The following is a 105,000-nucleotide window of genomic DNA, read 5'->3' as shown; positions in this document are numbered from 1 at the left end:
ACCCCGAACCCACGAGGTTCGAGGCTCCGTTCGCCCTCCGTCCCAGCAATTGTCGGTTTTTGGGCCCGAATCAAAGGGAGGTCTCTTTGAACGTTACGCCATGTTGGACGGGACCTGTATTACACGCGTAACAACAGAGGTGCTGAACTTGTTAACGCCGACTATGAACAAGGCCGTCCATTTTAGAGTCCCTTGTTTTGGTCAGTCAGTACGTATATGTCTACCATGGGTGATTGGAGTGAGGAAGAGGTCCTTCAATTTATTAGTTTATTACGAAGAACAGACTTTACTGTGGCCAGAAACTTCTTGGAATCTCATGTCAAGCGAGTAATCCCGTCCACTGTATTCTACCTTCTATATATAACCTTGATTGCCACCATCTTCTTTTATTTCGCTTCATCTTCGTTAAATAATGTATATAAATATACGCGACAGCTGCTAGCCTGCTACTTGCATGGTGGCCATCGTCGGTAAACAACCCGGACAGAGACACTGATGATCGCAGTGGATTGAAATGAAGTTACGTGGTTACGGTTCGTCCTCAACATTTTGACACCTTGTAACCGTATATGCGTAACTCAGTTACACATACAAGGTTCGGCTCTCACGTGTGTACCCACCTTAATTAGACGTTAACCGTCTCCTTCCTCCCTCCCTCCCTCTCTCTCTTCTTCCCGCTCCTAGGAAGCCCCTGGGTGTGACAGACACCGATTGTTAGCGACTTTATTTTTTTGTTTTTTCTTCTTTTTTTATCTTTCTCAGTTTCCTTGTTCCAAAGCAACATCGAGAGAGAGAGAGAGTCAGTATACTTTATCCCATTTATTTAAAAATAATTATTAAGTAAAATACTTCAGTACTGATTAACTAGTACCATAAATGTTTCCTTGAGGAAAATGGATGACCATCCATTCCGTTATGAAATGCAATGAAATCAGTGATACCACTTAATATGGAGGTTTGTATCCATAATGTAGTATACTTGAGAGGGACTTCATATTATATACTTCCTAAAGAGAGAGAGAGAGAGATTCGAAGAAAAGAAACTTTTTCTGGTTCACTTATATGCGATATAACGTCATTCGTCCATTTTTAATATTCTTATTAAAAACAGGTGGAGTGGAGTAATTGGTTGATTTCAGCCAGAACTCCCTTAAGGCCTACAAATGCAATTTGGAAGGGCCCCTTGTAGTGGTTGGAGGGGTTCCTTATCTTGGTACTATTACTTACCGCGGGCCTTCTACAGGTTCACTAGCCTCCGTGTGTACCTAAGTACTCATGTGCGTGGATGATTCATTCAGTGGCTCGGTTGGAGTCGTCGGCTGATGATTTGTTGTGTATGTCTCCGATGAATATGATGAAAAATGTAAAGAAAAGGGAATCGAATACCAAGACGGAAAACAGGACAAGACAAGAAATTCCAACACACACACACATATATATATATATATATATATATATATATATATAGTATATATAGTATATATATATATATATATATATATATATATATATATATATACATATATATATATGTATATATATATATATATATATATATATATATATATATATATATATATACAGACTTCTCTCTCTTTTTCTCCTTCCCCACATCCTCGCCATCTTGTCCGCCAGATTCCCTCCTCCTGGGAAGGTCTTCGTCGCGTCGCCGCCCTTCCCTTCCTCCTCCTGTGCAGTGGTTCTCCTCCTCCAGCGATGAACGGCCTGCCTTATTGAGAGTCAGTCTCCGCCCTCCTTCTGCTCTCCTGTCTTTGAGTCTCTCCTCCCTCCCGGTGGTGTGGAGCTCTCACTCAAGGTGGCGAAGGAGGTCCGGTCTCTCTCTCTCTCTCTCTCGGGTTAATTATTATTATTATTATTATTATTGACATTTTTCTCTCGTCATCATTATAATCATTCTTAAAAGCAGAGAGAGAAAATGTGGGTCCAGGAACTGACATATATATATATATATATATATATATATATATATATATATATATATATATATATATATATATACTATATATATATATATATATATATATATATATATATATATATAGTATATTATATATAGTATATATATATATATATATATATTATATATATATATATAGTATATATATATAAGTATATATATATATATATATATATATATATATATATATATACTATGTATGTATGTGTGTTGTGTGTTGTGGAATGTCTTGTCTTGTCCCGTTTTCCGTCTTGGCACTATTCGATTCCCTTTTCTTTACATTTTTCATCATATTCATCGTGAGCCATACCACGACGTCATCAGCCGACGACTCCAACGCCGACCAGCGAGGACAGTGGCAATGGTTACAAAGGGGAGAGCTCAGAAGGAAACTGAAGGAATGTTAACAGCCGCACAAGATCAGGCCCTAAGAACCAGATAGTTCAAAGAACGATAGATGGAAATAACATCTCTCCATGTAGAAGTGCAATACGAACAATGAAGCCATAAAACACATAGGAAGCGAATGTCCGGCACTTGCACAGAACCAGTACAAAAAGAGGCATGATTCAGTGGCAGAAGCCCTCCACTGGAGCCTATGCAGAAAAACACCAACAGTACCTTGCAGTAATAAGTGGTACGAGCACCAACCTGAAGGAGTGATAGAAAACGACCAGGCAAAGATCCTCTGGGACTATGGTATCAGAACAGATAGGCATGATACGTGCAAATAGACCAGACGTGACGTTGATTGACAAAATCAAGAAGAAGTATCACTCATTGATGTCGCATACCATGGGACACCAGAGTTTTTAAGAGAAAGAAAGGGAAAAATAGATAAGTATCAAGACCTGGAAAATAGAAATAAGAATGGATATGGGATATGCCAGTGGAAATTGTACCCATATCATAGAACACCAGGCACGATGCCAAGATCCTTGAAAAGAATCTGAAAAAACTAGAGGCTGAAGTAGCTCCAGGACTCATGCAGAAGAGCGTGATCCTAGAAACGGCGCACATAGTAAGAAGAATGATGGACTCCTAAGGAGGCAGGATGCAACCCGGAACCCCACACTATAAATACCACCCAGTCGAATTGGAGGACTGTGAAAGAAAAAAAAAAAAATAATAATAATAATAGGGAATGGGATATGCAGGCAGTAGGTATCCCAAGATAAAACGTAACGATTAGCCCTATCTCTAAATGACAATGCCTCAATATTTAAAGCAGAGCTGTGTGTAACTGCATCAGCCATAAAAAAAAATAATAAAAGAAAAATTTTTCAAAAATTTTGTGAAGCAGGTGAAACCTGGTGTTGGAAAATGGAGTTCATCATACCAAAAAGTAATTCTGATGCTCCTCCGAAAAGGTAATTCTCGTCTAATTCCCTTGAATGCTCAGAATGTAAAGTAATGATAACAATCAGGCTACACATTTATTGTGTGAATGTTAAAAGCAGCGAACTTCAAGTTTTGGAAATAAATCCATAAGTGAAATTTTGTCAGAAACTTCAACATTTGAAATCAAACCATTAAAACGTTTTATATATATATATAAATTGTTATTTAATTTACAAAATATAATTAAAAATACAAATTAAAAACGAATCCTTCGGGCCAGCCTTGCGAGAGCTAATGATCAGCTCAGTGGTCTGTTAAAACTATTTTAATAATTATATTTCATCTAGGCACACTAGAATGAAATGATAGGAATAAGCTAAATGAGGAAGATACAAAATGTTTGTGCTGTAAATGAAAATGAAAACTTATACAGCATTTCTTACTCTTCTGTCCTGCATACTATTTATAATGACATCAGAAACAGATATAGTTTTGTGCAGCAACCATATCAATCAAGAAAATAAAGAGAATTGATAGCTAATATACTTCTATTTACAGGTCTGCTGAAGGGGGAAAATGAAATAGGAACGCAATCCTTGACCAAAATGAAAATAGTTATTGGACCTATTGGAAAAAAATATGACCTAACGCTATTAAATGGAGATCTCAACTACAAAGAGGGGGTAAACCTGGAGTAGAGGAGATCTAAGTAGTACTATAGACTTTACCCAGGTCAATCAAAATATGTATAAAAACTACAAATCTATGGAGATAGATGAAGGAGAAGTATGAATATGACCTATCAGACCACCAAATAATAAAGTCCAATTCAATATGAATACAAAAGCAAGAAAAAAACCTTTAAAAGTCAAGCAAAGAATAGAAATAAAATGTTTGAAAACAACAAATGAATCCAGCATACTATAGTGACATTAGATATAGATATAGTTTCGCGCAACAGCCATATCAAGAAAGTAAAGAGGAATTGATAGCTAATATACATTTTTCACAGATCTGCTGAAAAGGGGAAGCTGAAAATAGGAGAGAATCTATAAAAGAATTATGCCATTATAGAGAGAGAGAGAAAATTAACCATAAAAGAAGAATAAAAATAGCATGGGAGACGTTTCAGAGCAACTACTACTACTACTATATAAACACTGAAAAAAATGTTTGATCAGTAGTAAGTCATGAAACTTGACAAGAAAACCGTAAATGAATTACAAAAGGTAGACAAACAGTATATAGAACAATTTTCAAAGCACTGCCAAGTTACACAGCAGCCACTCAAGAGATATAAAGAATTAACTATTCTATCTTAAATATACACTTGAGAATGGTGGAAATAGGCTCCTATACAATATAACTATGGGTTAATAAAAAAAACAAAAAAACATTGGACTCTGCAAAAAGAGTATACGAAAACATTAAATATAACTTGAGTAAATTGTTAAGGGGTGGGAAGCAGCTAAAAGAAATGACAAATAACTTTGACAAAAAAAGCATGACAAAGAGAAATTAGTTATAAGACAACCTTAGGAATCTACGGAAAAAGTAAGAGAAGAATCTGGTATGATAAAACATGAAAAAAAAACAATGCTGTCAGTAGGCTACACTAGGAATACTTGAATTAATTATATGGAATAGGCTAAAAGGAGAAAAGACACAAAAATGTTTGCTGAGGAAACAAGAATGAAAACTTAAATCTCTTACTCTAATGCCCAGCATACTATAGAGACATTAGAAATAGATATAGTTTCGTTCAGCAATCATATCAAGAAATTGACGCCGAAAATAGGAAAGAATCTATAAAATAATTATGTTATTACAGAGAGAAAAACTTAGAACAAACACAAAAGTAGAACAAAACGAGCATGGGAGCCGTTTCAAATTAAACTCACCTATTACTACTACTACTACTATGACAACACTGGAATAAAACAATGCTGATCAGTAGAGACAGAGTAGGTAAATTAGGATTAAATTATAGAAATAGAATAAAAGAAGATACAAAATGTTTGTGTTGTGAGGAAAAAAATAAAATTTAGAACACTTCTTACTTTACCGCCCAGTATATAATGAGATTAGAAATATAGTTTTGTGCAGCAGCCATATCGGGAAAATAAAGAGGAATTGATAGCTAATACCTAGTTGTAGATCTACTGAGGGGGGAAATTGAAAATAGGAAAGAATTTCTAAAAGACCGAGAAAAGAATCTCAAACAAACACAAACAAAGGGGGAATAAAACAAGAAAGTGAGCCGTTTCAAATGAACATCCCACCTACTACTACTACTAGTACTAAACCGCGAGACTTGAGTGTTTCCTTCCTGTCAAATTAGGTATTGTGGACCAATTTGTGGTTTACCAGGAGACTGCCTAAAAAAATCGGGCTCATTGCCGAACGTTATGATGCCCAGCCCTGGGAATCGCGGGACAGTTCAAGTAAAGAGGAATTTCCTGGTTTATAAACAAACGAAAAACAAATTAGAAAGATTAAAAATTGAGCATTTAAAGTCTGCAACATGGTTGAAGTGTGCAGCTAAAAATTTAAGTGAGTCCCTACCTAGCTACTACCCAGTAGAAGGCGTTCCTACTTGGCACAAGATGACTACCCGAGTGGGCCAGTACGACGAGAAGGAAGCAGCGTGGAAGGAAATAAATCGAAAGGTGTAAGAACTGATCGAGATTCCTGGTGATTTTCAGAGAGAACTAGGCTACCTACTACCTATACTAGGTACTAGGTAGTAGTAGTAGGCTATACTACTAGCTAGGTAGTAGTACTAGGTAAGCGATGCCAACGGTTTTCTGCAAGAAGGTTTAGGAAAAAAAATCCGCGTCTGCTGCGGAAACCCTAGAAAGGCTAGGTAAGGACAGACTTGTGCATTCAAATAAATCTACTCTCTACCTAGAGTAGCCTAGTGAAGGCACTACTGTTTCTGCCAGTGAGGCCAGTACTGAGGCCCATATCCTGGTGGAGTGCAATTGCCTATTACTAGTATAGCTACCTAGGCTAGTACATACTACCTAAAGCCTCAACTGGTAAATTTAGCTAGTGGAAAAATACTAACAATGGATGCCGTTTTGGGATCGGTTCAAGGGCTTAGCTAGTAGTAGTAGTAGACTAGGTAGATGACAAGCGTATGCCTCTTGTCTCCAAATTTATGCTCCTGCGCTCTGTATTGGAGGGAGAGGCGATGTGTTTGGTATAGGGTCTAACCCTGATGGCAGCTAATTACAAAGTAGCATGTCGGTTATTAGCAGAGAGGTGTGGGGACCCAGATGACATATAATTTCTGCTCACATTCAGAGCCTTATGCAACTTTCCTTGTCTAGGAAACCAAAGTCAGATACCTACTACCTAGGTAGGTATAGTAACCAGTTCACGGCATTGCAGAAATTAGGTACAAGATGATTTAGGTAGTAGCCCATGTCCGCAGTTTAGAGGCTCTTCGAGTAGAAGGGGACCAGTATGGCTGGGTATTGGTGCCCGTGATCTTGTCCCTGCTTCCCCATGAGATGCAGCTGGATTGGTCTCACAGTGCACGAAAGGGAGGAGACCTTGAAGGGGTGCTGAAATTCCTGCAATGAGAATTAGAAGGGTGAGAAAAGGCCAAGGTTCTTAAAGGGCTTAAACACAGGAAGACCCAGGATCCTGGCATGGAAAAAAGGCAGAGAAAGCTCAGATGGGATTCAGCCTCCACCCTTCAAATATCATCATTAAAAAGGGCATCAAAGCCACAGTGTGCATTCTGTGGAAAACTACTATAGATCCCAGTGAAAAGTGTTATGATGTGATGATGTGGGTAAGCTTTCTATTCAAAGAAGGAGAAGTAGTTTATGTAAAGCGGCTGTGTTTTAAGTGTTTTTCAACAGGCCACTATGCAAAGGTTGCTGGGGCCAGGTGTTCTAAGTGCAAAAGTGGAATCACCACGCTCTTATATGTAGGAAGTCCAATGCGAACCCCCTTTACTAACACTCACTGAAAAAACCCTTGAAGTGGAGAAAGTGCAAGGGGAAAGTGACTGTTACACATGGAGGGGGTTAGCAACTTGTGAGTCAAGGGCTAAGGGGTTATTAAGAAGTTCTGTGTACTACAAACCACAAAAATGAAGTTTTTATTGTAAAACTAATATTGTAATACCTACCTGAACACCTGAACTAGCCCTGGTCACTTACCAGCCCGAACCATCATTTATTAAAAATTTACCCAAATCTTTGGTTAAAATAAACGATCAGTGTTGCCAATCTCCTGGCAAACACCCTCGTTACCTAGTTACCAGCCCACCGCTAGTAGCCCTGCCTCACGGGCCGGTCACACCTGCCCTCTCGTCAATCATAACTCAATAATTCTGTATGAGAGGGGAGGAGGGTGGGAATTATTCAGGTGTTCAGGTAGGTATTACAATTATTATTTTATCATAAAAACTTCATATTGCATACACCCCCTGAACACCTGAACTAGCCCGATTAACAACATTAATTTTGGAGGTGGGGAAATCAAATCTGCCCGGCCCTCCACTGTACTAGTTGTCAGCAAATATAATTGAGTACGCGAGTCAGTCTCAAGTTCATTTGTCACTCGTCCAAGCTAATCTCCATGTATGGCCTTCTAGGCCTCCCTATGTGGAGGGAAAAACTCCCTGCATCTCTACCCTAAAGTCAAAACTCATTGAGTGCGGGAGGGATACAACCTGTTCCTCTCAGCTGGCTATGTCCTCACCTGTGTAGAGGAAAAACTGAAGCCCACCTCCATGTGGCTCTCGGCCTCTCATGTATGGAAGGAATCGAAGACCCCCTCCCATGTGGCTCTCGGCCTCTCAGGTATGGAGGGAAAACTGAAGACTTCCCATGTGGCCTTAGGCCTCTCATGTACGGAGGAGACAACCATGTCCATCGGTGCGTTGCGATGGTGTCGTCGATCGTATGATGTCCTCTCTTGTAGTGTTGTACCTGCCTGTCTGTACTCTGCCTGGTTGGCACTTGAAAGAATACCCTCAGATAGACCTAGACATGTTCTTTCCTATCTGTCCTTATACTTAAAATCCTCTTGTGATATATCATATCATGAATACCTTCCTTACATATTCCTAATAGTCGCTCCCTACTCTAATACTAACTCAGAACAGCAAGATTGTTGGGTTTAAAAATTAGAATTTAGGCCAAAGGCCGAGTATTGGGACCTATGAGGTCAGTCAGCGCTGAAGGGTAAATTGACAAAGTTTGAAAAGGTGTGAAAGGAAGAAAAACCTCTGTTGCACAATGAGTCCAGTGTTAGGAGAGCGTGGGAAAATAGATGAGAGAATATCAGAAAAGTAGGAGAGAGAGAGAGAGAGAGAGAGAGAGAGAGAGAGAGGAAACAAAATCGGCTAGGATAATGAGAGTAATATAAATCAGGGAAAAGAGAGAGAGAGAGAGAGAGAAATTACGATCGTCTAATATCTCCACCTCCGCAAATTGCACCAAGTTAAAAGGGTATTATCTTAACGACAAATACCGTATAACTCCGTACAGCTATGAACAACCGAACGAGAACTTGTTGCATAATGCGATCGACTCCTATAACAACATCACTTTATTGTATTGATCAGCGTGTGACAGTAATCGAATCCGATAGCAACATCCGTTATTGTATCATCCGCGTGCGACGGTAATTACTGTATTCATAAGTTAAGTATCCAGTATTCATTAATATGCTAACTAAGGACAAAAACATTAGCCGAGACCAAGTGATATGGTTGAATCTGGAGCCAAGGAGAGAGAGAGAAAAAAAAAAGACTAGCCGGCATCCTTGTCTGTCTCCACCACCTCCTTACAATAGTGCTGTTTGACGACAAGCTAGTGTAATTGTAATTTAATTGAAAAGTAATAAAAATAATATTTAAAGGTAATTAAATTAACTTTATTAGGCCTAATATTATTTCAGTTGTCATTGTAATTTGATAATACGACTTGTAATAATTTGTAACTGTAATTGACATAAGCGCAATGTAAATACTGACGGCAATAGTCTATTAAACGTATGAAGACGTCATACATCAAATTCCTTATATCTGACATCTGATTATATGCCCCAAGATAGATACCTCTTGACTATGTTAAATGTCAACATAGTTGAACACCACGTCTCCTTTAAGACGTTGTACAAACTTGCATAAGTGAGTGTGTTGTTACGTTAGTCATTTTAGGCATCAGGAGAGAATGAGATGGATACGGCGACGCAAACCCTATTCGTCATCCGCTGATTTCCAGCGTGATGACTGCCGAGTTTAGTGTTTATACTACGCTAATATGATGATACACATAATACAATTTATAAGCTTTAGTCGGACAGAATCCGATCTTCATTCTGTTCGATTACATTCATATTAATTATCCTCAGATCGGATTCTCGTTCGTTTTCAATTACACCCTGTACTGAATTATCCGAAAGTCGAGAATGCCTTGAGCCTACAGCGTTTAGCCAATATAAAAATAACTATCAATATGTTGTACAGCGAATACTTTAGGTTAGCTAGGCTACTGAATAGCATAAGATATCATCGTGAACACTAGGCTAACCGTAGTTAATTTATTCGATTTCTCTTCATACTGATATCGTAAGTCATATGCATTGAACGGAGAATTAGTTGATATTAACAATTATCGTATCGTATACGTAGAGAAAGTAACCTTAAAGACGAAGGAGCATATCTGAAAGACCAACCCTGGCTAAAAGCTTCTGATGCAAGGAACTCGAAGCAGGAAAAAGCCTAAAGATGCTCTAAGGACACTGTGCCTCTAAAACTACTACTTTTAATAGAAAACCGACCCGAAGAAGCTGCACTTCTCTTCCTAAACTAACACTATGTAGCCTATTATCCCTACTCGTCTATACTGACCTAAGTTTTATCATCCTGAGACTTTACACATCGAGGGAATGGGAATCTGCTGCCAACACTGCCTGCTCCGCGCCAGGGGGTGACGGCGGATCTGCCCTGTGGCTTGCGGATCCCCATAACCCCCAGCAACCGGTTAGGGCTGATTCTGGAACAGCAGGGGAGCTGGAAAAGACGATTAGTAATTTCAGTATCCCTATTGCTCGATCTATCATCACATAATCCTTGACATAAAATCGGAATCAGAGATGTCATACTCGATGTCAGCCTACTCTCAAGTCTCTTAAAGAGCACTGTCTCTAAGTCTTTATCTGATCTACGTTAGTCTCTTCCTGCCTACACTTACTTCTTACGAGACCTTTCCTATGTTTGAGATACCCTAACATCTGGTCCAAAGACCACTCCTGACATTCCAACATCTGGTCTTTACATTATATTGAACAGGCCTACAATTTACGCATAAGGAATGACTATCGTGTCATAGGGTACTCATCCTTTTCTTGCATTGTTGGCAAAGACGATACGTTGTTGAACTTCCGCTCGTCGTTTTCTGTGATGTCGTGGCCGAGGATGCAGTAGTCGTTGTCGTAGCCTGTGTTGTTTCGTCCTTTGCAGAATCAATGTCTAATGACAAGGTATTAAGAGCAATCCAACCGTAATCCAAAGGATGCGTAATTCGTCACCAAAATCAATCAAATCAAGTGCATATGAAGCCGGGCAAGACCAAAAAGGAGTTCGCTGTGGATACATCTGTACTCCACCGCGAACGATAGTGATTGACGTGAGAGGGCAGTGTGACCGGCCCGTGAGGCAGGTGGCTACTAGCGGTGGGCTGGTAACTATACTCTGTTTTTTTTTCATCTGTCCACTGCCTGTGGTGTTTATTTTTGTATAACACTGCGTCCCGGGCTTTAGATAGTTACGCTTATTGTGTAAGTTTTAGGCAAATAAAAGATATCTGGGCGTACATTTGCACTGAAAAGTGTTTTAATAATTTATTGTATGCGAATTACACCGTTAATATTCGAAATAGGATATTATTATAATCGTTGAATGTAACTATCTAAAGCCCGGGACGCAGTGTTGCCATACAAAAAACACCACAGGCAGATGGACCAGATGAAAAAAAACAGAGTATAGGTAACGAGGGTGTTTGCCAGGAGATTGGCAACACTGATCGTTTATTTTAACCAAAGATTTGGTAAATTTTTAATAAATGATGGTTCGGGCTGGTAAGTGACCAGGGCTAGTTCAGGTGTTCAGGGGGTGTATTGCAATATAAAAATTGCAGGCCATCTATAGGTATCACCTCTCACAGTGATGTTCGATACAGGATCAGATCGGTCCTTCATTTCAAAGAATTAGTAAAAAGGGTCAAGCCCAAGTGGCTGACCTCCTATTTGTCATTTTTATGACTTGGGGGGAGGAATAAGGCATCAAAGCATTGTGTAGTATTTATGAAGTGACCAGTCTAGGGGAAAATAACCAAAGATATAGTTTATAAAGTAGCAGATAAATGTAATTTACCCCCCTTTACTGTGCGGACCAAGGTGGACTCAAAGTGCTTAGAGCCCTTTGCACATCTTAACCTAGCTGATGAGTATGGATCCAACCAAAAATTGAAGTTGATATGTTGACATTCTGTATTGGAGGCTGATGCTTCCTAACCAATCTGTGTGTCATGAAGGGGGTGTGGTCCAGGAAACTATTTTTGGTTGGGGGTTGTCTGGATCCTGTAGTAAGTCCAAGGTAGAGTAAGTGCACAACTGTTAGCATTTGATCATTTTAAAGAGAGTAGCTAGAGTAATTTTTTATTTAGAATCTGTAGGCATTAAAGCCCAGGAGATGTGGTTTGGGGCCATTAAGCCTGAACTTATTCTGGTTCAGTTTGAGAATTTGGTAAGTTTTATGGATGGCCGTTAGGAAGTGGCCCTTCCATGAAAATTGGAGTTTGTCAAGTTAAGAGTTACATACATACTTGGCAGTGAACGCCATCTATTGACAAGGTTGCAGAATCAGAGTTGTAAGCTAGGTAGGAACCCTTGTCTGCAGGAACAATATTGTAAGTGTTTTGGGATTATGAAACAGAGGACATAATAGAAATCCCACCCCATCAGTTGGAGGGGGTTACCCTGTATTCTATTTGTCACATTGACCTGTGGTGCAGGAGGCAAGCCTCACCACCGAGATGGATTAGCATGTGGCAGCAATGGGGTGTCCCTAAATGACTGTTTAGAAAGTGGTCCCTCCCTCAAAACAGATTTGGTGGCAGTGTTACTGAGATTTAGGTGGCCTTAACTGCTGGTTTTACAGATATTACAAAGGCTTTCCTTCAAATAAAGGGGAGGAGGGAGGAACATGATGTCCACAGGTTTTTTCTGAGAGAGAGAAAGACTGTCAAACATTACTGATTTGTAAGGATAGTCCCTTTTTGTTGAATGCCGCTTTGAAATTTTATAATAAGAACCTATAGTATGTACATACTATGTTGATGACTGGCTTTCAGGAGCTGATAGCCCAACAGAGGCCTGGTTTAAGATTTAAGGAAGCCTATGGTATTTTGGAAGAGGCAGGTATGCCCATATTCAAATTAGGTACCTGTATACCCATATCATACAGTACTTTCAATTGTAAAACCTTGTCCATAATAGGTGGGTCAATTGTAGAAGGTGTAAAGGTTTAGGCCTACACTGGGTTTCATCCCCTGACTGTTTTACCTAGAAGGTTGAGAATGTGAATCCCTTTGGGGATATCATTTGTATGAACAGGACAGTGTTAAGCCTAATTGCTAGATGTTTTGATCCATTATGTTTTTTTATGTCCCTTTGTTATGCATGCAAAAATAGTGTTCCAAGAAATCTGGAGACGGTCTTGATTGGGATGAACTATTACCTGAGGCTATGCAAGGCAGAGTTCAGTGTGGTTCTAGGATTTTCTGTTCTTGATCTGAGAAAATTAATCGTTACTTATTTTCTGATACAGGCAGGCCCTGGTTATTGGCAATCCAGTTCTATGCCACTTGTCTAGCAACAATGATAACTGGATTGTTCCTACACAATATACACACCCTTGGTCCTTTACAATAATAATTACAAGCGGCATAGCTTGGATTACAGTTGTTAAATTCTTTAACAAGGTGGTTAGGAAGTAACTACTGCCCAGTAGGTGGGGTGACCCACCTGCCCGGATGTAAACACTCCAATTTTACTTGCGGCCGTCTTTGAGAGAAGACGTTTGTAAGCTCTTGCTGACTGGTCATTAATCACGATTTCCTTATGGGATTTTTCTTTATTGTTTCTAAAATGTTTTGAATGTGTACTGTGTTTGATATTCATAATTAATTAGTATTAAATTAATATACAAACCCACAAAGGCAGTCCCCGGTTTACAACGGTTTCAGCTTACGATGATCTGAGGTTATGATGGTTTTCAATTATATTCATCAGAAATTATTTCCAGGGTTACGACACTGATCCAACAGAAGAAATACAACTCAAAAGAAGGCAAAATAATGAATATTTTGTGTTTTATGAAAAATACAATAAAAATTCAGTTTACATAGTTTTCAATACAACCAAAGCACTAAACGTAAGGTTTTCTTAGGATTTTTTATGATTTTTAATGATTTTCAGCTTATGACACGTCTCAAGAACAGAACCCCCGTCGTAAACCGGAGACTGCCTGTATTTGTAATAAGCCCTGCTAGCCGCCTTTTCCCTTTGCATATTGAGGGTCGGTGGCAAGGGTGTATTTACACCTAATCACTTATTCTCGTCTTTTAATGTAAGATCGTGACAGTATATCTATTTGACATTTATACTTGTGCTTTGAATAATTTACCGGGAAGAAACTTTGAAGGTTTGACTAATTTTTTTTTCTCTCCCAGTATTCCCTTTTCTCCTTCATTCTTTTTGCTAGCTTATCGGACGAAGAAAGTGGGTGAGGTGTTGATGTTTGAGGGATCTCCTCCTATTTCGGATGGCAGTACCCTTTGATGCAAGAGGAGTATCCTTTTTTAATCACTTTCTTTTTTACTGCAGGCTAACAGTGAGCAATAGTAGATTACAGCAGTGGATGGCTGGATATCTGTTTATGTTGGCTATCCTAACCCTCAGAATTGTACCTGTGATTCGTTAGCATGCTGTGATATTGACCCTTGAGTGTGTGTGTGTACAGTTCCCCTGCTGAAAAAATTATTGTTCCTGTTATCCTGGAGTTTTGTCACTGGACAGTGTCTATGCAGCTGCTCTGTGGTTGTTAACTCTACTTCTGGGATGACCATGCTTCATCCTTTAGAAGAAGTCCTGCGGAAGCTGGCGAAGAAGTCAAGGAAGAAGAAGTCTCGAAAAGTGTCGTCTTCATCTTTGTCTTTGTTGTTGTCGTCTTATGCCTCCTTACCTCCTTTGTCCAGCCTAAGAAGACAAAGGTAGCTTCTCGCCCCTAAGAAGTCTCGCCACGAGACTTCTAAGGGTCTGCATCCTTCCCCTGGGAAGGAAGCAGTTGTCTCTCATTGGAGATAGAAGGGACTGAGCCGTGGCTCAGATTCATGACTGGCTTTTACCAGGTGACAGGGTTAATGTCAAGCGCCTTAGTGGCTTGGTCGGTATGTGGTGTTGGCGCACCACCTTGGTGGCCGCGAGTTCGATTCCCGGGCATTCCACTGAGGAGTGAGAGATGCGTATTTCTGGTGATAGAAGTTCACTCTCGATGTGGTTCGGAAGTCACGTAAAGCCGTTGGTCCCGTTGCTGAATAACCGCCTGGTTCCATGCAACGTAAAAACACCATACAAACAAACAGAGTTAATGTCACTGTCCCTCAAGACAAGGCATCTGGAGAAGCTAGGAGGAGGTCCCCTTTACAGCCCTCTTAGCACAAGGTTTTAGGCCTCAAAGATAGCTGGGATGTGTCGTGAGGAGATGCATGTTTTCACCAGTCCGGTAGCTGCGCCACTACTACAGATTGACGAGAACTGCATTCTCCTTGGGAAAGCATCTCGCCAAGGCAACCCCACTCTCCTAGACCCACGTCGCTATCACCACTGACAGGTTGGTGACAGGGTGGGGTTTCATTCATTTTGACAGTGAGTAGAATGAGAGCATCCAATCCTCCTCTCCAGTTCCCTCTAATTCCTCGGGCGACACCAGAAGGGGTGAGGTAAATAGGAGGAATCCTGCAGAGCATCCTCTGCATGATTCAGTGTCAGTGACCTATGTTCATAGAGGGGTCTTAGGGTCCCACTGGATTTGATCACCTGGCTCTTTCTCTCCTTTGGGTGGATTCTAATCTGCATTCCCTGTGAGGCCTTGCATTTTGGGAGCCCCAAGTGCAAATTCTGTTGAATTGTACTCTTAATCCAGTCTTAAATGGTCACATATAGGACTGGTTTTTATGCCTATTCCTCCTCGATTTCTATGGAAGTCAAAGAGGGACCCCTCCCCGAGGATTGTTGAACAAAATTTGGGTGTCTTGTTGAGCTCTTGAATTCCATGGAATTTCTGGCACTCTCCGATTGTTATGGTCTTCTATGATTTCCAAACACTCAAGTGAGACAGAAGTTCCTGATAATTGTTATTACAAGAATGGGGAATCTCGCTGGGTGTATTACAAGAATGGGGAATCTCGCTGGGTGCTTGAATTCTTTGGAATTTATGGTGTTCTCAGAGTGTTTTGGTTTTCTGTGGTTTCCAAACACTCAGGTGAGATGAGCATTCCCGATAATTATTTCAAGAATCGGGAGTCTTGTTGAGTGCCTGCATCCCTTGATTTCACTGGGGCTTGCCGAGTGCTTGGCTTCATTATGTTGCCGAGCACCAGGGCGAAACAAGGCTCACCTGATTATTGTTTTACAAGAATCTGGAATCTTGCCGAGAGCGGGAATTCATACGAATTCTAGCACTTGCTGAGCGCTCGCTATCATGAGTACTTGGATAGCGAGACGAGCCTTTACCAGTACAGAAGAGTTTGCTCTCCCACCTGGTTTGGTTTCTATGCAAAGCTTAGTATCATATGGCAACATCTTGGTGCATGGTCAAGTCCTGTCCTTTGTCTTGGACCATAGGGTCTGAACACGTAGGACAGCAGACACGAAATCCCTCTTTATTCTTCTTCTTAGAGCTTCAGTCACAAAGGATAAGAGTTAATTGGGAAGAAGTGATAGTTCTTTGCTGATGATTACCACTCATAACTATGCGGTGATGGTCTGCTCAGCTCACTCCATTCGGCTTGGCCAACCCGCTTTGGCCCAGCCCAGCTCTGCTGACCAGACTCTATTCTTTCAGGCCCCCTAGAGTTTCCAGTTTTGATTTTGAGATGCCTAGTGCTGTTGTTTGATAACAACACCAGAGGATTGGCATTATTGAAAAAGAAACCCACAAAATCACTTTGTAACTTGTTTATTTCAAAGTATTTACATTTAATTTTACTCAACACTCAAGTACTTTCAGGCCCTATCTGTGGCCCATTTTCAAGAGATGTTTGGGATGTCAGACTGGGTCAAGGCCCAGCAGTCTTCTGGATTTTCTTGTTTAGCTGTCATTTATGTGATGGCTGTTCTGGTTTCCTTGAGAGTTGCCAATCCCCTCTTGTCGCTCTGATATCCTGAGCTGACGGTCAATGGGATTAATACTTGTGGTAAGGGAGTGGTCACCAAAAGTCTGTTGGGCAGAAAACCTAATCTCCAGGTCAGCAGGGTCAATCTTAGCTTTTTTTGATATCAAAGCTCGGCTTATGGAATCTTCTGAGGGAAAACCTTTGTTTCCTTCTATTACTTTAATCTCTGATGAGTGCACCTTCTACTAACCTCCTGTGACTAATTTTGTTGCTTTTGTATATAAGCCTACTGGTTTTGAAATCCATCCTATGGTCATTTTCCCAACAATGCCTAGCTATAGCACTCCCCTGAGACTTGAGCTGTACTGGCCTTCTATGTTCTTGGATTCTAGTCCTTATTCCCCTACCTGATTCCCCCACATATCTGTCTCCACAATTGTTGCAATTGATTATGTATACCCCCGCTACATCATCTGTATTACTGTCTTCTCCTTCCAATTTATTTTTACATACTTTGGAAGTGAGAAGATAGACTTTGAAGGTCAATAAGTATAGTTTTGAGATACGGGCGTTCAAAGTTTTCCTTCGTATTTCTATAAAGACAATGTTAATAAATAATGATTTTTATGAATGTATATTTCTTTTTTGTGTATTAATAAACCAAAACATTTATCATAATTTAATCATAAAAATGATGATCCCTTTGCTCATATATCGTAGCCTGGGGCACTGCTTGAGGCAAGATGGGGCACTCCTTCCTTACGCAACTCTCTCTCTCCCCTTCATTAACTCGGCTTATTACAGTAAATTTTCTTCTTCTGTATATTAGCGAGATGTTTTCCTTGTATTTTCCTCTTTGGCATGATGAAATTCTTGCCGAAACAAAGATAAATAAACATATATCAAGAGAATGTCAGGTGAAACTCGGTGTACTCTCTTTTTGCAAAGACAATTTAATAAATCATAATTATTATGATTTCAAATATTCCATGGGTTATTATTCACTATGTTATTTATCATAAATGAAGATCTCTGCTCAAAGATCGTAGCCTTGGGCACAGTGTGACGTGTGCTGTCAGGCAAGACGGGGGCGTTACTACACAACCCTCCCCTCTCTCTTCACTAAATACGCGTATATTATATTCTGTAATAATACTTGAGCGATTTTTCTTTGTCTGTATGTTAGCGAGAGGTTTTCCTTGTCTTTTCCTCATTGGCATGATGAAATTCTTGCCTAAACATACGTAAACGCAAGAGAATGTCAGAGGTGAAATCGAACGTATAGACTACTTGAAGTTTGTGCTCGTACTGGATCATAGTTGGACTTGGTAGCTGAATGAAGTCTCCCTTCTCGACTCGGGGAATGTCTACAGATGCCATTTCTCCCAATTTCTTTGACAATAATTATAAAAATTACGATAATAGAAGAAATATTGCATTTTCTTGTACGAATCAATGTTTTAGGCTTATTGAGTTACGTTAACTAATTACCCTGTAACTACAAAAGTAAGAGGAATTTTGATGAAATATTTCATGTACGTATTCTCAATTGCCATATGAAGCTCCATGAATTTTTTCATGACTGCATTTTTCGCCCTATACCGGCCGGCCCCCTTAAGGTGGCTTGACAACAAAAACGCAGAGTTCGTAGCATAGTACTTCCTATGTCTTGTGAGAGGCGGGGGTAGTAGTTTGGTAGAGCCTTCTAGAGCGAAGTGAACCGCCTGGCTAGAAACAGAGGCGTTGAACCTTCCTTTGCTAAGACCGACTAAACGTGCCCCGACAACGGGGGCGGCAAAAAAAAACAAGGCCCCTTGAAGAGATGATTTGGGGTCCTGAGTAGCTCCCACCAAGGCTTCCAAGCAATGAGTGTAAGACGACCGAGCCCGAGTCCTACTTTCCAAATTGTTGAACCCATGAATGAGATTAACAACTTCCAAAAAGGAAGACAAACTCCTGCGTGTCTCCCTCCTCCTGCTCTGGCACCGGTGACCAATGACGAGGATGTGTAGGCTCTTCTAACATGCCTTCCTCACCAAAATTCACAGGATGGTTAGCAGCCAAACAGTCCGAAACCCCTACTAACCTATCTGGGCTTGGTCCAAGCGTCAGTCTCTGTACCACTTACCTCAACAGTTGACTCCAGACATGACTCCAGACATCCATGAATGGCCACGGGCGTGGCAGCTGTACGTACGTGAGATGGGGGGAAAACTCGAGCACTCAAGGTTGACGGAGAATCCCTTATAGTCAAATTGTTTGAAGCACCAGTTAGGGAGGCAGGCAAACACTCCGGCTGCACCAACTCCGTGCTCACCACCTTCGACCTCTTGACAGGTGCCTTCAGATCTTTACGGCGACGAAAAGGCCTTGGAGAAGAAGGAGCACTAACATCACGTTCACGGACAGGGGAAGTTGCAACACGCTTGCTATGTGCAAGACAGAAAGGGTGGGGGGGTGGGGTGGTTGCACATTCGAGATTCTGCGGCAAAGCAACCCCTGCAGAACACACACCACTAACACTGCCCAAAACCACAGCAATCTCGGGAATACGTCCGTGTTGTTCCTCCCTCGAAGGCGAAGGAAGGGCAAAGTCCTTAGCCTTCCAATGCTTGATACACCACGACGGCGTAGAGGGGGAAGAGGGAGAGGAAGACAGCACTAACTTTTGCGCACTCTTCTCGGAAGGCAGGGATGAAGCAACGCATTTCCTACCAGTCCTCCCAACCGATAAGGCAGCCAACTTCACATCCAATACAGAGTCCAGCCTCTGAAGCACTGCCTGGCATATGACCTCAGACTGATGTGCCAGAGAAGGCTCCGGAAGACAAGGAAGGGAGATGTGAACTGGGCGCAGTGATGACGTCGCGGCTAAGCGAGCAGATCGAGGAGGCGACTGGGGAGATACGTCATCGATGAGAGTGCGTCACGGCTTCCCATGTACAAGGGGGAAAGAGATGCCACTGGCGGGGAGTGGGGGGAATAGCACAAACGGAATGGACCCACCCCGGTGGGGGGGACGTCATCACAAAAACCAGGGGGGGCTCTTGACGCCGCAGCGTCACTCCGATACAAAGTGGCGGCAGACACTGGTGAGCAATACAACATGGCCAACTGCTTCTACCCCATAAAGACAAGGCCGGAGGGAGGGGGGATGGCCTGGCTGGACTGGGGAAAGGGGGGGTGCGAGCCTCCACAAAATGCGCTAGTAACCCCTCCAAGGTACGGGGGTACCCCCTAGCCCAAGCATCTTCCAAATCGCCGCCATTTTGACGCCTCCGACTCTGGAAGAGAAGAGAATGATGAAAAACCTCACCCTTCTCTTGGGAACCGAAAAACGCCCTCCGAGGAAGAGGGGGCTACATTACAAAAAATTACCCTGGCGACCTCCCGATTACTTCCATCGACAAATCAATGGAAGAAAAGAAGAAGAAGCAGGGACAACGCTACTATGGGGGTTGACTACTGCGGAAGACCAAATATCGGTAATAGGAGCAAAGCCCTCCCAAGTAGGAAGTGTGGAGACTCTCCGATGTTCCCTCTTACCATAAAACTTCTTCCACTGTTCCTTAGGCCATGCCCGGCATTCTGTATACAAGGATTCGTAATCGTACAAAAATTCAAACGACACCTACTGCATGTGATGTGAGGGGTCTGTTTCTGTCGAAGCCAAAAAAAAACGGAGAACCCCCGGAAACCCCCAGGAAACTCCGCGGCATATCGCTGATGCCTGAGTAGTAGCAGAAGAAGCCATAATACAGGGAAAACAAAAACACACACCAAGAGAAACGAAACGGAAAACAATGAACCGGTAAAGTCAAGAGAGGAAACACAACTCTCGCCCAGAGTATCACAAGATTCCTTGCTTTCATCTGCTTTTTAACCGCATCCAGCTAGGCGCTAGAAATTATCCCATTGTTAAGACCGAGGGTTTGTTTGCGTATGAACAATGTCAGAATAAAACTGTTTAAAATAATAATATCATCGTATTCTTTTTTTCTAGGTCTTGATCTATGACATATATACATTGGTAGCTAGGTAGCTGTAATTGTAGAAATAATTAAGCAAATTTTTTAGTAATAAGGATTACTATTTAAAAAAAAAAACGATTTTCTATTATTTATATTCATGGGAGTACATGACCAGGTGCCCACCCCCCAATTAAATCCACCACTGAATAGTTGGTTTCTTGTTATGGGGTTTTCTCTACAAAGAATTTTTTTTTTTTAATCACAAGTATCGTCGTCCGCAAGAGGTTTTCTCAAAGGCTGCGGGCCAGATGTCTGGCTATTTCTCAAGGAAATCTATTTGTCAACAAGTTTACCAGGGGGAAATGGGCAGTCTACTGTGACTGATGTTGTCGCAGGGGTTTCCCTCCCCTCAAGAGCTTCTGTTCAGCAGATAGTGGATTTTCAGATCTTCCTCGGGGTTGAGAAAGGCTTTGCTGTTTCAGCTATCAGAGGCTACAGTGGCCTTGGGCCTGATGGCGCCTGAAAGGCATGGACGTCTCATACAGGGGAATCCTTCTTGTCAGGAGTTTTTGAACAAGCCCTGTTCTCCCCCCCCCCAAAAGAACTCAAGCCTCCTGCATGGAAGGTCATCAGACAGGGATCTGACACTAAAGACAGTTTCCTAGTGGCCTTGGCTTCTTCGAAAAAAGTTGGGGAAGGGGCTTCATGGCCTAAGTTATGATGTTAAACTCACCGGGGGTTGGGGGTCTGTGGCCTTCAAATTTGTCTCGGAATTTGTGGCTAAGACCCAGAATCCATCAGTGCATGATGACTGATGTGCCTCGTTTTTCATTCCCTCACTGAATGACTGTGGACAAACCATAAGAGTTCTTGCTTAGCCCCATCGGAGCACTGCAATGCTATCTAATGAGGACTCGTCACCTAAGACTTAGGTGCCATAGACTTTTTGTTAGGCACAGGCTCCAGTCCCATAAGGGAAAGTATCCAAGAACATGACTTCATTCTGGTTACATGAAGATTGAACAGCCTTACTCCTCTGTCCATAGAATTTTGAACAGTGATTCGTGGCTACGTCAATCCACATTCACTTCCTTTTACTCTAAAAGATGTTGCCCACAGGGTATTTGGACACCTTTTCCTTGGGTCCAGTGGTGGCTGCCCTACAAATTGTGTAATTCATCCAGTGCCCCTGGGGGGACAGTTTGTCTCTTACCCAAGATGATGTGTGGAAGAGAGAAAGATTGATAGAGTTTGCTGGCCTCTTTCTTTCTTTTCCTTCTTCCTATGTGCGAGTTGAAGAATAGACCACGTCATAAATGCTAGAACTAGTCTGATAACAGGTGAGTAGGGTGGTCATACTGGTGATGGTTTGGTTTGTTACTATACAGTAGACAAATCTGCTATTCAATAGCAAGTGCTCCCCTCTCTCTAGCAAAGGGAATGAGGAGTGGTAACAAACATCTGGCATTTATGGTTTGTTACTTGAACACAGTTTTCTTTGGTTCCTGGATGCAATGAATCTGGTCATATATCAATGTTTCAACCCAGACGGCTGAGTTTTTAGATATTTAATTGTCTATTCTCTCAGAGGAAACAAGACAAATTTTTAATAAATTTGTATTTTTCATAGCTACCAAACCTGAGATCTTAATGTTTACTGACCACCATCTAGCCACCCCTCTCTCTTTTCCTGGGTTGGGGGAAAGACTGGGGCGTCACAGCATTCTATACCTGGTCGGTGACCAGCTTTCACCTTGTATATGCATGAGTTGCCAGTTTCCTCGCATTAAATCTTTGATTGTTTTAACTGGTGTCCAGCTGGTGAAAGATTATCCTATTGTTTAGACCTCAGGTTTATTAGCTAAGAATAATACAGATTGATTAAAAATTTGTCATGTTTACAAAGTGTTACAGGTGTAATGGAATGTTAGTCTGTACTTCTAATGTGGTGCTTACTTTTTCCTTTATCCAAGATCAAAGAAGAATTGCTGCATAAGCCTACATTCAATATTAATAAAATCTTTAAATACTGCCCCATCTATAGCTCCATCCATTTGAACGCACTGAGACAGACAGTTGGCCAAAAACAGTTTGGACAAAACACAAGGTAGTTTGTACGTTATATGTTACATGGTAATCTGTTCAAGCTTTTCAGTATTGCAGGTACGTACATAAATTTCAGAAAAAAGTTACATTAAAAAAATAATAACATTAATATCACAACAATAATATGCTGTAGCCACCAAAACCATAGTTAAATGTGTGGCAGTGCAACCAAGCCATCGATTCACGATAAGTGGAAACAAGAAACCTCTTACAGAAATTTTGCTGGGTAAGAAAAAATTTGGATGCATCTTCAAGGTTGTACGTCTTTGATACCAGGATGTTTTTTTTTTTTTTTTTTTTGTTTTTTTTTGAGGTTTTTTTTTTTTTTTTTGGGCCTTCTCCCATAATGTAATAGCAAGACAAAAATACATTTGTCAACAACAAGGTGAAAAAAAATGTGATACCATTTAATGCAGTGGCATTCATCTCTTAAGCTACTCAAAGTGGAATTATATCTAAATCACCTAGCTTCATGGTTCACATCTCATCACACTAAATGGACCATGCATGCAGTTTCCAAAGTTTAACCTCCTTGATAACATTTATACTTCTATTTACACCATGAAATACTTAAAAAAATAGTCTCTACAGTGACACTCTTGGGGTAAAGTAAATGATACACAAGCTTTCATTAAAACATTTTTATCAAAGACAAATATTTCTGATTTAATTTTTCACATAAAAAACAAACGAAGTGAAGCAACACCTAAATTCTTTACTTTTTTGCCTTCTTCTTAACCTGCAAAAAGACAAAACATTAATTTTAAGGGTCAGTTGATAATGACTAATCCTTACATATGATCCAAAACCTTTATACATTACTAAGTTTTTTTATCCAAACCTTTACACATACTTAACAAGTTTTGATCTTTAAATTTATTTAAATTTTTTCTTAATAACAATTCCTTACTGCCCATCATGTTTTTCATTCTAATAATATTTGTTCCTACATGATATGCAACCCTCGTGGCAATTGCTTGGTTTGCAGGGTTGATGTGATGGTCAAAAGCAGGAGGTCCTCATGACTCGCCTTGGTTGAGATTCAACTACTGAAGAGAAACTTCTGTCTTGCCATCGTCAGTGCACATGCCTCACGAGAATCATCATCTTGTCTCTCAACATCATTGGCAAACAAGATAGACTATTTGTATGTCTGTTCTCAGCATAACCCTTCAAAAGGTGGGTGTCTACATTGTGACTATGTCTTGGATGCGCGGCAGCGCAATCAGTCCACATATGTCGATGATTCCGAGGCCTTGTTCGTGACCTCCTGCGCTGTGGACTTTGTATTGGGTTGACCAGATCAGTCCCATTACTTTGTCCTACTGGTGTGTTTACTGTATCTATGAAGATCGACACCTTTACAGAGTGTCGCTGCCTTTATCCACTGCAGACTGCCAATGCTCAAGTGTCCAATGACACGTTTTTCTAAGAGTCTTACAAGATCACAAAAGACTTCTCTGCAGGTTTTGATAACAATCCAGTGGCTGGATACATTTCATCACTTTCAAAGAAAATAGTTGGACTGGAAGATAGATTAGGGGGTCTCATTGCGACCATATTATATTCTTTCTTCCTTCTGGTCTGCCAACAGGTCCTTGAAACCTCATTTCCTTGGACTTGGACCAGTGGTGGATGCCCACAGGTTGTGTTTGCTTACCTGGCTCCTTCAAGAGGAGAAGTTGGCATCTCGCCTATGGTGTGTGGTTCTTGAGGTAAGAAGGATGCGAGAATGACTGGTCTCTCCACCTTCCCCTCCTTGTCCTTCTACTCCTCTTCCTTCCAGGTTGAGGATAGACTCGAATTTACACTGGTTAGTCGGGCAATTTTGATGAGGTAAAAGTTACCACATTGAGGCCTTCCTTTCATTTTTTCCTCGAAAACACACCCCCCTGGCTGGTCGGGGGGCAAATTGATGCAGTAAGCTTACACATTGAGCTTCCTTTCTATTTTTCCTATCGAATGAATTTAGAAACAGTCCCTCTCCTGTTCCTCTAGCAAGGTGGAAGGGGAAGGAAGGGACTGGCAGTAAGTGCAAACCCCTTCCCTAAAGAACATTTTGCATTAATGACCTCCAACTCGTTCCAAATATTCTTCCCAGCCCTTTTTCAGATGAGGTTTGATTCCTCACTCATTTCGAAAAGGCCCAGAAGTCTGACTCTTCATGGAGGAATAGCCCCATGTGTGCAGAACTCATTTCTAGAGGACTACTCCACATTCCTCCCACCAACCAGTGAGTCTTCCTTATATAAAGACCAGGGTTTATAGTATATTGTGTAGGAACAAATCACTAATTTTGAAAGTAAATTGTATTTTTCCTAATTATACAAACCTGAGGTCCTTTACACTAATGCCCACCTCTGCCACCCCTCAATCTGAAACCTCGGCTGAAAGGCAAAAGGGAGTGTTTACACCAGGCAGGCAGGTCTACCTGCCTACTAGACGGTAGTACTGCTAACCACCTTGTTCAAGAATTGAACGGCCGTATTCCAGCCTACGCTGAAAGTAATTCCTTATGTCAAGGACCTTAGGTTTGTAGAGTTAGGAAAAATACAATTTACTTTCAAAAAGCTTGCACCTAATAGCTTCCTAATATGAACATTATAAGTACAGTACGGTCCCCAGTGTTATGCGAGAATTTGGTCGATCCACAAGCCTTGCAGAATTGGAAATTTGCAGATTTCGAAACACCACACCTTTATGGGAATAGTTCCATTAGGGCCACGCAAACAGCAACTTAACCTGTCCAACTTTTTTTTATACTAATAATTTTTCCAATTACTTTATATGTGCTATACTTGTAATTTTTTCTAATATGAAATTGTTTTTTATTATGGGATAACAAACATTAAAAAGGTTTTTTTTTATTTTAATAACTTGAAAAAAAGTTTAAAAATTACACACAGGGATGGTGAAAAAAACTCCTACACATAAACAATGCCACCATTGGGTGCAAGTGTACTGTACGATCCATTCATTTTCTTTAAAAAATCCTTTTGGATGGGATTTCCTCTACCTATCCTCTGCCAAAAAAACCTTCAAACTCCTCTATCTCATCCTCCATGAAGAGTTCTGCTGAAGGAAGGCTTTGTGAACCATTTCGGGTACTGGTGGATCATGCGTATCTTCACTTCCGTTGAGGACCAACAAACTTGGTTTACGAGCACCTGTCTCACTTTCTTTGTCCGACATGTTCACTATGTAATAGTTTTCATATAAATTATTCTACAATAAAAAAGAACTGATGAAAATTCAAAATTTGATATGAAATTACAATTTCTTAGAGAAATGATAAAAATTCAATTTACTTTCAAACTCCTCTATCTCATCCTCCATGAAGAGTTCTGCTGAAGGAAGGCTTTGTGAACCATTTCGGGTACTGGTGGATCATGCGTATCTTCACTTCCGTTAGGACCAACAAACTTGGTTACGAGCGCCTGTCTCACTTTCTTTGTCCGACATGTTCACTATGTAATAGTTTTCATATAAATTTATTCTACAATAAAAAAGAACTGATGAAAATTCAAAATTTGATATGAAATTACAATTTCTTAGAGAAATGATAAAAATTCAAAATTCAACATCAAATGAGTTTCTTGAAAAGCAAACAATTTCTCTCTCTCTCTCAAACACAATTGCTTCTGTTAATCACTTTTACTAATCATTTTCATCAAAACCTATTTCAATAATAGAAAAAATAAATAATCAAATGCCAAAAGTTAGTCAAAACAAGTTACCTAGAAAAAAATTCTTACATCATGTTCAGCATTGGCAGATTTCATGTTGTTGACTGCTGCCAAAATGGATATTGCTCCTTCCTTCGTCTTTAACTTAAGGGCAAACTTTTTAGTTTCGAGAAAATAGGTCTTCCTCTTCGACTTCTAGGCAGATGCATACATGAGATACGGATGATCAGAATACACTTCACAGATCAGAATAATACATATAGCGATGATGATGATACCGATCATTCGTACACACAGCGCTATGACTTAACAAATGCGTGAAGTGAAGCCTTCCGTCTTAGCTATGGCTGAGCAGGAAATCTTTCTCTCGATTCCCCCTTGGAGGAATAATAGTAGTTTCCTACAAGCATCCCTCCACTTTCTCTCAGATACCGCAGCACACCCCCCCCCCCCCATTTAAAATACTTGAAAATACAATAGATTTGATACGTTTTGCAGTGCGTTACTCGCAGACTTTGACGGCTTCGCAGATACAGAAAAAATCTATTTTGAGAACTAGCAGTCGCATAAAAGGGGAATCGCATAATTTGAACACATAATTTGGGACCGGACTGTACTTTTCTGTGAGGATATCTTTGAATATATATTTTTTCACACCAAAATGTCCAATTGTAAAATAAAGGAAATTCTGATTATAAAATAAATGAAATTCCAAATTGGTCATGCAATCAAGTTTCTTACAGAGCAACAAACTCAAAGGTAGGTATTAATTACTACTATTCCATGTTGGTATATATATATATATATATATCTATATATATATATCTATTATCTCTCTCTCTCTATCATACATACATATATATATATATATATTATATATATATGCAGGACAAGTTTTTATAGAAAGTATTTTTCTTATAGAAACTTAATTTGTTCTTAGGAAACCCACCAATCATATTGAGCCTTAATCCTTGGAACAGGTCCAAGTGTTTAAGCTCTCCTATCGAGGGCACTGTGAGTGGGGTAAAATGCACAAGTCAAATTACATGGTTTGTCTGATAATGTAGGTGTCCACATCCTGGTAGAACTACTCTAACGTTACAATACCATGGTACTATGTGGCCAATGCATAAAGGAGAACGTGTGACTGTATTCAAGGTTACAATCTAGGTTCCTCCTCAAGTTTTAAGGAGTTGGGAGGTCCTATCTCATGCACTCTCTAATGTCTTGGGGCAACCTAAATCCTTTCAACATCTGCAAACACCTAATGACGAATCTACATCAGTTATTAGGGTATTATCTTTGCTGATGCATCAACAAGGGGATTCCTATTAGACTCTCAAGAACCCAACCCCCTGGAGCAGTGAAGGACAAACTTCCAAAGCAGAGGAAAAGGTCATGAACCCAAGTGTATGTCAGGATAGAGGTCCATAGGTGCAGCGTTATCTTGAATTTGGTTGACTAGATAGTGTCTAGGACAGGGGTGAAAGACACCTACCACAGCAACTCTGAAGAGACAACAAGAAGTCATACCTGGAGGTTAGGATGTCTCCATGCCCTAAGGACCGACTACAATTATAAGGGCCCATTATAATTAATGTTACTCTTCTGACCTCATTGCCAAAGGGATCTGCTTCAAATTTTCATTCTCACAATTTATCTAATACTTAAAATTCTTGTATTAGGGAAAATAATTCAATTTTTTTGTATAATCTACATAAATAAAATACTTATATAAATCTACAGCCCAAAAAGAACAAAAACAAATTATTTATATAAAATCTGATATGGATAAATAAAATTTCATAAACAACAAAAACAGCAACATATTCATAGAGGATGAAGATCAACTTATTAGATGGAAAAAATACTTCAAAATGTACAGAATGAACAGGGGTTGGGCGAGGCTCTGCCCATCTTAGGACCATTAGAGGAGTTCAGCAGGATAGAAGTAAAGGATGTCATCCAAAATATGAAGACCAACAAAGCAAGTCAACCAAGAGTAGTAGTAAAGAAATGGTGAGAGGTTTGGATGATAAAGTTAAAGATAGTTGTAGGACTGTTGGAGATGTGCTTGGAAAAATCCCTTCTGACTGGGAGGAGAGTCAAATTGGTGTGCATCTATTAACAAAAATATATTATAAAGGAATAAATCTTATGGAGCACACTTAACTCTTTCCTATCCACATAGTTTTGAGCACTGTCCCTCCCAGAGACCCTAGGTGTCTGGGAGAGCTCGACAAGTGCAAAAAAATAATTTCGAAAAATCAGCAAAAATATAACTTTTATGCCAACAACGTTCATTTTGCTGTCCTTTTTTTATAAATGTTAATATTTTTATGGTGGAATAGTCAGAATACAGTCCCGCCCTCTAATATGAAAAAATGTGAGTAATAATAAATAATAAAAAAAAAAAAATTCTTTAAATTTTTTTATATTTTCGTTTTTTTGTTTTAAGCCCAAAAAACTGTGGGTCTGGCAAATGAATTACTTTTTAGGAGAAAATTTTATTAAATTCTCTAAATACCGACATAAATCAATTGGAAAACGAATAAGTCCAGCCGATGAAAAAATTGATAGAAAAAGAGTACGGTAAAGAAACAGCAGCGCTCTGCCCAGGCGCATGGTGAGAATTATCGCTAGAGAAAAAAAAAAAATTTTTTTTTTGAAGATCCTATCTCGGTTATTTTTCATAGAAATTCCTTTGTAAATATACGACTGTAGAGGAAATGTTGAAGAACAAAGGGAAAGTCAAGAAAAATGGCTTTGGTAATGGCAACAGCTTCATTTTGATGTTATAAGTTGATCGAACGAAAAAAAATGTTTACCGTTGTTAATCGTTCGTAGCTCAAAACAAAAGCTCTAACAGTTAGGCAAAATAATTATTTTTTATGAGAAAGCCAATAAATTCTCTAAATATCGCCATATAAAAAAAACAATGGAAAACAAATAAAGTCCAAGCCAGGTGAAAAACAAAAAAAAAATTGACAGAAAAGAGGGTAAGAAAACAGAGCTCTCTGCCCGGCGCATGGTGAGAATTATCGCTAAAAACAAATTTTTAAATTTATTTTAAGAGCCCTATCTCTGTTATTTTTCATAGAAATTCCTTTGAAAATATACGAAAAATGTAGAAGGAAAAGTTGAAGAATAAAGGAGACACAAGAAAAATGGCTTTGGTAACGGTAACAGTTTCATTTTGACGTTATAAGTTGATCGAAACAAAAAAAATGTTACTGTTGTCAACATTTATCGCTTGAATAACAATTTTTTGAAGAGCCTATCTCGGTTATTTTTCATAGAAATTACCTTTGTTAAATATATGAGGAAAAGTTGAAGAATAAGAAAGGGAGAGTTAAGAAAAATGGCTTTGGTAACAGCAACAGTTTCATTTTCACATTATAAGTTGATAGAAATGAAAAAAAAATGTTACCGTTGCCAACATTATCGTTCGTAGCTCAAAAGCTATACATAACAGGCGAATTTCTTCCTCCTACTCCAGACAAAGTAATTCCATGGCTAGCTTGGTTGGGGTTAGGTTAATCCTACGAGCCTTCCAAGAAAAGTCATAGTCCATTAGAAGCCTCCTTATCTATACATCTGGAGATTCAGAGCCCTGCCAAAACTCTAATCGTCTCTTGTGGAATGCACTAGTAATGCGTTTTCCATACTTTTACCATAAAAACTTTGCAAATGCATGTTGCAAAACTATTGTTCTTGCGTGACGTAACCATGTACCACAAACACTTGCGTTAACAACAGCTCGTACGTGGGTCAAAAGTGTGGGTGCGATCAGCGGATTTCATTGTGAAATTTTACTATCCAGGTATTTGAGCATGCACAGTACAGGAACTACTTTGCTGGTGTATTGATATCTGAGATACACGGTTCAAGGTATGATCTAGCCTATGGAAATCGCTACTTGGGGGGGGGTGGGGGGGGGGGGGGGGGGGGGGGCAGCGATTACCACACGCACAAAATTTTGGTAAATTTTATGTCCACTACATCAGTCGGATAGGAAGGGGGTAGGGTAATTTTACGTTACTACTACATCAATTGGACATGAAGAGGTTAAACTACTGTTAAGAGCAATTGAAGTCAAACCCAAAAAGTAACTTTTTACAGCCACAAAACGCAGTTTGTATTTAAGGGGGACCGTCCGCTTTTGTTGTGTTTTTTATTTTTTTTTTATTATACAAAAATACATAATTTCCATATAAGTTTTACATATATATAATACCTTCATCATACAAACATTTGAGCAAAAACTTTTAGTTTTATTAGCAAAAATTATAATTAAAAAAAAAAATTAGGTAGCAATTTCTCCGCTAATATGACATCAGTTGTATTGAAAATTATACCATAAGAACTACTTTATATACGGAATAATCCTGTGTGAACAGATTTTTATGTTTAAAAAAAAATTTTTTTTGTTGACACTCAAAAAAATTGTCAAAAAAAAAAAGGAAAAAAATTGGCTCACAAGGAATTATGAGATTTTTATTCCACTTTCCAATCATATATTTCTCTCTAAAATTGGATAATAAATAACCGAGTAATGGCTACCGACATGCGAATAAGTATGTTTTTGAGTTATGAGCTCCCAAAGATTTGCTATGTAAATTTTTGCTTTTTTCTTATAAAAGTCAAAACAACATTATTATAATTACTTTATTTGTACTTTTATTGTTGATTTCTACATCAAGGATCCTGGTCCTTCCCCTAAAAGTGGTATTAATACCCTAAGCATGACACGAAACAATGATGTTGACCGCGTGACATGAGAATGAGGGAGCTGATAACAATGAATTTTCGTGTTTTTCTTTCAGCACACTCCTGGTCTTCGCTAATTTTGCTAGCCTTAGTCGCTGAGTAGCCTTCTTGATCTTAGGTAACTTCGGCATTGCTATAAGTTCACTAAGAAGTTATAAACACAACGTAAATAGCTAGTAATCAAACACAAGTGAGTAAGGGCATGTAACTCCTTTGACGTCTGTGGAGTAACCGAGTCATTCTCTGAGTCTCGCCTATAAATAACCGCTCTGAGCAGCTCGCCTCTCACACAGTGTCACACTACCTTTCATTGCTACCAGATGTATGACAATTTCGAAAAAAATCTGAAAAAATCGCTGTATATATGCAAAAATAAACACGCAAAAACGATCCTGTCAAACTCAGTCATACAGACGACGCAGTTACGATGCCGTCATCATTTAAAAACCACTATATCTTCATTATTTGTAAAAAATAATTGGCTGAAACTTCTGGAAAGCATGCATGGCATGTTCCTGCATAGATACAAATAATAACTCTATTTTTTATTTTTTCAAGTTGACATGTCATCCGCCATAACGGAAGGTCCCCTTAAGCAAGTGAAAACCAATAACGTTTTTTTTACTGAAAGATAAGTTCTGGAAAAACTTCAGGAAGTTAACAAGAAGCTATACTGATTTTTGTGGACCTAGAGAAGACTTCTGAGTGTTTTGTAGACATAGAATAGGCTTTTGACAGAAAAGTGGTTTACTGGAGTCAAAAAAACGAAAGGGGAACATGAGAGGCTAATAAGCATGATAACAAGCAATATGGTACAAGGCTGCCAAACAGGAAAAGAATTCAAGAACACTTAGTAAGGATAAAATATAGATGACAGGCTTTTGGAGTTAAGCCTGGATTACACTATGAGTCAACTTCAAGCTCATTCCTCTCTGTAGTCACAACGGATGTGCTGAGTGAACATAGAGGAAATATGCAATGGATCTGCTGTTTGATGATCTGGTTGTAACAGATACAGCAAAAGGCAGATTGCAAGAGATACAGGACTTGGCAGGAGTGCCTGATAGAACACCCACAGAACCTGCTTGTTCTCTGATGAAAGGCCATGATCAATTTTACTAGGCCAAGTGTTAACCCTCTTAAGAGTTTTTTGTTTGTATGGTGCTTTTATGTTGCATGGAACCAGTGGTTATTCAGCAACGGGACCAACAGCTTTACGTGACTTCCAAACCACGTCGAGAGTGAACTTCTATCACCAGAAATACACATCTCTCACTCCTCAATGGAATGGCCGAGAATCTAACCCGCGACCATCGAGGTGGGACACCAACACCATACCAACCATGCCACTGAGGCGCTTCCCTCTTAAGAGGGATAGAAATTAAAGGAGAAAAAGGAACAAAAGATGGGAGACAGAATGAACTCAAAAGGGTTCAGGGCACCACCAAAACGGGTATTCTACCCAAGGAACCTGGCAAGTGCCTTTTATCTCTCTTCATCCTCTTCCTAGCATGTTTCCTGCAAAGAGAAGCCCTAGAAGAAGACTTCCCTCCACAAGCAGCACAAATAAGCACGGGAATCATTTTGGGCGACATGAATCTCCAAGGACAGTCATGTTTTTACTATTTTGATTAAAAAACAAACAGCATGAGTTAACACAGTTAAATGTCATGTTCTTGCCAATCAAGTACAGACAACAAGGAACATCGGTTCTCTACCATAGCCGAAAGACAATTGAATGTGAAAATTGGTGTGCAAGGGATACACCCTCACTCACTCCATCGCCTTCCCACCTATTAACTACCTTCTTACCAAGTTTTAAATGACTGATTCAAGCTTGTGATGAAGGGTACTCTTAAACAGAAAGTGATGCTTTGTATTTCTGAATGAATAAAATGTAAATGACAAAATTTTCAATTTCCATTTTTCATAACTTAATAACTTGAAGTCTTCACATATGGGGAAAATCTCAAACCACAGCGCTGGATCCAGTTTAAAACTAGAAAAAGTATGGTGGCATGAGTGCATTAGCCAATGGGGACCAAGAGTTAGAAGAGCCTGACCTCTTCTCTTCAAATACATATGAAGCACTAAATATCTTCTAGCCCACGTAACTGTGAGGTGTGGCTTAAAGGAGGGCCTTAGGTATGTCAAGACCTTAAGGTTTTGTCAGTTATGCAAAATACAGAGATTAAAAATTTATCATTTGTTCATACATTGAACAAACCATCAGTCTATACACATGGGGAGACTTACTTTTGGTGGAGGGGTGGCTTAAGGCAGGCCTTATATGGTCCAAGACCTAAGGTTTGTACCAGTTATGCAAAATACAGAGATTAAAAATTTATCATTTGTTCATACATTGAACAAACCATCAGTCTATACACATGGGGAGACTTACTTTTGGTGGGAGAATAAAGTAAACTTTATTCTAACCTTGGCTCACTTCCTGGTCAATTGTCAGAGCATGGGAAGGAGTTGTATGCCTTTAATCTATAAGTGAAAATTTACTCAACAGCTAGACACCCAGGCTTTGACGCAACGGGAACTCCTGTAATTATCGGAGACATCAAAACCATCAGTAGCTATAGACCTTGTTCTATTGTCAATCCCTCTCTCTTATTGTAAGAGAGAAGGTAGGACTTGCTTCTATTTCTAGAATTTGTATTGTGTAGGAACAATCAACATATAGAAAATAAAACCCTTCAATCATAACATAGAAAATAAAACCCTACAATCACAATACAGAAAATAAAACATTCAAAACACCACTGGTGGAGAAAACATGTACTAGGCAGTCATCAGGGTTATCCTCTCAATCTTCTTTGTTTTGAACACAGACTTGCCTATTGATGCAGACAGAGATATAAGCTATCTTGAACAGTATATAAGATTAATCCCAAATAAAATTCATCATTCCTATGATATTTCAGTGAATGCCATACAAAAACTTAGAATAGATTATGGCTATTCAGAAAGAATGTGGTAGCAAATCCCATACTGAGGCTCACATCATGTACAATATCTATAGATACCAAAAAAAACCAAATACATCCCAGAAGGAGGAAATTGATGCAATGCTTGCCAGTCTAAACACTGATCCAAAACTTTTTCTCCTAAGTTTTTTGGAGAAGACAACCAAATACAAATAGTTATGCAAAGTCCTTCTGAAACCATGTTTGCATGATCAGGGAAGAATCCACAAAGAATGCTGAAGACCCCGTATATAAGGTTCCTCCTAATAAAAGAATATAGTTTGAGCAACACAGCCAGTCTAGGGTACAAATTAGTTCCCCTTCCGCTATCATACCTTACAAATTTCTAATTAAACCAGACCACATACCGCAATTCTTCCACTTCATCGTCATCGTCATCATCATCATCTTCCCTCCACCTCTGTTTTCATAACCTTCTACACATCATCATCCAAATTACTGTGGTCTCTTCTGGTGTGGTGCCACTGAGGTATATAGGACCGGATCCTTGAACAAGATGAAAAGTTGCTTGTTGATCTTCTAATAGTACCTAGAATAAAACAAAACATCTACATAAATAAACTGTTCAATAAAGAACAGGTACTGAAAATTATCATCATCAAAGTTTTACATGTTAGCTGTTTGCTTGACTGGGTTGGCTGTATGAAATGCGTTCACTACACTTCAACTATCCCTTCCCCATTGTTTCCTGAAGATTTCTTCCCATCTCCATCCTGGTATTTCTAAATACAGTAGTAACTCGAGATACAAAATTAATCCGTTCCGAGGCGCCCTTCATATCATGAGGTTTTCGTATCTTGGACCACATTTTACATGTGAAATGGCTAATCCGTTCCAAGCCTCAAAAAACACCCACCCCGTAAATTTCATAATAAAGCTAAATTGACCTATAAACAATGAAATACTACAACAATTTGGACCATTCAATACCTAAAATTACTTAATAACAAAATGCAAAATAACCTGTAAATAAAGTGTATTATGCACAAGTAATACAAGAATACTGTACATAAAATGTGAAGCTTACCTTTTCGAGTGAGGCTATCTCTGAAAGTGGCAGCAAGAGGAGGAGAGGACAAACGGCAGATACGTACGTATGCACGTACACTTAACTTTACAAAAACAAAAAATGTAAGGAAAACATACATAAACTAAAATTTACGAAAACACATTAACCCTTAAACGCCGACTGGACGTATTTTACGTCGACATACAAAAGTTTTTAAAAAAATTCGCTGAAAAATACTTTTAGGCCTACCAGCCAAAAACTCTTGAATCACGCGCCTTGGGGGAGCTGGGAGTTCAACGGATCAAGGTGTTGTTTTGTTTACATCGTTACACAGGCACGCAAGCGCGAATATCTGTCTTGCCACACTAAAAAGTATCTGTGACACATCTCGGAATTATTTCGTCACTGACATAATTTTTGTACCATTTTAAATTAGCCGTTACATGGAGTATTATATTGAAAATGTGCGCATTTTTATGTAGAATACAACAAAAAAATACTCATGATTGTAGCTTTTATCAGTTTTGAGATATTTTCATATAAATAACGATAAGTGCCAAAATTTCAACCTTCTCGGTCAACTTTGACTACCGAAATGGTCGAAAAACGCAATTGTAAGCTAAAACTCTTATATTTTAGTAATATTCAATCATTTACCTTAATTTTGCAACTAATTGGAAGTCTCTACCACAATATTTTTGATTTATGGTGAATTTATGAAAAAACTTTTTCCTTACGTCCGCGCGGTAACTCTTCCGAAAAAAATCATACATGCGATTGTGGTAATGTTTGCACATTTTGAAATTAGCCGTTACAAAGTTTTATATATATGAAAAAAATGTCGCAATTTCATGCACAATACAACTAAAAACAACCCATGGTTGTAGCTTTTATCAAGTTTTGAAATATTTTCATTATAAAAAATGATAAGTGACAAATTTTCAACCTTCGTCAACTTTGACTCTACCGAATGGTCGAAATCGGGGCAATTGTAAGCTAAAACGCTTATATTCTAGTAATATTCAATCATTTACCTTCATTTTGCAACAAATTGGAAGTCTCTAGCACAATATTTTGATTTATGGTGAATTTATGAAAAAAATAACATTTTCTTTACGTCCGCGAGGTAACTCTTCCGAAAAATCATACGTGCGATTGTGGTACTGTTTGCACCATTTTAAATTAGCCGTTACATAAAGTTTTATATATGGAAATGTGTGCAATTTCATGTAAAATACAACAAAACATAATTGAAGGGTTGTAGCTTTTCTCATTTTTGAAATATTTGCATATAAATCACGAAATATAGAAAAAAACCACGTTCGGTCAACTTTGACTCTACCAAAATGGTCGAAAAATGCAATTGTAAGCTAAAACTCTTACAGTCTAGTAATATTCAGTCATTTATCTTTCATCTTGAAACAAATTTGAAGTTCTAGCACAATATTTAGATTTATGGTGAATTAAAAAAAAAAAACAAAAAAAAAAAACTTCCTTCCCTCCTCGTGCGGATTTCCGCCACAAATCTCCGAAATGCGTACGTCCCATTCTCGGAATATTTACTCCGTTTCATATTAGGCATTTCATAGTTTTATACAGTAAGTCCTCGTTTTACGCTGGTCTCGACTACTTACGAGTTTCGTGGTTACGAACGCGCCCCCATAAAAAATATAAAAATAATATTTTGCGTCGTTCCGTCTTCGCGGTTTAGCGTCGTAAGCAACGTAAACAAACGCGAACTAGTTCCAGGCGCACGGCGGAAGAATACGCTTTGTGGGGGAGAGGACGGCGTCGCTTCGCTACGCTTCCCATTCCCTCGCCCATACGCCGATTTTTTGGTTGTTTACACTGACCGCCTCTCTCCCTCGTGTTGTATCGTTTTTGTAACTTTTTGCTCTTTGTTATGGCTCCCAAGCGCAAGGCGGACTCTTCTGATGGTAGTGCATCGAAGAAAAGAAAGGCCATCACCATGGAAATTAAAGTGGACATTATAAAGCGATCTGAGAAGGGAGAAACGCCAACAAACATTGGCCGCTCGCTTGGCCTTAGCCGTTCGACCGTTGCTACCATTATCAAAGATAAAGAGCGCATCGTTGAACATGTGAAAGGATCTGCTCCTATGAAAGCGACAGTGATAACTAAGCAGCGTAGTGGTCTAATAATTGAAATGGAAAGGTTATTGGTGCTTTGGTTGGAAGACCAAAATCAACGGCGTATCCCAGTCAGCCTTATGGTGATTCAGTGTGCAAGCCAGTCAAACTAATAAAGGTAAGGAATTGTTCTCTCGTTGTTATGATAGGTATTTACATTAAATCATGTGGGTATTTTTTTCAATGTTCCGACTTACGCTGAAAATCGTGTTACGATCATCGTAAGAACGGATCAACGTCGTAACTCGAGGACCCCCTGTATATGAAAATGTGCGCAATTTCATGTAGAATAAAACGAACAAAAATATTTGAAGGTTGTAGCTTTTCTAATTTCCGAAATAATTGCATAAAAAAAAAAAATAATAAAAAAAATTTGACATTCGGTAAACTTTAACTCGTCAGATATGGTCAAAAACTGCAATTGTAAGCTAATACTCTTACAGTATAGTAATATTGAATCATTTGTCTTCTTTTGAAAGAAAAATTGGAAGTCTCTAGGACAATATTTTAGATTTATGGTGAATTTTTGAAAAAAAATATGTGTTTACGCCCGCACGTTACGAATTCATGCCTTATTTTGTGATAATATTTTCTGTGTTGCTTTTATCGTTTTACAATGTGTTATATACCAAAAAGATTGTAATTTAGTGTACATTACAACGAAAAAAAAGTAACTTGTTACCTTTAACTGTTTTGTCCCCAGAGCAATTTGAATACAATTATATATGAAATTTTGTTTTTGTGCTATCATATATTGCATTATTTATATATGATGATAATTTTTTTCATTTCTGATGGTTGCATACTGAACTTCAGCCAATAACAAAAAGAGGAGCCAAAAATGAACTATTAATCTTGAAAACTAAGCGCGCTGTGATTTTTTGAAAAAAATATTTTTTCCGCTTCCGCGCTCACTCCGAAACACCTCCCACAACGGGAGACAATTTTTATTATACCGCTTCGGCGTTTACGGGTTAACAAAACTGTAAGACTTAACTTCACAAAAAACAAAAATAAATTTTTTTTCTTTTTTTGATTTTTAACTTTTTCTTTTTTTACTTAGGCTTTTTTTCTTTTCTTCTTCTTTTCTTTTTTTTTTTTCCAGAATTTCAACTTCTTCACCACTTTCAACATTCTGTCTATCACTTGGTTCTTCCTTTTTGCTTTCAACTTCCTGTTATTCATCACTTGGTTCTTCCTTTTTGCTTTCAACTTTCTGTTTTTTATCACTTGGTTCTTCCTTTTTTGCTTATCCTTCTAATGCTAAAGGCCTCTTTAAAAAATAACGATCCAAGGAAGATTGCTTCTGCCTACTTTTCACAATGTTTCTAAAACGACTCAGGCAAACGCCATCGAACTACGTAAGCATACGACCTGTGTGAGCTTTTTCGGGGTGTCTTTTTTCGATAAACGATTGCAATTTATGAAAAGCGGCTAGGACATCCCTAATTTCTGCCGTTGTCATAGGGTCCTCCTCCTCTTCCTTGCCGCTGCTAGAGAACTCCTCTTGAACGACGTTATGTTGCATGGCCTCCAACTCCTTCAGGTCATCCGTCGTAAGCTCCTCTTGGTTCCTCGAGAAGGTCGTTGATGTCGTCCTCGTCGACGACCAGTCCCATGGACTTGCCGAGTGCAACGATCTCGTCAAGATCTGGTTCCAAAACAGTTTCGGGATCGCCAACTGTTTCGGACTCTGCAGCACCAGCTTCGCCCACGTCGAATCCCTCAAAGCCTCAGGCGGATACGGCATCAGGCCAGAGTTTCCTCCACGAGGAATTCAAGGTTCGCCTCGAAACCTCCTGCCAAGCTTGGTCGATGAGTCAGATACAAATGACGATGTCGAAATGTTCCTTCCAAAATTGACGCAAGGTAAGGTTTGTGGTATCGGTGATATCGAAACATCTCTTGAAAAGATGTTTCGTGTACAGCTTCTTAAGTTCGCTATCACTTGCTGTCCTGGGCTGGAGGAGAGGGGTGGTGTTGGGCGGAAGAAAAAGAATCTTGACGAAGGAATACTACGCTAGGATATCTTCCTCGAGGCCAGGAGGGTGGGGAGGGGCATTGTCCAACACCAGCAGACATTTCAGGGGGAGGCGCTTCTCTTCCAAAAATTTCTTCACTGTCGGGCCGAAACACAGATTTACCCACTCGGTGAACAAAAGCCTCGTTACCCAGGCTTTTGCATTAGCCCTCCACATCACTGGAAGCTTCTCCTTAAGCACTTTGTGGGCCTTGAAGGCTCGAGGAGTCTCGGAATGATACACCAGTAGGGGCTTCACCTTGCAATCCACACTAGCGTTCGAACAAAGTGCTAGCGTAAGCCTGTCTTTCATAGGCTTATGCCCGGGTAGCTTCTTCTCTTCCTCCATGATGTACGTCCGACGAGGCATTTTTTTTCCAAAAAAGGCCAGTCTCATCACAGTTAAAAACCTGCTGAGGACTGTAGCCTTCCTTGGTCATCATCTCGCCGAAGTCTTCTTTAATGCTTCGGCCACTTTCGTGTCCGAGCTGGCAGCCTCCCCATGACGCACCACCGAATGGATGCCAGTCCGTTTACAAAATTTCTCGAACCAGCCATGCGTAGCCTTGAACTCTGGGGTTTGCGTTGAAGTCCCATTCCCCTCCGTCATCTTCCGCCTGCGCAATCAAATCGCCGAAAATAGTGCTGGCCTAGTGGGTGATTGCAGTCTCCATTACCGTATCGCCAGTGATTTCTTTGTCTTTTATCCCGACATGAAGCAGCCGTTCCATCTCGTCGTGCACTTGGGTCCTCTTGCTGGACAAAATAGTGATGCCCTTTGACGGTGTAGCTGCTTTGATGGAATCCTTCTGTTTAAGGATGGTGCCTATTGTCGACGGATTACGGCCGTATTCCTTGGTGATCATACTCAATCGCATACCAGCTTCATACTTCTTGATGATCTCCATCTTTGTCTCCAAAGAGAGCATGCGCTTCTTTCCGTGAATTTCAACTTTCTTGGGACCCATGACTACGTTATCTTGTACGTAATTTACGTATAAGTACACAATAAAGTTTTCGCACAACACGATAATACGTATACTGCAACGAAATCACTAATGAATTTACGTTACTAAACAAAATCGTTGGACCGAACGAATACCGTGTGCGTATGATAACGATGCTGGTATGAAGTGGACGAGGTAGGCACGCCACCACGTATACGTACATAGATGCATGATGGGAGGGATGCTGTCCAATAGGAGAGAAGGATCTCATGGCGGTGACTAACATCAGGAACTAATGGGAGAGCAGGATGGTGGCGAGTCTACTCAGTTGGCGGCACGCGAGTTTCAAAATTGTTATCGGTGGTTCGGGGGACTTTCAGAAACCTTTCGTATCTTGAAAACTTTTCGTATGTAGAGCCGTTTTAAATTTTTCATATTGCTTTCGTATCTCGAGTACCACTGTATAGTTTTTTTTTTTCCAAATATAGCTTTTCTGACAACTATTTGACACCCCCCCCCCCCTTGTCAATATCCAAAAATTCTTAATCTTTGAGATAATGGTCTTTTTCCCAGCTTCTTGATACCACATCTCACCAATTCCTCATTTGTAATATGATCTTCCTGCCGTATGTCCACTATTAAATGTTGATTTCCTTCCTTCAGAAGGCTTTCAAAATACTGTCTCAATCCTTCTAGAATATATTTGCAACATTTACATACTTTGTCCACTTTCCTAAGCTGTACTTTTTTCTTCCTCCACTTCATTTTTTGACAACCTTGAGTCCATTCCCACAACTCTTTGCCCTTGCCACATGCCTTTCAGCACAAATTTTCCTGGTACACATTTCTATCATCAATCAAAATTGATATTTGTTTGTTATAACACAAACCAATTAACCAATGCCCATGGTTTTGAATACCCCAAACAACTCCATCATTTTTTAACAAAAAAGTAAAAGTGCCATTGAAGCCCTTTCTCATGATTTTTGTTCTCACCATATCATACAATTCAAATTTACAGGAGTGCTTCTTAAATAACACTGTGATGCATTTCATACACTGGGCTTCCTATTTTGTCACAGCATGACAAATATTTTTATCAATTTGTATTTTTCATTGCTTACAAACCTGAGGTCTTAACAATAGGAGGGTTTCAAAGCGTCAGCTGGTAACAGGTTAAAAACAATCAAAGATTGTAAGCAAGGAATGTGAGATCTGGCAACTCCTGTGCACTACCTCGTGATGTCTTTAGTCTTTCCTTAACTGCCTTGGAGAGTAAGGGGCTATTGCTTTGGACTCCTTCCAAGCTAGTTGATTTATGCCCATTTTTCTTCTCTTTTAGAAAGTGCTTGTGTGTGTATTTCTGGATATGGATTCTACCAAGTCTCCATGGCCTTGTCAATGCATGTGCCCGAGCATTTGTGGGTTTCCCTGCTCAAGATTTTTAGCTTCTGCTGCACAATTAATCCTTGTCAGGAATGTCGTGCCTGGCCTAAGTCGTAGTGGAGAGTGCTTTATAAGAGAACATATCATAGAGTTTCGACTTCCTTCTTGGGAGGGTTTTTCTTCTCCTCAGATGGATGATTTGGCTTCTCCCTCACCAGCGATCGCTCTCTCTGAGACTCGTGCAAATGTGCCCGTCTCCTCCCTTTTCTAACATTGATTCATCAATGCAACTATCGGGATTTCCACAGGATAATGTTATGTGTAATGTAGCCCCCTCTTACTTGGGTTCTCACTTTATAACTGAGGGAGGAGGCTACACCATCTAATGCCTAGTTTTCAGCTTTGGAGTCATCCAAGATGGTGGCTGTGTGGGCATCGGTGGGGCTACGGGGTTCACCTTCCTTGGATGGACTGCTGTCGCATTTCTTAGAGGCACATATCCCCCCGACTGCCCTTATAGCAGCCCCGCCTCCCCCTGGACTCCCGTACGTTGGATCTCGCATGCTGTCACCTTGCGAAGCCCCATCGTTATAACTGACGCTCCCTGGGTCGCATCTTATAGCTCCACTGCCGAGGCCGTCGACCAGCTGTGGTCTTAAGAGGTGCTGTGACGTGACGTCACTCCCAGTGTCCCCTCCGCCTATGACGTCAGATGCAGTGGCTGTTCATCCCCCAGCTGTGACGTCACCTCTCCTCATTATGACATCATCTCGCTGAGCCATCTGAGGCATTAGTTCAAGCGGTCTACAAGAGACTGGACTGTTTTGCAAGAGAGGATTTCTGTTGGGTCTACAAAGAAGTAGTCAGAAACAGAGGGTCTCGTCTCCTACTCCAACTAGTAAGAGATTGCATAGAGAGTGGAGTTTACCTCCTCCTTTACCTATGCCATCCCCCTCTGTCCATTGTGTCAGACATGGAGGATAAAGGACTTTGTGGTGTCATTGTCTTCAAGTGAAAGGAGTGCATCACCTTCTTCATTACACGCCTGTCTCTCTCCCATGCACGTTCATGTCCATGCTAAGGAGAGAAGTGTCTCTCCTCACCGGTTTCCAGCTTGGCGCTAGTATTACCCTAATGTTAAGATCACAGGTTTGTTTTGTTTATGAACAAATGCACCATTTCTCCCTTTTTTGTTACAGGCGGCCCACAAATAACGGCGCAATCGCTCAGCGGCAAATCGGTTTTACGGCTGTCGTCAAAAATGTTCATTAAAAAATATAAGGCATTTTGAGGCATTTTTACGGCACAATTTTCAGTCAACAGCGCCACTAGCGCCGTTATGTCTAATGAGTACATACATATGTAGAAATACAGAAATACCGTTCAGCCCATAAAGGTTATGCAAATGATATAAAAAAATTTATAGTTATTACATAGGTATTAGGGTAAAATATATGCCTCTGACACTGTTCTATGCCGAAAATATAGAGTTAAATGAGTGCAAATTTAGCTATGGATGTGTCGATTTATAAATGTTCATGCTTTTATGTTCAAAGAGCATGAAAATGTATTATGTATAGGGTATTTTTATTTCTGCACAGAAATATGATACAAAGGCAGCTTTTGAAACTGCCCTTCACATTATCAAATACAATGTTTTTCATGTTAATTCTTGTAAGCCACCGTCTGCCGCTCTTCCGAAAATATCGGGTTAAAAAAAATTGTAAATTTAGCGATCGATGTGTCGATTTTATAAATGTTCATCCTTTTATATTTAAAATGTGTATGAAAATGTATTACGTATAGGGTATTTTGATTTCTGCGCAGAAATATGATACTAAGGCAGCTTTTTGAAACTGCCCTTCACGTTATCAAATACGATGTTTTTTTATGTTCATTCTTGTAAGCCGCCACCTGCCACTCTTCTGAAAATATCGAGTTAAAAAGAGTGCAAATTTAGCGATCGATGTGTTGATTTTATAAATGTTCATGCTTTTGTTTAAAATGTGTATGAAAATATATTACGTATAGGGCATTTTTATTTTTGAACATAAACATGATACAAATTAAGGCAGCTTTTGTAACTACCCTCCAAGTTGTCAAAGGATGTTTTTTCATGTTTGTTCTTGTCCGCCACTGTTCCGAAAAATGCATGGTGTTATTTTATTAATTATGCATCTTTTCCACAAATCCTTTAAAGTTATAATTACTTCACTATATCCAATATTATATGTATTCACATATTATTGTATTATAAAATACTACGGGAAATCTAAGTCAGTATTCCGCGGAGCGGCCAATGTTTTGGTTCCAAATCAGCTGATGGTGAATATGAGTTTGTTTCGCCATATTTAACGTAATTCTGAGTGAATTTTCTTGCTTCTAGTTAGCATAAACGAATATCTAGATACTTGACTTATATGAGACAAGGTTATTTTTCCTTATACGAATTTTTAGGTGGAAATATGATTGAATATGTCTCGTTGTGATTGTGAGCTCTAACAGATTACATTGGTGGCATGTTTATTGCGTAAAAAAATTATGTGATTCCTTGCACAATTTTCCTTTATATTATGTTGATACAAACTTCATGTTATTTATCTTATATTGGCATGAAACCAACATTAAATGTGTTCTTTCAAGCACAGTAGTTTAGATTAAAATGATTTCATCTCAATTTTATCTACGGTTGTGTTTGATGGCATACGTTTACTGGAGTTTTATCCTTGTTGCCGATGCACGATAATAATCATTAGCAAGTTGAACAGTTTTCTCAGCTTCAGTTATAACTAGGTTTAAATTTAACAGTATATTTCCCCAATTGATCTTTGATCTATAGCGAATAAAGTTATTACATTAAGATATCTGTTCTATTCTACAAAACGTCATTTATAACAACTACGGCAATAGTGTACAATAGTACAATGATTGAAATACAAGCCAAACGGATGTTATTGAATTCGGTTATACTTAGAAGAAGAAGAAAGAAAGAAGAACAAAGAAGAAGAAGAAGAACAAAAAAAAAAAAAAAAAAAAAAAAAAAAAAAAAAAAAAAAAAAAAGTTGTTTTCTCCGTTCGGTTGTCCATGGGCTTGTACACGTTTATGCAATGAGTACAACGTTAAAACCATACTTTCATCATTCTCTTTTGCTGTTTTTGAACTTGCGTAACTAGAAGACGGGATAAAGTTGGGCTATTGTAATTTGGTCTCTCATAAAATCGGATTATTGTAACTTGAACACTACAGCTACCTGTACACTGTACTTATAAAACCTTATTATATCTTTACATACTCTAAACACCCAAAGGATTAAAGCTAGGCTTTTTTCACTTTACAGCATTTATAATACTATAATGTACTGTACAGTAAATTCCATAGTACTATACTACATAAATATAATTTTACTTATTGCGCCATCGCAGGATTATGGCGTCGTTTGACTGGTCAGGGCGCCGTTAACTGGTCTAGAATTTCGAAAGGTGTGCGGTGACCGTGGGCTTTAAAATCGCTTAGCGTCGGCGGCCAAGAACGGAACCCTTGCCGCTAACCGAGGGCCGCCTGTATTTTTCTTAGCTATACTTAAGGATGTTACTTTTTAAGATCATTTGAGTTGACACCATGTGTGGTAATTTCTATATATTATTCTTTTTATTTCATGGTAATGTTAGGTGGTTTGAAGTGATGTCCAGAGAGTATTAAGACAAATGAGTGATTAGGTTGGCAGTAGTTAAGAGGATATTAAGTGTGCCTCCTTAGGGCCAGCAAAATTGAGGTGGCTTAGTGGAGAGACACATTTTCAGGGACACGTAGAAAGGGAAAAAAAAAAAAAAAAAAGAAAAAAAAAAAGAAAAAAAAAAAAAAAAAAAAACAAAAAAAAAAAAAAAAAAAAAAAAAAAAAAAAAAAGAAAAAAAAAGTGTGGTGGTTGGTGGTGTGCATCGTGCCCGCACCGTGCACGGGCACGTAGAAGGTCGGCTCGTAGCGCCAGCCAAGGTGAAGGTCGGTCGTCGGTAGAGTGACGAGGGTGGACGGAGGACCCCACCCCTCCTAACATGCACCCCTGATTCCCCACGGCAACCCCTGGGATGACCGTACCAGTACCCTGACTGTTTTGGGGTTCATCCAGCTTTTCCTGACGCGGGAATTGCTGGAATACCTGGTCACGAGACGGTGGACTAACGCTCGGTACTGCCGGTATGAGCCTGAGGACGACCTTGTCGTTTACTTACGGTGGTTGCAACCTCATTGACATGGCGCATTTTTTGGGGCTCCACATTTATTTTGGTATGATACCTGCTGTCGACGTCAGGCAATATTGGAGGAGATTTTTATTTTTTATGTATGCCGAATGTGCCTGGCGTTATGTCCGTGATAATTTCCTGGCGTTGGACAGTACTTCAACGCCTTCAACCGAAGGGCCATACCCCGGAATAACAGTGATCGCCTCATTTTAGTGCGTACAGTGTTGGATATATCCGTGAGCGGTGTAGTAATCTCGTGATTCCTGGAAAGAACCTGTCTTTGGATGAGGGGATGATGCCTTACAAAGGATGTCTTAGTTTAAAAGTGTATAACCCCAAGAAGCAAAGAAATATGGTGTGAAATTCTCTCTCATTACGAGGCCAACACTGGATACGTTGTGGACTTTTCAGTGTATACCGGGGTCTTCTCCACGCTGCGTGACACTGTATTCAACACCTTTGTGGGACGTTTCCGTAACCAGGGATATCACCTGTTTATGGATAATAATTATAACTCGGTATCCCTGGCCCAGGAACTGTATGAAGCAGGTGTTCACGTCAGTGGTACCCTTCGGTTGGTGCGTGGGGCCCCGAATGTCCTCAAGAGGTTTCGCTAGTCATCCGCAACACCTGGCAAGAGGAGAGACAGAGTGGCAGCGGTCAAGGGCGCTGTCTTCGTCATCTGTTGGAAGGGTGTCCGACTGTCCCCATGATTACAACGAGTCATGAACCCATCCAAGAAGAGATCGTACAGCGGAAGAAGACACGTCGATAGGGCCAAGTTGTGTTTGAGGAGTTTCGTACCGAGCGGCTACCGTCATGGACACTACACAGGCACATGGGAGGAGTTGATCTCTTTGATCAGCTCATCCAGTATTATCCCTTCGCCAGGAGAACCAGAAGGTGGACACAGAAGCTCCTCAAATACATCCTTCAGTTGGCCCTCCAAAATGCCTACATACTGTACTGTGGGTACCGCGGTGACAATCTTCCGAGGTTGACCCACATACAGTTCCTAGAGGTAGCCGGGAATGCCTCATCATCTTCCGATCCCGATGAGTGCCTTTGATAACTGACCCCCTGCCCCGAGCTGCAGATCTGCCCCTAGATGAAAGGGCAGATAGGAGGGCCAACTTCGCTCGACCTGCCGCCGCCCCTGCTGACGACGCCCCTCTTGCTGCCGGCCCCGCCATCACCGCTTCTCGTCGGGTAGTGGACCCTGCGTGTCGGCTGCAGCCAGGGGAACACATACTGGAGGCCTTAGAAGGGCGAAGGCAGCAAAACGGTGGCCGGGTGTGCCATATGAATGGCAGAAAGGAGAGACACCCGTTCTTCTGTCGTTCTCTGCAAAGTTGCTCTTTGCAGGATAGGGGAGTGTGACCGAAAGTACCCACACTAAGGTCATGTATTGGAGCGCACCCCTAAAACCGACAGCGGAGGGCGCACGGGGCCGCTGGGTCCATCAGCAGTAAGAGCCGCGCGTCTCCCTCCTCCACCTGTACCTTGTCATGTCGAGTGGAAAAAAATGCAAGACTCTTCAATGGAGGAGGGAGAATACAAGAATAGAACGAAGAGTCCGGATTACGAGTGAGTATTCTGCATTTATTTTATATTTAGTTTTATTTATTACAATTTTTTATATATCTGAATGTGTGCATGATAAAATAATAATAAGACATTTCATTGTATACAAAAAGAGTAAGTGTACTGCATTCCTTTTATTTATGTATTGGTACCCAGAATCGAGAATGTAATAATATATATTTTACGTATAAAAAAAAAAGATATATATATATATATATATATATATACTATATATATATATATATATATATATATATATATATATATATATATATATTATAAATATTTTTTTTGGGGGGGTAAGCAAATTACTTACAGTCTAGTAACATTCAATCATTTACCTTCACTTTAAAACAAATTGCAAGTCTCTAGAACAATATCTCGATTTATGGTGAATATTTGGGGAAAAAAAAAAAAAAAAAAAATTTTATTCCCTCCACGCGCCGACTCTCGGCCGAAAATCTCCGAAATGCGTAGGTCACATTCTCCTAATATTTGTGCTTTTCATATTACGCTTATTTTATAGTTTTATATATGGAAATGTGCGCAAAGACATGCACAATATAACAAAAATATGGAAGGTTTGTAGCATTTCTCATTTTTGATATTTGCATATAAAGTACGATAAGTACGAAAAATAAAAAAATACGATCAGTCAATTTTGACTCAACCGAAAAGGTCAAAAAACGCATTTATAACATAAAAATCTTACATTCTAGTAATATTCAATCATTTATCTTCATTTTAAAACAAATTGCAAGTCTCTAGAACAATATCTCGATTTATGGTTGAATTTTTGAAAAATGAAATTTTCATTAGTAAAATGAAGTTTTATTGTATACTTACCGAACAATTATAAAGCCGTGATTTCCACGAGCGGCAGGATACTAAATTCAAATTTAGCGCGTCGGCGTCGCCAACACTGGTGGTGATGACGTCATCTCCCTCCACTCGCGGGAGAACCATGTACAACTGCCCCAGGTGAATCCAATTCTTTCTGCCCGTCCGTCCACCTAAGGGAGGAGGGTGGGTATAATCATAATTGTTCGGTAAGTATACAATAAAACTTCATTTTAATAATGAAAATTTCATTTTTATTGTAGTGTCTTAACGAACAATTATAGAGCTGATTACACATTTATGGGAAGGTGGGATTCAGTGGACCACTAGTATTTTTAATGGTTACATTTATTGCAATACCAGTAAACACTCAAGGTGTCTGTTGTACCTTACCTTGTAAGAGAGCTACAGCAGACTGTTACTGCCTCTGGTCGGTGCTCTTCTTACTATTGTAGAGGAATTGGAATTTGACCAAAGTTAGCCTCTACAGGAGTGAATCCTTCCGTAGTTCAAGCGAGTCAAGGCTGACGACGGAGGATAGTAACAACAAAGATTGCCCTTGCCCTGGGCTAAGACCAGAAAATTCAATCATACAAAACATTTGTCACCAACACCAGATTTAAAAAACATATATACCCAACCATTGTAAAAAAATCTGACCTAACAGACTGGTGAGTATCCCAGGTACTCAGTACCCCCAGCTTCCCTTGAACTCGACAACCTATTCAAGGTGAAAAGTTAGCATAGAGGTGACGACCCCTGTGCCGTTTCTCCCAACACCATGCCAGAAACCGCCACCGGACCTAACGTTTTACAATTCTCGAAAACCGTTTCTATCTCTTTGAGATAATGACTCGCAAAAACCGAATTCGATCTCCAGAACGTGCTCTGAAGAATCGAAGCTAAAGATAAATTCTTTCTGAATGCTAAAGAAGTTTGCCACTGCTCTAACCTCGTGAGCTTTAACTCTCAGAACGGAAAGATTATCGTTCTCGGACTGCGAGTGAGCTTCCCTGATAAGCTCTCTAATAAAGAACGTATAGTATTCTTAGAAAGAGGACGAGAGGGATTTTGACCGAGGTCCAGAGCTTAGAAGATTGTCCTCTAATACCCTTAGTGGCAAACAGATACTGCTTAATAGCCCTGACTGGACATAAGAGCCTTTCTTCCTCTCATGTCCAACCAAATCAGATAAAGTTCCTTACCACAAAACTCCTCGGCCAAGGATTAGAAGGATTCTCATTTTTGGCTAGAAAGGTCAAAGATACCGAAAATACAGCATTGTCTTGAGAGAAACCGACTCTTTTGTCTATAGCGTGCAATTCGCTGACACGCTTAGCAGAAGCTAGTGCAATAAGAAAGAGTGCCTTCTTAGTCAAGTTCCTGAGTGAAGCCGACTTCAAAGGCTCAAACGTGGCCCCCATGAGGAACTTAAGCACCACATCTAAGTTCCAAGACACTGTATCTTGCGGGAGCTTAGTGGTTTCGAAAGACCTATAATGAGGTCCGACAGATCTGAATTGGAGGAAATATCCAAACCTCGATGTCGAAAAACCGAAGAGAGCATGGCTCTATATCCTCTGATCGTCGAAGGAGCCAGTTTCTTAGAGTTCCTAAGAAATAGAAGAAAATCTGCTATTTCTGTTAAAGAGGTCACAGAGTAGAGACTTTAGCACTTCTACACCACTCTCTGAAGATTCTCCACTTCCCTTGATAGAGTTTGTTAGAAGACTCTCTCCTACAACGAGCGATAGCTTCTGCAGCTCTTCTTGAAAATCCTTTCGCTCTGACAAGATTCCGGACAGTCTGAACCCTGTCAGAGCTAGAGCGGACAAGTTTTGGTGGAACCTCTTGAAGTGAGGTTGTTTGAGAAGCCACTTCTCGGAGGAAAGAAGGGTCCTGGGGAAGTCTACTAACAACTGGAGAAGGTCCGGGAACCACTCTTTCCTGGGCCAAAAGGGAGCGATTAACGTTAGTGTTACATTGCTGTGGCGACCATGAACTTGTTCAGCACCTCTCTTATTAGACCGAACGGAGGGAATGCATAAGCTTCCAGACCCGACCATCCAACAGCATTGCGTCCACCGACCAAGCTAGAGGATCTGGGACTGGAGAACAAAAGAGAGGAAGACGGTTGTTCCTTGATGTCGCGAACAGGTCTATTGACGGTCGTCCCCAAAGGCGCCAAAGTTTCTGACAAATCTTGTTGTCCAAAGTCCACTCCAGAGGTAACACTTGCTGTTTGACGACTTAACTCGTCCGCCAGGACGTTCATCTTTCCCGGAACAAATCTCGGGACTAGCTGAACCTTTGCTTCGTTTGACCACAGGAGGAGGTCCTTGGCTACTTCGTACAGAGAGAAAGACGGAGTCCCCCCCTGTTTCCGCACGTACGAGAGAGCCGTGGAGTTGTCGGAATGCACTGCCACTACTCGACCTCTACTAAGCTCCGAAACTGTCTGAGCCCCAAGAAGAAAATTGCTAACAGTTCCTTTACATTTATGTGGAACTTCTTCTCCTTCTCCGACCAAGCTCCTGAAGTCCGTTGATTTCCCAGTAGGGCTCCCCAACCTGTGTCCGATGCGTCGGAAAAGAACTGTAGGTTCGGGAGGATGGGTCGTAAATCTAACCCTTCTTCCAACCTTGCTCGAGAGAGCCACCACCTTAGGTCCTCTTTTATTTGATCTGTGACAGGAAAGGTAATCGAGTCTGGTTGTGTCTTCCTGCACCAAGAGGCTCTCAGGAAAAACTGCAGAGGTCTCATGTGCAGTCTTCCCAACGTCACAAATTTCTCCACTGACGTCAATTTGCCCAGGAGCCTCATCCACTGATTGGCAGAACTTACCTTTTTGTCCAAGAACTCTTAGTAGACTGTGCCAGTAAATCCGAAGTAGATTTCTTATCAGCGCAGACGAAATTGACAACACTACATCGTCTGGAAAGAGGTTATCTTTCACAAAAGGAGCAAACAAGAGAGCAGACTTCTGTTGGGAAGTAACCCCTTTTTAGAAGCAAAGGAGCACCAAAGTTGCCTTTTCTTAAGGGTACCAAAGGCGATGAGCGAAGCTAACTCATCACATCCATCCCTAAATGGATTTGTCCGCACAGGACAGAACACCAATCCAATCCTCCGCTAACTCCTGAGAAAGAGAAGGACAGTCTTCGATCTTGGCCGCTAAAGCGCCAATAGTCCAATCAAGGAAGCTAAAGACTTCCAAAAGTTTAAATTGATTCTTTACAACGTGGTCCAACTCCGGCGCTGTAAAGAAAACTTTCGCTGCGGCAAAAGCAGATCTTCTAGAGGAGTCGATTAAACTGAGAAGTCTCCCTGGGAGGAGGCAGAAACTCCCAGAGAAGGAGCTTCCCCAGTTACATAAAACCTATACCTCTTACGAAGCAACTTAGAGGGAGGGTGAGCAAAAAGAGCCTTCCCTAAGTCTCTTTTCATAGACATCCATTTCTCAGTCTCTTTCAACGAATGTCTAACCGCTTTAGATAGAACAAGTTTTGGGAGGAGAGGGTCTGAAGTTTTCCTCCTCATCAAAAAAGTCGAAGTTGGGGAGCGCGGAGCCGCTTTCTCAAAATAATCTGGATAAGATACCAGAAGAAATCTAAGGAGACGTGAATAACACGAGAGGTGATGTGAATCCTCCTCCTCTACTTCTTCTTCATTCTCCGATACCGCCGAAGAAGTAGACGGAACTACAACCTGATCTGAAGGTTTCGAACCACCCTTGGACTCATTCATCAGTGGTTAACATCTCTAACTGCTTGCCGCAAAGGCGCCAGAGACGAATCAAAAAAACAGTTAACGTAGGCCTTGGAAGAGCCTAAATGTTCAGCAGGAGGCGAAAAACTACTTGCGCCTCGCTCGGAGCCGCCAAATTCGAGGCGAAACAGCGTAACAGACGAAAAATGCGCCTAAAGAAACACCCTTAGGACTGCTAGCTACAGCGCTAAAACCACAATCTCTACTAGTAGATGGAGCCGAAAAAGGCACAGATTGAGGCGACGAACGAGCCGCTAACGAACCGCCGCGGCTCAACCCTACTCTCAGGCTCCTTATACCGCTTGACTGGAGGAGGCGAAGAATCGCGCCTGAACGCCTCTTTAAGGGACGTGAAACGGGCGAATCTCGCCAAGAGCGCCGCGCGACCGGAGACGAATCGCTTGAATCATTCGAAAGGCGTCTGACCGCAACACCTTTCCAACGCTTAACCGAGCCCTGTTGAGGCGCAACAGGCTCAACAGAGAGGCGCCTCCTGTCTGTGGGCAAATCCCGATCGACTCCCTTGGACTTCCGGTATGTTCTTCTCCCCGGTGCGGGGGAGCTGGACAGTGACCTTTGTCTAGGAGACGTGTCAGGACAGACATGACGCACCCTCAACTACACTCTTACCTGAAGCCGCTTTCTCCAAAACGTCTTAACTGAATTACCGTATTCGCTAGTACCGAAAATTTCTGATCTAACCTCGATTCCAGACTGGCAATGGTGTCGAAGAAACTACACGGGAAGCCGGAGAAGTGGGATTAGTAGGAGGAATAGGGGGTGTAGTTAAAGGAGACATAACAATTTGAGGAGAAACAGAAGGAACAGATGCATCGCAAGACGAAGCAGAGCTAAGTCTACTTTCCCTAAGCGCTGCTTTTCTAATTCTGTCTTTAGCTAATTTCTCCGAGTATGAACTAAAAACTTCCATTGAGAATCAGTCCAATCACTACACTCGTTACATGTTCGATCTGCTGAACAAACCTGTCCCCTACACTTAACACATTTAGTGTGAGAATCATACTCTAACTTGGATAATCTAGTTTTACATCCCTGAGATGCAAAAACCTAACTCCCGACGGACTAGAATCCGACATGGCGGCAACGCCCTCTAAATAAAAAAGCAAAATAACAACAACGCCAAAAAAGAGTACTTCACCAATTCCGAAGATCAAATCCACAGAAAAAAAGCGAAGCAAAGTCATCCAACCGCACCGACCACCGATGTTCACCGGACGCCGGCAGGAAAAGAATTGGATTCACCTGGGCAGTTGTACCTGGTTCTCCCGCGAGTGGAGGGAGATGACGTCATCACCACCAGTGTTGGCGACGCCGACGCGCTAAATTTGAATTTAGTATCCTGCCGCTCGTGGAAATCACGGCTCTATAATTGTTCGGTAAGACACTACAATAAAAAAATATTTTTTTCCCCTCCGCGCTGCCCGATTCTGCGGACCGAAAATCTCAGAAAGCGTAGGTCACATTCTCCTAATATTTGAGCCTTTTCATATTACGCTTTTTTTAAAGGTTTATATATGGAAATGTGCGCAAAAAACATGCACAATATAACAAAAAATATTGGAAGTTGTGGCATTTCTCATTTTTGAAAGATTTGCATATAAAGTACGATAAGTACAAAAAAAACTACGATTGGTCAACTTTGACTCAACCGAAAAAAGTAAAAAACGCATTTATAACATAAAAAATCTTACATTCTAGTAATATTCAATCATTTATCTTCATTTTAAACATATTGCAAGTCTCTAGAACAATATCTCGATTATGGTGAATTTTTGAAAAAAATATTTTTTTTCCCCTCCGCGCGATGATTCTCGGCCGAAATCTCCGAAACGCGTAGGTCACATTCTCCTAATATTTGGGCCTTTTCATATTACGCTTTTTTTAAAGGTTTATATATGGAAATGTGCGCAAAAACATGCACAATATAACAAAAAATATTGGAAGTTGTAGCATTTCTCATTTTTGAAATATTTGCATATAAAGTACGATAAGTACGAAAAAAACTACCATCGGTCAACTTTGACTCAACCGAAAAGGTCAAAAAACGCATTTATAACACAAAAATCTTACAGTCTAGAATATTCAATCATTTATCTTTATTTTAACAAATTGCAAGTCTCTAGAACAATATCTCGATTTATGGTGAATTTTTGAAAAAAATATTATTTTCCCCTCCGCACGCCGATTCTCGGCCGAAAATCTCCGAAACGCGTAGGTCACATTCTCCTAATATTTGAGCCTTTTCATATTACGCTTTTTTAAAGGTTTATGTATGCAAATGTGCGCAAAAAACATGCACAATATAACAAAAAATATTGGAAGGTTGTAGCATTTCTCATTTTGAAATATTTGCATATAAAAGTACGATAAGTACGAAAAAATGAAATTTCATTATTAAAATAAGTTTTATTGTATACTTACCGAACAATTATAGAGCCGTGATTTCCCACGAGCGGCAGGATACTAAATTCAAATTTAGCGCTCGGCGTCGCCAACACTGGTGGTGATGACGTCATCTCCCTCCACTCGCGGGAGAACCAGGTACAAACTGCCCAGGTGAATCCAATTCTTTCTGCCCGTCCGTCCACCTAAGGGGAGGAGGGTGGGTATAATCATAATTGTTCGGTAAGTATACAATAAAACTTCATTTTAATAATGCAAATTTCATTTTTATTGTAGTCGTCTTACCGAACAATTATAGAGCTGATTACACATTTATGGGAAGTGGGATTCAGTGGACCACTAGTATTTTTAAATGGTTTACATTTATTGCAATACCAGTAAACACTCAAGGTGTCTGTTGTACCTTACCTTGTAAGAGAGCTACAGCAGACTGTTACTGCCTCTGGTCGGTGCTCTTCTTACTATTGTAGAGGAATTGGAATTTGACCAAAGTTAGCCTCTACCGGAGTGGAATCCTTCCGTAGTTCAAGCGAGTCAAGGCTGACTGACGGAGGATAGTAACAACAAAGATTGCCCTTGCCCTGGGCTAAGACCATGAAATTCAATCATACAAAACATTTGTCACCAACACCAGATTTTAAAAACATATATACCCAACCATTGTAAAATCTGACCTAACAGACTGGTGAGTATCCCAGGTACTCAGTACCCCCAGCTTCCCTTGAACTCGACAACCTATTCAAGGTGAAAAGTTAGCATAGAGGTGACGACCCCTGTGCCGTTTCTCCCAACACCATGCCAGAAACAAAACGCCACCTGACCTAACGTTTTACAATTCTCGAAAACCGTTTCTATCTCTTTGAGATAATGACTCGCAAAAACCGAATTCGATCTCCAGAACGTGCTCTGAAGAATCGAAGCTAAAGATAAATTCTTTCTGAATGCTAAAGAAGTTGCCACTGCTCTAACCTCGTGAGCTTTAACTCTCAGAACGGAAAGATTGTCGTTCTCGGACTGCGAGTGAGCTTCCCTGATAAGCTCTCTAATAAAGAACGATATAGCATTCTTAGAAAGAGGACGAGAGGGATTTTGAACCGAGGTCCAGAGCTTAGAAGATTGTCCTCTGATACCCTTAGTGGCAAACAGATACTGCTTTAATAGCCCTGACTGGACATAAGAGCCTTTTCTTCCTCCTCATGTCCAACCAAATCAGATAAGTTCCTTACCACAAAACTCCTCGGCCAAGGATTAGAAGGATTCTCATTTTTGCTAGAAACGGTCAAAGATACCGAAAATACAGCATTGCCTTGAGAGAAACCGACTCTTTTGTCTATAGCGTGCAATTCGCTGACACGCTTAGCAGAAGCTAGTGCAATAAGAAAGAGTGCCTTCTTAGTCAAGTTCCTGAGTGAAGCCGACTTCAAAGGCTCAAACGGTGGCCCCATGAGGAACTTAAGCACCACATCTAAGTTCAAGCCACTGTATCTGCGGGAGCTTAGTGGATTCGAAAGACCTAATGAGGTCCGACAGATCTGAATTGGAGGAAATATCCAAACCTCTATGTCGAAAAACCGAAGAGAGCATGGCTCTATATCCTCTGATCGTCGAAGGAGCCAGTTTCTTAGAGTTCCTAAGAAATAGAAGAAAATCTGCTATTTCTGTTAAAGAGGTCGCAGAGTAGAGACTTTAGCACTTCTACACACTCTCTGAAGATTCTCCACTTCCCTTGATAGAGTTTGTTAGAAGACTCTCTCCTACAACGAGCGATAGCTTCTGCAGCTCTTCTTGAAAATCCTTTCGCTCTGACAAGATTCCGGACAGTCTGAACCCTGTCAGAGCTAGAGCGGACAAGTTTTGGTGGAACCTCTTGAAGTGAGGTTGTTTGAGAAGCCACTTCTCTGGAGGAAGAAGTCTGGGGAAGTCTACTAACAACTGGAGAAGGTCCGGGAACCACTCTTTCCTGGGCCAAAAGGGAGCGATTAACGTTAGAGTTACATTGCTGTGCGACATGAACTTGTTCAGCACCTCTCTTATTAGACCGAACGGATGGGAATGCATAAGCTTCCAGACCCGACCAATCCAACAGCATTGCGTCCACCGACCAAGCTAGAGGATCTGGGACTGGAGAACAAAAGAGAGGAAGACGGTTGTTCCTCGATGTCGCGAACAGGTCTATTGACGGTCGTCCCCCCCAAAGGCGCCAAAGTTTCTGACAAATCTTGTTGTCCCAAAGTCCACTCCAGAGGTAACACTTGCTGTTGACGACTTAACTCGTCCGCCAGGACGTTCATCTTTTCCCGGAACAAATCTCGGGACTAGCTGAACCTTCGCTTCGTTTGACCACAGGAGGAGATCCTTGGCTACTTCGTACAGAGAGAAAGACTGAGTCCCCCCCTGTTTCCGCACGTACGAGAGAGCCGTGGAGTTGTCGGAATGCACTGCCACTACTCGGCCTTCTACTAAGCTCCGAAACTGTCTGAGCCCTAAGAAAATTGCTAACAGTTTCCTTTACATTTATGTGGAAACTTCTTCTCCTTCTCCGACCAAGCTCCTGAAGTCCGTTGATTTCCCAGTAGGGCTCCCCAACCTGTGTCCGATGCGTCGGAAAAGAACTGTAGTTCGGGAGGATGGGTCGTAAATCTAACCCTTCTTCCAACCTTGCTCGAGAGAGCCACCACCTTAGGTCCTCTTTTATTTGATCTGTGACAGGAAAGGTAATCGAGTCTGGTTGTGTCTTCCTGCACCAAGAGGCTCTCAGGAAAAACTGCAGAGGTCTCATGTGCAGTCTTCCAAACGTCACAAATTTCTCCACTGACGTCAATTTGCCCAGGAGCAGCCTCATCCACTGATTGGCAGAACTTACCTTTTTGTCCAAGAGCTCCTGAACTGTCTCCAGACAGCCTTGAACCCTCTTCGGGGACAGAAAAGCCCGAAAAACTTGAGGCATTCAGAATCATCCCCAAAGAAATAAAGGATGCTCTGAGATGGAACCAACTGGGACTTCTGTTTGTTGACCAGAATTCCTAACTTTCTGGCAAGATCCAGAGTTGTTCCAAGGTCCTTCATGCACCGACTCTCTGATTCCGACCGGAGAAGCCAATCGTCCAGATAGAGGGAGATTCTTACTCCTAATATGTGTAGCAGCTTCCTATCGGGGATAGAACCCTGGTGAAAACTTGAGGAGCGGTCGCTAGTCCGAAGCAAAGCGCCCGAAACTGAAACACCTTGCCTTCGAACATGAACCTCAGGTACTTCCGAGATTCGCGATGTATCGGAATGTGAAAATAAGCGTCTTGCATGTCCAGAGATGGACCATCCAATCCCCCTGTCTGATGGACTCCAGAACCGACCGAGTGGTCTCCATATGAAATGTTTTGTTTTCTGGACATGCAAGTTCAGGGCGCTCACATCCAAAACCGGCCTCCAGCCCCCTGATGACTTGGGAACTACAAAAAGGCGATTGTAAAAGCTGGAGGAAAATCCCCTTCTATCTGTTCTATCGCTTCTTTGAGAACAAGCGCTTCCACTTCTGCGGCTAGCGCCAGAAATTTGTCTGAGCCCGGAGAGTATGCCTGGAATGGAATTGGCACAGGTGAGAGCGAGGAGGTGAAACGAGAGGAATACGATAGCCGAACTTGAGTACTTGCACTACCCAGGCTTCTGACTCCTCTGTTTTCCCATTCCTCCCAAAACAGAGCCAGCCTGGCTCCCACTGGTGCATGAAGAACCGAGCTTTCATTTGGAAGGTTTGTTAACCTTGGCCGAGGCCTTAGACTGAGGTCGCAAATTCGATTTCGGCCGAAAGAAGCGCTTGGGTTTTCTCCCTCGAAAAGGCGCTTGGGCCAGAGGAGAAACCGAAGGAACAGTCCCTCCACAGGAGCTTTAGGTCTCTTAGTAGACTGTGCCAGTAAAATCCGAAGTAGATTTCTTATCTAGCGCAGACGAAATTGACAACACACATCGTCTGGAAAGAGGTTATCTTTCACAAAAGGAGCAAACAAGAGAGCAGAACTTCTGTTGGGACGTAAAAAACCCGGTTTTAGAAGCAGAAAGGAGCACCAAAGTTGCCTTTTCTTAAGGGTACCAAAGGCGATTAGCGAAGCTAACTCATCACATCCATCCCTAATGGATTTTGTCCGCACAGGACAGAACACCAATCCAATCCTCCGCTAACTCCTGGAAAGAGAAGGACAGTCTTCGATCTTGCCGCTAAGCGCCAATAGTCCTCAATCAAGAAGCTAAAAGACTTCCAAAAGTTAAATTGATTCTTTACAACGTGGTCCAACTCAGGCGCTGTAAAGAAAACTTTCGCTGCGGCGAAAGCAGATCTTCTAGAGGAGTCGATTAAACTGGAGAAGTCCTCCCTGGGAGGAGGCAGAAACTCCCAGAGAAGGAGCTTCCCCAGTTACATAAAACCTATACCTCTTACGAAGCAACTTAGAGGGAGGGTAAGCAAAAAGAGCCTTCCCTAAGTCTCTTTTCATAGACATCCATTTCTCCGTCTCTTTCAACGAATGTCTAACCGCTTTAGATAGAACAAGTTTTGGGAGGAGAGGGTCTGAAGTTTTCCTCCTCATCAAAAAAAGTCGAAGTTGGGGAGCGCGGAGCCGCTTCTCAAAATAATCTGGATAAGATTACCAGAAGAAATCTAAAGGAGACGTGAATAACACGAGAGGTGATGTGAATCCTCCTCCTCTACTTCTTCTTCATTCTCCGATACCGACCGAAGAAGTAGACGGAACTACAACCGGATCTGAAGGTTTCGAACCACCCTTGGACTCATTCATCCAGTTTGGTTAACATCTCTAACTGCTTGCGCAAAGGCGCAGAGACGAATCAAAAACAGTTAACGTAGGCTTGGAAGAGCCCTAAATGTTCAGCAGGAGGCGGAAAAACTACTTGCGCCTCGCTCGGAGCCGCCGAAATTCGAGGCGAAACAGGCGCATCAGGCGTAACAGACGAAAACGCCCTGCCAAAGAAACACCCTTAGAACTGCTAGCTACAGCGCTAAAACCACAATCTCTACTAGTAGATGGAGCCGAAAAAGGCACAGATTGAGGCGACGAACGAGGCCGCTAACGGCCGAGGCGCAACCCTACTCTCAGGCTCCTTATACCGCTTGACTGGAGGAGGCGAAGAATCGGCGCCTGAACGCCTCTTAAGGGGAACGCGAAAAAACGGGCGAATCTCGCCAAGAGCGCCGTGCAGACCGAGACGAATCGCTTGAATCATTTGAAAGGCGTCCTGACCGCAACACCTTTCCAACGCTTAACCACCCGAGCCCTGTTGAGGCGCAACAGGCTCAACAAGAGAGGCGCCTGTCTGTGGGCAAATCCCGATCGACTCCCTTGGACTTCCGGTATGTCTTCTCCCCGGTGCGGGGGAGCTGGACAGTGACCTTTGTCTAGGAGACGTGTCAGGACAGACAGACGCACCCTCAACTACACTCTTACCTGAGGCCGCTTTCTCCAAAAACGTCTTAACTGAATTACCAAGTTGCAAAACCGTATTCGCTAGTACCGAAAATTTCTGATCTAACCTCGATTCCAGACTGGCAATGGTGTCGGAGAAACTACACGGGAAGCCGGAGAAGTGGATTAGTAGGAGGAATAGGAGGTGTAGTTAAAGGAGACATAACAATTTGAGGAGAAACAGAAGGAACAGATGCATCGCAAGACGAAGCAGAGCTAAGTCTACTTTCCCTAAGCGCTGCTTTTCTAATTCTGTCTTTAGCTAATTTTCTCCGAGTATGAACTAAAAAACTTCCATTGAGAATCAGTCCAATCACTACACTCGGTACATGTTCGAATCTGTCTGGACAAAAAACCTGTCCCCTACAACTTAAAACACATTTAGTGTGAGAATCATACTCTAGCTTTGGAATAATAGTTTTACATCCTGAGATGCAAAACCTAACTCCCGACGGACTAGAATCCCGACATGGCAACGCCTAAATAAAAAGCAAAATAACAACAACGCCAAAAAAAGAGTACTTCACCAATTCCGAAGATCAAATCCATAAGACAAAAGCGAAGCAAAGTTATCCAACCGCACCGACCACCGATGTTCACCGGACGCCGGCAGGAAAAGAATTGGATTCACCTGGGCAGTTGTACCTGGTTCTCCCGCGAGTGGAGGGAGATGACGTCATCACCACCAGTGTTGGCGACGCCGACGCGCTAAATTTGAATTTAGTATCCTGCCGCTCGTGGAAATCACGGCTCTATAATTGTTCGGTAAGACACTACAATAAAAACTACGATCGGTCAACTTTGACTCAACCGAAAAGGTCAAAAAACGCATTTATAACATAAAAATCTTACAGTCTAGTAATATTCAATCATTTATCTTCAATTTAAACATATTGCAAGTCTCTAGAACAATATCTCGATTTATGGTGAATATTTGAAAAAAGTATTTTTATTCCGTCCGCGCGCCGATTCTCGGCCGAAAATCTCGGAAACGTGTAGGTCACATTTCCTAATATTTGTGCCTTTTCATATTACGCTTTTTTTAGAGTTTTATATATGAAAATGTGCGCAAAAACATGCACAATATAACAAAAATTATTGGAAGGTTGTAGCATTTCTCATTTTTTTCTATATTTGCGTATAAAAAAATTTTAAACAAAAATTCGACATTCGGTCAACTTTAACTCGTTCGAAATGGTCGAAAAAACTATATTTGTAAGCTAAAAACTCTTACAGTATCGTAATATTCAATAATTTTCCTTCATTTTGAAACAAATTGCAAGTCTCTATAACAATATTTCGATTTATGGTGAATTTTTAAAAAAATTATTTTTTTACATCAGCGCACTACGAATTCATGCATCATTTTGTGATATTTTCTCTGTGTTGCTTTTTATTGTTTTACAATGTGTTTATATATCAAAATGATCGCAATTTAGTGCACATTACAACGAAAAAAAAGTAACTTGTTACCTCTAACCGTTTGGCGCACAGCGCGATTTGAATACAATTATATATGAAATTTTGTTTTTGCGCTATCATATATCGCATTATTTATATATGATATGATAATTTTTTTCATTTCTGATGGTTGCATACTAAACTTCAAGCAATGACAAAAAAAGGAGCCAAAAATGAACTCTTAATCTTGAAAACTAAGCACGCTGTGATTTTTTGGGAAAAAAAAAAAAAAAAAAAAAAAAAAAAAAAAACAAAAAAAAAAAAAAAAAAAAATTCCGCTTCCGCGCTCGCTCTCAAACCCCTCCGGCATACGGAAGTCATTTTTTTATTTACTGCTTCGGCATTTAAGGGTTAACAGATACAGTAAATCCGACTATTATTGTAGAACAATGTGCTTTTATTCTCTAATTCGTAATAATAATAAGAAAAAAATGTAATGAGTAATAATTTACAAGTACGTTTGTCGAAAGTTTCTTATGTTGAACAATGATATTTTTATAATAAAATGAAGTTTTATTAATATACTTACCAAGTAATTACTTAAATAACAATCAGCCTCGCATGGCATCCTAAATTCAAAAATTCACACACAAGTGACTGTTGCAATGCGGGAGGTACAGGTCCCGCCCACTGCAACGGGAACTCTCAAGTGACAGAAGCCCACGGCGTCAGACTTACATATTGTCGCTACGTCCATGAAAATCAGTGGGGATCAGGGCAGGTTCTGATTTAGTAATTACTCGTTAAGTACATTTTATGAAACTTCATTTTTTTATAGTAAAAATATAATTTTTACAAAAGTAACTTACCAAGTAATTACTTTGCTGAATCCCACATTGCTAAGGGGTGGGATAAATAGACTGAACTAATTCAACGCATTAAATGAATGTTATTGAGGGACAGTCAAATCACCTACCCAGTATTGCCAGATTAATGATTATATGAGCATGAGAGGTCTTGCTCTTGTAATCTTTTACAGCCTGCATAAGGATGCAAAGGCTCATAGGGCCCTATGCCAGAATTTAGAGTATCATGCCGACCTATTCTTGAGGGAAGATCTAGGAAATATTTATCTAGGGATAAATGATAGATCTCTACAATCCTGAGCAAACACAGAAAGAAAGCAACCAAGTACCCCACAGGAGTTAACATATAGATAAGAGTACCCCACAGGAGTTAACATATAGATAAGAGTACCCCACAGGAGTTAACATATAGATAAGACAAAGTAAGTTTATCAGTCAGGATCTTGTCTCTGTACCTGCTATTCAGAGAAGGGGTAGTGAAAGTCTTCTAGTTAGTTGGTGCTTAGGTAGGAAGCGTTGGAATACTGTGACCTGACAAAAGTCCTTATGGAGAAATGCCAAGCTGAGGTGACTAAGAACACGCCCCCCCCCAACAAACTTCAGCTAGAGGATATATGAGGTGTGGTAGTAAGAACGTAGAATGAAAGCAATTATGACATTTTCCATTCCTGAAGTTAAGTCACAAGTAGCCTAGAGGATAGATTGAAAAATTGAAGGGAGGGGTCTCATTTCTTGCAAAAGATGAATGGAAGAAATGATCAAGAACACAATGGAGAAATCAAGTGAATTGACTTCAACTAAAGGGAAGAAAGCCCAACTGATAGGATGAATATGCCATGAGAAACCAGTACCATATAAAGTTGAAAAGAAAAACATTCCAGGATTCATTGCATGCGAAGAAAAAGCCTATACTTGCCTTTCCAAAAGAAAACTGCTACCCAAATTGCCTGACAGAAGCCAGATACATTTCTGGGCTAAGCCTGTGTCGCTCGTGAAATAGGTTCCTTTAGCACTATTTCTAAGGTAAAATATTGCTATAATACCAGAGAAAAGCTAAATTGGAAATGCCAGATTATTCTGGCTCGCTCACCTTTATTATAAGGTGACGGTATGGTTTCTGGGGCGAGTGAAATCACTACCACAGGTCCTTTTCCATTTAGCCTCTTCCTACATAAAAAAACCTCAACTAGAGAGGAGCCGACCTAAGGCTCATTACTCGCTACCTTTACGGCTAGCGCCTCTGACGTCATTCCTTTGATAGCACGACCACGCTGCACACGCGTTTTTCTTTGCTGTGTTGTGTTCTCGCTTTGGAACCCTTATTTTTCAACATGGAACGTCAAGCTGTTACTGCATCCAAGTTAAGTACTGCTATTAATAGTTGACACTATTTAGGGGCTGCCCTTGGCACGTTTAACCGAATTATTTAGGTTTTTATGAGTCAGCGACCCATGCGGCACTGGCCCCGCGCCACCACAGCGGCTCGCTCCTTTGTGTTTCCTCGTTCCGTGTCTCACGCGGTCTCCCATACCGTGTGAGCTCGATTATTTCTAAGCAGTATCTTTATTTCATTATCTATGATGCATTTATTGACGTTTTAGTTCCCACACAGGGGATTTTATCGAGCATGTGTTCTCGCTTCGTAGCCTATCGGCGCCCTACCAACCCAGTTTTCATGCATGCATGTTCCTTGTTGGTTAGGTTACCTTGTTAGGCTCTTTTGTATGGACCCTAGTCCTATTCTCAGTCCTAGCAAACCATGGCCGTCTGTCCCGCGTTTATTCGTCACGACACTAGGCCAGCTGCTCGGAGTTACCAGGTCTTGACCACCCTTCCCGGTTGGTTCAGCCTAGTTCCTCCAGGACGTCTCGCTTTCTCTCTACCTCATTTTATTTCCTTTCCCCCCGTGTGAATTAAACTATTTATTTTATTCCATATCTGTGAGTCGGCTCCAGTTGGCCTATAGGCCTTCCTTTCGCCTGGCCGTCTTCACCACGAGTATGACCACAACCGGCCATGAGAAGTCCAGACGATCACGTAGTAGCCACCTTGCTACCGCACTCCTCTCCCTCCCTCCACATCTCCCACCTAGGTGGGGTGATATCTTGCTCATGCTGTCGCTGGCAGCCAATCTGAATACCCCTTCGGGGGATGGAGGGAGGTCCCCACGAGGACTCTCTGTGTGCGGGTGGCTCTACCCTGCTGCTCTCACCCCAGAGTAGGGGGGGAGAAGCTCTGTTCGCCCTAACCTCGGCCGGCCACCAGGCTCGGGGGAGCTTGGCTCTCCTCGGCTCTCTGGGTCCATACCCCTGCCTTTAGTCACCCCCTCCTACCCGCACCGGCAGACACAGGATTCCGGCATAGCTGGACCCCTTGAGGATGGTGACTGCCTGGAGGCTCCGGCCTCATACGGGGTTACGTTATTGCATGTATTCTACTTGTATAATTTCTGTCTTAGTTTAAGTTTACGGAGCCACCATGCTCCTCCGGGAGCTACTCCCTCCTTTTAGATTAAGTTTTACGGCGGAGTTACCAAGCTCCGCCACCTTACCCGATCTCTTCCATCTCGACACCCGGTACCTGCTCGGACTACTCCTTCTCCGGTGTATGGCAATAGTAGCTACCCCGAATTCAGTAGTTTTCTGTTCTCCGGTGTCACCGGAAACACTGTTAACTACTTACTACTAGCTCTACCGGACTCTTCGGCATGGTACATGGCAAAGAGAAGGCCGAGACGGGGATAATTCTACAACACCGGAACACTCCGGTGTTATGGCATATCAACCACGGACATAGTCCGAAAGGTTTACAATGGTGCTCATGTATCATTCCATTTACCACCCATTGTGTGGCACCACGAGAACTGTGTCACCTGCTACGATCTCGTGGAACAAGTCTCCTCTGAGGTAGGTGACTCTCTCCGGTGTATACATGATAATACAAGGTGGACCAATCTAATATATGTCATTGATATGCCTCTTAAGTTAAGTTACAATGTAATATGAGTTAAGTTTAAGTTTAACACTAACCCTTCTCTTACAGGGAGCTCAGTCAGTCCAGGACGCTGCTCTTTCCACCCTCAAGGTATGGGTGGGCGGCTTCGGACGGAACGTAGCCAAGGCGAAACTTTACATCCTCTCCCAAGAGATGGCTACTCTGATCTTCCCGGGGGGGAAGAGCACTGGCTACGTGGACCCCGAAGTGGCCGCTCCCCTGATCGCTTCGATTTAGGAAGCCGTTTCCCAGCCCCCAGAGGAGACAACTACACAGGAGGTCCAAGAAGAGGTCGCGGCACTGGATCTCGACATCGAGCCCATGACGGTGGACGGTATGGACAACAGTAAGGATACTAGTGAGGCAAGTTTTGTAGGTGCTCAAGGCCTCCCCTTGAGCACATCTAGACCCTCTTCTCCTTCTTCTACCTCCTTCCAGGGGTTCTCCAGGGGATTTCTGTCAGCTCGATCGAAATCCACCTCGGTGATCCCTAAAGTCAAGGGCAAGCGTGACTCTAAATCGCTGCCAAAGCCCTTGCTAAGAAAGCCAGGTACCAGCCAAGTCCGTAAAGCCCCGGCTCACCATCCCGGAGCGGACAAGGTCAAACAAGAGTCTCTCTCCAAAGGGTCGAAGACTAAGTCTTCTAAGGAAGGAGCTCACTCTTCCTCCGCTGACCCTGTGGCATCCACCTCCAAAGGTGCGAGACCAAAGGTACCTAAGGAGAAGGCAGAGCCCTCCTCCTTTGACCACCAGGGTTGCAAGCCCCTTTCATAGGCTATGTCCACCTCACGGAATTCGCCTTGATAAGAGAGGATAAGGTCCCAAAAGAGACGGTTATCCTCTCTCGGGACCAAGCATAACAAAGCTTGGATCCGTAACCTAGAGGAATGACAGTGTGTAAACACTAAGGTTACGGCTTTCCGAAGTCCCTTCACAATCTTCACTGTGGGACGAGGAGACTCCCATCCCATTCACATCTAAAGTGGCAGAACTCACTCTGCAAGCAGCAATGAGAGATGAGCCTATGCCACAGCTCCAAGAGACGGAACCGACCTCTCTCCTACTCCCCGGAACAGATGACCTTTGGGTAGACCTCCCAGCCACCTTCTCGGTTGGGAAGCTAAAACCTGACTGTGCCAGCTCTCTGTTCAGTGAGAGATTACCCAGGCTGTCTGATGGGCTCATCCAGACAGAATTCGATGCTAGAACCCGGCTTGCGAAATCCCTCAACACACTAGTCATGACAGAAGCAGCGGCTCTTATCTATGCACAGGAGCCGTTGTTCAAGATCATAGCTAAGGTACCATTGTCAATAATGCAATGTGACTTATATGATTTTGTTATGGCTAGAAAGAATTGCAGGAAGCATGTACTAGCGGAATCCACAATCCGGCATGAGCCCAACAAACTCCTGGGCTCTTCAATATGGGGACCGGACCTTTTTCCAGCCTCAGCACTGAACGAGGTACAACATGAGGCTGCTAGATTTAACCCAAGTCTAAGAGTTTGGTGGGGATTGGTCTCCAAAAGGAAACCGGAGTCTTCCTCATCGAATCCCAAAGCCAAGAAGAAGCCTAGGAAGTTCCAGCCCTTCCAGGCTCCTCAACAACAACAAACTTTGGTCCAGGCAGTTCTGGTTCCCCAGCCATCAACCTCTAAGACCCAACCGCAACAGCAGTTCGTGCTGTTGACACAGCCTCAACAGCCGCAGGCTTCAACCTCTTTTGCTGTCTCCCCGGCCTTCAACCCGACGTTTGAAAGCCAAGCGTTTCAGGCTTTCAATAGGTTCGGCAGGGGTAGCAGAGCTAGAGGCGCCTTTCGTCAGTGAGGCGGCGGAAGGGCTGCCAGCAAGGGCAGAGGTTCACGTGGGGGGCGAGGAAGTCGCCCCTCAGCAACCCAATGAGAACCTCCAGGTAGGAGGGAGGCTGTACCTCTTTCGTCAACATTGGAGGTTCAGCAATTGGGCCCAAAGTAGTATTGTGTCCAAAGGTCTGGGCTGGAGTTGGATCCAAGGTCCACCCCCACCCAACACCTTCTATCAGGAACCAAAACAGCGGATTGATAGAGTATTCCCGCGATCTCCTTAAAAAAGGAGTAGGTCAAGAGTCAGACATTTAAAATTTCAAGGTCGCTTGTTCAGCGTGCCAAAGAAAGACTCGGACAAACTAAGAACAATCTTAGACTTGTCCCGTCTAAACTTATTCATTCATTGCGACAAGTTCAGGATGCTGACCATTTCGCAGGTGCAGACCTTACTTCCCCGTGGGGCCGTCACCACCTCTATAGATCTTACAGATGCCTACTATCATGTCCCGATAGCAAGACACTTCCGCCCGTTCCTAGGCTTCAAGTTAGGGAACCAAGCCTACTCCTTCAAAGTAATGCCATTCGGGCTCAAGATAGCCCCCAGGATATGTTTACCCCCCAAAGATGGCGGAAACAGTAGGTCCAGGAACTAAGATCTAAGGGAATCATGGTAGTAGCCTATCTGGACGATTGGCTCGTATGGGCCACAAGCATCGAAGCTTGCCGCAAAGCAACCGCCACGGTCATCCACTTTCTGGAATACCTAGGATTCCAGATAAACAGGACAAAGTCCCGGCTAACCCCGGCGTCCCGTTTCCAGTGGCTGGGAATTCAATGGGATTTGGATTCGCATACTCTATCAATCCCGCCATTGAAAAGGAGAAAAATAGCCAAGCAAGAAACCAAGAAAGGATCTTAGGTTCTCTCCAATTCGCTTCAGTGACGGACGTCCTGTTGAAAGCCAAACTAAAAGATATAAATCGAGTTTGGCGTTCGAAAGCGAACAAAAGATCCCGGGACAGAATAGCTCCGATCCCGGCGATCTTACGGAAACGTCTCCGTCCCTGGACGGAAGTCAAGAACTTGTCAAAAACAATTCCACTACAGTTCCCAGCCTTAGTGATCCACACAGATGCATCGTTAACAGGTTGGGGCGGGTACTCACAGTAAAAAAAAAGTACAAGGAACATGGTCCCTTCCATTCCGCCAGCTTCATATCAATGTGCTAGAAGCTATGGCAGTGTTCCTCACCCTGAAGAAACTTTGTCCAGCCAAGAAATCTCATATCAAGCTGGTGCTCGACAGTGCAGTGGTAGTACACTGCATCAACAGGGGAGGTTCCAAGTCAAGCCACGTGAACCATGTCATGATAGCCATCTTTTCACTAGCAGGCAAGAACAAGTGGCACCTGTCGGCCATTCACCTTGCTGGAGCAAGGAACGTGGTGGCGGATGCGCTATCACGTTCGATCCCACTGGAGTCCGAATGGTCCCTGGACAAGAAGTCATTCAGTTGGGTCTGTCAGCTAGTACCGGGGCTTCAGGTGGATCTCTTCGCCACGGAGTCAAACCACAAACTCCCTTGTTATGTGGCCCCCAACCTGGACCCTCTGGCTTATGCCACGGACGCGTTGGCTACAGATTGGAATCAATGGAAGAAGATTTACCTTTTTCCTCCGGTGAATCTCTCCAGAAAGTTCTGAACAAGCTCAGGACATTCAAGGGTCACATCGCTTAGCTCCCAATTGGCCCAAGAGCAATTGGTTCCCTCTTTTTCTGGAGTTGGGACTCCGCCCTCAACGGATTCCTAACCCCAGACTATCACAACTAGTGCAAACGCGGACTGTGTTCGCTTCCTCAGGAATTCAGAAAGCCCTAACTTTATGGACTTCATGAAGTTCGCAGCACAGAGGGATGCTGATATCGATCCTCAGAACATCATGTTCTTAGAATCTGATAAACGTGAATCAACCCTGCGTCAATATGATTCAGCAGTTAAAAAACTGGCTGCATTCCTGAGGGACTCTAATGCACAAACCATGACCACAAATCTTGCAATATCCTTTTTCAGATCATTATTTGAAAAAGTACCATTACTACTACCAAATCGGCTCTTAAAAAGATTTTCCAATTCGGATTCAAGATAGATTTAATCAAGATAGATTTAACAGATTCATACTTTACATCTATCCCCAGAGCTTGCGCCAGACTCAGACCTACTGAGAGGCCTAAGTCGGTGTCATGGTTCTTAAATGATGTTCTTAAGTTAGCCTCGGATACTAATAGTACCTCGTGTGACTATCTATCCCTACTGAGGAAAACACTATTCCTCATAAGTTTGGCTTCAGGAGCCAGAATATCTGAAGTGTCGGCTTTATCTAGAGACCCAGGTCATATAGAGTTTCTCCCTTCAGGAGAAGTGTTACTTTCTCCAGATCGCCAATTTCTTGCAAAAAATGAGGATCCATTAGATAGGTGGGCCCCCTGGAAGATTGTTCCACTTCCACAGGACCCATCCTTATGTCCAGTCACTTCACTGAAAGCATACTTAGACAGGACCACCCTGATATCTTCTGGCCCTCTGTTCATTAGAGAAAAAGGTGGCACTATTTCCCTAAAAGGAATTAGGCAACAAATTTTATATTTTATCAAACAAGCCAACCCGCAGTCCTTCCCATGGGTACATGATATTAGAGCTATAGCTACCTCAATAAACTTTTTCCAACATATGAAATTTGAAGATCTGAAGAAGTACACTGGCTGGAAGTCTCCGACAGTATTCAAACGCCATTATCTTAAGTCCTTAGAAGCCCTTAAATTTCCAGCAGTAGCAGCGGGAAACACAGTTTCCCCTGATACTGCTGGAGATAGTACTAAGTAGTCCAGCTTATGTCTCTCCTTTGCCTTCTCCTTCCTACTGGCCTCATTAGTATTCCTGCCTTAGCCCAGTTATGTCACAGTCGTACTGGTCCTTGGATGTAATATATTGTACATATTGATTATTTCATAAGTGTCTTTCATCTTAATGTATAATTACTGTGATGACTTGAAATTTGTCTAGTTTTAAGGTTGTATTGCCATTATGTTACCTGTTTGAAACTTAATCTAGATTATAAGCAACTAACCTTAATTGTTTTTTATTATCCCTTTATAGATATTTATGTACTTCCTCTTCCCAAGCTTGGCGTTTTCTCTGGTACTATTTCCTGGAGCAACACAGGCTGAGCCCAGAAAAGGGATTTTGATGAAGGAAAAATCTATTTCTGGGCAAAGGACCTGTGTCGGCCAGTGAAATCCCCCTTCCTGGACTCCATACTGAGACTCCTCCCTTTGGTTGACACCAAGGAAAGATCTGTTCCAGATGGATTAAGCTGATTGGTAGAGAAGAGATGAAAATTATCAAAAGGCTAAGTCTTCAAAAAAAGCTGCATCAGCATTAGGAGATGATTGTTTGAGGAAGAACTTTGCCCTTCTCTGTTCACAACACTTCTGTTATCTACCCTGCCCCCTTTTTAATTTATGTCCAGGTGGTTTAACATGGGTACCATTTATTTTCCTGAATTTTTCCCATATTTTTTGTATGGGAGTATTATTAAAGAAATCGGATACATATTTCCTCCATGAAATGATTCTTCCTAGATTAATTTCTTTGTTAAATTTGTAGTTGTATAGAGGTTTTATGTATCAGTTTCTAGTAATAATCTAGTTTCTTGTAAATGTCTTTCTAATACTGGTAAAGTTTTTATATTAAAACTATCTATTTTATGTTGACTGTTGTGGCTTCTATAAGCCAGTCATCTTTTCTTTTCTCTGTCTAGATGACATTTATGCTGCTGAATGTCTATTTAATAAATAACTTTCCAAAGGATAGAAACAGTGACCAACTTCCACTCCCAAAGTGGGAGTTGAAGCAAGTCATAGCTGAATCATGACAATACATTTTTATTAATTGCACTCTCCTTGGGGATAGTCCATTGCCATGCCAGAAGTTGGGGAGAAGTTTGATTTGGTTGTCATAAAACTAGTAACATAAATTTTGTCCAGGATGAAGGTCCCTTTCACCATGGAGACCCAACAGGGGGATGAGCAACAATGTGATTGTTGATGCAAAAAAAAAAGTACCATGGCGTCCCAACATCTTGGGTCATCAATGGAGCAACAATGTCACCTACAGTGGTAACTGCCCTGGGATCCTTACCTGGATATACATCATACCCTCGCACCTTAAAGGTCATCAGTCTGTCGAGATTGAGCCCAGCACTGAGGGCATAGTTTGACATAAATGTTTTGCCTTGCTCGGTCATGTCAGGTACTCCAGTTTTACGGGCGGAGAGGCATGCTCTCCATCTCCACCCTTGACATAAGTTATAAAAGCAGTCTTTTCCATATTTTAGTGCTCTGCACATATTGTCAATGATAGTGTAAGCATGAAATATGCAAGCTTAAGAGAGGGAGGAGTAAAGGACAAAGGATTCCCATTTGGTTGAACCCACTGGAAGACCATGAATGTTGGCACATACAAGTGAAGGGGTTGTGATTAGTATACTTTCAGTATTATACATAGAAAATGATAAACACACACCCACCATGACAAGAAAGAAAAACATTTAAACAGAAATCTATACTAACTTCAAAAGTTATAACATGTGGACCTCCAGCCTTCATTACACACACCGGCATTCTTATTTTTTTATTATCAAAACCTGTCGTTTCTATTTCAACAACATTGTCATCACTAGCCTCTGGACCTAGTACAGCCTGAGAAAAATTTTTCAATATTTTCTAATACAGAATTTCATAATTACATAAGTTATACTCAAGTTTATACTAGTGTATGAGTGTATGGGGCCACTCCCCATTAGTAACTCAACTGAGTGATTAACAATAAGTGAGCAAGTGGGGAACATGTAAGCAAAACCTGACAAAAGTAATTTGGAGAGATGAATCAGGATACTATTAAGATCTGTATATTTGCTTTATAAGCATATTTCAATGCTAAAATTGTCTTTTAATACTTAATATTTAATAATGAATTAAATAAAAAAATATCATGAGAACTATTAACAGGGATGGCAAGAAATATCTGTCCAGTACTTACCCTCTCCTGACATTTTCCCTCTAAAATTATTTCAAATACACTAAAAGCAATAAATTGTATAAATTGTCAGTACCGACATTACCGTTAGCAAAAATGTAAAAAGAAGCAAAGTAATACGTAAATCACTCCTCAGCTATAATTTTTGTGGTGGCTTGAATGTACACCTATCTTGGTGTTAATATTTACAAATAAACTACTATAGTAGTCGGTTTCATTTCATCTGTTCTCCCGAGGATGAACATGTGGTATACAGTAATATCTTGAGATAAGAGTTTAATTCATTCTGTAACCGAGCTCATAAGTCAATCTACTCAGATGTCAAACAAATTTCTCCCATTTAAAATAAACAGATTTAATTTGTTCCAGACTTGTAACATCCCCAAACCATCCTAAATTTTGAAAAAAAAAGTTTTTAATAAAGAAACACACATGTATACTTTACCAATGCATAATAAAATAAATGAAATAAAAGAAAAAGTGTTACTTAGAACTGCATTCTTACCATAGAGACAGAATGGTGGAGGAGGAGGGAGGGAGGAAGTGATGCAGGCATTCTTAGACATGTAAACTGCACTTTTTTAACACTAAATGTAAACTAAAAATGATATTGTTATGATACAATAAAGTTTCATACATACTTACCTGGCAGATATATACATAGCTATCGACTCCGTCGTCCCCGACAGAAATTCAAATTTCGCGGCACACGCTACAGGTAGGTCAGGTGATCTACCGCCCTGCTCTGGGTGGCAGTACTAGGAACCATTCCCGTTTTCTAATCAGATTCTCTCTTCCACCTGTCTCCTGCGGGGAGGCTGGGTGGGTCTTCAATCGTATATATCTGCCAGGTAAGTATGTATGAAACTTTATTGTACCATAACAATATCATTTTCATACATTCAACTTACCTGTCAGATATATACATAGCTGATTGACACCCTTTGGTGGAGGGCAAGAGACAGCTAACTCCTGACTAGACAGGTAAACAACATATGTTGTAGGTATTTATAGACCTTGGTTCCTCTGTGTTTCTAGACGAAGAGTCGACTTCCTAGCTATTGCATAGGAGTCTGCTTCGTCTCAAGAGCCTTAGCAAGATAGTGATCTGTGGCCAAGAGTTCTTGTGGGTCTTCCGATGGGGTCTTATCCACTTACTCGGTCGAGCCTAATTGGCATTGTCAATGGGTGCTAATCGCTTATATGACAATATGCCTATGCCTATTGGCATAACTAAGGAGCGCAACACCGATCCCGATCACCTGTTCCTAACATGAGGGTTCGCGCTAGAATTGAAAAGGAGTTATTCCCCAAACTCCTTTCAAACCTCAATAAAATTCACTAAGTTGAAATAAATTCAACTCATATTAAAGGATCAGTGTCGGCTCCTTATCCCAGCAACGTATCCGCTGACACGTATAAACCAAGAGAGAAGGATCTCTCGTAGGTTAACTTGACGTCCTTCGTGTAATGAGCAGTCAACACATAGTTGCATCTCTCATATGTTAAAGCTAATATGTCTTCCTGACATATTGTTACGAAAAGAACAAGAATTTGCAAAAAGCTCGCACTTCATGAGCTTTTAAATTCTCAGCTGTTTGAAGGTATCATCAAGTCACTTATGAAGTGCTTCAGAGATCACCATTGTTTCAAAGAAGACTAGGACTTTCTTTGAACTGGATCTCATCTGGATGAAGCCTAGAGCCTGGCTTGCGCAATGGCTGGCACCTCGCGCCTGCTTGGCGCATCCTGTTTGCCTGGCGCCTGGCTGGTGCCTCGCACCTTGCCAGTGCCTTGCGCCTGTTTGGAGCCTCGCGCCTGGCGCGTGGCTGACTTCTCCCCACTTGCTGGAGCTTCGAGCTTGTTAAGAGTCTCGAGGAAAACTGGCGATGTCCACATCGGACACTTTTTCCCGATCTGTTCGCCTCTAGCGCACTGCGCCAGGTTGGAGGCCCACTCCTTCTCCTCATCAGACAATGACAGTGTTCATATTGACTGTCTTTCTCTGGCGTCTTCACGCCTGTTTTGGCATTTGGCGCCACTGACTGCTACATTGTCCGAAAGTCCTGAAGATCCACCATCGTTTATCAGGAGACTGGAGAAGGGTGGAAGAAATTCTTTCACTTTGAGCTTTTGGCCTTTCCGGCAAGGGGAGGTGATTTTAGTCAGCTACATCCAGTAGACGATAGGAAATCTAAAAGTACCGAGAGACAAGTCTTCCATACCAAGGAGTGGATCCTTATTTGAATACTTCCGTTGCTAACGAGTTCTCCTCCTACATGTTGATGAGTTTTCTCGTTGCAGAAGCTTCCCTATCCTTGCCCGAAGGAAGGGAAGGAGCCTGAAAGTTTAAAGAGATTCTGAGCTGAAATTGGTAGGACTCCTGATATCTAGCTCTTTAATGTATCTCTCTGAACCTTTTGGGAAGTAGTTTGAGCCCTCATCGCGTTCCCAAGACTCTGTCAGTAAACGTTTAAACCTTGTCCTCTTCTGTAGATGACAACGTCAATACATTACCCGGACAACGAAACCTCTATCTGAAAGCGTTGATCCAGGAATAAAAGGCTTTAGTTCTTATGCCAAACATACTGATGCTGGCCAGAACCCATTGCCGAGTCTTCATAAAATTTGATTCCAGATTCTAAAGCCCAAAATTTCACTTGTCCTTTTGATCATTTTAGGACCAAGAGAAACATTTGATGAGGAGCAGTTCCATCTTGACGGAACACGGAATCTGAGGCCCAAATTAGGATCCCATTCTAAGTATAAGATCTCCTACCCTTATCGTATAGAGGTATTGTATAAGATCCCGAAGATCTTAATTCTCTACTATCTCTAATATTCTTTGTCGAGACAGAGTATCTTTTACTGTGTTCATTGATAGCATAAAATACCAAGGTGATTCTTTCCCCTGAAAGGGAAGAAAAACCATTATGTGGTTCACAGAGGTATCAGAGAGGACAGTTTTCCCCTTTCCATCTAGCACGATCTGCAGCAACTCTATGTCTTGAACATATTTGAAGGAATTATCAAGCTTCCCTTGAAAAATCCTCTCATTCATATTTACTTTCTGGTCAGTCTGCACGCAGACAGACCCAGAGTGGATAGGATTTTTCAGGTCCAATATTTAGAATAGATTCCGATAAAATCTCTACTCTCTTAGAAAAAACCTTCCGACACATGCTGAGAGAAAAACGTGACCTCTGTGAATCCAACCTTTTTAATGCCAAAATGATGCATTCATCTTCTTCCTTTGACGCCCATTTCTCTTAATATCTGTTAAGAATATATATAACTAGGGAAAAAAAAAAAAAAAAAAGACTAAAGTTTATTCCCCTATTTAATAAATTCAAGATAGCGTATCTTGCTACCTCTCGGTTGTTCGAGGAAAAGGAAGCAAACTATAAGAAGCTCGTTCGTCTTCTACCTTGCGAAGAGATCTGTGAATACTTTCCGCAGGTTCTCACAACTCTTTCCAATAAATGTTAAACATACGTTAACAGTTATTATCGTCGCTCAAGAAGATTCTCACGGACGTGCAAAATCCCGCATCGAACCTGGTAAGGATCGTTACGTTCCGTGTCTGTTTCCAAATAGGTTAAATCGTGCTCTGCCGAATTAAAAACCTTTATAATACCGTCACATTGTGGTAAACGGCATTCATCTAGGAAACTCTTGTAAGGATAGTAGGAATTCTGTAATTAACCACGGTGTGTGCATAAGGCTTAACCGTAACCGTTATCTTAAGGTGAATTTTCTACTACATTCTTTCCTCACCGAGGCAGAGAGAGATCCTTAGCAAAACAAATGCTATGTTATTCATGTTTGCCTAAAAAAATCCCCTCAATTCGTGGTTAAGTCCCTGATTGTAGGGGGAATGTACGGTGAACCATTTGATCCCTTAGGAGAGAGAGATGTAACCAACCGCTCACAACCGAGAACCGGATGGTACTGAATTGGCGTTACAATTACAGCCGTCTCATTCACTGCCTGGCTGCATTCATTCTGAGTTGCCAGTTACTCCCTTCAATGAAGGGATATAATAAAATTATTCTCGAGCCTAAGAAAGCTCTCAATAATGCAAATTTAAGCCAAACAACCTTTGTTAAATACCGAAGCTGAGTAGGTATTGTCGAAACAAACCTTTTAAGCGAAGTCCTTACTAGGAAAATCCTGTAAGGATATAGATAATTTCGTAACGAACCAGAAAGGCAACTATGGTACGTGTATATGACTTGTCATTCAGCAGTCGTATACACTAATTCTTCTACGACATTCTTTCCTCTCCGACATGCAGAGAAAGAATGGAAATCTTACTCTCTTCGTTCTTTTCGTCAATAAACCCGAGTGAGTATTAGTCGAAAGAGATCGCAGATGACAACCGAGGATCGAAGAGAATCTCTCCAGCTTTTATCATCTTGGAGATAAGTCCGTATTTTACGCCTTTCTTATCTGGAAGAGCCTCTAATCAATGAATGAGAGCTCGTACGAATCTTGTCAACTTCCAAACGATTGCCCCTCTTTCTGTAAATGGTTGGTTACATAACCGGAGGAGAGCGCTTCCTTTCGAAAGGTGAAGGGCTTTTAGCAGTACCGACTCTAACCTGACAAGGGCTACGGCAGCCTGTGCTACATCTTTAGTCCCTGCCAGGAAAAAGCCGAACTTGCTCTTGCCTTTATTGCATTAAGACTATCCTGACAAGGGCGACGGCCGCCTGTGCGACAACTCCATCCCTATCAGGAGAAGCCTCGAATGTCTTTCACCTTTCGCTTGTAGGACTCTTGGAGGTTGTCAGGTTCTTCTTGTAGAAGAAAGAGCCTGGCGCTAAGCAGGAGTATCTTGCCTAGAATACTCCTGGCGCCTGGGAGGAGTATCGCGATCGGAATACTCCTCGTGCTCGGAATACTCCTGGCGCCTGGGAGGAGTATCGCGTTCCGAATACTCCTGGGCGCCTGGGAGGATATCGTGCTCGGAATACTCCTGCGCCTGGGCAGAATATCGCTTTCCTAGGAGGAGTATCGTGGGATCGGATACTCCCCCCTGGCGCCTGGTAGGAGTATCACGTTCCGAATACTCCTGGCGCCTGGGAGGAGTACGTGCTCGGAATACTCCTGGTGCCTGGCAGGAGTATCGCGTTCCGAATACTCCTGGCGCCTGGGAGGAGTAACGTGATCGGAACACTCCTGGCACCTGGCAGGAGTATCGCGTTCCGAATACTCCTGGCGCCTAGGAGGAGTATCGTGATCCGAATACTCCTGGCGCCTAGGAGGAGTATCGTGATCAGAATACTCCTGGATCCTAGCAGACGTATCGCGCTTGGAAAGTTTTTCTTGTGCGGAAGGTTCCGCGCGTCTGGAAAGTTCCGCGGAATGTTCCACTTATCTGGAAAATGATTCCCGCTTGGAAAGTTCCAAGCGTCTGAAAGGCGATCCTCGCCTGGAAAGTTCTGTACGTCTGGAAGTATCCGCTTGTGCGGAAGGTTCCGAGTTATTGTCAAATTCTGCTTATGTGAAATGTTCTGCACATTTGGAAAATATTCCTTCTTGGAAAATTCCAAGAGCCTGGAAGGCGATTCGAATCTGGAATCTTCCGCCTTCTGGAAGGTTCAGCTTGTGCGGAAGGTTCCGATCTCTTGTACACTTGTTCTTGCTTAAAATTCGACAATACTTCCATTTTCGTCCATAGCCCTCCCTTTCTTCTGAATGAGAAGGACTTCCATTTCCAATGAAGATCCTGGTTCATAGTGCTTCAGGCGCTTTGCGCCTCTATTCAGGCTCTTCAGGTGCTTTGCGCCTCGTTTCAGGCGCTTTGCGCCTGTTTCAGACGCTTTAGGCGCATTGAGCCTCGTTACCGGAGCTTCATGCCCGAGGAGCTAGCAGCTTAAAAGTTATATATATATGTGTAATCACTAAACGAGATCCATATAATTCATTCGATCAACAAATATTCTTTAATATCTAATTCGTTATTCTCAGAATAGATATATTTTCATATACACGTACCGATGAGGAATTTATTGAAATAACTATTTCAAACCCCCATGGGATAGAGTGCCCCCCCCCCCCCCCCCACCACCTCCAGCTGTACGGGGATGAAACCCGGATAGGGCAATGCCTCTACCGCAACTGTTATCGAATGATGTCTTCTTTTCTCCGTCTCTTCTGAGGTTCCGATAGCCAGACGAGATTATCTTGCATCTTCATTTAATCTACGCCGTTGAATGTTTCTTCTCCTTATTCGTCGAGACGATAATAATAAGGGGAACACATTGAATTAGGATGCCTTTCCAATGGCTATCCCTGGCAGTCTGGGACGTCCTACAGAACCTGCCGAGGGGACGCCTGATCGGTGGGGATTCTCCATAACCTCCGTACAGCTTTCGACTTTCCTTCTCCTCCGGGCCAGGGAGCGAGACAGAGCCAATCAGACGCACCCTCTATTGCAATGGGGAACACTATAATCACTTCTTACCTTATAATAGCTCGTATCTTGAGCTACATTCCTTTATCTTCAAATTGCAAATGAATTTGTAGTTTCTGTGAAGTAAGAAGGTGATGAGGAAACTACACTACTAGTACTGTTAATATTCTAACTGCTCGTCAGAACGAGAGCTATTAAAGCTTCTAAAGAAAGCATAACTAGTTCTATGTTTTTTTGACTTCCTCAAATAGGAAGTTACTTTATTTTCCTCAATCAAATTCTAACATTTATTACACTTTATCAATGAATAAATATTTATATTTCCCTTTCTTGCAAACTAGCAAACTATGTAATTGTCTACCGAAAACTTCGGTAGTTACACATACTGTATTCTTCGAAAACTTCGAAGTTAATTCATTAAAAGTTATTAAAAAGTTATTAAAAGCGTATGCCGAACCACCGATCAGTCTTCCCTGTAAAAAGTCGGCCAAGAAGATCGATGGCGATGAAACACGAAAATCAAATCAGGAGGGAAAGTAAACATATGTTACATTCCCAGCGACAGAGAGAATCTGATTAGAAAACGGGAATGGTTCCTAGTCCTGCCACCCGCAGCGCAGCCGTAGATCACCTGACCTACCTGTAGCGTGTGCCGCGAAATTCGAATTTCTGTCGGGGACGACGGAGTCGATAGCTATGTATATATCTGACAGGTAAGTTGAATGTATGAAACTACATTTTCTTTACTTTAAATTAAACTAAAACTGCACATTCCTTTCTTTAAATGAAACCAAAAAACTTAATTGTAAAAAAAAAAATGCACTTTCTTAATTTTAAACTTAACCTAAGCTTAACATTACGTATTTAATCATTACTTGTTTTTGCCTTTTTGGCTGCACTTTCGGCACTTTCACTTGCAGCTCTTTTGAATAAAAATCTATCCAAAGAGGTTTGCTTTTGCCTGCCTTTCAAAATGTTACGAAAATGTGAAAAACAAGTCATTAAAAAGCGCTGAAGCACAACCAGTTGAAACTTTTTCTGGGTGTTTCTTTTCAATGAAACTTGAATGCTTTTCCCACATTGCCAGCATGTCTTTAATTTCACTTGAAGAAATCACTTCCTCTGGCTCTACCTCCTCCTCACTACTAATCTCTTGCAAAACCTTCGTACGTTGCATCATCTGTAGCTCCTTCAACTCCTTAGTTGAGAGTTCCTCCTCATGTTCCTCAATGAAGTCGTTTACGTCACCCTCATCTATTTCCAGACCCATTGAATTTCTGAGGGACACAATCTCCTCCAACTCTTCTTGCTCGGTCTCAGGTTCAAATCCTTTGAAGTCTCTCTCTGCAACAGCATCAGGCCATAACTTTTTCCATGCCGAGTTCAAGGTTCTTCTTGTTATATCTTGCCATGCCAAGTCAATAATGCACAAACATATCACAATGTTTTAGTGATTCTCCAAAACTCTTGAAGGATTAAATTTATATTTTAAGTCACCTCAAAGCAGCAGCAGAATAGGTCCTTTGTGTAAAGCTTTTTAAAGTTGGAAATGACCTGCTGATCCATAGGTTGTAAGATTGGAGTCATGTTGGGTGGGAGGTTGAGGACTTTCACGACTTGAACTCGTCGAGAATATCTTCAAGACCAGGTGGGTGGGCTGAAGCATTATCAAGGATTAGTAATGCTTTCATCGGGAGTTTATTTTCTTGAAGATATTTCTTCCCTGCAGGACCAAGTAATGCTTTCATCGGGAGTTTATTTTCTTGAAGATATTTCTTCCCTGCAGGACCAAAGACAAAATTTACCCATTCAATAAAAAACTGCTGCATAACCTGTGTCCTAGCATTGGCACGCCTCATAATCTGTAATTTTACTTTAAGAATCTTTTGAGTCTTAAAAGCTCAAGGATTTTTGGAATGATACACTAGCAATGGCTTTACTTTACAGTCACCGCTTGCATTTGCACACAATGCAAGGGTCAGACGGTCCTTCATGGGTTTATGGTCTGGCAACTACTTCTCTACGATGATGTAAGAACTCTGTGGCATTTTTTCCAAAACAATCCAGTTTCGCCACAGTTGAACACGTTGCGGGATGTAGGCTTCCTTCGCAGTAAGTACAGCAAACCGAATGATGTACACATCAGCTGCCTTAACGACTCAAGAGTTAACAATCCTTGAGTCGTTGTTTATAAAACAACTCATACCATCTTTAAACAAACATACATCTGCGAGTCAATTGTATTTAGCATAAGTTCATACTGTGGTGGTTTCCTTCCATTTAGTTCCTTGCGTCTCACCTCTAGGTTGGTTTTGTTTTTATTTTTATTTATTTCATTTTTACTCTAATGTATTTTAAATGAACTTTTAGACTATACTTTTACTTTTTATGTTTTTATCTTTTCTTATGTGCAGCCCAGAAGATGTAATTCTGTAAATAATTACAAAACGTCAGCAAAATAATAAAAAAAACAGCCTAATGATGTGTGGTTTTTGTCCGTCTTCCTCTGATTATATACTGTTACAATTTTACACTTTTTCACTATTTTCTTGGCGCCTTCACAAAAAACAATAGATACAAAACTATGTTCCGATTCCACAAACAACACATATATTACTAAGAATTATATAAAAATGAGTGACCAGCTCGTTACGTTAAGTTACTGAAACAGCCTCGCGAGCGAGCGAGAGAGAGAGAGAGACTATAACGCACGCCGCTCTCCTCCAAGCGAATAAATAAGGTTCTCTCACCCCATAAGCGTATGGGCGATTAGTATCTAGATCAAGACCAAAACATATTACGTCATCTCTATAGGAATGGCTATGAATAAGGCTCCCTTGTTCCTTCACAGGGCCGACCACGATGTGTTTACATCGATAAAGAAAAATGCTTGGCTCATCTATTTTTCAAGGGGTTGATAACATTGCGGCTGGGGGGTCTTACGTTTGCGCCGATAAAGAAATCAGCTAGCTAAGACATTCTCAAAGTGGGAATATGACTCCCTTCAAAAGGCTTATGAGCTTTCACCTCTGTGTGTCTTACGTACTTCAAAATGAAAAATGGATCACTTAAGGCATGTTATCTTTAAATTTGGGAAATCTGAACACAGAAACAAACATTTTATAATATGATACAAAGGCTCCGATGTGAATCAATCATATTACCACAATTATAATTGCATTCCAAACTTACATTATAAGAATAAGTATATATATATATATATATATATATATTATATATATATATATATATATATATATATCTATATATATATTATATATATATATATTATATCGTAGTGGAAGCAGTCCCCGGGTTATGACGGGGGTTCCGTTCTGAGATGCGTTGTAAGCCGGAACATCGTCAAAAATCCTAAGAAAATCTTACTTTTAATGCTTTAGGTGCATTAAAAACTATGTAAACTGCATTCTCATTACATTTTATATAAAAATAATAACCTTCAAATATTGATTATTTTGCATTTTTGGAGTAACATTTCTTCTGCCAGATCAGCTTTGTAAGCGTTGTAACCCTGGAAATAATGTCTGATAAATATAATTGAAAAGCATTGTAACCTCGGAACGTTCGAAGCCAGGGACTGCCTGTATATAGTTTGTCTTCAGAAAAAGAGCAAAACTACTGCATAAAACTTACCTGGCGAATAGATAGTGTATGCGCACAAACTGTGCAATCTTCTTCATTTTCAGTTGTGGTTCCATCCCATTTTATTTCTTTGTTGGAGGAATCAAGTTTTACCCCTGATAAAAATAAGAATATATCAAAATAAATAAGAGATTTGTTTTGTGCAGTAAAAAATTACATTTTTATAATAAAATAAAATTTTATATATGTATATACTCACCCAGTAATTACATTGCTACATGTTCCCAACTTTCACGGCAGCATGAGATTAAAAATTCGTGGTAGCACACTATTGTTTTAGAGTAGGTAACTAACATCGCTCACTATTGGGGAAGCATAGGTACAAACTGGGTAAAGAGCCCAATTCGTTCATGCTCTATGTCCATGAGAGGGGAGCAAAGAGGGTTCCAACCATGCAATTACTTTGTACCATATATGCTAGCATATAAGGCAACTTTGCGTATAAGACAACACACCCTCTTTCATGTAAAATTGTAGGTTTATAGGTATGTTCAACATATAAGACGACCCACAATTTATTAAATTATATAAGACGACCCACAATTTATTAAATTACATAAGTCAATCAACTGATATAATTTAGTTGGTACATAAAAAACCAATAATTATTGGAATTATCGTACTAAAAATTTGTAAAATCGGTATCTTAAAGACTTTGGCAAAGCTAACCAGAAGCCTTGTCCCAAAGGACAGCGACATCGATCTTGGCACCCAAACAATAGCCATTCCTGGCTTTCACAAGAGTACTCAACACAGACACTGTTCTATGAGCAACGACCGTGGGACCAGAGACAGGAGAACGAACCTGGATTCGAACTCCTGGGGCTCCCAAGACACTATATTTTGGGGGTAGTGTCCCGGTTCCCACTCCACAAGGAAGACGTGCTGAAGAGACGGCCAACTGCTTCATCACCAGGGAAAGGATGCAGACCCTCAGAAGTATCAAGGTGAGACTTCTTAGGGTGTGGAGAAACGACCTTCCTCTTCTTAGGCTGTGGAAGCCTTTGAAGAGGGAGATGAGGAAGCATCAGATGATGAAGATGATGACTCCACAGAAAACTCTCTGCAACACGGGACAGGAGGGTACTATGTCATGGTGAGGGACCGGACTGATCAAGAGCAGAGTTCGCTTGGTAGAGCCAAGCACCGTGCTGTCTGGATGAGCTGAGCAAGTGAGGTGAGCATATCACCACTACATAATTATGAGAAGCAATCATCAAAAAGAACTATCACTTCAAACCCAATTAACTGTTCTCCTTCAAGGCCAAAGCTCCAAGAATAATAAGGAGGGATCCTGTGTCTGTTGTCCTACGTGTTAGGACCCTAAGGTCCAAGACACGGGGACAGTACTTTGGCCATCCGCCTAGAAGGTATTGCATGCAGTACCGACCTATGGATGACTCCAAACCAGACTGAAGAGTGAACTCATCTGTACTGGTGAAGGCTTGTCTCGCTATCCAAGCACTCATGATAGCGAGAGCTTGGCCAAGCGCTAGAGTTCATAAGAATTCTCAAGCTCAGCGAGTAAACCCAACTCTTGCAAGACAATAATCAGGCGAGCCTTGTCTTGCCCTGGTTCTCAGCAACATCATGAAGCTGAGCAATCGGCGAGTGCCAGCGAAACCAAGTGATCCAGGCACTAGCGAGACTCCCGATTATTATTGTAATAATTATCGGGCATACCAGTTGCCCAAGTGTTTGGAAATCACAGAAAACTGCGAACACTAGAAATTCCAAGGAATTTATTGCTTAGCGAGACTCCATATTTTTGTAATAATTATCAGGGATGTATGTCTCGCCCAAGCATTTGGAAAATACAGAAAATCATAACACTGAGAATGACAAATTCCAAGAAATTCGAGCATTCAGCAAGATTCCAGGGTATTGTAATAACAATTATAGGGAATTCATGTCCTACCCGAGTGTTTGCAGATCACAGAAGACCAAAACACTCTTAGAGTGTAGAAATTTCAAAGAATTAAACGCTTGGCCACCGAATTTTGTCAATCAATCATCTGGGAATGGCTGCTCCTCGACTCCTGTAGAAATCGAGGAGGAACAGGCATAAAAACCAGTCCAATGTGTGAGCATTTAAGACTGGAATCCGAGTACAAGTCAACAGAATATGCACTCCAGGCTCCCAAAACCCAAGAGCTCATAGGGGCCTGCGAATTGAAATCCGTCCAAAGACCAGAAAGAGCAGTGAGAACATAGACTCCAGGTGTTCGAAAACCTAAGAATCTAAACACCAGATGTCGAGACAGTGAGATTCTCTCTGTCATTGGCAGATCATTCTTCAACAACGTGAATGCACATCTGGTGGGACCTTAAGATCCTTCCAGGAACATAGCCCTCTGACGCTGAATCCTGAAGAAAGCACTCTGCAGGATCCCTCCTATTCACATTCCTCTCCCAGTGTAGCCATAGGAAGTAGAGGGAATAGGTGAGGAAGATTGGATGCTCTTGCTCGCCTTGCTAGCAGAACTAGCAGAAGAGAGTGGCGGGCAGCCATCAACCTGCAGTGAACCCCATGACGCAAGTCTAGGAGAGAGTTCTCTCCCTTGAGAAACGCTTTCCCTGAGGAGGGTTACAAAACTCTCACACAGCAGGAGAAACATTCACCGCCACAGAGACCCTTGACCGTGGTCTGGGTGAGTTGAGTGTGCACCCGAATGGCAAGGGATAGTACCATCCTCTGACATGTCACAGTCTCGTCGAGGCTGAAACCTCTCCAGAGGACTGAATGGGGGACCACCTACTGGTCTCACCGTGTGCTCGGTCCTGCGGGAACGTCACGTCAACCCTGGGTACCGAGCGATCACCAGTAAGGCATGAGGTGCTCTCATTCCTTTCTTCCACTCCATGCCTGAGTAGTGACGGTGAGCAGACTCAGCGCCATTTACTCTACATGCATGCGAACCCTTAGATTTACATGCACTCAGGGAATCTCGCAAATGAGCGCCTGATACAGAACTAGTTCTTTGGGGCAGAACCTCTAGGACTAGAAGCATTAGTTCGAACCGAAGTTTGAGCTTCTACTGCTCCTGACATGCAAGACCTTGGAGACAGCTTCCTCAGCTCAATGAGGCAGACCCTTAGAAGTCCTGTGACGAGACTTCTCAGGGGGGGAGACTACCTTCTCTTTCTTCAGCAGGGAGCCTTATTAGTCGATGGGGTGGAGATTGATGAAAAATATGATGATTTCAAGGAGGAAGATGACAACACTTGACATGCTCTCTTCCTCCTCGACTTCTACAGGATGAGGTACATTTACCAGCAGGAATAGAGCTCGTCAAGTGTCGTCATCTTCCTCTTTGAAATTGTCATATTTTTCATCAACCTCCACCCCTTCGACTTCTGAGGCTCCCTGTTGAAGAAAGTGACGATAGTCTCCCCCCCCCACAAGAATTCTCATCACAGGACATCTAGGGGTCTGCCTCACAGTATGCTACAAATCACAGGTACAATTCCAAGGTTAGAATAGTCAACACAAAGAGATATCCAACCATCTATTGCTATAATCAACCATCACCACTGTTAGCCTGTAAAAGAAAGAAAATATAATTTAAAAGAATAAGGATACTCCTCTTGCATCCAAGGGCACCGCCCTCCAAAATGAGAGGAGATCCCTCAAACACCAACACCACATGCCCACTCTTCTATCTTCGTCCAATAGCTAGCGAAAGGACGAGGGAGAAGCTTGATCAAGCATAAGCGTAAATTTCAGATGAATATGTCTTGTCCTAACATTAAAAGGTGAAAATATGTAATATGGGTGTTGGCAAAACCTTGCTGCTGACTTTTAACACAAAGCAGAAGGGCGGCTAGAAAGGTTATCACAAAAAGTGGGTTTGCATATTAATTATTAAAGTCAATTATTAATATCAAATACAGTATATATATATATAATATTCATTCAAAATAACAAATCAATTATTCAAGTCAATTAATTACATAGTATTCATTCAAAATAACAAATTAAAGATCACACTGGGAAAATTGTAATTAACGGCTAGTCAACAAGAGCTCACGAACATGTCTTCATCAGAAGACAACTGAAAGCAAAGTAGAGTGTTTACATCTGGGCAGGCTGGCCTACCCGCCTGCAGACAGTAGTTACTGCCCAACCACCTTGTTCAAGAATTTAATGGATGTATTCAAGCCTATGCTGAATGTAATTCCTCATGGAAAGGACGAAGGGTTTGGATATCGTGTAGGAACAACTCAATCTTTTGAATGGTACTATACTTAAAGAAAAAAAAAAAAAAAGTTTCATACTTTCACCAATATAGGCAACAAAATGTTGTTTTATTGTGCTGATTACAGCTGCAATCTTGAGTAAGATCAATAAACGTTACATATGTACGCTTACATTGTTCAACTGAGTGCTGGGAAAGATGGTGGGTAGTCCGTGATTAGACTGGCCAGTCTGACGATAGCCGCCATATTGGATTTCCAAACTGCCTTGAAAACATATTTTACGAAGAGCATAACATGCTTATTTTAGTTCGTATGGGGCTTTCATATATCACATTATGTTGACGAAACTTCAATCTTTTGAATGGTATGCTTAGAGTTGTAATTGTATTCTTGTTTCACCAATTAGGGTAAACAATCACGGCCGATCCACCATCATCATGCTGGCCGGGTCTTATTCACTCGATATTTAATTGTTGAAATGACAATTTGTCCAAAATTGCATTTTTCCTAACTATACAAACCTGAGGTCCTTTTACAATAGGAAGGTACTAGCGGCAGCTGGATAGGTCGTAAGCTTTCGAACAAGGGGTTCGGTAGTTAACTGCTTGTCCGACAGGCGCGCGTGCGCGACTGGGAGGTAAACAAATCACTTTTGCTTTTGGCCCAAGCAAAAACTGCAGAGTGAGGGGTGGCATGAGGTGGGACTATGTGTAAAAGGACCTCAGGTTTGTATAGTTAGGAAAAATGCAATTTTGGACAAATTGTCATTTCTTCCGACACGGCATACAAACCTTCGGTCCTTTTACAATAGGAAGACTCACTTCTTGGTGGGAGGAATCTGAGTCTTTTGTGAACAGACTGGTGTTTGCCGAACCCTTGGTAATGCCTCCCTGGTCGTAAGAGCGAGGGAGGGATCCAAGCCTCTGTCCGATTGATCAGGGTGTGCACCGCAGGATCAATGGTCAGACCTCTGGACCAAGTACTAAGAGAGAGGCAAGCGTATCTCTTCGTACCAGCAAACAAGAACAAGTTCCTATTTGCAAGAGGCAAACATAAAGTTATGGTTTGTCTCTTGTTGGCATCCACTTGTAGGAGGAAGTGGTGGATATTCGCTAACATCCCTAGTGAAAGGGATAGGATGGGGCTCTGTCGAGTAGCTCACCGGCATCTCGTCCTTATCCAGCAAGGTGATGACCGTATCCCTACTACAGGTAGAGGGGGAGAAAAAGATAGGAAGAGAAGCCAGTCACTCTCTCATTCACTTATCTATTCTTACAGTCACACCAGGACTCGTGCTGTTTTCAGCCTGCTAGGGTCTGGGTTAGCTACACAACGTGTTGAGCAGCCACCACGGGTCCCAAGGAAAACGATCCAAGGACCTGTGGGCAATATCCAAAAGGTAGAAGGAGGTGCCAGTGGTCTGGTTGTACCAGACCCCTGCCTCAGTACCTGCGCCACGGAGAAGTTCTTGTGTAACTCGAGGGAGAGTACTTCTAGGTCATCTTGGTGCTGACGAAGAGTCTTCAACACTCAGCCTGGGATGTCGAGTTTCTTCAGAAAGCGCGGTCGCGCTTTCACAGGACAAAGCAGCATCTCCTTCGCATCGAAGGCGGTGAAGTCCATTAGGGAGGGGATTGTGAAGGACTCTAACCAATCGTCAGGAACCGAAGGGTTCTGAGTCTTCGCTACGAAGTCGGTACGAAATCGAGCGTCACGAATCCCCATCCCCTGGATGCTTGACTTCGCAGGAAAAGTCATGCAATTACCTCAGAGGAAAAGAAGGAATGGTCGTATGACCTATCCCTCTTCTCGACTTCGGTGATGTCCTGTACCCATACTGGGTCTATCCGTCTGCAGCGAAGTGTCTCACATTCTCCTATCCCCATGCAGTGAATTTCTTCTCGGTAGTGGATAGGACACCGACACTCAATGGTGGGTGTCGATGGTATGGGCACTGTGACAAGCCGTTAGGACGAAGAAAGACTGTTATGGAACAACCTAACTAAGTCCACAGCGAAGTTCGTAACTGACTTGGGCGCTCTGACAGCTGCGATGACTGCGTTCGGTAGGAGGCAAGTTGTCCAAGCACCCGAGCAAGTCACGTGACCTTCGCCTTAAAAGGGTTATGCCAAGAGACTAAACAAATAATTTGTTCGTCACCGATGCCAGAAGGCGAGGTGATGATTCTCTTAAGGCATGTGCCCAATAGGCGAAAGTCAATTGCATTCTCAGAGACCGAGGTCCTTGATGGCAAGATATCTCATAGTATAGTTTATTCTCAGCTAAGGAGAAACAGCACTATGTGTCGTTGAAGATGAAGGTGTACAGAAAAAGCAACCTACGTCTTCACAACTGAACCGAGAGAAGGATTCTCAAGATTCTGAACCTGTGCTACAAAGACTGAGAACGCTAACCGCTATTCATTGCTGTCCGGTGAGGATCGTAGTTGCAATAAAAGCGGAGCGCTTTTCAGTAATGAAGAGACAGGGAAATACTGCCTGAAGAACTGCTTCTCATGGGGTGAACATTTGGAAGTAGAAGCTGTCAGGTCGGAGAGAGGTCGATGTCTTCTGACACATCTGTTAATTCGGGGGGGGCGAGCAATGAATAATTGCCACTCCTACGAATACGAGATATTTTGAAGACAAACTCAGATGTCTGCATAAATCATTCGCATTATCGCGGTGCGATGCAGCGGGAGACTAGTACAGACTTCTGTTACCGTGCGGTAAACAGAAAGATGAAAGAGTCCAAGATATATCTCTGTTGAAAATTCTCGCAATGTCGAAGGCGATGAAACCGAGCGTCACAGCAGTAGATGGTCCTTCATTATTGCAAGAATCCCCGTTAATCAGAGACCTAAGTCCATGATTGTTGGGCAGAGATACGGTTTGGTAGTCAATCAAACCAGGGGAGAGAGAGACGTAACCGACCGTGCATCTCCGAGACCTAGCTGATACTGAGCTGCTATCAGGCAGTTCAATACGCAGTAGCTCTCGGTGACTCGTCATCCTGAGTTGCCAGGTAATCCATTATTCCACGAAGGAATGTGTTCGGCTAGAACCATCGAGCATAAAGAATACGCTCAAGCAATTATATTTAAACGAAACGGATTTCGGTAAATACAAAAGCTGATTGGTGTTGTCATGACAATACCAAGTATCTAAAATCGAAACGTAACTGCTGGGAGGTTGCAGGCAACCCCGAGTTGCAGTTCAATTTAAGATACAATTCGTCTCGGTCACAAACCGTAGAGTTTAACTACGTATGCGCCTACCCCCCACCAGACGGAATTCAACTGTTAAAAGAATCATGTCGCGAGGGTAATAATACGTAGTATATTTGTAGGTTCTGTACCACGACATCCTAAAATTCTTTTCCTCTCGAGGAATGAGGATAAGGATTGGAGATCGACCGCCTTCATTCTCTAGTCAAGAGAGTGAAGGAGAAGTCTTTCCCAAAGGAAAGCTTCAATGGTGAACAGAATACCGAAGACGATAGTTCAAGCCAAACTGGAAGTTCCCGTCCATTCTTCTCTATTTCCAGGTTAATCGCCTACTGTGAGATACTCTTCTTTCAGCAGCAGTCTTCTTCCAAATGCTAGAAATTACAGGAATTCGAGCATAAGCGAGGTTCCCGATTATCGTGTAACAATTATCGGGGATTCTCGCTCACTTTGGACAGTGGTCTCGCCTAAGTGTTTGGAGATCGTAAAAAACTCGAACACACTGAGTGCGCTAGAAATTCCGTAGAATTCTAAGCACTCTGCGAAAACCCCCCAACCGAATTCGTCAAACGATATCGGCTGGTGGTCCTCTCGATTCCCGTAGAAATCGAGAAAGGGGCAGGATCCCTCCTCAACGCCGGGGCTTACGTCAGGTAGGACCCCGAAGGTCCCCCCGGTAGCGCAGCCCCTAACGTGGGATCTTACAGAGAAATCTCTGTAGGATCCCTCCCCTTTCCCTCGTAGCCGTAAGGAGAGAGGGAATGGGGGGAGGAATTGGATACTGGCTCGCCTTCCCAGCGGAACTAGCAGTTGGAGAAGGAGCAGCCATCGCCTTACGGCGATGGCCTCTCAGAGCCTGGGAAAACGTATCGTCAGGAGAAAACGTTTTCCCGAGGAGGGTTTACGAAACTCATACTGTAGGTAAGGGTCTGCCGCCACTGTGAACGTCGTCTGGGTGGGGCTGATCGACACCTGACAGGAGAGAGCCGATACCGTCCTTCGACTCATTCCAGTCCTCGTCGAGGTCGAAACCTCTCAGGAGGACCGAAGGGGTATTCAAATACGGTGTCCGAAGACACGTAGAAACGCCTCTGTCGCAGTAGAGGAGGTGAAGTAGCTTGTTCGACCGGCCAGAACTGAGAGAGCCTTCTTGTCCGGAGACGAGAGACTACCTGGTTCAACACAGTCGGCAAGCTCCGATCGCGGCAGACCCACCGTCGATTTGGGTTCCCTCTCGGGCCCCAACACGACTCGAGCCGAGACGTGGCTCTGCTGGTGGGAGCGGCGATCCTTCCCCGAGGTCGTTGTGCTGACGAATCAGCGCCATAACCTCGGCAAAGTTCCTCTGGATCTCGGAAGTCACAGCATCTTGCAGAGTAGGACCGTTAAGCCCTTCGAACAAGAGCATATTCCGAGAACCTTCCTCCTAAGAAGGGGGAACAGCGACAGCCCTCTCGGTCTTCTCCATCCACTTGCGCATACGTCCTGGCCGGTCCAAGAACCGTGCCTGGCACGTAGGGCGTCGTGGTGGGATCATGAGGGGCGCACCCCTCACGATCACTCCTCAATACCTCGCTCCTCCCGGTGTAAACCGAGGTGGTTGAAGGTACGGGAGAGGCAGACCTGACGCTCCCTCCTCGCTCGCTGGCAGAACCAGCAGGCTTGGAGGGCTGCAGGCGATCGTCAACCCGCGGTGGTGGCGATTGAGCTGCAGGCCTGGTCGAACCGTCTCGCTGTGGAGAATGGCTGGACTGAGCACAGCGGCCCCGATCTCGAGTGTCAGAAGAGCTGGTGCTGGTTGCCGTATCCGATCGCTCTCTGTGAGAGCGACGGTCAGGCGACCTGCAGGCTCCACTGTCACAGTGAGACCGGTGCTTGTCCTCACGGCACGTCACGTCGCTGGTTCCAGCCGTGGCTGGCACCAGCGAACGGGGGGACCTCTTCCCAGCCTCAGCCCGTGGCCGGTCGTGGACCGTCACGTCCCCGGGTAGCCAGCTGGTCGCGCTGAGAGCGAGAGCTGGTCTGGTGAGAGTCGCCTTGTGAGCGGCTGTCACCAGTCTTCCGCCCCGTGCCGTGAACCTGACGCTGAGCGGGCTCAGAGGTCTGGTTCCTGGCTGCACGGTCGCTGGTAGGCGACCGTACACTCGGTACCGCCCTCCCGCGAACGAGAGGCCGAGACGGACCCTGATGCAGTGGCAGAACCACTGACACCAGGCGGGAGGAAGTACCGGTGTTAGACGGTACCCCTCGGTCCCCGTAGTTCTTCTTCCTTGCGGAAGAAGAAACGGGCTCCGCTCCCGAAGGAGCAGGAGGACCAGCGGAAGGAACCCTCCCGTCCCACCGAGGTGAGACGGGTCCCGAGAAGCTCCCGAGGGAGACTTCTTAGGAGGGAGGAGGCAACCTTCTTCTTCCTCGGCTGTGAAGCCTTAGAAGTCGAAGGGGAAGAGGCGGCGAGGCGGCGCCGACGACGATGAAGAAGATGAAGACGACGACGACGACACCTTCCTCCTCTTCTTCGTCAGCTTCCTCAGGACAGACGTAAGATCTGCTATCCAGGGCGGAGCCGGGGCTGCTGTAGCCGAAGCCACAGGGCCCGGACGCACCTGTACAGACAGACCAAAGTCTGGGGTAGTACCACCACGAACAGGGACGACGTCAGTAGGTATGGGCATCTCAGGAACAGCAGGCACAGCCAGCACAGCATCGGCAGGGACGGAGCCAGCGCAGCAACGGCAGGGACAGCCAGCGCAGCAACGGCCAGGGACAGCCAGCGCAGCAACTGCATGGACAGTCAGCCCAGAATCGGCAGGTACGGCAGGCAGTACCGGAAACACAGGAAGTGGAGCAGCAGCCAGCAACATCCTGGTACCGGCGGCAGGTCCAGGGGCGAGCTCTAGGGCAGCGGAAGTGTGGTCGCGGCAGCGCGGCAACCACGAGCGGCGGCGGCACGCCCCCCTCTCGGTACGGCGAACGGCACTTCACAGCGGCTGTAGGCAAGACTGTTACCACGTGAGGCGAGTACACCAGCGAGGAGGGACGTCATCACCTGGAGCGTGGTCACCACTCCATGGGTGACCGCAGTAGACCCAGAAATAGAACCGCAGCCCCTGGACACTAGACGCCCTAGCCAAATGGGAAGGACGCCCATACCTCACCAAGGTCCACCCTCGTGGCAGTAGCACCTGCGGAAATAACAGTAGTAGTGATTAGTGGGGGGAAGTCCCCTCGCGCGGGGGGTGAGCCCCACACCGAACGAGTGGAAAACCCCGAATACAATTGTACATCGGGCACCGAGCGCCCTCCCCGCGCTCGACGGATCGGGCGAGGAGAAGAACGCAGATAACCTCCCCCCCCGAAGGAGAAGGGCATCTGTGGGAGTGGGAGACGAGGAGAAGAGAGAGAGAGAGAGAGAGAGAGAGATTCTCGTTCCACACCCGCACAGCACCCATGTACCCAACAATAATAATAAGAGCCCGAGAGCAATCGTGCCCTGCGCCGAATGCAAGGGCATAAGGATCAATTCCCTGACTGAGCGGAACTTGAACCAAATAAAATATTGATGCAATCAATAATAAAAGGAATAAAATGAAAAGAATCTTGCATTACGATTCACTTCACAATGAATAAGGGCTCGGATCGAGCGCATTTGCGCCCTCGGTACCGAGCGCAAGGGTAAAAGGATCCATTCCCGATTATGAACGGAAACCTTGATCCATAACGAATTGATGCAATCAAAATATATATGAAAATGAAAAAGAATACTGCGCTTGCGATTTCACTTCATACAAAATAAAAAGGGGAAGGATCAATTCCCGGGAAATAGCGGAAACATTGATCCAAGTAACAAATATGCAATCTCAATAAAATATGAAAATGAAAAAGAACTGCACTTTGCGATTTCACTTCATTCAAATAAAAAGGGGAAAGGATCAATTTCCGGGTAAGAGCGGAAACTGATCCAAAATGAGTATTGCTACAATCAAAATAAATATGAAAAATGAAAAAGAATACTGTACTTGCGATTCCACTTCCACAGAATAAGTTTTCGTGCCGAGCGCATTCGCTCGCAACGAGCATACAGGTCAAAAAATATAAATGAAAAGGGCACTTGCTTACGATTTTCATCTACACATTTCCAACCAAAATATAAGCTCGGAGCGAGCGCTCTCCCGCCCCCTCGGCACGAGCATACACAATACGAGGATCATTTCTGGGAAAATGAATTCCCGCACTTACGCCCTTCAGAACCCGGCACTCGGGTAATCGGAGGGCGTGGAGAAACCAAGATCCTTTAATTCACAATTGAATTCAATGGAAATAAATATGAAAGATTGTACTTACAATTCAGGTTTCACTAGATAAATAGAAAAAGAAAAACACAATCATGCGAAAGCAACGACAATGAAGCGGGCAGAGAGCGATGATACACTTCTACACGCCAGCAGGCCGAAAGCAAAAGTGGTTTTGTTTACCTCCAGTCGCGCGCGCGCGCCATGGTCGGACAAGCAGTTAACTACCGAACCCCTTGTTCGAAAGCTTACGACCTATCCAGCTGCCGCTAGTACCTTCCTATTGTAAAAGGACCGAAGGTTTTGTATGCCGTGTCGGAACAAACAAGAATACAATTACAAACTCTAAGCATACAAATCAAAAGATTGAGGTTTCGTCAACATAATGTGTATATATGAAAGCCCACACGAACTAAAATAAGCATGTGACGCTCTTCGTAAAATATGTTTTTAAGGCAGTTTTGAAATCCAATATGGCGGCGATCGTGTGGCTGGACGGGTCTAGTCACGGATGGACACCATCTTTACCAGCCTTCCCAGCACTTATTTGAACAATGTTAGCGTATATATGTAACGTTTATTGATCTTACTCAAGATTGCAGTTGTAATCAGCACAATAAAACAACATTTTGTTGCCTATATTAGTGAAAGTATGAAAATGACAATTTGTCGAAAATTGCATTTTTCCTAACTATACAAACCTGAGGTCCTTTAACAATAGGAAGTAGCTAGCGGCAGCTGGAACGGTCGTAAGCTTCGAACAAGGGGAGAACGGTAGTTAACTGCTTGTCCGACAGTCGCGCGGCTGGGAGGTAACAAATCACTTTTGCTTTTGGCCCATGCAAAATACGCAGAGTGAGGGGTGGCATGAGGAGGGACTATATGTAAAGGACCTCAGGTTTGTATAGTTAGGAAAAATGCAATTTTCGACAAATTGTCATTTGTTCCGATACGTAATACAAACCATCGGTCCTTTAACAATAGGAAGACTCACTTCTTGGTGGGAGGAATCTGAGTCTTTTGATGAACAGACTGGTGTTCGTCCATCCCTGGAATGCCTCCCTGGTCGTAAGAGCGAGGGAGGGATCCAAGCCTCTGTCCGATTGATCGGGGTGTGCACCGCAAGATCAATGGTCAGACCTCTGGGCCGAGTACTAAGAGAGAGGCAAGCGTATCTCTTCGTACCAGCAAGCAAGAACTTGTTCCTGTTTGCAAGAGGCAACATAAAGTATGGGTTGTCTCAAGCTGGCATCCACTTCCTCCCCCTTGTTGGAGGAAGTGGTGGATATACGCTCCTATCCCTAGTGAAAGGGATAGGATGGGGCTCTGTTGAGTAGCTCACCTGCATCTTGTCCTTATCCAGCAGGGTGACGACCGTGTCCCTCTAACCACAGGTAGAGGGGAAGAAAAAGATGGGAAGAGGAGCCAGTCACACTCTCATTCACTCATCCATTCTTATGGGTCACACCAGGACTCGATGCTGTTCAGCCTGCGAGGGTCTGGGTTCGCTACACAACGTATTGAGCAGCCACCACGGGTCCCAAGGAAAAAGATCCAAGGACCTGTGGGCAATATCCCGAAGGTAGAAGGAAGGGCATGTGGTCTGGTTGGACCAGACCCCTGCCTTCAGTACCTGCGCCACGGAGAAGTCTTGCGGACAAGGCAGCATCTCCTTCGCATCAAAGGCGGTGAAGTCCATTAGGGAGGGGATTGTGAACGACTCCGAACCAATCGTCAGGGACCGAAGGGTTCTGAGGTCTTCGCTACGAAGTTCGGTACGAAATCGAGCGTCACGGATCCCCATCCCCTGGATGCTTGACTTCGCAGGAGAAGTCATGTTCCTCAGAGGAAAAGAAGGAAATAGTCGCATGACCTATCCCTCTTCTCTACTTCGGTGATGTCCAGTACCCATACTGGTCTGTCCGTTAGCAACGAAGTCTCTCGCATCCTCCTATCCCCATGCAGCGAAGTTCTCGGTAGTGGATAGGACACCGACACTCCATGGTGGGTGTCAATGGTATGGGTACTGTGACAAGCTATTAAAACGAAGTAATGGTTGCTTTGTAACAACCGAACTAAGTCAACAGCGTAGTTCGTACTGACTCGGGCGCTCTGACAGCTGCCGACTGACTGCGTTCGGTAGGAGGCAAGTTGTCAAAGCATCCGAGTAAGTCACGTGACCTTCGCCTTTAAAGGGTTATGCCGAGAGACCAAACAAATAATGTATTTGTTTGTCACCAATGCCGGACAGCGAGGTGATGATTCTCTTAAGGCATGTGCCCAACAGGCGAAAGTCAATTGCCTTCTAGAGACCGAGGTCCCTGAAGGTAAAACATCTCATGGTTGTTGAATCTCAGCTAAGGAGAAACAACACTATGTACCGTTGAAGACGAAGGTAGATATTGAATGCAACCTACGTCTTCACAGATGAATCGAGAGAAGGATTCTCAAGATTCATAACCTGTGCTTACAAATGACTGAAAACGCTAACCGCTATTTCATTGCTGTCCGGTGAGAAGTCGTAGTTGCAATGAAAGCGGGGCGTTCTTCAGTAATGAAAACACAGGGGAAAGCCGCCTGAAGAACTGCTTCTCATGGGCTGAACATTTGGAAGTAGAGCTGTCAGGTCGGAGAGTAGGCGATGTCTTCTGACACATCTTGTAATTCTGGGTTGAACAATGAACAATTGTACACCTACGAATACGAGATATTTTGAAGACAAACTCAGATGTCTGCAAAATCATTCGCATTATTGCAGTGCGATGCAGCGGGAGACTTGTACAGACTTCTGTTACCGTGCGGCGAAACAGAAAGATGAAAAAAGTCCAAGAGATATCTCTGTTGAAAATTCTCGCAATTTCGAAGGCGATGGAATCTAGCATCACAGCAGTAGATGGTCCTTCATTATTGCGAGAATCCCCGTTAATCAGAGACCTAAGTCCATGATTGTTGGGCAGAGATACGGTTAGGTAGTCAATCAAAGCAGGGGAGAGAGAGACATACATGACCGTGCATCTCGGAGGCCCAGCTGATACTGAGCTGCTCAGGCAGTTCAATACGCAGTAGTTGAGCCTGAGCTCTCGCTGACTCGTCATCCTGAGTTGCCAGGTAATCCATTATTCCACGAAGGAATGCGTTCGGCTAGCTAGAACTACCGAGCATAAAAAATATGCTCGAGCAATTATATTTAGGCGAAACGAATTTCGGTAAATATAAAGTTGAAATGGTGTTGTCGTGACAAAACCATAAGTATATAAAATTGAAACTGAAAACTCCTGGGAGGTTGCAGGCAACCCGAGTTGCAGTTCAATTAGAATACTTCTCTTATAAGTCGCAATCCGTAGATTAACTAGGATATGCGCCTACCCCTCGGACAATCAACTGCTTAGTAGAACTCATGTCGCGAGGGTTAATATACGTAGTTATATTTGTAGGATTCTGAACAACGATCTCCATCCTAAAATTCTTTCCTTCAAGAAAACAAAAAAATAAGGATTGGAGATCGACCACCTTCGATCTCTATCAAAGAGAGTGAAGGAGAAGTCTTCCTCGAAGGAAAGCTTCAATGGTGAACAGAATACCGAAGACGATAGTTCAAGCCAAACTGGATATTCCCGTCCGATCTTCTCTATTCCAGGTGTCGCCTACTGTGAGATAGTTTCTTTCAGCCAGCAGTCTTCTTCCCAATGCTAGAAATTCCAGGAATTCGAGCATAGGCGAGGTTCCCGATTATCGTGTAACATATCGGGGATTCTCGTCTCGCTCACTTTAGACCGTGGTCTCGCGTAAGTGTTTGGAGATTGTAAAAAACTCGAACACTCTGAATGCGCTAGAAATTCCGTAGAATTCTAAGCACTCTGCGAAACCCCCACCGAATTCGTCAAACGATATCGGCTGGTGGTCCTCTCGATTCCCGTAGAAATCGAGAATGGGGCAGGATTCCTCCTCAACGACCGGGGCTTACGTCAGGTAGGACCCGAAGGTCCCCCCGGTAGCGCAGTCCCCAACGTGGGATCCTACAGAGAAATCTCTGTAGGATCCCTCCCCTTTCCCTCGTAGCCGTAAGGAGAGAGGGAATGGGGGAGGAATTGGATACTCGCTCGCCTTCCCAGTGGAACTAGCAGTTGGAGAAGAGTAGGAGCAGCCATCGCCGCCTCTCAGAGTCTGGGAAAACGTATCGTCAGGAGAAAACGTTTTCCCCTCGGAGGGTTACGAATTCTCACTGTAGGTAAGGGTCTGCCGCCACTGTGAACGTCGTCTGGGTGGGGCTGATCGACACCTGACAGGAGAGAGCCGATACCGTCCTCCGACTCATTCCAGTCCTCGTCGAGGTCGAAACCTCTCAGGACGACAAAGGAGTATTTAAAAACGGTGTCCGAAGACACGTAGAAACGCCGCTGTCGCAGTAGAGGAGGTGGAAGTAGCTTGATCGACCGGCCAGAACTGAGAGAGCCTTCTTGTCCGGAGACGAGAGACTCTGGTTCGAGACAGAATCGGCAAGCTCCGATCGCGGCAGACCCACCGTCGGTTTGGGTTCCCTCTCGGGCCCCAAAACGACTCGAGCAGAGACGTGGGCTCTGCTGGTGGGAGCGGCAATCCTTCCGCAAGGTCATTATGCTGACGAATCAGCTTAATGACTTCTGCAAATTCCTCTAGTATCCGTCTGCAGCGAATGTCTCACATTCTCCTATCCCCATGCAGTGAAGTTCTTCTCGGTAGTGGATAGGACACCGACACTCAATGGTGGGTGTCGATGGTATGGGCACTGTGACAAGCCGTTAGGACGAAGAAAAGACTGTATGGAAACAACCTAACTAAGTCCACAGCGAAGTTCGTAAACTGACTTGGGCGCTCTGACAGCTGCCGACTGACTGCGTTCGGTAGGAGCAAGTTGTCCAAGCACACGAGCAAGTCACGTGACCTTCGCCTTAAAAGGGTTATGCCAAGAGACTAAACAAATAATTTGTTCGTCACCGATGCCAGAAGGCGAGGTGATGATTCTCTTAAGGCATGTGCCCAATAGGCGAAAGTCAATTGCCTTCTAGAGACCGAGGGTCCTTGATGGCAAGATATCTCATAGTATAGTTTTATTCTCAGCTAAGGAGAAACAACACTATGTGTCGTTGAAGATGAAGGTGTACAGAAAAAGCAACCTACGTCTTCACAACTGAACCGAGAGAAGGATTCTCAAGATTCTGAACCTGGCTACAAAGACCTGAGAAACGCTACCGCTATTCATTGCTGTCCGGTGAGGATCGTAGTTGCAATAAAAGCGGAGCGCTTTTCAGTAATGAAGAGACAGGGAAATACTGCCTGAAGAACGCTTCTCATGGGTGGGGTGAACATTGGAAGTAGAGCTGTCCAGGTCGGAGAGTAGGCGATGTTCTCTGACACATCTTGTTTAATTCGGGGCGAGCAATGAATAATTGCACTCCTACGAATACGAGATATTTTGAAGACAAACTCAGATGTCTGCATAAATCATTCGCATTATCGCGGATGCGATGCAGCGGGGAGACTAGTACAGACTTCTGTTACCGTGCGGTAAACAGAAAGATGAAAGAGTCCAAGATATATCTCTGTTGAAAATTCTCGCAATGTCGAAGGCGATGAAACCGAGCATCACAGCAGTAGATGGTCCTTCATTATTGCAAGAATCCCCGTTAATCAGAGACCTAATGTCCATGATTGTTGGGCAGAGATACGGTTCGGTAGTCAATCAACCAGGGAGAGAGAGACGTAACCGACCGTGCATCTCCGAGACCTAGCTGATACTGAGCTGCTATCAGGCAGTTCAATACGCAGTAGCTCTCGGTGACTCGTCATCCTGAGTTGCCAGGTAATCCATTTATTCCACGAAGGAATGTGTTTCTGGGCTAGAACCATCGAGCATAAAGAATACGCTCAAGCAATTATAATTAAACGAAACGGATTTCGGTAAATACAAAAGCTGATTTGGTGTTGTCATGACAATACCAAGTACTAAAATCGAAACTGATAACTGCTGGGAGGTTGCAGGCAAACCCGAGTTGCAGTTCAATTAAGATACAATTCGTCTCGGTCACAAACCGTAGAGTTAACTACGGTATGCGCCTACCCCCCCTGGACAATTCAACTGTTAAAAGAATCATGTCGCGAGGGTAATATACGTAGTATATTTGTAGGTTCTGTACCACGACCTCCATCCTAAATTCTTTTCCTCTCGAGGAATGAGGATAAGGATTGGAGATCGACCGCCTTCGTTCTCAGTACAAGAGAGTGAAGGAGAAGTCTTTCCCAAAGGAAAGCTTCAATGGTGAACAGAATACCGAAGACGATAGTTCAAGCCAAACTGGAAGTTCCCGTCCATTCTTCTCTATTCCAGGTTTAATCGCCTACTGTGAGATTACTCTTCTTTCAGCAGCAGTCTTCTTTCCCCCAATGCTAGAAATTACAGGAATTCGAGCATAAGCGAGGTTCCCGATTATCGTGTAACAATTATCGGGGATTCTCGCCTCACTTTGGACAGTGGTCTCGCCTAAGTGTTTGGAGATCGTAAAAAACTCGAACACACTGAGTGCGCTAGAAATTCCGTAGAATTCTAAGCACTCCTGCGAAACCCCCCACCCCCCCGAATTCGTCAAACGATATCGGCGGTGGTCCTCTCGATTCCCGTAGAAATCGAGAAAGGGGCAGGATCCCTCCTCAAACGACCGGGGCTTACGTCAGGTAGGACCCGAAGGTCCCCACCCCCGGTAGCGCAGCCCCTAACGTGGGATCTTACAGAAATCTCTGTAGGATCCCTCCCTTTCCCTCGTAGCCGTAAGGAGAGAGGGAATGGGGGAGGAATTGGATACTGGCTGCGCCTTCCCAGCGGAACTAGCAGTTGGAGGAAGGAGCAGCCATCGCCCCTTACGGCGATGGCCTCTCAGAGCCTGGGAAAACGTATCGTCAGGAGAAACGTTTTCCCGAGGAGGGTTACGAACTCATACTGTAGGTAAGGGTCTGCCAGCCACTGTGAACGTCGTCTGGGTGGGGCTGATCGACACCTGACGGAGAGAGCCGATACCGTCCTCCGACTCATTCCAGTCCTCGTCGAGGTCGAAACTCTCAGGAGGACCGAAGGGGGTATTCAAATACGGTGTCCGAAGACACGTAGAAACGCCTCTGTCGCAGTAGAGGAGGTGAAGTAGCTTGTTCGACCGGCCAGAACTGAGAGAGCCTTCTTGTCCGGAGACTGAGAGACTACCTGGTTCAACACAGTCGGCAAGCTCCGATCGCGGCAGACCCACCGTCGATTTGGGTTCCCTCGGGCCCCAACACGACTCGAGCCGAGACGTGGCTCTGCTGGTGGGAGCGGCGATCCTTCCCGAGGTCGTTGTGCTGACGAATATCAGCGCCATAACCTCGGCAAAGTTCCTCTGGATCTCGGAAGTCACAGCATCTTGCAGAGTAGGACCGTTAAGCCCTTCGAACAAGAGCATATTCCGAGAACCTTCCTCCTAAGAAGGGGGAACAGCGACAGCCCTCTCGGTCTTCTCCATCCACTTGCGCATACGTCCTGGCCGGTCCAAGAACCGTGCCTGGCACGTAGGGCGTCGTGGTGGGATCATGAGGGGCGCACCCCTCACGATCACTCCTCAATACCTCGCTCCTCCCGTGTAAACCGAGGTGGTTGAAGGTACGGAGAGGCCAGACCTGACGCTCCCTCCTCGCTCGCTGGCAGAAACCAGCAGGCTTGGAGGGCTGCAGGCGATCGTCAACCCGCGGTGGCGATTGAGCTGCAGGCCTGGTCGAACCGTCTCGCTGTGGAGAATGGCTGGACTGAGCACAGCGGCCCCGATCTCGAGTGTCAGAAGAGCTGGTGCTGGTTGCCGTATCCGATCGCTCTCTGTGAGAGCGACGGTCAGGCGACCTGCAGGCTCCACTGTCACAGTGAGACCGGTGCTTGTCCTCACGGCACTCACGTCGCTGGTTCCAGCCGTGGCTGGCACCAGCGAACGGGGGGACCTCTTCCAGCCTCAGCCCGTGGCCGGTCGTGGACCGTCACGTCCCCGGGTAGCCAGCTGGTCGCCGCCCGCGAGAGCGAGAGCAGGTCTGGTGAGAGTCGCGTGAGCGGCTGTCACCAGTCTTCCGCCCCGTGCCGTGAAAACCTGACGTGCTGAGCGGGGCTCAGAGGTCTGGTTCCTGCTGCACGGTCGCTGGTAGGCGACCGTACACTCGGTACCTCCCAGCGAACGAGAGGCCGAGACGGGACCCTGATGCAGTGGCAGAAACCACTGACACCAGGCGAGGAAGTACCGGTGTTAGCCGGTACCCCTCTGGTCCCCGTAGTCTTCTTCCTTGCGGAAGAAGAAACGGGCCCCGCTCCCGAAGGAGCAGGAGGACCAGCGGAAGGAACCCTCCCGTCCCACCGAGGTGAGACGGTCCCGAGAAGCTCCCGAGGGAGACTTCTTAGGAGGGAGGAGGCAAACCTTCTTCTTCCTCGGCTGTGAAGCCTTAGAAGTCGAAGGGGAAGAGGCGGCAGCCGACGACGATGAAGAAGATGAAGACGACGACGACGACACCTTCCTCCTCTTCTTCGTCAGCTTTCCTCAGGACAGACGTAAGATCTGCTATCCAGGGCGGAGCCGGGGCTGCTGTAGCCGAAGCCACAGGCCGGACGCACCTGTACAGACAGACCAAAGTCTGGGTAGTACCACCACGAACAGGGACGACGTCAGTAGGTATGGGCATCTCAGGAACAGCAGGCACAGCCAGCACAGCATCGGCAGGGACAGCCAGCGCAGCAACGGCAGGGACAGCCAGCGCAGCAACGGCAGGGACAGCCAGCGCAGCAACTGCATGGACAGTCAGCCCAGAATCGGCAGGTACGGCAGGCAGTACCGGAAACACAGGAAGTGGAGCAGCAGCCAGCAACATCCTGGTACCGGCGGCAGGTCCAGGGGCGAGCTCTAGGGCAGCGGAAGTGTGGTCGCGGCAGCGCGGCAACCACGAGCGGCGGCGGCACGCCCCCCTCTCGGTACGGCGAACGGCACTTCACAGCGGCTGTAGGCAAGACTGTTACCACGTGAGGCGAGTACACCAGGCGAGGAGGGACGTCATCACCTGGAGCGTGGTCACCACTCCATGGGTGACCGCAGTAGACCCAGACATAGAACCGCAGCCCCTGGACACTAGCACGCCACCTGCAAATGGAAGGACGCCCATACCTCACCAAGGTCCACCCTCGTGGCAGTAGCACCTGCGGAAATAACAGTAGTAGTGATTAGTGGGGGGGAAGTCCCCTCGTGCGGGGGGGTGAGCCCCACACCGAACGAGTGGAAAACCCCGAATACAATTGTACATCGGGCACCGAGCGCCCTCCCCCGCGCTCGACGGATCGGGCGAGGAGAAGAACGCAGATAACCTCCCCCCCCCGAAGGAGAAGGGCCATCTGTGGGAGCTGAGAGAGAGAGAGAGAGAGAGAGAGAGAGAGAGAGAGAGAGAGATTCTCGTTCCCCACCCCCGCACAGCACCCATGTACCCAACAATAATAATAAGAGCCCGAGAGCAATCGTGCCTCGGCCGAAGCAAGGGCATAAGGATCAATTCCCTGACTGAGCGGAACTTGAACCAAATAAATATTGATGCAATCAATAATAAAAGGAATAAAATGAAAAAGAATCTTGCATTACGATTCACTTCACAATGAATAAGGGCTCGGATCGAGCGCATTTGCGCCCTCGGTACCGAGCGCAAGGGTAAAAGGATCCATTCCCGATTATGAACGGAAACCTTGATCCATAACGAATTGATGCAATCAAAATATATATGAAAATGAAAAAGAATACTGCGCTTGCGATTTCACTTCATACAAAATAAAAAGGGGAAGGATCAATTCCCGGGAAATAGCGGAAACATTGATCCAAGTAAATAATGCAATCTCAATAAAATATGAAAATGAAAAAGAACTGCACTTGCGATTTCACTTCATTCAAATAAAAAGGGGAAAGGATCAATTTCCGGGTAAGAGCGGAAACTGATCCAAAATGAGTATTGCTACAATCAAAATAAATATGAAAATGAAAAAAGAATACTGTACTTGCGATTCCACTTCCATACAGAATAAGTTTTCGTGCCGAGCGCATTCGCTCGGCAACGAGCATACAGGTCAAAAAAATATAAATGAAAAGGGCACTTGCTTACGATTTTCATCTACACATTTCCAACCAAAATATAAGTCGGAGCGAGCGCTCTCCCGCCCTCGGCACCGAGCATACACAATACGAGGATCATTTCTGGGGAAAATGAATTCCCGCACTTACGCCCTTCAGACCCGGCACTCGGGTAATCGGAGGGCGTGGAGAAACCAAGATCCTTAATTCACAATTGAATTCAATGGAAATAAATATGAAATGATTGTACTTACAATTCAGTTTCACTAGATAAATAGAAAAAGAAAAACACATTGCGAAAGCAACGACAATGAAGCGGGCAGAGAGCGATGATACACTTCTACACGCCAGCAGGCCGAAAGCAAAAGTGGTTTGTTTACCTCCCAGTCGCGCGCGCGCGCCTGTCGGACAAGCAGTTAACTACCGAACCCCTTGTTCGAAAGCTTACGACCTATCCAGCTGCCGCTAGTACCTTCCTATTGTAAAAGGACCGAAGGTTTGTATGCCGTGTCGGAACAAACAAGAATACAATTACAAACTCTAAGCATACAAATCAAAAGATTGAGGTTTCGTCAACATAATGTGATATATGAAAGCCCCACACGAACTAAAATAAGCATGTGACGCTCTTCGTAAAATATGTTTTTAAGGCAGTTTTGAAATCCAATATGGCGGCGATCGTGTGGCTGGACGGGTCTAGTCACGGATGGACACCATCTTTACCAGCCTTCCCAGCACTTATTTGAACAATGTTAGCGTATATATGTAACGTTATTGATCTTACTCAAGA

At 43.0% G+C, this 105,000-nt stretch overlaps 1 protein-coding gene across 1 annotated transcript; it reads right to left on the bottom strand.

Annotated features, from left to right (window-relative positions):
* Positions 1-23,538: 23,538 nt before the first annotated feature.
* Positions 23,539-83,269, bottom strand: LOC135208071 (mitotic apparatus protein p62-like). The gene is made up of 5 exons (XM_064240218.1): positions 83,029-83,269; positions 82,351-82,460; positions 71,810-71,938; positions 34,715-34,804; positions 23,539-23,562 (listed from the first exon to the last, which is right to left on the bottom strand). The coding sequence occupies exons 1-5, from the start codon at positions 83,267-83,269 to the stop codon at positions 23,539-23,541; spliced, it is 594 nt and encodes a 197-aa protein (XP_064096288.1).
* Between the last annotated feature and the right edge of the window lie 21,731 nt (positions 83,270-105,000).

Source organism: Macrobrachium nipponense, chromosome 34 (genome assembly GCF_015104395.2).
Source record: "Macrobrachium nipponense isolate FS-2020 chromosome 34, ASM1510439v2, whole genome shotgun sequence".
Classification (NCBI taxonomy): Eukaryota; Metazoa; Arthropoda; class Malacostraca; order Decapoda; family Palaemonidae; genus Macrobrachium; species Macrobrachium nipponense.
The sequence above is the reverse complement of the archived record's forward strand: the minus strand, read 5'-3'. Positions and strand labels throughout refer to the sequence as shown.

Bases quoted from the DNA above. Each gene is read 5' to 3' on its own strand.
- LOC135208071 (XM_064240218.1), bottom strand. From the start codon at position 83,269: ATGAAGCAGTTGGCCGTCTCTTCAGCACGTCTTCCTTGTGGAGTGGGA. The intron at 82,461-83,028 runs GTTAGCTTTGCC...TATTCTTATTTT, and splicing joins CCTTTGGGACAAGGCTTCTG to TATCAGGGGTAAAACTTGAT. The intron at 71,939-82,350 runs GTAAGTTTTATG...AATTTTTCTCAG, and splicing joins ATACACTATCTATTCGCCAG to GCTGTACTAGGTCCAGAGGC.